The following is a 144,179-nucleotide window of genomic DNA, read 5'->3' as shown; positions in this document are numbered from 1 at the left end:
TCCTTTTTTAACCCTCTCTCCTCTGCATTTTCAGGGAGTCTCCTAAGAACAAAAAACATTACATACACACTCAACCAAAATATGAGCTACAGAAAAGTGAAGTGGATTCATTTGAGATCTACTGCATTGACATTTCTAAGTGTTTTCAAAGTATCTGTGGCCAGCTGTGCATGACAGGGATGGAAATGTACTGCATTTTATAATTTGTGCATCCATCCACTCCATTCAGCGACATGATTTCAACATTGCACTGAAATGGAAAAACCACATTCACCTACCAGCGAATCAGAGAGTCCCCTTTCCTGCACATGGCTATCCTCAGCACCGCCCCCCAAAACTTGCAAGGCCGCCGACTGTACTGCGCAACCATTTTTTCAGCAGCCTTCGTACTTTCCAGTTGCATGTAACACTGAGAAGGAACAAGTTGAGGCACAGGAAACACCAAAGAGTTACGAAGACATTCAAGAACCCGCCAGATGGCAAACAGTGACGAGGGAATACGTACCGTTCCTTGATACCTGTGCAGAGAGTAGCCAGTCAGTCTCCCAAAAGGCTTGGTTAGTTTGAAGAGGGATTTGTGAGTGTATTTCTGTCGCAGGTTCCTCTGGTTGGGAAGACGGCTGATGAAAATAGACCTCCCGCTGGGGCTCTGAACGTGACGTGAGGGATTTAAATCAGTCTAGTTTAATTCTCTACTCATCTACATTTGGAATAACAACATTCACTAAAGTATTATATGCACATTATACAGGTGCTGGTCATATAATTAGAATATCATCAAAAAGTTGATTTTACTAATTCCATTCAAAAAGTGAAACTTGTATATTATCTTATTCATTACACAGACTGATATATTTCAAACGTTTATTTATTTTAATTTTGATGTTTATAATTGACAACTATTGTTGCGTTCACACCAAAAGCAAATAGAGCGTCTGGCGCGAATGATTTAAATGTTAAGTCAATGTAAAGACACGTTTGCGCGCGTCTGGAGGTCTCGCGGCGCGAATGAGGCTTTTAGCGTGACTTCACGCGAACTGAGCATCTCGTGCTTTGGTGCATTTACAGGTTTGACGCGAATTTGAGTTTGACGCCCGAGTTGAAAATTTTTTACTTTGGCGTCAATTGGCACCGCGTTAACCAATCAGGAGCCTGCTCAGGACTCACTCATTCAACATGGAGGAACGACTGATGTTGTCAGTGAGCAGTCACCCGGAGCTATATGACACAAGTATCATACACAAGTTCATATTTCAGGAATAAAAAGGACCTCGCTTGGAAGAGTGTGTTGTAAATACACATTTAACTTTTGAGTCACGTACACGTTTTTCGACCCGCTGCCTTCCCGCTGTTTTTTACAACTATTTCCCCCCAATATAGCCTACAGCTTACAACCGCCTAGCGCACACCCCTACCACAAGAAGCGGATTTCGCATCGGACGCGCGTAAATTTTGCTTCAAACTCTTTCTTTCTACGCGCATCTGATTCGAAATCCACTACTTGTGGTAGGGGTGTGTGCTAGGCGGTTAATTTCGCTCTAGACGCGCGAATGCATTCAAAATGTTCAAGCGGCAAACTAGATGCGGTAGACGTGAATTTGACGCTCTATTCGCGTTTGGTGTGAACGCAGCATAAGGAAAATCCAAAATTCAGTATCTCAGAAAATTATAATATTGTGAAAGGTTCAATATTGAAGACACCTGGTGCCACACTCAAATCAGCTAATTAACTCAAAACACCTGCAAAGCCTTTAAATGGTCTCTCAGTCTAGTTCTGTAGGCTACACAATCATGGGGAAGACTGCTGACTTGACAGTTGTCCAAAAGACGACCATTGACACCTTGCACAAGGAGGGCAAGACACAAAAGGTCATTGCAAAAGAGGCTGGCTGTTCACAGAGCTCTGTGTCCAAAAGATGTGGTAGAAAAAAAAGTGTACAAGCAATAGGGATAACCGCAGCCTGGAGATGACTGTGAAACAAAACCCATTCAAAAATGTGGGGGAGATTCACAAAGAGTGGACTGCAGCTGGAGTCAGTGCTTCAAGAACCACTACACACAGACGTATGCAACACATGGGTTTCAGCTGTCGCACTCCTTGTGTCAAGCCACTCTTGAACAACAGACAGCATCAGAAGCGTCTCGCTTCAAAAAGGACTGGACTGCTGCTGAGTGGTCCAAACTTATGTTTTCTGATGCAAGTCAATTTTGTATTTCCTTTGGAAATCAGGGTCCCAGAGTCTGGAGGAAGAGAGGAGAGGCACACAATCCACGTTGCTTGAGGTCCAGTGTAAAGTTTCCACAGTCAGTGATGGTTTGGGGTGCCATGCCATCTGCTGGTGTTGGTCCACTCTGTTTTCTGAGGTCCAAGGTCAACAAAGCCATAAACCAGAAAGTTTTATAGCACTTCATGCTTCCTGCTGCTGACCAACTTTATGGAGATGCAGATTTCATTTTCCAACAGGACTTGGCACCTGCACACAGTGTCAAAGCTTCCAGTACCTGGTTTAAGGACCTGTTCTTAATTGGCCAGCAAACTCTCCTGACCTTAACCCCATAGAAAATCTATGGGGTATTGTGAAGAGTAAGATGCAATATGCCAGACCCAAGAATGCAGAAGAGCTGAAGGCCACTATCAGAGCAACCTGGGCTCTCATAACACCTGAGCAGTGCCACAGACTGATCGACTCCATGCCACGCCGCATTGCTGCAGTCATTCAGGCAAAAGGAGCCACAACTAATGAGTGCTGTACATGCTCATACTTTTAATGTTCATAAGTTTTAGTTGGCCAAGATTTCTAAAAATCCTTTCTTTGTATTGGTCTTAAGTTATATTCAAATTTTCTGAGATAATGAATTTGGGGTTTTCATTAGTTGTCAGTTATAATCATCAAAATTAAAATAAATAAACATTTGAAATATATCAGTCTGTGTTTAATGAATGAATATAATATACAAGTTTCACTTTTTGAATGGAATTAATTAAATCTACTTTTTGATGATATTCATTATATGACCAGCACCTTTATGTTACATGGCAAGTAATTTCAACACATACGTATTGACTGATTTGTATATTCTGTCTATAGTATATATTGACCGTCCTTTATTTTATTTTATTCTCCATTTTGTCTGTTTGTAACTTTTCCTGACGTTGCTTGTGAATGTGAAGCAGTCTTAATATTCTTCTATATACTTCCTTCTGTCATCTATGGAGAAATAACTCACAGATGTAGTGTTTTTCGTAGTTTTCATAAAAATATGAACCGTTTTCAACATTGATGAGCAGTAAATCATCATATTATTCTGATTTCTGAAGATCATGTGACACTGAAGACTGGAGGAATGATGCTGAAAATACAGCGGAGCATCACAGAAATAAATTACACTTTAACACATAAAAACTGCTATTTTAAATTTTATACTGTGTTTTTGATCAAATAAATGCAGCCTCCATGAGCATAAGACACTTCTGTCAAAATCACTTAAATACCTCAATTATCCTAAACTTCTGGCTGCTGGTGTATCTTGACTGAAACACTGACAGGTCACTGATGGATGAGATGTTACAGTAACTGTCGGTCTCTCTATCATGTTGTTTCTAAACACACACCTCTATTGTCTTCATGGTAAGGCACATGGAAACGGACACCGGTCTGCCGCATATCGTTGCCTTGTGATTGCTGAAGAACTGCACCATTTCTTGCGCTTTTTCAGCGGTTTCCAGCTCAATCATAGCCTACAAGAACACAAACACACATCACAGCTACAGGCAAAAACTGAAGAACTGAGAACTGCGACGAGTAAAACTGACAGCGTATGTGGAAACGGAAGACACAGTAACTATAGAGAGAGTATAAAGCACCAATGTTGGATTCTCAAATGCATGATTTAATATGGATTGATTTAAGAATAGATCAACAGGACTGTTTCAGTGTGTGCATGACTCAATGATAGCTACAGTGAGTTATGTGCAGTGACTGCTACAAGCTCTCTTTATTTGCACAAAGATTTATTTATTTTGTGTGTGTGTGTGTGTGTGTGTGTGTGTTTTGCAGCTCATTTTTTTATTGCAGCTCATGTATTAACTAATGCATACAATATCCTGTTTTAGCTTGTAATGTTGTAAATGTTGAAAGAAGCATTTTTGAATGAACTAGGATTAACAAATGCGCTATAATTGTTTATTTTCTAACAAATGTTAAAGTAATCAACTTTTCTTAAAGTATTATCCAAGTTAGAAAATTCACACACACAAATACAATGTTTATTAAGGGTTAGAGAGATGTTTTACACACTAAGAGGAGAGTCCTGTTTTACTCATCCACTGAAAACATGCATAGCTGAAGAAACAACCTTGAAATTTCAGGGATAACTTTGCCTTTAATTGCTAGTATTGCACCAAAAGTTTTTTTTTTTTGTCAAAACAGAAATTGAAGTTTTCATTAAGCCAAAATCAAAAATAATGTTTAGTTAATAATAAATTAAATGTATTCAATAATCCAACATTCAAATATAAAACCCTGTTGTACAAACATTTAAACTGCACAGAAGGCAGGTTTTAAATCAACTCTTTAATAACAATAGTTTCTACTCCCAATTTGTTGTTGAAATAAATAAAAAAAAATATCATGACAGATCAATTCAACTGTAAATTAAAATGAAGTATGAAATAATAAGTAGAAATATGATCAATATGTAATAAATAAATATATATATATATATATATTAATGCTTCTGAAAAGTGTCACCAAGGCTGCATTTCTTAAAATGATTTCTGAAGGATCATGTGACACTCATTTTACAATGCATTCAAATATAAATCAGTTATTTGAAATTGTAACGAAACACAATATTATCATTCATACTACATTTGTGATCAAATAAACGCAGCCTTTGACAACAAGGGACTCCTTATTTAATAAAACAAGCAAAAAAAAAAAAGTCTGTTTAGGCTGAAATTGTTCAGTTATAGCGATATTTCATGCATCACTCATTTGCAAACAGAAAACACGTACCTCCTGTTTGAACGTGGATAAATGCTTGACCATCCTGCCGAAGGGAGCAGTCAGACTGTGAAGGTCCTTCATCAGGTCAGGGCTCCTCTTGACAGGCCACACCACCACTACTTTACTATCCTGAAATAAACACACACTGCTACTGTCCACACACACGAAACACACGTTTACTTCCTAAGACATCCAACATCTACAGTAAATGAGAGATGTGGCACTTACCGTTGGCACAGTGGAGTCTGGAATAAAAAGGGAAAAGGTGTCACTGATCATAAATTAAAAGTATGAATGGCATGAGATGAAAAGTCACTATTTTCTAAATGCGGTCTTAAGTAAACGATTCATAAATGCACAAGTTATTTCTTTTTATGTGTTTTGACCTGGTAATGTCTAATGAAAAAGGATCACCTCCTGCATTGTAGTCCAGCTCATCTAATGTAACGAAATCTTCCATGTTCTCTGGAAATTCTGCATCATCCACAACACCCTGCAGAGAAATAGACACATGCATTGCTTTCCGTCACACGTTCATGCAGTCTCTGCATTTTCAAAAAGCCATAAACCATAACCCTGGAGAGTACGGTGAAATGCACTTAAACATACATTTTATATTAAGGTTTCATTAGTTAATGCATGACATGAACAATGCATGTATTCATCTTTGTTAATGTTAATGGAAACACAGTCGTTCATTGTTAGTTGACTGTTGACGTATTAAATGTTAATTGACTCACCTCTTGGTCTGGATTCTGCTCTGAAGCTCTCTCTCTGTTCTCCTCCGCAGCGCTAGGTCTCTCCTCTTCCAGCTTTTGCTCATCTTGTTTCTCTTCTTCCTCCTCATCATGAAGCATCCCAGGTTCATCCTCCAGCTGAACGCCCTCCTCTTCATCCAGCACCTCGTCTTCTTTCTCTACGGTTTCTTGGTTTGAGCCGTCGCTCTTGTCCTTGTTGCTAGACGTGGACTCCTCTCTTTGTCTGCTGTGTTTGCTCGGGTCAGATTTTCTGCTCACAGGCTGAGGACTGTTCTCTCTGAAAGACCAAGCATTTCAGATAATCTTGAAAAAGTTCAATACCAGTTAAGCTCTACCGACAGCCTCCGTGATTCATCGAAACAACTCCACACGGTCGTGGAGGCACGATTCACTTATTCTCCATCGTTTCTCAAAACATACAGCACTTAGAAATGAACCTATCGTCTATGCAGTGAAAACTGTATTTGAACTGAATCAACCCTGACCTGTCTTGAGCTAAATGACCGCACTAGTGTCTGAACTCTGATTGTGATCTTCTCGTTTATCGCTGTGAAGCTGCTTTGACACGGTCAGTTTGGCATGAACAGAAATGACCTGGTTCAAAGGCCTCTTTAGGGCTTGAGATATCAGAAGTCTCTTACCTCAGGCTTGTGATGTGCGTCATGGTCACTTTGACACTTCTGCCCTGAATCCTCAGAGGGTTACTGTAGTAATACTTCACCATGATGTCGGCATCACGCCAGTCAACCATCTCTATCAAGGCCTACACACACAGACACACAACAGTTTAATGGGGGGGGAGCAGTGTATGTGTACAAAGGCTGTCAAAATTAATGCGTACGATTAACTCAAAACGTTTTTCACTGAACTAATCAACAGACAGTTTGTGACAAATCCTCTGAAAAACTCTGGGGCATTTCCATCGCCACTTTATGAGTGCTTCACTCGCTGGATGTGCCAGCGTCACATTTGCATAGGATGCTCTATGTCGATTCGTGATTGGCTGAATGCAAAATTTAAATAAATGAATGAATTAAGCTACTCCTCACCTTACAGTCAGTGAACTTGGACTGCCACACCTCTCCAAACATGCCTGCGAGCTCCAGCACTTCAGCCTCGACGTCCTCCCCGGGAGGCAGACGTGAGAAACACACCACCGAAGGCGCATTCGAACGCTTTGTTCGTTTTGGTGAAGGCGTATCAAACTTGGGTGGGGTCTGTCAGTCAAAAAAAAAAGCACACAAAACGTAACCGTTGTGGATAGATTGTCAGAGTATAGAGGGTGTGGTTTGTGGGCTACTCACATAAATGCCTTCCACTGTCGGAGATAAGTAGAGGACTACTGCGCTCTCCTTTACGAAGGCTGGTTTCAGCTGGAAGTGATTGACCATATTCTGAGCCTCCTTGTGAGAACTAAACTCCAGGAATCCCTGTTACCCAGCAAACAAAAATCATGCACAAATAAATTAAAAACACAATACAAAAACAACGAGAGAGTTTTAAAGACCCGCTTCACATATACTGAGTGTGACATGAATGTGAATGGGTGCCGTCAGAATGAGAGTCCAAACAGCTGATAAAAACATCACAATAATCCACAGCACTCCAGTCCATCAGTTAGGGATACTCCACCCACATTTTCTCATTAATCACTTACCCCCATGTCGTTCCAAACCCGTAACCCGTCTTGTTCGTCTTTGGAACACAATTTAAGATATTATAAGACAAAAGCTGTTTAGCCAGATCTTAGCCAGAAGCAACGGTTTGATGTTAAAAACATCTTAATGGTGCATTGTATTTCGAGTGCTGTGGATTACTGTGATGTTTTTATCAGCTGTTTGGACTCATTCTGACGGCACCCATTCACTGCAGAGCATCCATTGATGAGACACTGATGCAGTGCTACATTTCTACAAACCTGATGAAGACACAAACTCAACTAAGAAACTCCTCTACTGTATCTAGAATGGCCTGAGGGTGAGAATGTCTGAGTGAATTTCACTTCTTTATAGCGCCTATCTGCTAAACTTCACCTTTCCATAGAATAAAAGTCAATTCTGATGAACTAGCCCTTTAAATATCACTGTAGTAAAGAGTTATATTGTTACAGGATACTGTTAAACAATGGTGGGCAAAGCAAAAGCTGTTATGAAACAACAAAATGGTTCATTATTGTGTATAAATCTAGAGCGCCTTTCGTTACCTTCGCTGGGAACACCAGGTGCTTCACAATTGTGCCGAATGGTTTTCCAAGCTCTAGAAGCTCCCCCACGGCCACGGCACCCATAGGAAACTTAGCAACGACCACTCTTGTATTGGGCTGAGGATAATATATAGACATGACAAAAAAACTAACATTTCAGTTTGAGTGCTTAAGTAGTAGAAATGAATAAAAAAAGAGCAGCACATCAGTTAAGTTACCTTAGGAGGGTAGAGGTGGTCTGATGAGCTGGACATGTACTGATCCCCTTAAAGAAAAGAAAAAAACCTGTTAAACCTCTATACATTTCGTGAAAGTTTGTGGTCAAAAAAATTTACACAATTCCTTTTATAAGTCACGTAAGTTTAAAATGACATTGGCTTGATGAGACAGGAACAGGACGTTAAAGAAGAGGCCATAAAAGAGCTTGGCATTAAATACAGCCAACAGGTTTAGCTTATGTCACAATCATGAGAGCATTTAAATGGAGAAAAATGAACCTATGCAGAGGCATGTACAAGATCGATATTTTTGGTTCATCTCTTTTGTGAATCTAAATAAATAAATAATTAATAACACACTTGCTGTATTCCTCATGTGTAAGTCACTTTGGATAAAAGTATCTTCTAAATTAATAAATGTAAATGTGGTTCAATTTCAAGAAAAATTAAGTATATTTGCTATCGTTCGCTGCATTTGATTTGTCAACTTTTAGGAGAACACTAGCTTTCAAATGGTCTCAAAGTTAACAGGCAATAGGTCTTTACATTTAAATTTGAGATGTGACTAGAGATGCACAATCAAATTTCTAATGGCAATTAGTATTACGGATGCCACTTGTGTTATTCTGCGTGCTTACGAAGTGTCTTTTTCTTTCTACAGGTTATCTTATGGGTTTTTCCATTCTTTTAATTTTAGTTTTATCATAACATTATAATGCCGTGCATATTCTAAAAAATAAAAAGATTGTATTATTTAAAGAAGAAACCAATCCAGTGTATAGTTCAGATTTGAGGCTTCATACTATAGAAAAGCACTAAAAGTTTTCAGCTTGTTTATTTTGCTTCAAACAACGGTATAAACACCATTCAATGTAAAATGTGATAACCAGATTTAATAATCAGAATTATGCAAAAAAAAAAAAAAAGATCGGTCACAATCGTGCAGCCCTAAATGTTTCTTCTTAAAACAACAACAAACAAAATAAAATTCTTTGTAGTGGCAGCATTATCAAATATAGATGCACTGTGAAAGGGAGACTGTTTACCGATGGCGTGTTCGGAGCTGTAGGCTCTCTTAGAGGGTTGAAATGAGCGAGAACTGCGCTCAGATTCATTAAACTTGTGGCGGACCCCTGACAGATGGTCTCTCCATGTCTGCCAGTCAAGAAAACAGAACAGAAGCACTTAAGATTATTATGAAACGAAAGATTATAATAAACACATTCCTCCTGAAAAATAAACAAATACATCATTGCATACATAAAAACTAGTTTATATTGTGGACAGAATCTCCAAAATCGGTATAATATATTTATCAAAATGGTAATGCATTTTCATATTAATAGTTAATCTCATGATGAGCCAGACCCAAAGAATATAAACATTTCTTAAAATATCCAAAATACACATGTCCGTGTCTTATCTTCTTGACTAGTCTGGGTTCTTTTACATTCCCTCACTGTAAAGCAGTACAATCCGCCGATAGCATCATGGATATATTTTCCCATAAATGTAAAATCGCCCAGCACTAATATGCAATTTTACAAAATGTTAATCATTTCTAGATATTTTTATTCTTATTTAATAGTTTTGTGTTTTTGTGGCACTCGATGCATCACATATCTCTTTACCTTGATGGAATTCAGCATGCACTTGCAAAGAGGGCATTTGTGTGGGAAAACGGTTGGGTTGTCGCCCGACTCCATCTCCACAGCCACGTGATCCGCACTCGGTCTCTCTCGGGAGGACTTCCTGTGAGCCAGGTCTCTTCTTCCTCCCGTGTACCTCTCAAACTTCCTGTGCCCCTCCCCTTTCCCATGATGCTCGTGGCTCCCGGAGCGCCGCACTGAGCTGGAAGACAAGGGGCTTCTGCGTCTGTCGCTGGAGCATCTCTCGGGTGTGCTGCGCTTGTCCTGTGGAGGCCTGGACTTGTCTCTGAACTCAGTGTCTGCGGTAGAAGACTCTTTAAGGGCTCTCTTGGCTTTGAGCTGCATGATGAGATAAGGGAGGGTCTCCACGCTGATTTCGCTTTCGGGAATCTGCGCGAGTGCATCCACATCTTCGGAGGACAGGCCGAGCGTCGCATACAGGCTCTGAGCACTAACAGTCTCGGCTTCACCGGTGTCTTCAGCGGCGTCCATCTCCAACCTTTACAGACAGGAAAGAGAGACTGCACACAGTCCAACAGGAAAAATAAAATCAATGAAGTCTGAATATGGATGCAGATGGAATAGAATTGTTTTCATAAACTGAGAAGTAGAAATGACTAAAACGGCATTTAGTTTATCATACATGCTTGTCAGTATATTCGGCAGTACACTTTAATATGTTTAAAAGACAATAGAAATAGTTATGAATGATCAAATATATAGATGTACTTAAGTTACTCAAAAAGCACTGACCGCATTTAATAAAATGGTTAATTACAATGCATTTTCATTAATTGCAATTAACAATGTAATGCATGTGAACTAAATGTAAGTTTTTACATTTAACTGCAAATAAGTATATTCGTTTAAGGTATATATTTTAGTATATATTCCTCCTGGCGAATTATTAAAGCGGTTTTCTTCAGATGAGTCCTGGTCTTCATTCATCAGACCTGGTGCTGGGGTTTAACTGTAAATTCCCCTACAGGACAATGGTTGTTCATTAACCTTGTTATTTATTATAATCTATTGACAGGTCTGGTGGAGTTAATACAAACTGGTTATTAGTCAATGTTGATCAAATTAAAATGACTAAATAAGATGGCTGATGTCGCAGTACATCACACAAACAGACCTAATGTCACAATTTTTAATGGTGTATCTAAATATACTGCATCTTTATTAAACGGTCGTAAATCTATCAGACAAGTAGAGCTTATCGCACAATCCCATCTCAAACTGAATTCATGCATTAAAAACCAATAAATAAAAGATAAGTTTGGATATTCTGAACTTAAAGTTGACAGGGTCTCCTGCTCGCAAACTTCTGGCCCAAACGAGGTTGGGATTTTTTTAAGTCCTGGTGTAAAAGACGTTGTGTAATTGGCTATACGATGAAATACTATTGATTATTTGAATATAATTGCACCTTAACATAATGGCATATGTCTTGCTTTCGAGTATTCTGCATTAATAATCACCCCCTGGCTACAGTTAGCCCCAGAGCTAACCCACAGCTGCTCTGATGTTGGTCAAGCCTCTACAGACGCTACATTGTGTCTTCAGCGCGGTAACATCTGTCGCGAGGCTCAAATGTAAACACGAGCATCAAACGTGCCGCACGCGGATCAATAACACGACTGGAAACTCCGCCAGATGGCTTGATTAACTTAACTTTGGCATTGTTGAATATTTCATCAATTTACACCCATACAAAAGAAATAAAAGGCGCATAAAATGGCATTCTGGAATTGCCCTTAAATAAAAAAATAATAAAACGAGTTTTAGTAATTACCTAAGCGTCCGTCAAGGAGTGCTCCTTGTCCAATTTGTAGATATCGATGAGTAGCCCGAGTTTCTTCTTCTGAAATGTCTTGGTTGCGATTCGCTCGAATGGTGCAAACACCGCCACCTAGCGCTCGGAAGCGAGAGTTTATGTATGGGATTAGAATCGCGCCAAATGTATTGCAGTCACAGATCGAAAAATAATAAGCATAAATAAAACATTTAAAAACACGTGTAATATAATAACGCACAAAACCGAAAAACAAATGCAATTTTTTTTAAATAACATACAGCGCAGTCATGGATTACACAAAACTGAAACAGGAATTAAAAATTTTCCAAACCGCAAACAAAATCAGGTTTCCTGCTCATGTTATTTTTTTGTGTGTGCTTGTGGTCTTTTCCCCTTTACTCTTGTTTCCACGTTCTGCGCTTGCGTTTCAAAAAGTTGCAGTTTGAGTTTCATGTAAATCAGGGCGGGCTTCAGCGTCACCATTGGACCACAAGTTCTAGATTGACAGCTGCGCCTCTAGCCAATCAGTCCAAGGGGGAGTTGACGTCACTCCAATGCGACTCATGGCTGCTGTGGCAGGTGTGTGAAGATGGATAACCAGCGTCAGCAGCGTAATATTAATTAGTAATATAGTAATATAAATATTTTGTTAGTGGGTGACAGAAACATTCCCTTTGTGTATTATGATTTTTTCTGCAAGCGCTATGTAGTCCGAGTAGGCCGATATCTAGCCTGTTAACACGTGTCTTGTTAGTTTGGTTTAGTTAGCAATACTTTATATTTTAGGCAGTTGGGCTGCACGATAAATCACACGCGATATTTTATTTTTTAAATAAATAAATAAATACATTTTAATAACATATGATCAGGAAACCTGATTTTGTTTGAGATTTGGAAAATTTTGAATTCATGATTCAGTTTTGTGCAATATAATTTTAAATGTGTTTACATTTTTGATTTACGCTTATTATTTTTCGATCCATGACTGCGCTGTTTGTTATTTAAAAAAAACTGCATTTTTTTTTCGGTTTTGTGCATTATTATTTTACACATGTTTTTAAATATTTGACCTTTGCTTATTATTTTTTGATCTGTGACTGCAATACATTTGGCGGGATTCTAATCCCATATGAGTGTTTACACAAGGCATAAAACTCATAAGTTAAGAGAATTAAATGCAAAGGACAGAGTGTTAGGAAATCATTGGTGTTTGTGCACAGCGATATTAAGTAGAGCCTAAACCAGTTGAGGTCGTTCAAAAGCTTAGCAGGTTATCTAAGAGTCTCTATTAATAAGTTTGGCCCTAGATCCAGATTTGAATGTTTTGAGATCATGGTTATTGCTCTGTATGGACATCATCTCTTCACTTACTTTCATAAGAAAAGGAAAAGACAGGTCTGTAATTCTGAGCTTTCCTTCAGCAGAAGGCAACGCCTGTTTCACGACTGCTGTGCCAGACCATTCTGTTAGGGGTTTTGTGAATTTTGTTTTTATTACATTGGTTGGAGCATTAAAAAATAAAACTGAAAAAAAAAAATCAGTTTTTAGCTTTGTATAAAGATGATTCACAACTATGTTATGAGAGATATAACAGAATGATCTGATATGCTACTGTAATTAAAATGTAGATACTTTATTTTATTCAGTGTATTTCTACATTGCGTCTAATTTACATATTTATGTGTTCTTGGGGAAATCCATAATGAAAAATAAGTGTAATTGAATTGAGTTTATTTATAGTTAATCAGGGACAATGCACAAAAAAAAAACATTAGTCTAGGAAATAAGAGATGTCATGTGCCAGGTTATAGCAAAAAAAAAAATGCTAATTTCCACCCGCAGTCACTAGAAAGATGTTATATTTAAAAAAAGTTCATAAAATATATACAGTATTATACAAGGAAACATTACTTCACTTACATTGTAAAAACACTCACCACTTCATGAATCTAACACTCACGCACAGATTTTTCATAGAAATATTGATCTATAATTTATTGTCGTTTATAATATAAATATAATTTATTTTGCCGTTTCGTAAATTTCGTAAAAAAACCCAATGACATTTTTCTGAGATGTTTATTTATGACAAAAAATCTGAAAATTATATATATATTATATATATATATATATATATATATATATACACATATAGTTTATATTACCATATTTCCCTAAGAGTGCTAAATCTGATCATTCTGTCAATATCATTCATTTTAAAAGACCAAAGAGAGGGAGCGTTTATGATCAAAGCTCCTTAAAAGTCAGAACGTGCTCAGAACAGGACATCCAGACTAAAACTGTGACATGAAGGTTCTCAGAGAAATCACTCAAATATAATGTCCTCTACAGAGGACAGAAGTCTGTGTCTGGGTCCCAGGAGTTTAATTAGGTTATCAAATATGATTTTGCCTGCTGTAATGAGATAGTTTTATTGTGCACATACTGTATTTCACCATGTGGTGGTGCTATTACACTTCCTACTTCCTACATTACTATTACTATAAATAAAGTTAGAGCCATGGATATCTACTTGGGGTGCATTTCAATTCTAAATCACCTGAGGAGGAAAGAGCAGGGTTTGAGTGAAGTTTCACATGCTTTCATGTCAAAGGATACTGTACATTCTCCTACATTCTCTTTGTGTGTTCACCATGAAATCTGACTTGACTGAACTCTGGGCCACAATTTTGGAACCGATAACTGCAAACAAACAAGGTTTGATCTGGGTTTATGTGACAGAAAAGTCCCGCTTTCTGGAATACTCCTCTCCTTTTTTGCTACATATTGCATTACATATGTACAGTACATGATATTACTCAACAATGAATGGCACATTGAAAAATAATTTTATTTTAAACATCGTTTCAATGGTGAGTACACTCAGGTGAGATAAATAGATCATAACAGAGGTCTTGAAAAATGCTACAGAAGACCACCCACAGTAGAGCCATATGGAGATATTTTTCTAACAGTGTTTTTCATTATTTCATTGTGTTTACACTTACACAGCCTCTTCGAGCTCAACTGAAAGAACACACACACAAAAAATGCATGGTATTTTTGTTTTGTTTTCACATAGCATAATTACTAACCATAAATAATGTGGTGTTATGCAATTATATTTGCTAGCTAAGGCCATTTATATCCATTTATATAAATTTCATTTAACATTTGAATGTAACAGTGGTGGCAAAGAAAAAGAACTGTCATGGGTTCATGTATACTTGTACCAGATTTTCAGTGTTCTGCTTTACGTTTCGTAACAATAACAATAAATATATAATAAAAGAATAACTATTTAAAGGGGTCATGAACTGAGAAATGTATCTTTTGACATAAAAGACGTCATTGTACTATAAAATCATCCTGCAAGTTTCAGAACTCAAAACTTTCCTGTAAAAACAGCTTATATTGAAGCCAGTCTGCCAAAAGGACAGCTTGAGGAATGTGCCACTTTATGACATAATCGTGTGTCTGAACTCCGGCTCTGCAGAAGATCAACGTCTGCTTCTACATCACTGCCTGTTTAGCTCCGCCCACCGATCCTACATCACTGCTTGTTTAGCCCCGCCCACCAATTCTACATCACTGCCTGTTTAGCTCCACCCACCGATTCTACATCACTGCCTGTTTAGCTCCGCCCACTGATCCTACATCACTGCTTGTTTAGCTCCACCCACCGATTCTACATCACTGCCTGTTTAGCTCCGCCCACCGATTCTACATCACTGCCTGTTTAGCTCATGTCCCCTTTGATACCTGGGCCACTACCTTCAAAAGAACTAATTCTAATATATACCCTTAAGTTTCATACTTTAATCCCATAAAGAGCGTACCTCTCAGTCATCATTTTGTTTTATAATATGATACCATTTAATCCTTATACTTCATAATATATCCTTATCCTTATAATTCAATTTTCAGAACACAACAAAAATGGGGAAGTCGTGGCCTGGTGGTTAGAGAATCGGACTCCCAATCGAAAGGTTGTGAGTTCGAGTCCCGGGCCGGCAGGAATTGTGGGTGGGGGGAGTGCATGTACAGTTCTCTCTCCACCCTCAATACCACGACTTAGGTGCCCTTGAGCAAGGCACCGAACCCCCAACTGCTCCCCGGGCGCCGCAGCATAAATGGCTGCCCACTGCTCCGGGTGTGTGCTCACAGTGTGTGTGTGTGTTCACTGCTCTGTGTGTGTGCACTTCGGATGGGTTAAATGCAGAGCACAAACCCATGAGTATGGGTCACCATACTTGGCCGAATGTCACTTCACTTCACTTCACTTCACTTAAATCATATTGTAGTTTCTCAAGAAGATCAACGTCTGCTTCTACATCACTGCCTGTTTAGCTCCGCCCACCGATCCTACATCACTGCTTGTTTAGCTCCGCCCACCGATTCTACATCACTGCCTGTTTAGCTCCGCCCACCGATTCTACATCACTGCCTGTTTAGCTCCGCCCACCGATCCTACATCACTGCTTGTTTAGCTCCGCCCACCGATTCTACATCACTGCCTGTTTAGCTCCGCCCACCGATTCTACATCACTGCCTGTTTAGCTCCGCCCACCGATCCTACATCACTGCTTGTTTAGCTCCGCCCACCGATTCTACATCACTGCCTGTTTAGCTCCGCCCACCGATCCTACATCACTGCCTGTTTAGCTCCGCCCACTGATTCTAGAGCGCTGCCTGTTTAGCCCCCCCAAAGATGATTAGTGTTGGGAGTAATGCATTACAGTAACATATTACTTTTTGCTATAACGCAGTAGTGCAAGGCATTACTAATCAATTTTCAGTAATATTTTACTCGGTAAATGTTCAATAACGCTTACGTTACAACACACTTTTAGCTGAAAAAAATTTATTGTTCAAAGAAAAGAAAAAAGATAAAAAAAAACAGCAAGACTGCAAGACATTAACGAAATCAAAAATGCAGCAAATAAGTTCTATTTCCTGTTCGCGGTCAGTCAATAGCTGCGTGTGGTGTACACCTCTCAGATATTTGTTTAGCGTTTTTTTTTTATTCCTCTCTCTCTCTGGTGGAACTTTGTATTGTGTGACATAGTCCAGTGAAGGTGTGTTTAGGGCGTGTTTTACAGGAGTGCCGCGAGGATACTGTCATGACACAGAATGGTCTCTGCCTCTGTGCTCGAGGTCGGCTCGCACTGGACAGTGGAAAGCAGCTAATGGATGAAGATGGCAGAAGACTGTACATTCGCAAGATGGACATATGCGCATCTTGCCATTTTACAATTGCATAAGGCATTAGAGTTTACATATAGTCTTGTCTAGTATGAATAGACCCAAGCAATTCACAGATATTGCCAGATAATCACTTTACCTCTACCATACTTGTAACAGACTTGGATCGTTTGTGATTCTGGCTGTCATCCTTTCTTGCATTGTCTTAAAACTTCACTTTGCCAATTATAAGCTATATATTGTTAGGATAGCCCACAGTCATTATGCTACATCAGTGTGCCCTCTACTGGATATAAAATGCTCTGCAGTACATTTTGTCATTTTAGAATGTAAATTTTCTTCTGTAGTTATTTTGGTGAAAGTAACTCAAAAGTAATACAGAAGTAATGTTACGCATTAAAACTCGGACACAGTAATATCGTAAGGTAAGGAATTACTTTTAAATGACAGTAACAAGTAATCTATAATGTATTACAGTTTGGAAGTAACATGCACAACACTGTTCATGACCCCTTTGATACCTGGGCCACTACCTTCAAAAGAACTAATTCTAATATATACCCTTAAGTTTCATACTTTAATGCCATAAAGAGCGTACCTCTCAGTCATCATTTTGTTTTATAATATGATACCAATTAATCCTTATACTTCATAATATATCCTTATCCTTATCCTTATCCTTATAATTCAATTTTCAGTACACAACAAAAATCATATTGTAGTTTCTCTGACTCAGGAGCAAAGCACAAGACATTACTGTTGGCTTTAAAACTTGGTTTGTAGCGTTGGTGTAGTAGATCCGATATTTTTCGTTTTAACATCAATTGTCTCAACATTGATGGGATGTTTGGAGAACTGGTTCCGTTTCTTCTGTACACTGAAGTGCACTCCGTAACAGAAGTAGATGAGCAAGCCTATATTTCATTAGGAAATACAATTAAGCTTATTATGTACAATGATTGGTTTATGTTGAAATGTGCATGTACTTTTCGTCCAATGTTTTGATAATATTGGTAAAACACTCCTGTCAATGATATTCATTCATCGCAGAGCACATCCTGATTGTGAATCCTGCACAATCAGGATGATGAAGGATTCACATAGTGGTTAGACTAGTGTTCATAAATGCAACAGTTGCATTCATCAAAAAGCATCATGAATAAATTAATTTGGCAATCTGAAGTCAATGGTATATTGAACATTGCCTTTGCTGACTCATTTGTGAATTATGAATAAGATTTATTCTCCAAAGCACTTTCTCACACACTAATTTCCTGAAATTGTTTAATTGGAATTATTTTCCTGCATATATGGCTCAGTAAACTGAAAATATTCATGTTGTCTTACCCACTGCCATCCACACTGCATAGCGAATCCACGTTTCACCCCCCAGCTGGATCATTAGGTAGATATTGATGAATGTACTGAAGATAGGGAGTAATGGCAGAAATGGGACCTACAGAAAAATGTGAAAATGTTTCAAGCAGTCTTGAACTCTTTCTAAACACAAAATTTCCATGTTCTTAACAACAGTATTTATCAACTGTCAGACCACAACACAATCATGTCTTATGTCCCTAGTGAAAAAAGTACACTCTAGCATACTTTTAAAAAGAGTAATATACTTTAATAGAAAATACTTAAGTGTAAACTGAAGGTAATGTTTTTGCACACTTAACAGCATGTTACTTGCAACTAAATTAAAATTAGCCATATAGGTGATGAATAAATGTGAGACAAAATAGCATATTAGAGTTTGATTGTTTTGATTATTATTGATGTAAAGCACATTTCTTCTGTATGCCAAGTTGATATAAAATTGGAAATTATTTTGACCTATGCATGGTAGTACATTTGATGACTTAGTTTAATTAAGTTTTTGTTACTTATTAATGATTTTGTCATTTTTGGTGCTATGTTGGGTTGTCAAATGCAAGACCTGAGGTCCAAACCAAAAGCACTTGAGATCCACTGTTAGAACAACAAATCTCAGCACATTTTATGCATTACTTGTTGCTAAAATGTAAAAAAATATGTTGATGCTTTTTTCATCCAGTAAATGACAGCTTACCATAAATGCAGCCTTGCTACCATTCTGTGGTTGTCGCCAAATAATAATGATAGTCATGAGAAACGCCACCGAAACCAAAGTGATAATCAGAATCACCCACCACTCTGCTATCAGTCCAGCCTGTACAACTTTTGTGATGATCACACTCAGGATAACCGCGAACACAACTAGAAATCACATTAAAGGTTCAAATGAAGTGGAGAATGGCATGTTAGCATGAAATCATTTTAGCATAAAATTAGGTTAAATGCACTTGAATGTTCATTAGTTTAGGTTTCAGTTTCTTGTCCTGGTATGTCATTGACTATGATTGATTTTTATTGATTATTGACTTGTTCTCATTGGCTGCCTAGAGATTTATTTTCTGTTTGTAAACAATGCCTGATGAAGGTCACATGACGACCGAAACATTTATTACAATTAGCAAGTTGTAGCAGTGTGCAGGAGTCATTATGTTTTATAGCTAAAATTTATGGCATGAAATTTCTAAAATATTAAAATACTCATTAAAACCACAAATATTAATGGTGCATTATTGTCAAACTATTATATTTGCAAAATGAGTTATAATTTTTCTTGAAGCTTGGAATTTCCATTCATTTTAAGGCATTTTTCTAAAGAATTATGGCAGCAGCTAATTGTATTAATCATAAAAGTACAATTAAGTTTGTTTATTGTTGGTTTAGTTTTGTTTATGACAGGCTTGTGCGACTTAACTACATTTTCCATCATTCTCTTTGATTGTGCAAGAAAGATAAAACATTTTAGATACAGCATACTTTAGACTTACTCATCAGATGCAAGCATGTACTGCAATAATAAAAACCAAAACTTACTTGTAAGTATGGTCAGCACAGACACAACTTTAGAACTTCTAGCGGAAGCACTTTTAGGGGGGCTAAAAGGATTCCATTTCTTCTGAAGTTCTGATTTCTCACTGATCTCAGCTGGCTCTGATTGGTACCTGTGTTGATAAAAATAGTTAATACTATTGCACACAACTGTTACTATAGTCAGTAATTTACATCTAACTCTGTTGTCTGAACATTTGTTTTGTCTCTGGATATTGAGCAATGTTTTGAGGATTGCAAACTGTCAGTACTAACACAGGCAAACATGTTTTTATAATAATTATGAAACTGAAACTGATGCGTGGTTCTAAACCAGGGGTGTCCAAACCTGTTCCTGGAGGGCCATTGTCCTGCAGAGTTTAGATCCAACTATAATTAAACACACATGAACCAGCTAAAAAAGCTTTTCAGAATCACAAGAAACTTCCTGCCAAGCAAGTTGGAGATGGTTGGAGCTAAACTCTGCAGAACATTGGCCCCCCAGAAGCAAGTTTGGACACCTCTGATCTAAACACAGTACTTTATTACACAAGATGAAGATAATCCAGATAATGCTGATGGAGGTGGAGACCGAAACTAAATCAGAGGAACTGAGGACTAGGGAAACATCACAGGTTCAGAGGACTAAGGTGGAACTTGGGGATCGGAAGACCAAAGTGGAGCCATTGGGGCACATATCAGTGGCAGAGATGAAAAAAAAATGGAGGACCACTGTGACACCAAAGGAGTGGAGGGCCAAGACACAGCCGAAGGACTGGAAGTCCATGGTGGAACCAGGGGATCGATGGACCGTGGCAAAGCTTAGAAAGACAAGGAATTCTGGTGGAGCCGGAAGGCAGGGGGACCACAGTTGAGACAAGAGATTGTAGAGCCATGGAGGCCAACGCGTCTTCAGAGTCTTCAGATGACAAAGAACACAGCGGATCAGGAGGCTGTGGTTGTGCTTATGGAATTGGTGCACTGAGGAGCCGGTGATGACCAGGGCAGCGTTAGAGGAGGATTACCAACAAGGCCATAATGCAGGGCAGAAATAGCAGAGGAGGAAGGGCCAGGGACCTTGACAGAACCAGAGAGTTTATCGTGCTGTGGAACCAGCAGAGTAGAAAGGAATAGGGAACTGGACAGAACAAGAGAGTCCATAGAGCTGGAAAAAGACCAGCAGAGCAGTTTAAGGATATGGACAGATGCAGGGGGTCCAACAAGCCAAATGGGACCAGCAGAAGAGGAAGGGCTTAAAGGGCTGCCTTAAATCCAGGATGGACAGGATAATAAGATCTGCCTGCTAGATGGTGGGTGCTGGCTCCAGAACAAACTGAGCACCAGACCCTGCCTCGAGGTCAGACTGGGCTTCTGGATGAGGGTCTGTGGTGGGTGTGGACAAAGGCTTTTGGGGTCTGTGACAGGCGTGACAAAACTCTAGGGGCGATTGTGCTCCTTATCCTCCTAGCTAATGGAGTTGATCTAAAAATTGGCACAAACGTCCCTTGAGGACCATCAATGGGCAGGCAGGGTTTAAGAGGCTCATTAAATAAATCACCAAAAATTTAGGGAGACTTTAAGTCATATGATGTTGCTAAAAAGTGAAAATTATTTACAAAATGCTTCTCAATTGAAAATAAAGAGAATACTTGCTATTTGTCATTTGTGATTTTGTAACTTATTTTTGGCATATTATGTGTAAATTAAGGTTGCATTACATATTTCAGTGTGAATGTGCATTCTTTGCAATTTGTAAAATTTGTGTGAGTACTTCAGGAAAAAAAACAATCAAAATCTATTATACTATTCATGGATTATTTATACATTTATATTATTTATATTATTTTGTATTGTGTTTGAAACTTACCGAAGAATTAAGATGCAGATGGCTACCAGGGTATAGGCAAAGAGTGTTCCAATAGACATCATGTCTACTAGAGCCTTCAAGTCAAACACCAAGGCCATTATTGCTAAAAAGACAAATAGTTCACTTATAGAATTTCACAGGCAAAAAATTAAATGAAGATAAACAAATTTACATCTGCTATACTGTATATTCAACTTCAGGGCTAAGAGCAAGTGGCCTTTGGGACGGCCTTAAATATCTCTATTTACCTCTGGTGTAGTAGTTTGGTTTCAGAAGGCATGTCATGTAGATTAGTTACCGTTATGATGGTGTATTACTGTGATGTGTTCTCAAAGAGAATTACCTGCTATTATTCCAGAAGAGAGTGTGGCGATGACAGGACTCTGTCTGGAACTCATGTTACTCAGTGGTTTGAAGAGCAGCCCATCTCTGGCCATAGCAAACAGCACACGAGGCATAGGAAACATGGATCCCAGCAAACTGTTGAATAGTAAACAAACTGCACTAATGTTACAGTAATTTAACGTTGTAATTTATTTTACTATTTTGTGCATTTTAAGCAAATAACTCTTATCAGCTGCAAGAGTTGTCCCCATCCAAACTGATGAGGCAAGTTAATTTCTCATAGTTCTTCTTTTCTGCATTGTGATCATTAACTATCAAGTTCAGCTGCAAGTTTGCTTCACTTATCTATACTTTGCACCTTTAAAGAACTACTGTATGTTCTTAAAAGCTTATCTCTCATAGAGAACATAATGAACCTGGATGTACTGGTGGTTTTGTAGACTCAAGACCCAAACTAACAATAGCATGGACTGACCACAATATGTGTTAAATAATTAACTGGATATATCTGTTCTGATATATCCTGCATCAACATCAATCCTTGACAACTGTGTTTGACAGTTTAGAGTCCTGCATTATGCATACAACATTTGACCTTATGATGTCAATGTGTTGAGGGAGAGTGGTTCGGCGAGGCCTGCAGGGGGAGAGAGAGTTGAAAGACCAGAGGTGAGTAAGTGGGTCAAATACAAACGACAAACATCTGTGTCTCGTTCCAGTGATTGGCATGGAGAGACCAGATAAAAAGGCGGGGAGTGAGCTGGAGAAGAGAGAAAGACTGACTGCTGCCTGGTGAAGTGGTCGTACATGCTCTGGAGAAGCCTTGTGTATTGTTGTATATGGATTGTATCATTTTGAGCGCTGGTAGTGCGACATTTTGTTTGTTTTTATTTTGTGAAATAAAAGTCACCAGCAGCAGTCTATCCGACCCCGCCCTCTATCTTCCTTTCCAATCATTGGCTTTGTTACACCCAATTTTACCGAGCCAATGCACAGTTTTACTTTTTAGTTTATGTGAATATACAGTTCTGTCCTCTTTCTGATCATGTAATGCTGCTTTTTATAGTCCTAACAGTATGCGTCTAGTGTAGTAAGTGCTTTATGGTCAACATGTGTTGCTTCACCTTGTTGAAAGAGCACACAAAGATCCAACAGCCACAGCATACTTTGCAGGATCCCAGCCCACATAGGTGAAGGCTACCGGTAAGGGACTCTGAACATTTAGTTGGTAATAGGGCATCATGAGCGTGAGAGCAGCCGAAACGCCGAAATAAGCCAAGAAACAGATGAGAAGAGAAGCCACAATTCCTATAGGGATAGACTTCTGAGGGTTTTTGACCTCCTCACCTAGATACAGGAGACAAATCAAGTACAAAAATAATTAAGACTAGTAAGTTATACCTTTTCACTTTATGTGTCTATTAAGGACCATTTTTGCTCAAGGGTTTTCATGCTATTTCAATACAGTGTCAGATCAAAGTGATCATGCCTGCCAAAACACCCAAAAGACAAAACGCACACATACACACACACACACACACACACACACACACACACACTATAAAAGTACAGTAAAAAGTATTATATTCCAAGACATCTGAAGCCATACGTGTCATGGCATTGACAATCCAACATGAATGATTCAGGAATTCAATATAAATAGTCCTTAATGCACAAATTGAAATACCTAGGAGATTCTCAGGAGAACATGCATGCATAAGTGGCCAGGAACTGAACTAAAGGAGGGTATAAATAGACAGGAATAAATGAGTAAATTAACAACTAATAGGTGGCAACAATAGGTAACCATGGTAAAAAAAAAATAGGTACACACTAGGAAATGCTCTGGTTAGTTACATAACTAAGATAAGGGAATGAGTTGCGTTTCACAGTTTACTCTGATACTGAAGCCTGATTTGTTCGCATTTATGTAGCTGCACGTACCAATGGTGCTTTAACCCACCAAAAGGGGTGGAGCCGATTGCTATATGAGTTGGCTCTGAGAGCCATATCACCAGAACCTTTTGACTGATAGCAACACTCATTGACTCGCGCACATCCATATACTATGGCAGCTTACACAACACTCATTCCTTTATCTCAGGGAACTGAGTTTATGTTAGTAACCTGAGCTTTCCCTTTTGAATGGGGTCTCCTGTTGCATTACATGCTTATAGAGAATGCATCCATTTGCGAACGAAGTCACTCTCTGAGCCCAACCCATAGCACCTATACTGAGGGCTCCTGTAAGCATGAGCTAATAATGAGGCCCAAGCCATTTAGGCTGAGGAATACATAACAAAACCTTCTTTACTTACATAGGGGATTATGTAAACTTAAGTGGACAAAATCTGTGCCTGCAGGGCAGGGACATCTGAATTATAAAACCTGGTGAAGGTGTTAACATGAGGATTCACATATAAATGGTTTACAATCACTCTGATCACGTAGAACGTGCTTATTCTGTTCATTTTTAGCACTTTTTGTGTAAAATCATATTTTTTCACCAAAAGAATGTTGTGACTTTAATTGCATGTGAGCAGCACAGCAAAAATAGGCTCAGCGCCAAAACCATCGATTCAGCGCTGCTCACGCGATGCTCCTTCTTAACGCTCAAGTGCTGCTCCTGCTCCTGGTGTGAATGCACGCACATGCCACTCATGCTAGCAGTGTGAAACCAGACTATGAGCTTGAACCAGGCAGAGTGGATTGGGATTGTGCTCTGAATGGAGTGGAGAGCACTCTAGGCACATAGCCATGGCTTGGTTTGAGGATCACTCTAGAGTTGTTGTAACAATTTGTCTAGTATTCATACCCAGACCAATTGCCACAAGATTTATATTAGGGAGGGAACCACCGGCTATGGTCTGTGTTAGTTCAAATACTCAAAAAGACAAGAAATAGATGCAAAAGTGAGTATTATTCCACAAGAAAGCAGTAAAGCATACATATCAATACATGATAGAAAACCCCACATATAATAACCAGAGGCATAGCATTTCAAAATACAAGGAAAAAGTCACACATCAACAACATTATTTACAAAAGTAGTGCAAGAGTTCTTATCTGGATAAGCAGAAACCACAACGGTTTTCTGCCGTACTCAAGTGCACACAAGACTGGAAACGAAATGGCCGATCCAGATGCCACCGAGGAGAATAGAAGTAAGGTGTCCTGTGGTTAAACAGTCCTTTTGAAGTACAATCTTCCCGGGTATTATCCGGAAGGACTAAAGAGTCCTTCTACAACCAAGCAAACAAAAATCAACATCATACCATATGTGAATCCACACAGGTCAAAAATAACCATGAGACAAACACCAAATCTTACATTGACTGAGCAGAAAATCCCATAGATTCCCAGTCTGGACTGGAGTGGTATGCCATGCTGTTAGGCCTCAAACACCTCTCACTCCTTCTATCCTTGCCTTACTGATATCCTAGAGCAATAAGCACACTAACTCCCCCTATTGTCAGGTAGAAGCCTTACATACCCACACAGGAAACTAATGTGACAGGTCAAGACTGTAACATACCCTCCCCCTCAGCAGAAGGATGGCTATAACCATAACATGGCTTCAGATTTTGTACGTGTACAGTTTCCACAATATCAGGATTATCAATGTACCTTACAGAACAATTAACAGGTCCAAGTACTTTTACCACCTTGGCAGGGCCTTTCCATTTTGCTGCCAACTTAGCCATATACCCTTCGTCTGCTCTGGAAAGAGGATGGGTCCTGACCCAAACCAAACCTCCCACCAAAAACTGCACAGATTTATGCCTTTGATTATAGTACCTTTGCTGTTTTCCTTGGGCTCGTTCAACATTAGTTTTCACCAGGTTGATGAGTTCCTGTTGTCTATCAAGAAGAACATATGCAGGGTTAATCGTGATCAGGGAGTTTGTGAATGGCTCTTTCTATGGGCCCTTTCAATTTTCGTCCTAATGCAACCTCTGCAGGTGTGAAACCAGTGCTCTCATGCCATGCAGTGTTAAGAGCAAATCGAAACTCTGCTATCCACTTGTCCCATTGTCGATGTTGATCACCTACATAAGAAGCAATCATTGTTTTGAGGTTGCGATTAACTCTTTCTGTGAGATTGGTTTGTGAGTGGTAAGCGGTTGTCAATTTCTGAATGACCCCCCATTGCTTGCAGACTGTACTGAGTAATTGAGATGTAAATTGTACCCCCCTATCTGACACCAAGGTACACATAGGTGTACCCCATCTGGTGAAAATCTCCTCCACAAGAATCCGGGCTATTTGCGGTGTCTTGGCTGTACGTAATGGGAACATTTCTATCCATTTAGAGCAATAGTCAACAACCACGAGGAGGTATTCATTTTGTTTACTGCTCTTAGGGAAAGGTCCCATTAAGTCCACTCCTAACATAAACCCAGGTTCAACTACAGGAGTTGATTGGAGATGACCAGACAGCTTGGTTATAGCGGGTTTGTATTTTTGACATGTGGTACATTCCTTGCAATACTTCCATACTTCATTTCTCACATTAGGCCAATATGCAAAATCCAGTAATTTTAATAGCGTTTTCAATCTCCCCAAGTGTCCACTAAGGGGTCTGTCATGTATGTAGTGTAAGAGAGCTTCACGTTGACTGGACGGGATCACCAGTTGGAGTTTTTGTCGTTGTTGTACTTTAGGTAGACTACGAAACAGAAAACCATTCTTCATCACGTAGTGGATGCGGGAAGGATCAGGAAGTTTATTGCACTGTGCCTCTTGAATCAGTTCTTGTAACTCTGGATCTTTTTGTTGATCTGTGGCAATTTGTGCTAGATCTACTTGCAAGTTGCTTGGTAATACATCAGTGGCTTTGATTACTGCAATCATCTTCTGAGGGGTGTGGTTGGTATGCCCTCTGGACAATATGTCAGGCACTACATTGCATTGACCTTTACGATACTTTACGGTGAAGTGAAAGCCTTGCAATCTCAGGGTCCAACGGGTGAGGCGTGATGATGGCTTTGGGTGCTGAAAGACCCATGTCAGCGCCGAATGGTCCGTTATGACTGTAAATGGTCGTCCCTCCAAATATGGCCTCCACTTTTCTACAGCCCAGACCACCGCCAAACATTCCTTTTCAGAGACAGAGTATGCCTTCTCTGCTCCTCGTAATAAACGTGAGGCATAGGCGATGACCTTTTCTTCACCAGCTGTTTCCTGAGTAAGCACCGCACCTAACCCAACCTCACTAGCATCTGTTTGCACTGTGAACGGTTTACTGAAATCTGGGGGCATCAACACTGGTGCCTGGGTTAAATCCTGTTTTATAGTGTTGAATGCATGTTGACATTGTTCTGACCATAACTAAGTGGACTTTTTTTGTTTCAGTGCATGAAGTGGGGCAGCTTTCTCAGAGAAATTAGAGATATAGCGGTGGTACCAACCAGCGAGTCCTAAGAATCGTTGCACGTCTTTGATTGACTGAGGGGTTGGAAAAGACGCGACTGCTTCTACTTTTGCTGGATCTGTTTTTATTCCACTGCTTGACACAATGTGCCCTAAGAAGGTGAGAGTCTGTTGCATGAAGTTACACTTGTTCAGGTTGAGGGTTAGACCAGCTTTATGGAAACAATGGAAAACTTGCTGTAGGTGGCAAAGGTGTTCTTCCTCATTCTTGGAGAACACCACAACATCATCAATGTAAATGAAACAGCACTTACCCTTGATTTCTCTAAGTGCCTGTTCCATTAGTCTCTGGAAAGTTGCTGCAGCATTTTTATGCCCGAAAGGAAGACGACAAAATTCGTATAACCCAGACGAAGTGACAAAGGCAGTTTTCTGGATGCTGTCAGGCACCATCTCCACCTGCCAGTATCCACTTTTTAGGTCCAGTGTACTGAATGTTGTGGCACCATGCAAAGATTCCAGAATGTCTTGGATCTGTGGCATAGGGTATTCATCGAGGTGAGTTTTAGCATTCAAACCCCGGTAGTCCACACACAATCTTGAACTACCATCCTTCTTAGGCACTAATACTACAGGTGCTGCCCATGGAGAAGCTGATGGCCTGACAATCTTCTTGGTTAGCAGATTAATGATTTCAGATTCAATGAACTGCTGCTTGTCCCGAGAAACTTTATATGGGCGTTTTCTGACTGGTACTTCATCAATGGTGATGATTTGGTGTTTTACCATGTTGGAATGTCCTATTTCATGAGTGCATACTGTGGGCCATTGCAACATTAACTTTTCCAATTGCATTCTGAACTGACCATGAGTATTAGCTTGTTGAACCAATTTTTGAATGGTCAACTGGGTTTCGTTAGATATAGGAGGGGCTGGTACAGCTACATAAAAATGTACTGTCGCTTGGGATCCATGTGTCAAGAATGGAAAAGTTTCTTCAGCTCTTCCTTCTCTGGCGGGTATGATGTATCGGGATCTCTGAAAGTATAAAGTCAATCCAGAATCCATCAGAAAATCCATCCCTAGGATAATTGGCACAGTCAAATCCACATCCCTCATTATGTATAATGTAATGTTCCATCTTAAGTCCTTGGATCTCACACTTCCAAGACACTCTTCCAATTGCAGTCTGCTGCTGTCCGTTGGCGAGGAGAAATGCTTGACCATCCCCGGGGAGATATGAATTGTTCTTGCTCATCTGGTCCCAGGTTGACTTTTTAATGAGAGAGAGTGTGCTACCAGTATCTACCATCGCTGTACAGTATCGATCTTGTAAAATAATGGGGATGGTGACAGTGTTGACCCCAGTTATGGCTGGATTATCGGAAGGTTGGATTATGCTTGCAGTGGTATGACAAGGTCCTACTTGGAGACAGCGAGCTGGTTGAACTTTCTTCTTTTGGTCAGCTGTATTAACTTGACTCCAGTACTTCCTAGATTCTTCAAAATCCCTTTCGATTTGTGTGCCAATCCTTACTAGTTCAGCAACATCCTTCACGGTCCCTCTTAATAGACTAGCTAGACGAGGGTTACAGTTTCTTAGTACAGCCTGGACAATGTCTTTCTCACTCATTCCACTTTTCCATTTCATACATAATGCTCGATATTGGTAAGCAAAGTCCCGAATACATTCCTTCATCCCTTGTTTCCTTTCCTGCAATCTTCTAATAGCTACGTCTTCGTAATCTTCACTTAAGAAGGACTGCAAGAAGACTTCTCGAAACTGCTTCCAACTCCTCACGTGTTGCCGTTCTGCCAGCCACCAGTCTTTAGCAGTACCTTTGAGCACCGCAGTCAATGCCGCCAGCACTTCAGCATCACTAAGAGGTCGAACTGCAAAGTATTCTTCACACCGCTCAATGAAGTTTACAGGATCCTCTTCCTGAGCATCACAGAAGCGAGGGAACTCAAGTTTAGCCGGGGGATTGTACTGCAAGGATGTATGACTTTCTGAATACATTGATGGAATGTTCTGTACGTGGTAAGTTTGATTTTGAGAAGCGGTATGAGGAGTAGAGCAATTGGGAACAGTCTGTGTGGAGTTATTTGAACGAACATTGAATGATTTGAATTTTTGCTCAATTTGGACATCCCTTCGTTTCAGACAGTCTATCATGGATTGTCCTATGTCCCTTAATGCTAGTTCCAACCGATCCTTCATTCTCTCTCTCTCTCTATCAAAACGGTAGTTAATTTGTTCCTGCAGCGTTTGAACCTTGGCTTCCAACACCTTTTGGGAAACACACTCACCTAACCTCTGTTTGTTCTCTTCCCAGCTGCCTTCAAGTGTAGTTAGTCGATCTGATAGCCTCTCTACTATCATTGTGGTTGATATTGGTGTGGCTTGGTTATGCTCACTTTCCCATTCAAGTGGGGGTGGGGGTAGAAACCTTTCCTGCACATCATCTAAGATATTTTCCTCCTCTCCATCAATGTACAAGTTGCTGAATGTGTGCATTAACTCACCCAACGGGTCTCTCCGAGTAATAAATGCCTCAGATGAGAAATCCAGTTCAGGACCATTTTCATCCTCTCCCAGAGCAGCCTCACTTGCCATACTGAAATATCTGAAATTTACCCTGAACACAAGAGCTTATAAATGCCTGCAGGTCCCTGTTCGGGCGCCACTATGTAACAATTCGTCTTGTATTCATACCCAGACCAATTGCCACAAGATTTATATTAGGGAGGGAACCACCGGCTATGGTCTGTGTTAGTTCAAATACTCAAAAAGACAAGAAATAGATGCAAAAGTGAGTATTATTCCACAAGAAAGCAGTAAAGCATACATATCAATACATGATAGAAAACCCCACATATAATAACCAGAGGCATAGCATTTCAAAATACAAGGAAAAAGACACACATCAACAACATTATTTACAAAAGTAGTGCAAGAGTTCTTATCTGGATAAGCAGAAACCACAACGGTTTTCTGCCGTACTCAAGTGCACACAAGACTGGAAACGAAATGGCCGATCCAGATGCCACCGAGGAGAATAGAAGTAAGGTGTCCTGTGGTTAAACAGTCCTTTTGAAGTACAATCTTCCCGGGTATTATCCGGAAGGACTAAAGAGTCCTTCTACAACCAAGCAAACAAAAATCAACATCATACCATATGTGAATCCACACAGGTCAAAAATAACCATGAGACAAACACCAAATCTTACATTGACTGAGCAGAAAGTCCCATAGATTCCCAGTCTGGACTGGAGTGGTATGCCATGCTGTTAGGCCTCAAACACCTCTCACTCCTTCTATACTTGCCTTACTGATATCCTAGAGCAATAAGCACACTAACTCCCCCTATTGTCAGGTAGAAGCCTTACATACCCACACAGGAAACTAATGTGACAGGTCAAGACTGTTACATAGTTCAGACCAAACTCAAGGTATGAAGCACTGTGTGACAGTGCTTGCAGGTTGCTCACTTGCTTGACCAACACTAAAGCCAAAAGGAGGGCTTTCTTAAGCAACAGGGACCACAAAATGGCCTACTGGAGCAGTTCGTTGGGAGGGCCCTGTAGGGCCCGGAGGAATATAAATAAGTCCCAGTTTGGCACAGTATGAGGCAGATTAAATTTCCAGGGTCCCCTCAGAAACTTAATGACAAGAACATCCCTGCCGACTCACTAGTCATCCATGAGAGCATGATTTGCCACATATACTTTGAGCGTTGAAGGGGTGTGACCCTTGTCCAGCAGCTCTTGTAGAATGCTTAGCATGTAGAACACATCACAAGAGAATGGATCCTAGTTCCTAGCTGCACGCCAGTCAGAAAAGACAGATAATTTAAGGTCACAAGGGGATCTTGTAAATGTGGCTGCAGTCTTCAAAATGGTACAAGTCACACTCGCAGGGAGTTTTAAAGAGGGGCCAAACATGATAGATCCACAGTTTTGGCCAGGGATGCCAAATCATCCACTTGAGAGAGAGGAGATCTGTCTTCAATGGTATCGGCCAGGGGACTCAGAAAACCATGTCTGATTACTCCAGATTGAGGCCACCAGGAGGACCAAACATCTAACCCTCCCAGACCTGTCTGATGAACTGAAGAAGCAGGGCTACTGGGGGGAAGCTCTACATGTGAACGCTGACCCAATAATGGGCCAGGACATCTCACTGCTTTAATAAGGTAATTGGCCAGTGGAAGTTGTATTCTTAGATGAAGAGGTCCACCTCTGCTCTCCTGAAGACAGACCAGATCATTTAAACTGTTTGGGGATGTAGTCTCCATTCTCCTAGAGCTACATTGCCCCTGGACAGCATGACTGCTCTTTGGTTCAGTCTGCCTGGCATATGAACTGCTCTCAGCACATTGAGATTGCAAAATACCCTTAATAGAAGACGCTGGGCCATCCTGTAAAGGGAGCATGACCTGAGACATCGTGCCCCTCCAAAGCCGGCAGGAAGGTTTTTAGTGCTAGAAAAACTGCCATTATCTTGAGGCGTTTAATGTGTAAGCATTTCTCCAGGTTTGACCAGGAGCTAAACGCTGGTCTGCCCTCATACAGAGCTCCCCAACCTAAGATGGAGGCATCTGTCATGACCTTCCTTATGGAAGTCAGTCCCAATGGTATGCCTGATTGCGAGGGGTTTTTCAAGGGACCACAGCTCTGATGCAGTGGTGAGTTACCCTGAGATGAAAACTCGGATTGAACATGGGATTTGAGCCAATTCTGGAGAGGCTGCATGTGAAGCAGGCCCAAAGAAACCAAAGTGTCAATTTGCTTGGGTGCATACAGAATGAGAAGAGCAGGCCCAGCCTGAATATAGCTTCCATTGCTCAGAGTAAAGCAGAGGGATGGAGAATGAGTGTTAGATTTTTAGAGGAAGTTTTGGCTTCGGCTACAACTGAACCTGTATTCTTCCTCTCTGTGTTGGGATCTGGACAGCTTCTGAAGCTTTGGGTCCAATGTAACTCTAGGGCAGTGACCTTGACGCGGGCCTGGGAAACAAGAAGGGTTTTCTTTCGCTGCTGAAGCCCAGGCTCAGACTTAGGTTCTGGAGCGCTTCACCACTGGCCTGATGTGAGGCATTGCCTGCAATGATTTCTTTGTCGCTGTAAACTGCTCAGCAAAACCATCCACAGCAGAGCCGCACAGTCCCTTGGGAGAAACTGGAGTGTCTAGGAAGACGACTTTGTCAGCGTTCCGGATCTCCATCAGATTTAGCCAAAAGTGCCCTCACCACCAAGTTGGCCATGGCCTTACTGATAGCATCACTGTGCACAGCTCTCTAAAGGCATCAGAACTCTGGCTGGACTCGTTCATGGTGCGTAGAAGTTTGGCCTGAAACACATGAAGCACCACCATCATGTGAAGCACTAAGCCAGCCTGGCCAGCTGCTGAATAAAGTTTTTAGGGCTGAGGTGGTCCTGCAGGGCTTAGATGGATGTGCTGCATTGGCCTTCAATCTCCGGGGCCAATGGAGGGCACAGATGAACAATGACTGCCTCTTCAAGAGGGTAAAGCTTGGCATAACCTTGTTCTTCAGCACCATCAACAGTGGTTAGAGTGGCAGAGGAGGAAGGATTAACACGCACAGAGTAGGGGGTCGCTCCACCTCCTGGTGAGGTCTTCACAAACTTCTGGAAAGAACAGGGCTGGCAGCTGGTGGGAGGATCATTAACGGTATCCCTTCAGGTACCACTCATCTAAAAGGCCTTGGACAGGCTCTTCTGGAGCTGACCAAGTTAGGCCGAGAACCTCCACAGCCTTGGTTAAGAACTCAGATCAGCTCGCTGTCCATGCTGGACCATGTTGTTTGCATCAGAGGAATGGTGTCGGGATTTTCAGCTGAACATGCCTATTTCTCTGCATCTGAAGTTGCCAATGACATTCAGTCATCGGCGTGTCCTGTTACAAAATAAATCCTCCGCCAAAAGAAATCAAGCCAATTGCTGACAAGGGCTGCTGATCCTCGTGTGTTAAGCACTCAGGCACATTGAGGCATTGCGGGGAAAGTGAAGCATGCATTATCATGCATGGAGTTCACTCGAGCCCTGTGTTTGTACCCCATTCTTTGGAGGGAAGAAACAGGAGAGCAAGCCTGGGAGGACTGCCTTCGTGGAAGAAGGTGATCAACACAGAGTAGGGGTTCGCTCCACATCCTGGTGAGGTCTTCACAAACTTCTGGAAAGAACAGGGCTGGCAGCTGGTGGGAGGATCATTAACGGTATCCCTTCAGGTACCACTCATCTTAAAGGCCTTGGACAGGCTCTTCTGGAGCTGACCAAGTTAGGCCGAGATCCTCCACAGCCTTGGTTAAGAACTCAGATCAGCTCGCTGTCCATGCTGGACCATGTTGTTTGCGTCAGAGGAATGGTGTCAGTATTTTCGCCAGAACATGCCTATTTCTCTGCATCTGAAGTTGCCAATGACATTCAGTCATCTGTGTGTCCTGTTACAAAAGAAATCATCCGCCGAAAGAAATCAAGCCAATTGCTGACAAGGGCTGCTGATCCTCGTGTGTTAAGCACTCAAGCACATTGAGGCATTGCGGGGAAAGTGAAGCATGCATTAGCATGCATGGAGTTCACTCGAGCCCTGTGTTTGTACCCCGTTCTTGGGCGGGAAGAAACAGGAGAGCAAGCCTGGGAGGACTGTCTTCGTGGAAGATGATCCACGAAAGGATAAGGGTGAGACTCATTCTCTCACAGTGAGAGCATTCTGTACCAGTGAGCACAGACTCTACGTGGACACTGCCCAGACAAGTAACGCACTCACAGGGGATCCCTGCATTAGCCACACTCAGGCATCACATTTATCATGGTGTTAACATGATACCACATGGCACAACTAAAAAATGGAAAACATTTGATGCGTTTTGTCCATTCAATTACACAACAACAGCATTTCAGGGGCTTGAAAAAACGAACTTTTGAAAATGGGTTTGAAAGTGCAAGTTTTTGTGGTTGTCGTTGTAAAAACGTGAATCTGTCGTGCATGCTTGTGTGTACAATATGTTCAGGTTTTTTTTTCTTTGTTTTGAAGTTTGATGGACATGGTTACTATGAACTGGAAAAAATAACAGCTCACAGTTTTGGAACACAAATTGTCATTTTATTTTCATTTAATTAAGTATTCCTATTGTTGAAGTACCTGTGGTCGCAATGCAGTCAAATCCCACAAAGGCATAAAAACAGGTTGCGGCTCCAGCAAAAGTTCCCTCAAATCCAAATGGAAAGAATCCTCCTTTTCCAAAACTGGATATCGTTTCATTTGAGATTGAGAGATTTCTTTAAAAAAAAAAGCAGTGTTTAAAACTAAGTAGGTATTCTAAAAATAATTTAAATGTGCATTAAAACAGTCTCTCAATTTCCTCATTTAATTTTTAATGTTGTTGATTTAAAACTTGCAGTAAAAAGATTTACAATTGCTACAAATGCTCTGTAAATTTCATAATGCAACATACGCAGTTATTGTGTAGTTCCAAATATCCTTCTCTGTTATATGCCAGTTTCTAATGTCACCCTTGATGAATCCAGCAATGATGACAAAAACCAGAACTACCATATTTATAGCTGTGAAGATCTTGTTGACAATGGCAGACTCCTTCACCCCAAAGGCAAGGATCCCTGAGAAATTACAATAATCAACATAAATTTAATCCATGTTGATTCAAATGACTATCTTTACATAACTCATTTATTGACACTACAACAAATTTACTGGAAGTCTTACTTACCTGCTAAAACCAGGATAAGGCCAGCAGCAAAGAAGTCTGGATATGGAGCGAGGCCAGGTAAATTCATTGGTGTATTTTCACTCAAATAATTGGCAATCTTATTTCCAATCAGGTCATCAAAAGTGCCACTCCATGCTCTTGCCACACTGGATGTCCCTGTCATAAAGTCATTCATATCAAGCAATTATACAAACTGATAGTGGTTCTGAAACATATGGCAGGTTTTTTGGTCATTTAATTATAGGCATAATAATTTAGTGAATATAACTCTTGTGAGATTAATGTCACTGATCAAATGATTGTGTAATGCTGTTGAAAAGTTCATAGAAAATCTTATTTGAGCTCGGCTGCATTTCCTAAAAGCATTGAGAGTTAATTAGAGTTAATTAAATAGTTTAATACTCTATGTAACTATTTGCCCTCTAATTTTTAAAAACTAAAATTGTTTGCATCTTTTAGATTTTTTTCATGGCACACTGGAGGATCACAGGACTGGAGACATAAGGAAAACAGAATGACATTTAACAGCTAACAAAGAACCGGAGACAGAACTCATTTTAAATACACTGATACCAAATGGAACAGACTTAGGAGCAAACATGGCTGGAGACAAATACACACAAATGAGGACAGGAACAGGAAGGACCAAATAAGCAAAATAATAATAATACCTTACATTTATATAGTGCTTTTCTAAGCATTCAAAGCGCTTTACATTGTCGGGGGGTATCTCCTCATCCACCACCAGTGTGCAGCTTCCACCTGGATGATGCGACAGCAGCCTTATTGCGCCAGAACGCCCACCACACACCAGCTTATTGGTGGAGAGGAGACAGAGTGATGAAGCCAATCAGTGTATGGGGATTATTAGGAGGCCATGATGTTCAGAGCCCAATGGGTGAATTTTGGCCAGGATGCCGAGGTCACACCTCTACTCTTTTCGAAACACATGGGATTTTTAATGACCACAGAGAGGCAGGACCTCGGTTTAATGTCTCATCCGAAGGTCGGTGCTTGTTGACAGTATAGTGTCCCCATCACTACACTGGGGCGCTAAGACCCACACAGACCACAGGGTGAGCACCCCCTGTTGGCCACACTAACACCTCTTCCAGCAGCAACCTAGTTTTCCCAGGAGGTCTACCATCCAGGACCAGAGTCTAACATTACTCCCCTATCCCATAAGGTATGTCCCGCGCAATAAAACATCCAGTGGGGTGGAGGGGGGGGGGGGGGGCACTCTGGAGGCCTCTAGGAGCAGGGTTACCAGACGGAAGGCCTCCAGAACAGTGCACAATCAGGGAACCATGGCAGATCTGACAGCTCTGGGTACCATGGCAGAGTAGGAGGCCATGGTAGATCAGCCACCAAGGCCGCGGCCCCAGACCCCGCCTCTACTGCTTGAGCCCTACTATCCCATAAAAAAACATGGGGACATTTACGGGGGCCTAGGCCCTATGTGGGCCATGACAGGGGACTGGAGCCCTCCATGGGCTTAACTGGAGATTTGGAGCCCTCCCTGGGCTAATTTGAGGATCTGGAGCCCCTCCCTGGGCTCGACGGGGGATCAGGAGCCCTCCCTGGAGCAAGCTCTGGGACTGGAGTTGATATTGGAGCCGACACTGGAGCAAGCTCTGGGGATGGAAGGCCTGACTCTGGAGCAGCTGGCGGGCTTGACATCTGCGTGACCAGCTGGCCTGTCTTCTGAGCAACCGGTGACTTTGACATGGGAATGGCTGGTGGGCTTGGCATCGGCACGGCCAGAGGGCTGGAGAGAGCCGCAGCCAGTGGGCTTGACATCGGGTGGCTGGTGGGCCTGTCTTCGGAGCAGTCGGCGAACTTGACTTAGGCCAGGCCTGCAGGCTTGTCTTCGGAGCGACCGGCAAGCTTAACTTCTGGGCAGCTGGTAGGCTTGTCTTTGGTGCGCCCAGCAGGCTGAAATGTGAGCTACGGCTGGCAAGCACGACAATGGCACGGCTAGCATGCTTCACAGCGGGGCAGTCTTCATACCGCAGAGAACAAACAGGGGAACAAAAGAAAAACAACTGACTACCCAAAAATGAAAACCCGGGAGAAGGATAGATGCTTAGTGTTTTTAGGGCAGCTGTTTTGCTGTTGCATTCCTTGTGTAAAGCCGCTTTTGAACAACAGACAGCGTCAGAAGCATCTAAAGACAAAAAGGACTGGACTGCTGCTGAGTGGTCCACAGTTATGTTCTCTGATGAAGTTAAATTTTGCATTTCCTTTGGAAATCAGGGTCCCAGAGTCTGGAGGAAGAGAGGAGAGGCACACAATCCACGTTGCTTGAGGTCCAGTGTAAAGTTTCCACAGTCAATGATGGTTTGGGGTGCCATGTCATCTGCTCGTGTTGGTCCACTGTGTTTTCTGAGGTCCAAGGTCAACAAAGCCATAAGCCAGAAAGTTTTAGAGCACTTCATGCTTCCTGCTGCTGACCAACTTTATGGAGATGCAGATTTCATTTTCCAACAGGACTTGGCACCTGCACACAGTGCCAAAGCTACCAGTACCTGGTTTAAGGACCATGGTATCCCTGTTCTTAATTGGCCAGCAAACTCACCTGACCTTAACTCAATAGAAAATCTAAGGGGTATTGGGAAGAGGAAGATGCCACGCTGCATTGCTGCAGTAATTCAGGTAAAAGGAGCCCCAGCTAAGTATTGAGTGCTGTGCATGCTCATACTTTTCATGTTTCAATTTTTAATTGGCCAAGATTTCTAAAAATCCTTTTGTTGTATTGGTCTTAAGTTATATTCTATTTTCTGAGATACTGAATTTGCGATTTTCATTAGTTGTCAGTTATAATCATCAAAATTTAAAAATAAATAAACATTTGAAATATATCAGTCTGTGTTTAATGAATGAATATAATATACAAGTTTCACTTTTTGAATGGAATTAGTGAAATAATTCAACTTTTTGATGATATTCTAAACATATGACCAGCACCTGTATAAGTGCTATAACAAGTCTTAGTTAGCACTCACCCTAACGCAGTACACATAACAAGGGCTTTTAAATAATATAATAAATAAAAAGAAAACAGATAGAATAGAAAAAGAATAGAAAAAGAATAGAGCAAGTTAGTGTTCAAGGTCTTTTAGAATTAGAATAGTGAGTGTTAAAGTTAGAGGGTCAAATAAAGATGGAAGAGATGGATTTTAAGCCGATTCTTGAAGATGGCTAAGGACTCAGCTGCTCGGATTGAGGAGTGATTGAGGAGGGTGGGAGGAGGGATTGAGGAGGGTGGAACATTTAATTTAAAAGTCCGTAAAAGTGACTTTGTACTTCTTTGGGATGGAACAATCAAGCGACGTTCACTTGCAGAACGCAAGCTTCTAGAGGGCACATAAGTCTGAAGTAACAAATTTAGGTAAATGGGTGCAGAGCCAGTGGTGGTTTTGTAGGCAAACATTAATGTCTTGAATTTTTTGTGAGTAGCTATGGTAGCCAGTGCAAATTGATAGACAGAGGTGTGACATGTATTCTTTTCGGCTCATTAAAAATTAATCTCGCTGCTGCGTTCTGGATTAATTGTAAAGGTTTGATAGAACTGGCTGGAAGACCTGCCAAGAGGGCATTGCAATAGTCCAGCCTGGACAGAACAAGAGCTTGAACAAGGAGTTTTGCAGCATATTCTGAAAGAAAGGGCTTGATCCTCTTGATGTTGAATAAAGCATCTGCAATTTTAACAATGTGGTCTGAGAAAGTCAGCTGATCAACAATCCAAAACTCCAAGGTTTCTGGCTGTTTTTGAAGGAGTTATGGCTGATGTGCCTAACGTGATGGTGAAATTGTGATGAAACGATGGGTTCGCTGGAACCACAAGCAGTTCTGTATTGGCAAGGTCAAGTTGACGGTGATGGTCCTTCATCCAACAAGATATGTCTGTTAGACAAGCTGAGATGCGAATAGCTACCGTCGGATCATCAGGATGGAATGAGAGGTAGAGTTGAGTGTCATCAGCATAGCAGGGGTATGAAAAGCCATGTTTCTGAATGACAGAACCTAATGATGCCATGTAGACAGAGAAGAGAAGTGGTCCAAGAACTGAGCCCTGAGGCACCCCAGTTAGATGTTGTGATTTGGACACCTCACCTCTCCAAGATACTTTGAAGGACCTATTTGATAGGTAAGACTCAAACCACTGGTGTGCGGATGCCCTTTGCCAGTAGGGTTGATAGGAGGATCTGGTGGTTAACCGTGTCAAAAGCAGCGGACAGATCAAGCTGAATAAGTATTGAAGATTTGGATTCCGCTCTTGCCAGTCTTAGTGCTTCAACAACTGAGAGCAAGGCAGTCTCAGTTGAATGTCCACTTCTGAAGCCAGATTGGTATAATATATATGTTGTGTAGCATTAAATTTGCATATATGATATTTAAAAAGGTTTTTAAAAAGGGCAAACAAGCACAATAAAAGTTGTTAATATGATTTTTGTGTCTTTGTTATTTTATAGTTTGGCAATTTTAAATCACCATTTAATTTTTTTTTAATGCAAAAAAAAAAAAGTAAAAAAAAAAGTAAAAAAAAAAAACAAAAACATCAAATTCATTCTCCTTTTATATTTCATGGAAGAATTAAAGTCATCAATATCTGACATGAGTGTAAGAAAAAATTTTTTCAAGTTTTTTTGTCTCAATTGCTTCTTTAAATGTTAAGGTAATGGGCGTTGTCAGCATTAATGAGCAACAACAGCCAGCTCAAATAAAGCATATTTGTTTGAATGTATTGTTAGTGCTGGATATATGATGTTTGTTCTTGCCTATTATGTATGACAACAGTAAGTTCCAGCCGGTGATGAAGGCCCACACCTCTCCGACAGTGACGTAGCTGTACAGGTAGGCAGAGCCAGTTTTGGGCACTCGGGCACCAAACTCTGCATAGCACAAGCCCGCAAACACAGATGCCACTGCCGCAATGAAGAATGACACAATGATACTGGGACCAGCTACTGTTCTTGCAACCTCACCGGAAAGGACATAGACCCCAGCACCCAGTGTACTTCCCACCCCAAGGGCCACTAGGTCTAGTGTGGTCAAGCAACGCTTAAAGTTGGATTCTTCACCATCAGGCTCCACTGGCTTTCGCCTCGATAGGCTCTTCAAAAAGGACAGCACCTTGTCACAGAACATCCTGAGACAAATAATATCGGTGATTATATGTCACATATGTCATGATAATAATAGATGTATTCAATAGAAACATTTGTATTGCACTTCAAATATTTGTTTTTCTTTATTTTTTCAATGCAAGTCTTTGTTTTTATTTGGCCATTTAAAAAAAAATATCAGTTATGTTTCTTTAGTCCATTTTAAGTGATTTTTTTGTTTAAACATGATCAGCTTATTTCGTCTTTTCTTCATTATGTTTATTTGAAGCAGTCAGAATTACCCTGTGTGGGAAATGTGTACAAATAAACATACCTTGACTTAAATATTCTGTGTGCTGCTACGGAAGACTTAAAGTTACACAGGGCTTCTGTTATCTGAAGATAATACAAATACATTTTATTTGTATACAACCATTTGTATATAAAACGCAGCTCATTTATAAGGAAATAAAAAAAAACATTATATAAAAAAAACACAAAAATAACAGCTATAGCAATAAAAAGAGATAATGAGGGGAAAACTAAAAGGGATGTAAAATTTAATATGCATTTGTTCTTCATTGTTTTATTTTTATTTTTTTATTTATTGTCTTTTTTTCATTCTCTTAAACCCTTTTTTAAGATAATTTTTAACCATTCATTTTCCTTAGTCAATTTTAGATTATTTCAAATGTTTAAAAATTATCTATCTGCTTCTTATTTTATTAATTATGCCTAAAACACTCAGAATTATGCACTTTGTATGAAATGTGTGATACAAATACGTTATCAGAGGGTAAGAAGACAAAGAAGAATAGATCATAAACTATTTAGAATAAATATTAGCATAAACCCTAAAAATAAAAACAAGAAAGAAAAAGTACAAATATAATATTAATAATGATAAAATTAAATAAATGGAGAGCAGTTGAGGGGAAAATACAAGGAAAATAAAAAGATTTGAAACATAGTAATACTTTTTTTTTATGCATAGATCTTGTGTAATTTCATTTGGTTGAACATTTTAGGACATGATGGCTGGAAACAGCTAGCTATATTTTAACTCTTGATAGACATATAAATAAATAAATATAATAATATTCAGTTCACTAAAATGTTCAAAAGTCATATTACTTATCTTCACCATTTACTGGTATGCACAGAATATCTGGCAAAAGCTCGTTATCTTGCTTTAATGATTTTCTCTCAAAGACACTAATGCACATGCTTCCTAATGGGAATTAGTTGACTCAGCCAACATTTTTTTTTATTAATATCTAAAGGGTCTTTTTTAATCAATTTTATTTTTATATGTCATTATGCAGAAATTACACCAGTAAAAAAGCTGCTGTCATGTGATTGTAAAGCACAAAATACTGAATGAGCACATGCCAAATATTCAAATAGAAGCAACCTTGTCTTCATATTAATCACAGTATCTTCTTAAAGTGAATAATTAGGTAACTTACCTGCAGGCTCAGAATCCAGGCTGTGTGTGAAGGTGTGGTTATGGTCCAAGTGTTCCTGAGCACAGACTTTATAAGAGAGCCCCTCCTGTAAATTCTCACGTGTCCAAAATGTCAGTGTGCCATTTTTTACGGACTACATATATATTTAGAAGAAATGTGTGATTTCCGGAGAAGAGATAGGCACTAGTTTAAAAGAATTTTGCAGTTGTAAGGCTGACACGCACAAGGTATTTATCAAAAGAGCTCTATATTGTGGAAATTTTCTTGAACCACAAAACTAATACATGCACATTCTGTGTCTGTCACAACGTTAATACAGTCGGTACTTTGGAAGTTAGATTTAATAATCCATCTCAAACAACCGCAGTTGTAAGGGGTTAATTTAATGCACATTCAAATATATTCAAATACCCAATCAAGAATTTTGATCCTCTATTATACTCTATATTATTTTAAACATATTATTTCTCTAACATATGTTTGTAAAAAAAAATAGTGTAATAAAACATGGAAAGAAGTAAATTATGGAAATAAAGATGACTCATAGAAATACTGATGTTCAAATCTGATACTATGGCTGTTTAAAAATATAAGGGGCAAAATCTGTTATTTCTTGCTGACTCTTACTATTACAGCGGCTGAAGTCCATGGCTATATCCTGAATAGCAGACTAACACTCTGCAGCATGTAGTGCACAGTAACTAGAGGATTCTGCGCAGGGTTTTCTCTCCCACAATGCAATGCATTTGACTTGAGTTAATATGAGTGAATTTTGACTCACAATTTCATATTGCTTAAAAAGTCGTTAATATTGAGTAGCTCCTGTTTCAAGCAATAATTGACTATTTTGTACATTTCTTAACCACCAATAGGTCTAAAAGACGACGTTTTGTGTCTTGCTTGCATAATGTGTGTGGTCTCACATAGTAAAGGTATTATACAGTATATAAAATAACATATTGGACAAAACTGTGTGTTTTGCAGGATCTTCCGAAAAGGTGGGCCATTTAATTAAAATGCAGTAGCACTGGCCACTAGTGGTGATTTTGCACTACCACATTCAGAACATATTAGGAAACAGTATTTATATGTATCATAGTCACATTCTTGTTCAACAAGGCAAGGGTATAGGATAATCATTTCTACTACAACTTAAAAAAACACTCAACACAGGTGTGATCAAATTGACTTTGTCAAAATTGTTTGTTGAGAATGACTGTCAAAGTATGTTTTTTATCTTCTTTTAAGTAAATGTGCATTAATACATGTTGTTGTTAGCAGACGGTTGGAGTGACTCTCAGAATCACTGAAAGGTGAGGGGATCATGTGTAAAAATAATTTTGCTGAAGGAAGCAAAGTAAAGCAAAAACCCTTCAGAAAATGACCAAAGGTCTAATATGCCAACTGGAATGCAAAGTTAAATGACTAATCATTAATGTTTCTTTAATAATCTGCATTGATGGATCTTCTAATGCTTTGAGTCATCCAAATACTTGCATTCTTATTTAGCAGATGTATATATATATATATATATATATATATATATATATATATATATATATATATATATATATATATATATATATATATATATATATATATATATATATATATATATATATATATATATATATATATATCTGAAATAACACCTGAAATTGTCACAGTGTCTGGGTTGTGTTCCCTGGGTATCCACTAGGTGTCCTCAGTTCCCACGGTGTCTATCATATTATCACTTCCTGTTCCCTTATTTGGTCACCTTCCTCCTTGTTCTAGTTAATTGAATGTTCCCAACCTGTCTCCTGTTTCCCCATTATCCTTTTGTGTATTTATACCCGGTCTGTCTGAGTCTTTGTCACGGAGTCCTTGTCGTATGTATGATACCTCCCAGAGTGTGCTCTTCCCGTGTGTTCTTGTTTTGTTTTTGGATTTTCTGGTTTTGACCCTGCCTGGACTGTTTATGCTTTTTTGGATTGCCCTCAATAAACCTTTTTACCTGCATTTGGATCTCTTCCGTGTTCCTTGTATCACCGTACGTGACAGAAGTAGTATGTCAACATAATAAAAAAAAAATGGCTTACTGATCTGAAATCAAAACAATTTCTGCAATTTTTATTTGCCTGTTGCTTTTTATTTGTTTCATACTTTTGTTTCCCTTTCTTCTCCATTTTGAAAGAAAAAACTAAATATAAGCCATTTCAAAATCAGATTGATTTTCTTGGAGGGTCTAAGGGCCACAGGGTGGTCATGATCCTCTTGTTCACATTGAATAAAAATTCACTTATAGCTGGAGGGCCAGATCTAAAAACTGGCACAACGTCCCTCAAGAACCATCGACAGGCAGCAAGATCCTATATTAAAGCATGCATTAAAAATACGGTGGATATGAGGGAGCAATCAGGAAAGTAGCTGGTCCTCAAATGTTCACCTTATTATTTAAGGAGAATGAACTGAGCTGAACTGCTGCTAGATCCATACTTGTGCTCTGTTATGGAGGATCTATGCATCAGGTCTTATTAATAACAAAAAAAGTGAATCCAAGTAATCCAAAAGGTAAATGGAAACACAGCAGCTTTGTATAGCAAAGTCAACAACTGACAACTCAATGAGCAAACAAGGGTTTTTATATATATATATACAGCCGATATAAACTTTATTGTATTGAGCATGGGAAAATCATACAAATTAGTTTAAATGTATTAACACTGATGAGTATTTAAACATTCTGTTTATTCTGAACAGAATGAACTTGTCTCTAAAACTGCCAATTCATCTACTTATATTATATGCCCTAAAGTATGTACTCTTGTTGAGAAGAAAAAGTAGATGCTTTTGAGTGTGTAGCAGAAGAGAATGCAAGCTTTGGGTTGGTCTAAATGAGTCTACTCCACCAAACTACTGTTATAAGCATAAGCAGAACTATTGTTCCAGCCACCAAAGACAGATTCGCAAATAACCTGCCTGATCTATCTCAACTGCTATTTGTACCCAAAAAATACACCTGAACTAGATGAAATGACTGGCAAAACAGTATGTCCAGTTATAGACAGGCTCTAAAAACTGCTAGGGCACAGCATATCCACAAACTCATAGAAAATAACCAAAACAATCCAAGGTTTTTATTTAGCACAGTGGCTAAATTAACAAATAACCAGATGCCACCTGATTCAAATATTCCATCAACGTTTAATAGTAATGATTTTATGAATTTCTTCACTGATAAAATAGATAACATTAGAAATACAATAGCGAATGTAGATTCAACAGCGTCTAACACTTCAGTTTCATCCATCGCACCCAAAGATAAACTGCAGTGCTTTACAACTATAGGTACAGGCAGAGCTAAATAAACTTATCACTGTATCTAAACCAACAACATGTTTATTAGATCCTGTACCCACTAAATTACTGAAAGAGTTGTTACCTGTAGCCGAAGAACCGCTTCTCAATATTATTAATTCGTTGTTATCTTTAGGTCACGTCCCAAAACCATTCAAGCTGGCAGTTATTAAGCCTCTTATTAAGAAACCACAACTAGATCCTAGAGCACTTGCAAATTATAGGCCTATGTCAAATCTTCCATTTATGTCTAAAATTTTAGAAAAAGTTGTGTCTGCTCAATTGAGCTCCTTCCTGCAAAAACAAAATGATCTGTATGAAGAATTTCAGTCAGGTTTCAGGCCCCACCATAGCACAGAAACTGCACTTGTTAAAATTACAAATGACTTGCTTCTTGCGTCAGATTAAGGCTGCATTTCATTTCTAGTCTTACTTGATCTTAGTGCTGCGTTCGACACCATAGATCATGACATACTCATAGATCGATTACAAAACTATACAGGTATTCAAGGGCAGGCTCTATGATGGTTTAGATCCTACCTGTCCGATCGCTACCATTTTGTTTATTTAAATGGGGAGTCATCTCATTTATCATCAGTAAAATATGGAGTGCCACAAGGATCGGTCCTAGGTCCCCTTCTATTTTCAACATACATCTTGCCTCTTGGTAATATTATTAGAAAATACGGGATTAGTTTCCACTGTTATACTGATGATACTCAACTATATATCTCATCAAGACCAGATGAAACTTTTAATTATCAGAGCTAACAAAGTGTGTTAAAAATGTAAAAGATTGGATGATCATTAATTTTCTCCCATTCAATTCGGTTTACAGATATTACTTATTGGACCAAAAAACAGTACACAAAATCCCGTAGATTACAATTTGCAACTAGACAGATGTACCATTACTTCCTCTATAGTCAAACATCTAGGTGTTATATTAGACAGCAACTTGTCTTTTGAAAACCATATTTCCAAGGTTACAAAAACAGCATTCTTCCATCTTAGAAACATTGCCAAGCTACGAAACATGTTATCTGTTTCTGATGCAGAAAAGCTAGTTCATGCATTCATGACCTCTAGACTGGACTATTGTAATGCATTTCTAGGTGGTTGTCCTGCTTCTTCAATAAACAAGCTACAGGTAGTCCAAAATGCAGCAGCTAGAGTCCTTACCAGGTCAAGAAAATATGATCATATTACCCCAATTCTACAGTCTCTGCACTGGCTACCTATTAAGTTCTGTATCAGTAACACAATATTATTACTCACCTATAAGGCCCTTAATGGTTTAGCTCCTGCGTACCTAACTAGCCTTATACCACGCTACAACCCATCACGCTCCCTAAGGTTATAAAACGCTGGGCCCGTATTCATAAAGATTCTAAGAATCCTCTCAGAAAACTCTTAATTTAGCTTAAAAACTTTAACGTGGGAGTTTTAGCTTAAGAGCAATTCGGGACCGATCTGAGAGCAACTCTGAGTAAGGAAAAGACAAAAACTTTCATCTTAGTGAGGAGGCGACACATCTTAGTGTGTCATACATCATCTTAGTTATGTATGACACAATCTTTTGAAGACTGTGATTGGTTGGTTGGCCAAGAAGGAAAAAAGAGTGATTTTAAGTATAGGGTCTATTTTAATTCTCACTTTGAATTTACATGCGTAATTTTTCCTATTTGACCGTTCTCTCTCACAAACACACACACACACACACACACACACACACACACACATAATATGTGTGTATATAAATCCTTTTTTTATTTACCATGCTTTTAATTTCCTATAAGGTATTTGATTGGCTTAGAATGATAAAAATTGTTCCAATCTTTCCAATTACAGTGATTGCTGTCCTATTTAAGTGGCGGTTTGAATGTTGGTTTTAATGTATCAAACATGGAATCAAAACCAAGAAGGGCGAGAAAGCCAAACTGGACAGAGGAACAGTGTTTACAGTGTTAACTGCCCAGTTAGTGGATGAACTCAAGGCCATTCTTAAAGGAAAATTTGGGCCGAGTGTCACAGCAAGGGACAAGAAGCAGGCATGGGAGCGTATAGCACAAACTGTTAATGGTTCATTCCCCCTGCTTGTGTGCACCTTTAAGCCTGCTATATTCATAAACGCAGTTTTTTGAGCCTGCAAGGTGGGAATGTCCCATGGAAACAAAATGAACTGCGACACAATAAGATGTTCTGAAAGTGCTGTAATTGTTTGTGTGATCACTCTGCTTACAGAAGGTTGTGACAGACCCAAATCATCACTATTGCATTGTTGCATTTTCCCAGTTGCCAAATATCGTAATGTAGTGATTACTTTAATTTCTGGCGCTATGGCATTTCTGTGCAGTGTCGGAGATGTTAGCACGTCTCTAATAAGACCAGTTACAAACATGATCCCTGCACGATCTAGCGTCTTGCAACACATTTCTTCTGCCTCTTCGTCTTTCTGCCATTTTCTCCTCTGCTAAACTCTTAAGCCTTTTAAAAGTCCTCGTTTGTGCTCCTAACAAGTTTGACCTTAAGATCTCTTTTAAGGGTTAAGATGCTTTCTGAAATCTAGGATTTTTTCTTTAATTTTAAGAGTAAACGCCCACATTTCTAAGAATTTTCTTAGAATTTTGTCACTAGGAGCTACGTTTTGCATTAAGATTCTTTATGAATACGGGCCCAGGTCTTTTGGTTGTTCCTAGGATAGCGAAGTCCACTAAAGGCGGAAGAGCTTTTTCACATTTAGCTCCCAAACTCTGGATTACCCTTCCTGATAACGTTTGGGGTTCAGACGCAATATCTCTGTTTAAATCTAGATTAAAAACACATGTCTTAGGCTAAGCATTTAAATAATGCATTTTATAATTTTGGACTGCTTTTATATCTGATCAAATTCGCATTCTTATTCTTTAGCTTGGGCTAAACTAATTAATTTTACTTGGTTGGAACAGCAGCTCCGCTAATTATGTCTCTATTTGTTTCTCTGTTTTGTAACTAGGATTTACACAAGCTCCATTCTGGATCCAGAACACCTGAGAAGAGATGATGCTGACCCCTCAGAGGACCTCAGATGAATCCTGAAACAACATACAGAACTAACAAATATTGGTATAAGTTTGATTGCATCATGTAATAATTGCTCTTAATAGTATTCACCGTCTTTAATGATTTTTTCCCCCATACATTTCTGCCATATGCACATAAATTGACAGTCAGCATTGATAAGCTACTTCTAAGTATTGTAGAAACTTAATTTTTTGTGAAGTAGCAGCAATCTGTATCGTAAAAATCGCTATAAAAATAAACTTGAATTGAAAATATTAAATTGTGCTCTGTCGCATAGTTACGTTCTGTCATGTTGTTTTTTGTAGTTCATTGAAGTTATGCTTAGGGTTAAGGTTAGGATCTCGCTAAAGATGTAATTTTTCTCAACATAGCAACACTTCATTGTTGATTTAATATGTAACTAATGTGATGATAGCAGCAAAACATACTTTTTAACATGATGCGCTGTTTAATATGGGTTAAAAGATAGTCCAACCACAGACTGTCCTGAAAATTCACAGCCAAAGACATCAAAGCTGAGCAGCGGCGTCACACTTCCTTATCCATTTATGACAGATGTCTTTCCTTTTTTCGGCTGAAGGGATAGATTCGGTTAACAATAGATTAAATTTGCTACCTATTAGATTGTGTTTTATTAATGTCTTCACCTTCCTCCCTTGTTCAGCTTGACAAAAATTGGGCAATACTGATGTGCACATGCCCAGCAGTCGCAGTTGTATCCCATCTAACCGATAGATTCCTCTCATTAAATATAAGACAAATTTTTAAGATTTATATTTTTTTTGTCTGAACAAAGACAAATATATTTACCAATCAAATGATGTGCTTCTAAAATTTAAATTGTATATTACATTGTGTTTTAAAGTTAAAATTGTTCACATTTGTGTTTCTGTGATTTACCATTCTCTACCGTTTGAACTCTAGGAATAAAAACAGAAAGAATAAATGAATGAATGAATAAATAAATAAATACATAAAGCAAAATGAACATGCATATTTTTGTAAGGATCTTCCATTATTTATTGATATGTCAAACTCATTTAAAGCAGCATGAATTATGTGACCAGCATCATCTGATTCAAATATTATGCTAATTATCAGTGAGTGTAGTTTCAGACATTACAGTGCTTCACTCGCACTGACTCTTATTCTGTCTGAAAGAATGAAAAGACCGAGCTGAAGCTGGAGCGATTCGACCAGTCAGATGAAAGCAGTGTTTCAGCTCCGCCCACAAGTCCGAATGAAATATTGAAGCCATAAACCGAAATGATCAAAACGTACACGGACCAACTGTCTTGTTCATGTTCTCTGACTTGAATCCTCTTCTTGAGTCTTGAGTCTCTTGACCTTCTGATCGGCTCGGAATGCATTTTCAATGTGCACATTGAATTTTGCTACATTCATTGCGGGACACTGAATGAAAATGCAACCGTAAGTGTCTTGACTGTGAGTGTTAATGCGTTTAAGACAAATTGCATTTGAATGATAATTTTGCCACAGTTTTTGCTTGAACATGTTATAATAATTTCTGTAATACATTTTCATTTTAATTTTGCAACTTATAAAGTGTTAAAATAAGTATTCATTTTACATATTAAAACTGGTGTATGAAATGGCAAATGAAAATTATTTAATTTAATTTTCATTTTCATTTTGCACCAAACGTTGCACAAATGTATTGGAAAATGTAAATGTAAATACAGAAATGCATTTTTATTTTACATATTGCATTATCATTTTGCATATTACATCCCAAATTGAATATTGCTACCCATATGCTTCCATACAAACATAGCTGGTTTGATGATTATTGTATTGTTGTATTGACTATTAATATACCATAGTAAACTACAGTTACTGTGGTACAAACATGGTAAATGTCCCGTTTACTGTGTTTTAACTTCAAATTTCATTTATTACTATTGTAAGTGTCGTGATTACCATGATTTTACTACAAATACAACTTACATCATTGAACCTGAAATGAATATAAAACGGATCGAAGGTCTATGGCACGTCACGTGACAGATAGATTAGTGAACAGCTGTGTTCATTTAGTTAAACGCAATGAAACTCAAAGACAGCCTCGGATGACTGATATAATACAGCGATTAAACATATGGCGCTAATCTGATTAATAAAGAAGACAGAATACATTTTATAAAAGGCATTAAAAGAGCGTATTTACGACTACTCACCCAAACTGTGGAACTGACAGCAAGTATCGCGATGTGTGCTGAATGAGACTTCTTGAACGTGATTTCATAGAGATAAACATCTCACCTATAACATCTCATGCCCTCGCGTCGAAATACTGACGCCAAATGTTTCTCACTGAAAGCAATGAAGGTCGTAGTGCGTCGATATTGCGACGCTGAGAGGCACATTTGGCGTCATAAAAGTGACGCTAGAGGCGCTTGACCATGCTTCGGTTTTTGGCGCCTTGGGAGTGAGAATGGGTTGTTATACAACAGTTAAAGGACAAATGTATTTGTTTTGCTATTGTGCTCTAAGCAAGCTTATAAAAGTTCACAATAATGAAATTTAACACACAGATAAATATCTAATTCTCGCAATGTTTTGTCAGTGAATGATTAATCTGAAATAATATTTATACATTTTATTGTATAAATTATTAAACAATTGTAAACTGTTATTATGTAATTATAAAATTTTATTCATTTTTATTGTTAGAATATAACACATTAAGCAGGCCTTTATCCAGGAAGGGGGGATTAATTCATTTTGTACTTAATTGCAGGGTTTAAATACTTTATTTTGGTGACCCTTTATGCAATAATTTGTGCCGGATCAGATTGTCTGTTGGTATCTTAATGAACATGTGTAATATACCATGTAAATATGATTAATTCTGATATAGTAATGTAAAATACTTATACACTAAATGCTAATAACTGTAATGGTGTAATGGTCTTTTCCCTTCTAAGCACTTCTGCCACTTGGAGGACTGGTGACATCTCCTCGCAAAAAATAAAAAAGGGTACCATATGTTTGTGTTTTGTCTTTTTTTTCTGCAAGGCCTAATCATATATAGGCATGTTATATATTATGAATGTAGCAAGATACGAAAGCATAATGTAACCAACACATTAGGTGTGTTTGACTTGACGCAGCACTTTGCAGATTGATTAGTGTCATCTATGAGTACCGTGAGAGCCACTGTTTAGAGAGCAGATGGATCTAACGCTTTCGAAATGCTTTTGTGGTACTTTGATGTCAAACAAACACTGATCGATCTGCTCAGTGCCGCTTCAAGACAAACACTCCTAATCTCACTCCCAACTCGACACATGTTGGTGCTGGATCAGGACCCCTTGGGTCCACTTTTAAACAGTCAAGGTAGTGTACACCTTTAGCGTCACTTTTCGATGCGCAGGGTACTCCGTTGCTTCCAGTTTTATGCCTTATTAGTTCTTTGCATACATTTTTTAAAAAATAGAAATAATTTTTAATACATTCATACTTTAATAGGTATTTTAAAGCACCTAACCTCACATTTATCCTAAACCTTGGCCAACTACCAACTTCTCAATAATATAAAAACACGTAACAGGCAAATAAAAGTAGTTATTGTCACATATATTTGCGACCCTGGACCAGAAAACTAGTCATAAGGGTCCATTTTTAAAATCTGAATCTGAAAACAAATAATCTTTCCATTGATGTATAGTATGTTAGGACAGGACAATGTTTGTCGGAGATATAACTATTTGAAAATCTAGATTCCAGATCTAAATATTGAGAATATCTCAATCTCAAAGAAAAACTGTCCAAATAAAGTTCTTAGCAATGCATATTACTACTGATAATACATTTTAAATATATTTATGGTAGGAAATTTGCTAAATATCTTCTTGGAACATGATCTTTACTTACTGTAATATCTTAATGATTTTTGGCATAAAGGAAAAATGTATTATTTTGACCCATACAATGTATTTTTGGCTATTGTTACAAATATACCCCAGTAACTTAAGACTAATTGTTAAGTGCTCCAGGGTATGTTTCAAAAACTGATAAAAAAACAGCATCAATGTATTACAAACAAGTCTGGTTGCATTCTGAGTTTTCTGAAGCCATACTTTGTATGAAGGACAGTATAAACCATATGATTTTAATCGCTCCATTAACGTAGTTATATCTCACTCAAAAGATATTCCTGAACTTTAGCATGACACAGTTGGTGACGAGACACACAAGAGCCAAAGGCATTTCACAACCAAAGCTGACGTTATGCTTCTTCTTGTGGCAATTTTTGAGTCAGCGTTGCCAACTTAGTCATTTCAGACATTTTAGCAACTTTTTTTCCACTAAAAAAGTTCCTAGCGACAAATCTAGCACCTTCTTGGACAAACCTTATTTAGTCTCTGACTCTGAGACTCGCCGCACACTCCTGCTGCACACATACCCCTATAATAGACAATCTGGGGACTTTTATTTCAACATACTATGCTTTGGGAAACTTTGTAAGATGGATAGTTTGCACAGTGGGACACAGGGTAGATTTACATGAACAAATTATGTAAACCATCTTTGTGATGATAATCACAGGGATTTGGAGAATGATTGATTTACTACTGTGACGTCTGGTTTGGTTTAAATTTAGATTTCTTAGTTTCTAAGTTTGCCATTGTTTATTTCTATGGTTTCTGATTAGTCACATCTGTGTCTTGTATAATTCCTAGTTATCCCAGTGTGATATAACCCACTGTTTATTGATTTGTCATTGTCTTTGTTATACAGAACTGCTATGTTTGCATTTACCTTTTGGATTACTGCAAACTCTTACCTTTGCTTTTTGGATTACTATGAATTATTGGATTACCTACTTTTATTTATTAATAAAGAGCTGCTGCACTTAGGTCTTCACCACAACCTCAACTGTTACATAACAGATTTAAAGTAGTTATATGACCCTGACTTACAATTTTTGTAACTGTCATTGCCTTTTTCTTTTCACTGTAAACCCAATATTTAAACTTAATTGCACTGAATAGGAGAAAATGAAATCATACAGATCAGTTTTAATTAACACTGAGAATTTAGAAATTTGTTTCTTTTGAGCTGAATGAACCTTTCTCTGTAAATGATGATCAGCTGTTGGTAATGAGCTGTAATGTTTGCATTTACCTTTGCTTTTTGGATTACTATGAATTATTGGATTACCTTCTCTTGTTTATTAATAAAGACCTGCTGTACTTAGGCCTCCACCTCAACTTCTATCTCTCATGCAGTACCTTTATGATAATCCTGATATAGATATCGTACCTGAAAGTGATGATGTTACAGACCATTCCCTTGTATCGTGCATGCTGCGTAACACTGATATTAACTATATGGCTCTGCGTTATCGTCTGGGCAGAACTATTGTTCCAGTAACCAAAGACAGATTCGCATATAACCTGCCTGATCTATCTCGACTGCTATTTGTACCCAAAAATACACATGAACTAGATGAAATGACTGGCAACATGGAAACTATTTTCTCTAATAAATTAGAAGCTGTAGCCCCCATCAAATTGAAAAAGGTTAGAGAAAAATGTACTGTGCCATGGTATAACATGGAAGTTTTTGGAACAGCATTTTTAAAAACAGTATGTCCAGTTATACGTAGGCAAGCTCTAAAAACTGCTAGGGCACAGCATATCCACAAACTCATAGAAAATAACCAAAACAATCCAAGGTTTTTATTTAGCACAGTGGCTAAATTAACAAATAACCAGATGCCACCTGATTCAAATATTCCATCAACGTTTAATAGTAATGATTTTATGAATTTCTTCACTGATAAAATAGATAACATTAGAAATACAATAGCGAATGTAGATTCAACAGCGTCTAACACTTCAGTTTCATCCATCGCACCCAAAGATAAACTGCAGTGCTTTACAAATATAGGTACAGGCAGAGCTAAATAAACTTATCACTGTATCTAAACCAACAACATGTTTATTAGATCCTGTACCCACTAAATTACTGAAAGAGTTGTTACCTTTAGCCGAAGAACCACTTCTCAATATCATTAACTCGTCGTTATCTTTAGGTCACGTCCCAAAACCATTCAAGCTGGCGGTTATTATGCCTCTTATTAAGAAACCACAACTAGATCCTAGTGAACTGGCAAATTATAGGCCTATTTCAAATCTTCCATTTATGTCAAAAAATTTTGAAAAAGTTGTGTCTGCTCAATTGAGCTCCTTCCTGCAAAAAAATATCTGTATGAAGAATTTCAGTCAGGTTTCAGGCCCCACCATAGCACAGAAACTGTACTTGTTGAAATTACAAATGACCTGCTTCTTGCGTCAGATTAAGGCTGCATTTCATTTCTAGTCTTACTTGATCTTAGTGCTGCGTTCGACACCATAGATCATGACATACTCATAGATCGATTACAAACCTATACAGGTATTCAAGGGCAGGCTCTATGATGGTTTAGATCCTACCTGTCCGATCGCTACCATTTTGTTTATTTAAATGGGGAGTCATCTCATTCATTACCAGTAAAATATGGAGTGCCACAAGGATCCGTCCTAGGTCCCCTTCTATTTTCAATATACATGTTGGCCCATGGTAATGGTATTAGAAAATACGGGATTAGTTTCCAGTTATGCTGATGATCCTCAGCTATATATCTCAATGAGACCAGATGAAACTTCTAAATTATCAAAAATGTAAAAGATTGGATGACCAATACTTTTCTCCTATTAAATTCGGATTACAGAGACAGAGATATTAATTACTGGACCAAAAAACAATACACAGAATCTTGTAGATTACAATTTGCATTTAGACGGATGCACTGCTACTTCCTCTACAGCCAAAAATATGATGGTATTACCCCAATTTTACAGTCTCTGCACTGGCTACCTATTAAGATCCGTTTCAGTTACAAATTATCATTACTTACCTATAAGGCCCTAAATGGTTTAGCTCCTGTGTACCTAACTAGCCTTATACCATGTTACAATCCATCACGCTCCCTAAGGTCACAAAACGCTGGACTTTTGGTAGTTCCTAGGATAGCAAAGTCCACTAAAGGAGGTAGAGCTTTCTCACATTTGGCTCCCAAATTCTGAAATAGCCTTCCTGATAATGTTCGGGGTTCAGACACACTCTCTCTGTTTAAATCTAGATTAAAAACGCATCTCTTTCGCCAAGCATTCAAATAATGCATCTCTTAAATTGTGACTGCAGTTGTATCTGATCAAATGCGCATATTTATTCTTTAGCTTGGGTTAAACTAATTAGTTTTACTTTGTTGGAACAGCAGCTATGCTAATGATGTCTCTATTTGTTTCTATGTTTTTCTATGTTTAACTAGGATTTACACAAGCTCCATTCTGGATCCGGAACACCTGAGAAGAGATGATGCTGACCCCTCAGAGGACCTCAGATGATGCTAACCCTGAATCAACAAACAGAACTAACAAACATTGCTACAAGTGTGACTGCATCATATAATAATTGCTGTTAATAATGTTTATCATCTGGCTGACTATGTCTTGTATTAATTTTTCTGAAAAATCCTGTCATACGCGCACAAACTGAAAGTCACCACTTATAAGCTAATACTAAATATTGTAGAAACGTAATTTTCTGTAAAGTTGCTTTGTAATGATTTGTATTGTAAAAAGCGCTATACAAATAAAGTTGAATTGAATTGAATTGTAGACCTTTGTTAACTTGCTCTAGTGAGTTTGGTCATGTTTAGAGCTAAACTCTACACTGCACCTCGAGGGCCAGAGTACTAGAGAAATCCCAGATACTCAGTAGCTAGTTAAGTCAAGTCACCTTTATTTATGTAGCACTTTATACAGAAGAGACTGTGTCAAAGCAGCTTTACAGTGTTAAACAGACAATCAGTGTGTGTCGATGATGCAAGAGGACAATAGTAAACAGTCCATTTTTCAATGAAAGTCAGTTCATTCAGTGATGTCATTATCCAACTCAGTTCAGATCTCTTCAAATAGTGTCTGTGCGATCAAGCGGACAATATTGTCAGAAATAAAGTGTCCCAAATTAGGAAAGCCAATACACTGCCATGAATTGATAACAGTCAGATGATTTGAAACATGTAAGTGCTATTCCACTAATACCAACATGATTTTCTAGTCTAATTAAAAGAATGTAGTGGTCAATAATGTGAAACCCGTCAATAAGGTTCAGTAGCACTAATAGAGAAATATAACATTGATCGAATGATAAGAACACGTCAACTCTAATGAGAGCAGTCTCAGTACTATGATACGGTCTAAATCTTGACTGGAAATTTTCACAGATAACATTTTTCTCCAAGAAGGAACATAGTTGTGAGGATATTGCCCTTTCTTTTATCTTTGATAGAAAAGGGACATTTGAGATCAGTCTGTAGTGATCAATAGTAACCAATTCTCTAGGATCGATTTGTGTTTTTTAATTATTATAATTTTTTATTTTTTTATGAGAGGCTTAATAAAAGCCAGTTTTAAGTTTTTTGGGTACATATCCTAATGACAGTGATGAATTAATAATATCCAAAAGAGGATCTATGACTTCTGGAAGCACCTCTTTTAGTGGCCTAGATGTTTAGGCTGTAACATACACATGTTGTTTTAGATTATTTAACTAGTTCATACAGTTCTTCCTCTTGTACTGTATAGATCCCCTCAGTGCGCTATCTAATGCAATACTCTAGCTGACTGCTGCATGGTTATAATTTTATCTCTAATAGTATCAATCATTGAAGTAAAGTAGTTTAGTTGTAATATTACTGCTGTGTTATAGGGAAATGTCTGTGCCTGTTTATGCTTTATTTTTTATTAATTAAGCCACTGCATTGAATATATACCTGGGGTGTATATGTTTTCTTCTAAAAGGGACAAAAAGTAAGAAGATGTAGTAGTTTTCTGTAGGAGGAATTACTTTCCTTTCATGCAAAATGAAATACCTATAATTTGTTTTCTTCCAGCTGCACTAAATTTTCTGGGTTGCTCTCTTTAGGGCGTCAGCATGCTTGTTATACCAAAGATTCAGACTGTTTTCCTTAATGTTCTGTCTTTCCTTAATGTTCTGTTACATAAATTATTATGAGATATTGAAAATGCGGAAGAATTTAGACAAATCAGGAAGATTATTTACAAAGCAGTCTTTTGTCATAGAAGTGATGGTTCTACCATATTTGTAACAAGAAGTTTGTAGCTTTAGCTATATGGAGTATGCACAAAACTATATAATGATTTGTTATATTATCAAAGTGAAAATCGTGACATTTGCCAAGTATGGTAATCCATACTTGGAATTGGTGCTGTGCGTTAAACACATCCAAGTACACACACACACACAGCAGTGAGAAGTGAACACACCGTGAACACACACCCAGAGCAGTGGGCAGCTACCTGTATATATCCAGGACCCAGGGAGCAACTGGGGGCTTATAGTGCCTTGCTCAAGGGCACTTCAGCCATGGGTATTGAGGGTGGAAGAGAGCGCTGTTCATTCAATCCCTCCCACCTACAACTTCTGCCAGCACCGAGACTCGAACCTGCAGCCTCTCTAACCATTAAGTCCAACTCTCTAACCATTAGGCCACAGCTGCCCCCTCTGCCCCTTTATCGCTTTGCTGTGTGATAGCATTAAATTTCAAGTTTGTTTAAGACAATAAGCAGATCTTGGCGTGTTTTCTTACTTCAAAATAGGGTTGTAACGGTATGAGATTCTCTGCACAACAGAGATTTACTAAATTAAAATGAGGGAAAAAATTTATTCCCTAATGTTTATGTAAATTATTTATTATTATTTTAGAAGTAGGCTACATTACAGCACACTAGTAATTTCTGTCAATTTCTTTGAGTTAAAAAGCAGACTTTTATTTGGACGGGTTGTATTGAAGAGCTTTGAGTGTCAGTGTATTTGATCCCTTTCAGTCGGTCACGTTCTACGTTACGTCAGAAAGAGACTGACGAATGGGATCTCGCCCGAGAGCCCAATCACCTTCGAGTAGTTACAAAATGAGCCAATGGTACGCTGAGTACCTTGATCTGCGGAATTTGCATCGTGAGCTCCGTCCCGCATAGCGGGTTTACAAGGAGCAGCGTGAGCAACTCGCATTCAAGCTTTCGCTTTGGAGCCGAGCACATCGTTTGCTGCTTTCACCGGAGTGTTTACAAGCGAGTCAGCTGGTGTTGGTGTGACGGCGCGATTCAGCGGTTCGTCTGGGTTTCCTGCAGTCAGCTCTCGCATTCCCCTGAGCGCTTCAGCGCCATCGAAAGAGGTTTTTCTCTCACAAAAGAGAAACGGGTTGAATTTGCGTCTTTTTAAAGATGACATTTCGTCCATGTGTTTCTGGGTGCAGACGATATATCTTTCCTCGTGCCGGCCACGATCACTGTGTAACATGTCTGGGCTTCAGCATGCTGACACTGCATTCGTGGATGACTCGTGTTCTCATTGCATGTTCACATGACCATCTCTGCATTAAGATCGAGACTCGATTATCTTAAAGGTACATAGTCCCCTCTGCCACACCCCATTCTAGCTCTTTTTCTCATGAGAGGACTACTTCGGCTGGGGGCCAGGGTGATCTGAGGTTTACCGTGTGGGCTTCCCTGACGAGCCAGCCTCCTCGGGCCACACACCCCTCACAAACGGCGCAGCTGGTTGAGTTCTGGATGAGTTCCTGAACCCTCTCTGGCTCCTGACATCTCATTCAGGGATCAGGAGGAAGACCTTATGTCGATCGCCGCATCACAAGGCTGTGTTGCCTCCCTCTGGAGTGCCAGTGTGATCCCGAGCTGACAGCCGTGCTTTCCCGGGCAGCTGAGAGCATCAGCCTTGATTGGAATCCTCCACCCTGCCCCGAGTGCTCGAGGCTGGATGATTGGTTCCTGGGGGCTGCTCGCCAGCACCCCCAGCTGGTTCCTTTCTTTCCGGAAGTGCACCAGAAAGTGTCCAGCTCATGGAGGGCACCTTTAACTGCCTGAAACCATTCTGGTGCTTCCTCCACCTTCACTGCCCTCGATGGCGGAGTGGCCAAGGGGTATGCTGGGATTCCCCCAGTGGAGTATTCTGTTGTGATGTAACTGTGTCCTCAGAGCACCTCCGCATGTTGTGGTGGTCCCAAGCTTCCCTCCAAGGCCTGTAAGTTCTCATCCACGCTGTGGCCATGGCTTACAGAGCTGCGGGTCAGGCCGCTTCTGCCCTGCAATGCCATGGCCACCCTTCAAGTCTACCAGGCCAAGCTGCTCAAAGAGCTGCACGGGGGCAGTGCTGACCCAGGGGTTTTGCAGGAGGCGCGCACTGCTACTGACCTCACTCTTCGCGCTCCTTGGGAGAGGTGATGTCCACTTTGGTTGTCCAGGAGCACCTCCTATGGAGATGGAGGAGATGGCCGTAGAAGGGCGGTGCAGTCTGCGAACTGATTGCAAACTGATTGCAATATATATTTTCACTGTTTTTTTTTTCTTTTTATGTAAAATCATTTTCTAACTGTTTTAAATTAATTTTAAATAAGTACAGTTTTAATAATTTTAAAAGTTTTAAAATTGCTTGTTTTATTCTTGTTATTATTTTTCTTCATTATTATTTTACTTTCTTTTATGTAAAGCACTTTGAATTACCATTGTGTACGAAATGTGCTATATAAATAAACTTGCCTTGCCTTGCCTTGCCTCTACCCCTAAACCTGCCAAGCATCAGGCCAAGCGGCATTCCAGAGATGGGTGACCCAGAGTTGGGGACATCAGCTCATCAGGAGATGGTAGCAGGACCACTCCTTCCCCCAGAGGAGGGCCGGGGGAGAACTCCTTGTTCATGAAGAGCTGTTTCCTCGACCTCCGGGTCCCAAGAGGCCACGAACGACAGTTGGCGTCATGCTTCCTCGCCACTCTCGTTCTCGTCTCCCCTTGCCAGTTTCCACGCAAAGCCAGCTCGAAAACGCATTGCCTTCTCATGCCCTCCCAACTGAGCCTGGTTTCACCCAAGGTTTTTTTCTCCATTCTGTCACCGATGGAGTTTCGCTTCCTTGCCGCTTTCGCCTCTGGCTTGTTTAGTTGGGGTCACTTCATCTACAGCGATATCGTTGACTTGATTGCAAATAAATGCACAGACACTATTTAAACTGAACAGAGATGACATCACTGAATTCAATGATGAACTGCCTTTAACTGTCATTTTGCATTATTGACACACTGTTTTCCTAATGAATGTTGTTCAGTTGCTTTGACACAATATATTTTGTTTAAAGCGCTATATAAATAAAGGTGACTTGACTTGACTTGTCTCTTTGCTACTTGGAGTCAGACAAGTGCCTGCACTCCGCCCCCACTAAGGGACGATACGCCTCCCATGCCAGGGCTGTCTGCTCCACCTCATTGCCCCACTGTGGGTACGCCTGTAGGTCCCTTGATCCCGCTGGATTGGTTTCTGGCTAGAGCTCGCCAGGCCATCACGCTGGCTCATCCGAACAATAAGGCTCGGCTACGTGATTCAGTTCGCCCGCCGTTCCCCACAGGTTTCAGGGTGTTCACGCGGTGATGGTGGGCAAAGATGCTCCTGTCATGCGCGCGGCGGTCGCAACCCTGTTGGCAAAGGGCGCAATAGAGCCGGTCCCTCCAGCTGACATGAAGTCTGGCTTTTGCAGCCCCTACTTCATAGCATTCAAGAAAACAGGTGGGTTACAGCCAATCCTGGACTTGCGTGCCTTGAACCGAGCTCTTCACAGATTCCTGTTCAAGATGCTAACGCCCAAGCACATTTTCGAATGCATTCGTCCATTGGATTGGTTTGCTGCTATCGACTTGAAGCACGCGTACTTTCATGTCTCCATTCATCCTCGACACAGACCGTTTCTTCGGTTTGCTTTCGAGGGGCAGACATTTCAGTACAAGGTTCTCCAATTCGGGTTGGCCCTGTCTCCCCGCCTCTTTACGATGGTCGCGGAGGGAACCCTGGCTCCTCTCAGTGAACGAGGTGTCTGTATCCTCAACTACCTCGACGACTGGCTGATTCTAGCTCACTCTCGAGCACAGTTGTGCGAGCACAGGGATCTGGTGCTCACACACCTCGCCCGGCTGGACCTTCAGGTCAACTGGGAAAAGAGCAAACTCTCCCCTGTGCAGAGGATCTCTTTTCTCGGTATGGAAATAGACTCAGTCGCCATGTTCATGCAGCTTACGAACGAGCGCGTGCAGTCACTGCTGAATTGCCTGAGACAATTCGAGGGCAAGAGAGCGGTTCCACTAAAACTGTTTCAGAGGCTCCTGGGGCATATGGCATCTGCGGCGGCAGTCATACCACTCGGGTTACTCCATATGAGACCGTTTGAGAAATGGCTTCACGACGAGTCCCAAGATGGCAAATGGCATGGCAAATATGCACGCTCCGAGTGACCATCACTCTGGCCTGCCTCCCAACCTTCACCCCGTGGTTGGACCTCTCGTTTCTATGGGCTGGCATTCCCCTAGAACCTGTGTCCAGACATGTTGTAGTGTCAACAGATGCCTCTGCCACTTGCCATGTGCAACGCGCATGCTGCGTCTGGCTCCTGGACAGGACCCCGACTTCAGTGGCATGTCAGTTGCCTCGAGTTGCTTGCAGTACTGCTTGCTCTGCACCGCTTCAGGGCCCTGCTGAAGGACAAGCACGTTCTGGTCCATACGGACCACACTGCGACCATAGCGTACATCAACCATCAGGGTGGTCTACGCTTCCGCTGCATGTCGCAACTCATTCGCCATCTCCTCTTGTGGAGTCAGAAGCATCTGAGGTTGCTTCGTGCCATTCACATCCCGGGAAGGCTCAATCGTGCAGCTGATGAACCCTGACGGCAGCAGTCTCGCCCCGGGGAATGAAGACTCCACCCCTAGTCAGGTCAGCTGATTTGGGAACGCTTCGGAGACGCTCAAGTAGACCTGTTTGCCTCTCCAGAAAATTCCCACTGCCAGTTGTTTTACTCCCTGACCCAGGGCACCCTTGGCACAGACGCTCTGGCACACAGCTGGCCGCTGTGCCTTCGCAAGTATGCATTTCCCCTTCTTGCACAGACATTGTGCAAGATCAGGGAGGACGAGGAGCAGGTCCTCATGGTTGTGCCTTTTTGGCCCAGCTGGACCTGGTTCCCTGAACTTGTACTCCTCGCGACAGCCCCTCCCTGACCAGTTCCTCTGAGGAAAGACCTTTTTCTCAGAGACGGGGCACCCTCTGGCAACCACGTCCCGATCTTTGGAACCTACATGTGTGGGTTCTGGACGGGTCACGGAAGGTTTAGGTACCTTGCCAGCTCAGGTGGTAGCTACCATCACTTCAGCTAGAGCCGTGTCCACCAGACTAGCCTATGCTTTGAAGTGGAACCTCTTCGTCACTTGGTGTTCTTCACGGCGTGAAGACCCCTGGAAATGCCCGATCGGGTCAGTGCTTTCCTTTCTTCAGGAGGGGTTGGAACGAAGGCTGTCTCCTTCCACCCTCAAGGTCTATGTGGCCGCCATTTTGGCTCACCATGACCCTGTTGAAGGCTTGAGTCTCCTGGGCAGCATGATCCGATCATCAGGTTCCTGAGAGGAGCAAGTAAGCTCAATCTACCTCACCCTCAACAAGTCCCCTCTTGGGACCTCGCAGTGGTTCTATCAGCACTGCAGAGGGCTCCTTCCGAACCCTTGGTCTCAGTAGAGCTAAAGTTTCTATCTTTGAAAACTGTGCTCCTGACGGGTTGGGGACCTGCAGGCATTTTCAGTTGACGAAGCGTGCCTGGAATTCGGGTCCAGTACATGCACTCCGCACCTACGTAGACAGAACTCAGTGCCTTAGGACCTCAGATCAGCTCTTTGTCGGTTACGGAGGCCAGCAGAAGGGAAAGGCTCTCTCCAAGCAGAGGTTATCCCACTGGATAGTGGATGCTATTGTCCTGGCTTATCAGGCTGCCATGCCCCCTAGGGGTGAGAGCTCACTCAACTAGGAGTGTAGCTCCCTCCTGGGTGCTGGCGCATGGCACCTAGCTAATAGACATCTGTAGAGCTGCGGGCTGGGCGACACCTTACACATTTACAAGATTTTATAATCTCTATGTAGAGCCCGTGTCCTCCCTTCAGGCCAGTAAGGACCTGCTCGGTGTCAATCGGCTTGCTGCATCATTCCACAACACGGACTGGATACGTGCGCTATTCCCCTCAGGTGAGTTCCTAATTTCAGAACCCTGGGTTCCTCCAGCACTGTTGATGTCCAGCACTTGCATACATGCCCTTTGGTCAGCCCTGTGTGGGACTAGGTGCCTCCATGTTTTGTGATTCCCTTTTCTTGGCAATCCCATTGGTGTATGTCCACAGTAAGTCTCTTCGAAGCATGTGTCTTTACCTTGGCAAGCCCCTTGCCAGCTCTGTCATTGAAACTTCCACCCTGCCGGCTGAGTATCTCACAGTTCATGTGTATCACCACCTTGGTTGATACCTGCCTTTGTAAGTCCTCCTACAAGCAGGCAGCCTGCTAGCATATGTCCAGCTGGAATATGCTACCCAGTGTTTTCTGTGTTAGCTATTGGCCCTCACTCATGCTGGCCTTACAACAGGGTGCTATCACTCACACGGGTCACTGGAAGAAGGCCATGTGGCGTTTTGTAAGGGACCCCATTCGTCAGTCTCTTTCTGATGTAACGCTGAGGTTACATATGTAACCCTCGTTCCCTTAAGGAGGGAATGGAGACTCTACGTCCCCTTGCCACATTGCTGTTCCTCTGAATGGCCGGGTCACTGGCTCGGCTCCTCAGCGAAGACTTGAATGCGAGTTGCTCGGGCTGCTCCTTATATAAGCGCTCTGCGGGGAGGAGCTCGCAATGAAAATTCTGCAGACCAAGGTACTTGGTGTACCATTGGCTCGTTTTGTAACCACTCGAAGGTGATTGGGCTCTCAGGCGAGATCCCATTCGTCAGTCTCTTTCTGATGTAACGTCTCCGTTGCCTCCATCAGGAAATGAGGGTTACATACGTAACCGAGACGTTTTTGACAATGGTTTTCTCAAATAAAATGACAACACTGCTCTTTCACAGAGAGACTTGCAAAACAAACAGATTAGCCTATATATTTATATAGCAGTGCTTCTGTCATTATTTTACAGCTTTGTTTTTTATTTATTCATCAATCCATCAAATCGCACATTTTATGTGACATCTGCAGAGTAGCTAGCTACTGTATATTCATTTTCATGACAGGATTCTGTGCTTCACTCCGCATCACAGAAATCATTAAATTACAAGTGGGACATAGCTGTATCTGCACAGGATGATGATGTTCTGAATAGGTTAACATGTTCGATGCGTTTTCTCGTTTTGCAGCCCCTTTCCGATCATAGTTTTTGCTAACTGTGTCTACCTTCAAGGACAAATAAGCATTCGTCTTTTCTATACAAAAAGTATTCCCATACTAGTGCCAATTTTAACTAATTTTTTGACGTGGGATAGAGATTAGAGATAATGGCCTCTGTCTCTGATGTTGTCTCCGCTGTACGTGTGGGTGGAGCAAGAGAACAGTTAGGGGCCGTTCACATATCGTGTCTTTTGCACGCTCAAGTTCATTATTTCAAATGTAGGCACGATATGCACACTCATAATGGAAGCGACGTGCTTGCTTTTTCCAGGCGCGTCCACACCACATCGAGTTAAAAACATATCAACTATCAGAATGCCGCAAGCGCACCGCAGGTCATGTAGCTTCCTCACCTTTTCCGTAACAACGTTGAAAGCTCAGCCAAGATGATCATAGCTATATATGGATTGCCATTTTTAAATTAATTTAGTAGCACAGCTACTGCAAGCAAAGTTTGTAGTAGACAGTCAGCTTAGCCAGTCTGTCTTCTTCCTGACCTGAGTTAGTCAAGTACAAACTCTATGTGCATATTTCTAGAGAGAAGAGCGTCACCACCCCAGGAGGGATGAAGACCTCCTGTCTCTTTCCACAGGTCAAGTCTGCCCCAAACACTCGTCCAATTGTCTATGAAACCTATGTTATTCTGCGGGCACCGCTTAGACATCCAGCCATTGAGTGACGACAGTCTGCAATGTATCTCATCACTACATTAAGCAGGGAGGGGACCAGAGCATATAACAGTGTCTGACATCGTACTTGCAAGTTCACACACCTCTCAAAGTCAGACATCATTAGTGCCGAAGTGATTAACAATCTTTCTGTATTTATGTTTAGCATTTTCTAGCACTTTTACATTTGCCAAGCTGTCAGGTTCCCTGGCTCCCGGTAAACATTGGACTATGGTGGCTGGTGTCTCTATTTTTAAATTTCGCCAATAACTAGGGCACTTTGATCAGGTTTCTCAGTGGGTGGATTACTGAGTGGGGAGAACCTGTTGGATGTATTGATCGGATTCTGTGTTTTGTCCTGCGATCATGCCACCTCACAGTCACCCAGTCACCCTGCTGTAGGGGCTCTGCAACCGGAACTGAACAATGTATGGGACTCGCTAAGTTAGTCACATCCAAAGCTGTATCTAAGGCACTCATATTCTTACTATCCTCAATTGAAGTTTGGATGCAGTAGTAGTTTAACAGATATATGCTGATAAATCACAGTAGTTACTGTAGATGACAAAACAGCATTTTACTGTCAATTTAAAAAACAGTAGCACACATTTTAACTATTTTTTTCCAGTATGATGCTGGCAACCACATCTGCCAGTAGATTACCGTTTTTTTACAGGGAATTATTTTACTGTGCAGCTAGAACCAATGGAGGAGTAATAAAGCTGAATGGGCTGAGGCAAAGTTTGTCAATATTCTGTTCCCTTCATAGTTTTCATGAAACAAATACACCTTCTATATTTAATTTGTTGTTATTGTCATAATTTTTGTAGGTTTAAAAGAGTAATAATTAATGTAACTTTATATAAATGGAAAAAAAGAGTAATTGGATTTTTTTTCCTCATCAACCACATTGGCCTACTTTAATAAGAAACCACTCCTATTCATCATGTCTCTTCTGTCTGACCATTACTAATCATTTTTTTTTTGGAAGTCTGGACAAAAATGTTTTAAATCTGGAAGACTTTGGCTGTGTAATGTCATTGCTTTTGTCTTGTTTACAAATTATTTATTCATGTAGTCTAATAAAGGGATCACCAATTATTTTTGTCAGCCAAACGCCAAAATATTTACTTACCAAGACCCTCTGAAATTTTAAGTTAATATTTCAATAATTTAATAATACATGTTCCGGTTCAGGTTCCCTGATGTTGGTTAATGGTCACATCATGACATGCAGACAAACAAACTATATATTTCATCTTTTTAAGTTAGATTTTTTTTTAGTCCATATACTAAAATTCATTTTTCATTAGCTGTTATATATTTGTATTAAACATATATATTTTTTACATTTTGTTGTATTATATTTTACTAAATATATAAAAATTATATTGAAATGTTTTAATATGTTTTACTAGCTATGAAAATAAAATAACAGATAAAAACACCATTGACATTGCAAGTAAAAAACAAGAACAGTTCTTTGTATTCATATGTTTAATTATGACAAAGTACAGAAATGCAAAAATAAAGGCCTGATCAAAACATAAAGGACTGATCAAAAAGTCTGTAAGGTCTTTTGAATAAAAATTGTGTGATTATTGAATTGTGTGCTGTTTAAGAGTCCATTTCAATAAACTGGTGACAGAGACCTCTGGAGTTGAGTTGAACATACTGCACCGGATGTTATAAAATTATATACAGTATATATGACTTTAACATATCAAACCATTGAGTCACTGATTCTTAAACAGGTGCTGCACACAGAGATCTAATCTCAGTATCATCCAGTCTGTCTGAGATTACATGAAGATACAGAACAAACTGAGACAGACTCAATCCAGATGAACTCCACCAATGTCTCCAAAATGCTTCAAGAAACCTTCCTGCAAAGCTCCAGTAGGCTACTGTGAGAAGTTTTAGGCACTTTAAGTGGTTTAAAGTGAGGATGCTTTTAAAAATAATGTCATAAATAGATTTTATTTAGCAATTAACTTCAATTAGCTAAATCAAATCAACATTTGGTGTGACAATACTTTGTTTAAAACAGCTTTTGTCTGGTGAGTTTGCTGTTTTTCAGCTTTGCATGGAGGTTTCTTGATGTAGCCACAGTCTGTCTCAGTTTCTTCATGTAATCGCAGATGGACAGGATGATGATGATGATGCTGAGATCAGATCTCTGTGCATTCAGAAATCTCACTTCATTATTACAAGTAATGGCAAAAGGAATGTTTGGAAATGTGAACTGATATTTCCTACAGAGGAACTACAGCAAAAGATAGAAATAACTGACCTAAAAGCATTTTTGTTGGTTTTGTTATACATATATTTGAAACAGAAGTGCACATGTTGAGGTCAAAGCACAAGCAGGTTCTTAAATAGAATGTGCAATACAAAAATCCTACTCCCATTAGGCTACTTTTGAACCCAGTCAAGGTTTGGAAAAGCACTACATGCGAAATAAATAAATTATATATATATATATATATATATATATATATATATATATATATATATATATATATATATATATATATATATATATATATATATATATATATATAAAATTAAATAAAGAAATATTCAAATTTTTATGCTGTTTCGAAAGAGTGATCATTAAGTTTGCGTCCTAATTTTAAACGTCGCTCTGAAGTTATAAATGCGCGCGCTGGGCGAGCTCGGTCTCTCTCTCGCGCGCTACAGGAGTGCCATGGCGTCGTGCGCTGTACAGCTGGTGAGCATGCTGTGTTCGTGATTACAGTTCTCATTTCTCCATGCACACACGTATCAGTCTAAAAACATCTGTTTTCTTTTACCTGCAATAAGCTAGAAAACTTGTGTTTATTTAATGACGCGATTTCAGGCCAAAAGCCACGGCGTCCGAGCTGCATGACAACGGTGCGGCTGTGCCACGCCAATCATTTCTTTTACATTTTACCAGATTGACAAAGTGACGAGGAAGAGGGTTGAAAAGCAGAAACTCGAAACGCACATTTTGAAGGTCCCTTATATGAAGCACCCTTTACAAAACAGGTGCGCTGAGGCTGCTGATGTCTCTCCTCTCCTCTGTCTGTGGCCTGTCGCTCACTCTGCTCCTCTTCCCCGCGTGTCGTTTGTGTTCAGATGGGGTCTTTGGTTCTACAAAAATGATAAGAGCAAAATGTGGCAAGACAATCTAAGGCTCATCACCAAGTTCGACACCGCTGAGGACTTCTGGGCGTGAGTTTGTCTTCATCATAAACAACTGGGAAAGAGTTTATCAGTTAGAGGAACAGTTGAAGATTCATATTGCAATCCACGCAACAGATTGTTCCATATTGCACTATATTAGACTGTTCCCCCCATCTCTCCAGATCTGTAATCAGAAGTGTTTAGAAATGTCTTGCCAACAAAAGAGAAGCTCATTAGTAATAAGTACTAGGGATGCACAATATTGGATTTTTTCCAACATGCCAATATTTATCAATATTTATCAACTACTTTTGGCCAATAGCCAATTAATGCTCCGTTAAAAATGATTCCATTACAATTTACACATCGAGTCAGTTACAAAATTGTGCTGACCGGCACAGCACTGTAAGTTCATCACAGGCCTCTGACATCTAGTCCAAATCACAGAATAGATTGTGTGTGTCTAACGTTACAGTGCCAATATAATTATTTTTTTCTTCTGTATAATCTTGAAACGCCCAGAGCATGTCATTTAATGAAAACTAGGCATTACTATAAATTGTGTCAACATGTGAATACATCAGTTATAGTTTTGTTCATGGCAACTTCAAATTAAATGTCCTAACCCCTGCTCTGATTTTGCATGTTCACGTGTTTGGGGATTAGGACCCTTTTAAATCAAAGGTTTAGCTCAGTATTAAAACAATGATTTGGTTTTTTTATATCCCTTGGTAAAAATAATAAAGTTCAACAGTCGCTAGTCCTTTGACGCCCTCTACAGTTTACCCGGTAATCCACAATCATTATTACAATAAAAATGATTGTTTTTAGCTTGTTTCTGTGGAAATCCTTAATTTATTTTTATTTTTCTCAAATATAAAACGGTTGCCAGATGGGTTCACACATACTGTTACATCATGCATTTAAGCATTATTATACAATAAAATAAGGTATGTTGCTTTTTACTTTCTTTAATCCAATCATTATTGCCACATTATTGTACATGTATGCATTTATTGCGAAAGCGACTGCTAGCAGAATGTGTACTTCATGATCTTTTTGTCTGCCTGGATATTTGAACAACAGTAATATGGGATTAAATGACTTTACCATACATCAGTTTAAATCACATCAATCATAAAATGACTCTTTGGTCAAATTATGCAATCTGGAGGGCTTAAAAATCCCAGGTTTCATCACGATTACATTTTCCCAAAATGTAAATATAATTGTGATCATAGTTCGAACTCCGAAGGCCTGACAAACTTCACACTTGACAGACCATTGTTTTTTAAATTCCTCTAGATATTAAAGGATTTGTCAGTTTCATCTTCAGAAAATGTTTTATTGATTCAACCGTTTCAGGTTGTACCACAACATCCAGCCGCCAAGCAAACTCTCCTCTGGCTGTGACTACTCTATGTTCAAGGTCAAGACATCACTTTCTGCATATTTTTTAATTTTTTTTTTGTCTGTTTATTTATTTTACTTTAATTTGTTTTATAATTATTTTGTTATATTGTGTAATACTCTTAATATTATTTCAATATTGTGTATAACGGTCCTGTTAATGACTGAAGTATTGTTCGCAGTGCACACAGCTGTCTAAATTTAGTTCTGTTAACGTGCTGGGGCTGCATCGAATTGGACTTAACATTAAAAACTAATTAGCCTATGAAAATTTCACATTACACTTGCGTAGTGACTCTTTTCAAAGCATTTTCTCTGTTGCTTTACAGGACGGCATCGAGCCCATGTGGGAAGACAGGAGTAATAAATGTGGTGGCCGCTGGTTGATCACTCTCGCCAAGCATCACAGACACACAGAGCTTGACCATTTTTGGCTGGAAACGGTCAGAAAATATACTTGCTGGCTTTGAACCTTTTTGGATTTAATTTGTCTCTTGTAAAAATTCACATCGTTCTCATCTTTCTATGAAAACTGCTAATTGTATGAATACACAATACATATTTACTACTTCATGTAAAGGAAGGTTGCTTAAATTACAGCCAAATAAAGATGATGCTGAACACATGTTTGTTCTCGTGGCAGCTGTTGTGTCTCATCGGAGAGGGCTTTGGCTCCTTCAGTCGGGATATCTGTGGAAGTGTGATCAATATCCGTGCCAAAGGGGACAAAATTGCCATCTGGACCTCCAATGCTGAGAACTGTGAGACCGTGACATACATTGGGTAAGCATGCTTTGAGTTTTATGTAAATTAAACAATAGCTGTAAAAAGGGCAACATGCTCATTTTTCAAATTACATTGAACTAAACTTTAAACCGTTATAAACAGTTGTGTTTTTTTAATTCTTTGCTGAACTGCAGATTCTAAACTTGCCAGAGTTCATACAAAAGATGTTTGGTTATATCATATAGTATTATATTATGTGGTGGTGTTTATTTTCTAGACTTCAGCATGTTTTAAATGAAGTCAGGCAGAGCCAGATGTAAGCATTTGACCACTCATGGTGCTGTAAACATTAATGATGGTGAAAAAGGGAATTTGTGCCTGGCAACCTAATGAAGCTAATTATCCATCATATCAGATGGACGGGGAACCGTCTGCAGGCCTCTGCTGCTAGGATATGTTGTACAACTGCAAGGTTGAATTCATGCAGCGAACACATGATTTGTTTTGTAATAAAAATAAAAGTTTTATCCTCATTGTTTAACCGTCAGAGCAGATGGGGGATTGTTACTGCTCAGACTTTCAGACCTCAGAAATCAGGAGTAAACATTTGTCAGTGTAATGCAGATTTTTTTGGGCTGTTCTCCACCAAAGCATCAGTACCTTGTACTTGATCTATCGGCAGCCATTGAGACAAAAAAAAAACCTTTGGAAAGGTTTTTTTTTTGTGGTTTTCCAAAATCGTGAACCGTTTGTTTCTCACTTCTCTCATATTACTTCCCTTTCAGTAAGAAGTATAAAGAAAGTCTCGGGCTCCCGCAGAAACTTGTCATTGGATACCAAGCCCATGCCGACACTGCAACTAAGAGCAACTCCATAACCAAAAACAAGTTTGTCGTGTAGAAGTGGGCTTTAGTTTGATGCCGTTTCAGAAGCCTAGATGCTTCTATTGATAAGAGATTAATAACCTTGCATTCAAATTATATTTTTTTTGTTACTTCACATGTGTGGCATTTAAATTCACCTTGATAAAATGCAAGACTTTGTAAATTGAGCTTGAGTTGTATGTTTTGTGCTGTTGAAGGGGTGTGTCTAAAATGCAAAGACCTGTTTTTCTTTGAAAATTAAAACTTGGGCTACTTTTGCAAATGTTTCTGTGGCTTCATGCATGTGTGAAGAGAATTTAAGGCACAACTTTCCAAAGGAGTCCACTTGTATAGATTAACTTAATGACCGCAGCACTCGAGCTGACTTGGACACCACCGATTAGTGCAAAAACCTGATGATCCATGACTTGTTTTCCAGCATAATTTGAGAACGCTCCTGTGATTTTATTGAAAATGACAATTTAATCTTTTGGTTTCTTTAAATATTTCTTTAAAAAAAAAAAGCAGGTTCTGAGCATGTTGAGTGAAGTATTTCGATTGCCCGTGAATTAAAATGGCTTTAGTGACTTGGTCATGCACATTATTAAACCTGATTTTGATGCACCATTTTTTTTAAAAGAAACCATAAATGTGTCATTGGACCTGAATTAGTATAGAATTGGAGAAAAGGCACATTCATGTGTTTATTTATTTTAGATCACAACTGCTATCCTCAAAATAAAGCTTTTAATGCGTTTATGAATGCTGTGTAATACTTACATGGTCCGTAAGATTAGCTAGATTGGATTAGCACTTTTAAAACTGGTTACTGGTAATGCATCCAGTTTTTAATCAGCCTTCATTTCAGTGTAGTTTGTTTATTATATGCATTCAGCTTTAGACTCCCTTTTACTTTGCATGTGTAAATCTACTTTATAATACGCATTTTATTTGTTTGGGCTGGTAATATGTTGACCGTTTTAAATGATTTCAGCCACATGACCACAGGATGACTATAACCAGCCAGAGGAAATGGACTGGTCTCTCTGGTTAATGTTTCACACTTCTCATAGGAACAGCACACACCATCACAGCGCTCCGAATTAATGGAGGAACTCAAAAAATGATCTAACATCACAGCTAGAGGCAAAATTAGAAAGCATGTTGTTTCACTAAATTATGGTTCTGAATCGCTACCAGCTTGTTTCCGTTGTAAATTTTTTGTCGTAATATTCACTGGGAGTCGTGAATTGTGGTCTGCCTTTTGTTTCTTCGTATGGAATTCATGACTTGTTGCTTTTAATAAGGTAAGTACCCATTTCACTTACTTAAGGTAAGTGTAATATGTGTGAATTATCGTTTATTTATTTTTATTTTCCTTCAGAATCACTAAGTTTACTGATCACGAAGTTGTATTTTTGTGGAAGTTGGGGATAATCTGTACTGCACATAGGTTCACAATAACGTGAAGGTTGTCATGTCTTGAATATGTTTAAAGGTTGTTTATTTGTAGGCGATCATCAATTTTGTCATTTGCTGTCATTCTTGAAACATTCTGGAAGCATTTGTAAAACTATTCTTGCAGTCAGATGGTTTATTGCATTGCTTGTTTCATGAAGGCCCATTGTATTTGTATTTAATACATCACTACATTCTAAGAGACACCGTATTCCTCAGCATTGTCTGAATGTGCAGCTCGTGCACCCCCTTCTCACATAAATGACCCTGAACCTTTTTTCCAGAGACTTGACTAGTATTTTATGGAATCGCCAGGTCCTGCTGGAGCATATTTCCAGAGTTAATGAGCTGGATTGTTAAGCCCTACACCTGGGAAGTGAGTCTAAAGTGGCCATAGTATCACACACCGATCCAGCGGTGGGAAGGTTAGCCATGTGGAACTCTGTGTGGATTTGTCTCACTGACTCGCACATTTTCAGATGTGAAAAAAAAGTGTAATTCCCTCCAACATGGTGAAACTGACCTGGAATTAAAAAAAAAAAAGTTCATATTTAACTCATTTCAACTGGTGTCAAGTTGACATCTCTGAAATAAAAAAACTATTTGCATCGTTAAACCAATTTAATGATTAACAGTCCAAACAAATAAGTTAAAAATCGTGCTGAATTCATACTAGTTTCATTCATTGTTGGAGATCAAGATCATCACTTCTGGGGAATCAGGGCCCGGCCCTAAAGGGACATCGTGATAGAGAAACATAGGAGGAAACAATCGTAAATATTAAAAGGTCTGCAGCTCAGATTTTTAATTTAACTTTTTTTCTTTTTTTTTTTCTGGAGAAATAAATGAAGAAGAATGCCAAAATATTTAATGGGATGGATGTGGGCCTTCAAAATGGAGATACCCAAAAGAAAAAGTTTGACAACTAAGATACAGAAAGATAGCTTTAATACTTCTTGACTTACAGGCATGTAAACACCAGGAAATAAAACAAAAGAAGTGTTGTCACCACTGAAGATAGCTAAAGTCTACAGGTCTTATTAATAAAGCTACTGCTCTCCGTGTAAAAACAACATGATGCTGCTGCCATTGGTCATTTTTAGCTCAGTGTAATTTAGCTGATGAAACTAGTCATTTTGAAATTAGTGGCTTACTGCGTAAATCTACATCTACAACATTTACAGCACAACCTTGTCTATCGGCAGTTTCAATAATGAAGATATCAGTTATTCCTTATCTATTCATACACCGCATCAAGAGCCTTGGTAAAAGATGTCTACAAATCGAGATGGAATTTCATAAGCCTGGGCTATCTTCCATAGTGTTTCTCGATGCACTGAGTCAAAGGCCTTGACAAAGTCGATTAAGTACAGTGAGATCTGTTGTTGTCAATTCGTCCCAGAACAAAGATCTACTCAATGCGGAAGCCCTCTTGTTGATCTCTAAGGCAGGCGTCAACAGCGTGTCAGAGGTGGTTTAGAAGGACAAAAGAAAACGCCTTTCCAGGTACAGATAAAAGGGTAATACCCCGCCAGTTATCACACTTGGAGAGATCACCTTTCTGTGGGAGCATGATGATCATACCTCGTGTCTATTCTTCAGGGACTGCTGAGGCTGCCCACCAAGCATTAAACAAATCTGTCAGGGCATCAACAAGGCACTGGTCACCAGATTTCAGCATTTCAGGCAGGATTTTATCCAGGCCTGCAGCCTTGCCATTCTTGAGTGCCTGGATCTCATTTTTTGTTTCCACTGCTGTAATCGTGTCAAGGTTTACTGGCAGATTTGGTATAGGGTTTAGGAGGCTAGGATCAAATTCTGTGGTTGGTGCTGGCTGGTTTGGGACTTCCTTGAAATGTTCATCCCATCGATGCTTACGTTCTTCTTGAGTAGGCCCTGCCATCCCGATGTATATACCTACATGCATACAGTGGAGATCAAAATTAGAGAACAACCGACAATTTACTCAATTTTGAGGTCACTGCTTAGTCCTATTTGAAGTCTATTAAGCATATTTCCTGAGTTAAACATACTCGGAAGCACAGTATAAAAAAAATTAAATTTCGATATTTGAAAAAGAACACTTGCAGATACCTCCAAGTAGGGCTGGACGATTATGGCCTAAAATCGGTTAGAGGTTATGAATTTCGGTTTTGATTATTTTTCGATTAAACGTCCAGCCCTACCTCCAAGTTTTTTGGTGTTAATCTGGCACCTGGTGCTAATTTCCTTAAATATAATACAAACCCTATTTAACTGGCAGTGTAAATTTCCATTTTTCATTGACTTTGCAAGATTGAAACCACTTTAGAATGGAGGCAAGTGTAGAGGCCCTCTACACTACACTTGTGCTGAGGTTATACAGATGCAGGCTAAAGGGACAAACCTTCTAGCCACTGCAAGAGAAGATGGTCATTCCAAATCTATGATTTCTAGAATATTGCTTCATTACAAACTCATTCAAATCCCCCAAAAGGCTGGTCGTCCATGTAAGATGAATGCACGAGAAGACACAATAATGCAGAGACTATCAGTGAGCAATGGGTTCAGAATTGCAGCTGGTCAGTTCAGTGCTGAAAAGTTTAAGCATCTGTTTCGGCTCGTTTAAGAGAAGTCCGACTGAAACCGTACCCTTCAGTGACCAAGCCTCTCATCAGCAGAAAGAATCAAAAGTCTAAGCTCACCTTTGCTGCGGAGCATGTTGTGTGCAGAGAGGAGAACTGGTCTAAAGTTCACTTTACCGATGAGAACACGTTTCATTTATTTGGGTCTGATGGCAACATGCGGCTCCTTCCCTGCAAGCATCTCCCAATCTGCCAAGACAATGCTTCCCCCCACACTGCAAAATGGATAAATCAGTTCCTTGAAGCTGAAAACATTGAAATAATGAAATGGCCGGCCGAGGGTCCTGATCTAAACCTAACTAAAATCTCTGAAAAATCTGAAGTCACCCAAAGCAGGGCCTCTACACTTGCTACTGAGTTTCGACTGCTGTAACCTTCAGAGATTTTAGTTGTAAGAGAATGTAGTTTTGTTGAAGTGCCTTGGTAATTTTGTACAACACTGTTCTACTAGCATGGTATTGTTACGACTAAAATTCCTTCAAGGTTTGAACAATAAAAAAAAATCAAGTGTTTATAAATTGTTCTCTATTTTGATCTCCACTGTGTGTGTGTGCATATACAGTGTACTGTATGTATGTATATATATCATATATATATATATATATATATATATATACTGTATGTAAAATTACTATCTTTAAATCAGTAGTTTTGTATTTCTATCAGTTTTAGGTTAATGCTTTTAATCTGATTGTCATTCACAATGCTTCATGGAATTGTAGTTTTTTCCCTTCTTAGATACATTAAGTACCTTTTGGCTTTTTTGTCCAGTTTTTAAATACATATTTAGCTTCAAAACAAAGTTTGTAAAGTTGTGATTCACTGGTTGGTTTGGTTCATGGTTTATAACTCTTAAACACTGACTTTTTAAAAAATCCCTATGGGAAAAATAAATGTGAAAAATACTTCCGGAACCAACGCAGCTGGAAAAGTGGGTGGGAATGGTTGCACTTTATGCTGCTCATCCAATCAAATTCAAAGACCAAAACCTCAGAAAAAACCTCTGAAGGATGCATATCAGTGCCTAAATAGTCCCTAAATTAGTATCTTTTTAAAGGGTCTCGCACCAGTGACAACTTTTGTACCTTTTTTCCGAGAGTGTACTGTAACCATTGTATAAAAATGAACATTCTTTTTTTCAGTTTAAGTGTCCCTTTTATTTCTTTATTTTTCAGCAATATTCAGCGTTCAGCCAAACACTGTCTGAGGAATCCAAAATCAAACACAATCTACTGTTATTCACTTTCATGGGCCGTGTTTACCTTGATCCATCATATAATGAACAGGAGAGAAATTTACTGGAGGAAGGAACAAAAGAATCATCATCTCTGCAAATAGACCCATATATGATCAGTGATGTGGGTGGACTCGCCAGCTCCTTCACCGCTCAAAAATGTGTTGGTCCATCTGCATACTGTCTGTTGACTCCATCAACTGAAGCAAGAGCATTTTAGAAGAAAAAAAATCGGCAAAAGAGGCAATTGACGAAACTAGTGGATATACCAAAACTTGCCTCATGAAGACCACTGAAGCCAACTGAAGCAATGCGGTGTCCTCTGAGGTTTTACTTGGCTTACCTGGTTCTGCTTGGCTTCAGCGGTGTAATTTCGATCTATGGCCCACACCAGAGAGCCCAGAAGACAGGTGACATACTGCTGGGGGGGCTTTTCCCAATACACTTTGGGGTGACATCCAAAGACCAGGATCTTGCAGCGAGGCCAGAGTCAACGGAGTGTGTCAGGTATAAACACAACCTGGTCAGCTTCTGCAAATGTGGTTCAAACTTTTAATATCAACACAGCTGACCTTTAGCAATTAACACATTATTTAGGTTACTAACCCCAACTTCACGGATAATGCTGATTATATTTAATGCATAATTTTTTTTCTGTGTAGATATAGTTTTATACATGGCCAGTGTTTGGTAAATTTAGTATGCATGCATGTATTTATGTAAATTTATCTTGTCATACAATCGTGTATCACAGAATTATGCATTTGTGGGGAAATATATTATTTCCATCCACCCTTAAAGACTTGAATCATCATAGAAAGCCATATTTAGTTTGAGGTAAATGGTGTAAGGAAGAGACATACAATCTCTTCAATAGGTTGTCCTGTCTTTAGTCTTTAAATATTTGGTTGCAAAGACATATTTTCAGTGTTTAATTATGTTCACAACAGTACAACTTACACTAAAGCAAATTTGGTATAGAAATTATTTTCACTAATAAAACTGCTAGTAAATAATTACAAAGAAACGTCATCAAGTAATACATTGAATTAAACATTAATTAAACAATCATATTTTTTTTCGTGTCACATTAATTTCTAGTCAGTTCTAATTAAGGACTGTTCGACTTGACAAAATGATGAACTTGACCCAGAGTGTGAGTTCTTATTGAGCTAGCCTTTCTTTTTCAGATATAACTTTCGTGGATTCCGTTGGCTACAGTCTATGATCTTTGCTATAGAGGAAATCAACAACAGCTCTGCTTTTCTTCCAAATATCACGCTTGGCTACCGTATATTTGACACATGTAACACTGTCTCGAAAGCCCTGGAGGCGTCGCTCAGCTTTGTTGCACAGAATAAGATCGATTCACTCAACTTGGATGAGTTCTGTAACTGCACAGGGAACATCCCATCAACCATCGCAGTGGTTGGAGCATCTGGATCTGCAGTCTCTACAGCCGTGGCTGACCTTCTGGGCCTCTTCTACATTCCTCAGGTTGTTCCGCAATTTCCAAACCATCACTGAATGAAATCGTGAATGTGAATTATGCTTGATAATTGTAGCATAAGGAAAATAATTTTGAATGTTTCTAAGACAGCAGCTGTATGAAACTCATCTTTAAGCAAGACACCACAGGTGTAAAAAAAATATATTTATTTGATTAATCACACAGAACTGTTGTTTTGTATTTCAATAGCAGTATTGTTTTGTATTGCGAGTTTTTTTAAATGTTGTGATTAAATATGCAAATTACATGGTTTATTTAAATATCCACTAATTTGCATACATTTCCAGAACAGAAATCTGGAGAGTGGATACAGCCATTGTTTCATTTTGATGAATTTGATCAAATTGAATAAAAATTGGAATAAAAAAAAATGTAAATGGAGTAATCCATAGTAATAATAATAATGAGAATAATGCTTTCACCTGGGTTTAGAAATAAAATGTTATTTAAATCAGGCAAATAATATATGAAACCCCTCTCTAAAAACTTAAGAATATAGATAAGAATACAATTTTCCCTCATTTTGGGAAAACAGCCTTTAAAAATATATTGTAATTGGAATTTAATCTCGAGACACAAATAGATAGAATGCACTTTTTAGGGGGATATTTCCATTGGCTATGCTAAATGTTTTTTGTCCTTTTGGGAGCTTGACAGATATGATCACTGTAAGTTATCATTTTAAGTGCTGCATGGGAAAAATACACTGAACAAAATTGCCTGTTTTTCAGATCAGCTATGCTTCATCTAGTCGACTTTTGAGCAACAAGAATCAGTACAAATCGTTCATGAGAACCATCCCCACAGATGAGTATCAGGCTATAGCCATGGCTGCCATCATTGACCACTTCCAGTGGAACTGGGTGATTGCCATCGCCTCGGACGATGAATATGGCCGTCCAGGGATCGAAAAGTTTGAGAATGAAATGTTTCATAGGGACATCTGCATCGATCTCAATGTTTTAATTTCCCAATACATCGATGAAGCTGAGATCCGCCGCTTGGCAGACCGCATCGAGAATTCAACCGCTAAAGTCATCGCTGTGTTCGCTAGCGGACCGGACATCGAGCCACTCGTTAAAGAGATGGTGAGGCGAAACGTCACCGATCGCATTTGGTTGGCGAGTGAGGCATGGGCCATCTCTAGCCTGGTTGCCAAGCCAGAGTACCTCGATGTCATGGGAGGAACGATTGGCTTTGCGCTGAGGGCTGGCCATATACCCGGCTTCAAAGAATTCCTACAGGAGGTGCATCCAAAGAAGTCCAGTCATAATGAGTTTGTGCGAGAATTTTGGGAGGAGACTTTTAACTGCTATCTTGAAGACAGTCCAAGGAATGAGGACAGTGAAAATGGAAGTACAAGTTTCAGACCTCTGTGCACTGGTGAAGAGGATATTGCAAGTGTGGAGACGCCGTACCTGGACTACACACACCTACGGATTTCTTACAATGTTTATGTGGCTGTTTATGCCATAGCACAGGCACTTCAGGACATACTTACCTGCACACCTGGAAAAGGATTGTTTGCTAATGGCTCTTGTGCAGACATTAGGAAAGTAGAAGCATGGCAGGTTGGTTGATTATACCTAATAATTTCCTGTGGAGGTATTCCAGAAGGTTCCCTTCTGCTCTTCTTGGTTTTCTAGGATATTAACGAAATGCCTCTTTTCATTCTAAAAGGTTCTGAAACAACTGAGACACCTAAACTTCATAAACCGCATTGGGGAGAGGGTGCGCTTTGACAATGGCAGTGAGCTCTCAGCAAATTATACCATTATAAACTGGCATCGATCACCTGAAGATGGCTCTGTTGTGTTTAAGGAGGTTGGTTATTACAGTATACATAACAAGAACGGAGCCAAACTTTCCATTGACAAGACAAAAATACTGTGGAACGGCCGTCTAACTGAGGTGAGTAAGCATAGACCACACAGTATCCAGATTGCTTGGCTCTTAACCACATCAACTCTGGGGACCCACCAGTGGGTCCAATATTGCATATGCCTAATTCTCAAAAAATCAAAATAACAGCTGAAGTGGTTAAAGCCTGTCACACACCAAGTTGACGGTTGGGCAATGTCAGGGTGTTTTTTGAGTGTCAGTCATAGTGTGTTCTGCACCATTGACTCTGTTCCAGGGGTGTCAACCCTAACTAAACACACATGATGCAGCTAATCAAGTCCTTAAGGCTGATTATAGTCAGAACAAGCCATTTGTTGTAGTTCTTGAAAAATGTTTTCTGTATATCTCCCTTTTTTATGCTTGAACAGAAACATTACACACTATCTAAAAAGTGAAAAAGCATATGGAACCCTTTAACTTAATGGAGTACCCAAAGGATCATATCAGAGACAATACCTTCTTTCCCTTTTCTCTACCAGGTACCATTTTCCAACTGTAGTGAGGAGTGTGATCCTGGAACCAGGAAAGGAATTATTGATGGCGAACCCACATGCTGCTTCGAGTGTACGGAGTGCTCAGATGGGGAGTACAGTGATCATAAAGGTTAGCAAATATATGAATTAGCAACAAGTATACTTGATTCAAGACTTAGAGGAGGTGTCCAATCCTGCTCCTGAATGGTTACCAGATAATCCAGCTGTTCGGGATTACTAGAAAAAAAATACAGGCTGGTTTTAGAGAGGGTTGGAACTGAAGTCTGCAGCAAGGTGTCTCTCCTGACATTATACAATTTAAGTTGTATCTGTTAATATTAGTTAGTGCACAATGCAAAATCAATCAACTACTGCATTTCATTAACAAACATGAACAAAGATGAACTCTTTCCTCGCTATTGACAGAATTTTCCATCATTTATGATGCAGCACTGATGGAATTTTCTGTCTTTCTGTGTTTTCACTGTTATACTGTAGGAGGCGCTATTACACATCTTCTGAAAGAGTACTGAATCTCCGGATCAAAACACGGGCGAAGAAGTAGAAACATGTGATAGCATATATGAGCAGATGCATATGTAAAATAACACGATCAACAAGTATTTAACAGCATACAAATCAAAATAACATAACAAATAAAATGATGATCCAGGATTCAGGAAATGGTATAGGACTGTGCAAGGGTGTTGATGGAAGCGATTTACTGCATCTCTGTTTTCATTAGAGTTCTGAATAAGATCCAAATGTAGTCTTGGACAAAAAAAAAGAAGGTCTCTTTGTTTAATGAAACGTTTAAAAATGCATAAAACTTTTCTTTTATTTGTTTCTTTTTAAAATGCAGATGCAAATATCCAAATACTAGTCAACAGGAAGTAAATTCTTCTTTTAGCTGAAGAGGCAAATGAAGCAGGAAATAAAGTGGTGGTAAAGTGAGCAAATAACTTTGTTGTTACTCAGTCTGATTTTATCTGTAGTTCAACAAGTATTATACTGAAGCACAATGAATGGAAAACTACTACTTCTCAACAGAGAAAGTGTACAACACTGATGTATGTTTGCTCTGTTTAATCAAGTCGATCAGTTAACTTAAAATCTGTTCAGATGGCATACAGTATATCTCACAAACCATTCAATGCATGTTAAGAGTGTGTGCATGCGACAGGAAGGAAGTGCACAAGAATGACCCAGGACTGCAAAGCCCAGTTCCCTTAATGCACAGATCCACACTGTTCAGAGCAATAATTGAGACTAAGCAAATTCCATCATTCATCATTTTATTCACTGGGCTTTATTTTGTGTTTGGTTTTGGTTTGTGCGCGACAGTTGTCCGCGAGGGTCTGTCGCGCTGTTTTATGTTTATTTGATTATTAAAGCTTAATTTGATTGTCCGCCGGTTCCCGCATCCTTCTTCCCGTGATTATAAAGTTTGTAAAGTGTAACAAATGTATTAAACTTTTTTTTCTTTTTCTTTTTATAAAGCAGATGCAGTGTTTTTCATTTTGACATATTGTATGTTCAGATATTAATACAACAAAATATAAAAATGTTGGCAGTTAGGGCTGCACAATTAATCAAATTACAGATGCCACAATTACGTAAATGTTCAAAGTGGCAATTAATCGTTAATGCTCAAGATATGTTTTTCTTTCTACAGCTTATCTGAAGGGTGTTTCCGTTGTTTAAATTTGTGTTTTAGTATAAAATTATGATACCATGCATATTTTTACTTAAGAAACCAATCTGATGTATAGCTCAGATTTGAAAAGCAATACAAGGTTTCAGTTAGTGTAATTTCAGCTAGTTTACTTTATTTTTTAAATATGGCATGCAGTTGCTTCAAACAATGTTATTAACATCATTCAGTGTAAATTGTGATTATATGATGTGTAATAATCGCAATTTCTATTTCAGGGGAATAATCAACATTTATGATTTTTATCAAAATTGTGCAGCCCTACTTGTAGTGACTAAAAAATAAAATTAACAATGCTGGTGGGGAAACTGTTAATAAATGCGAAGACTATATTCCTCATTGTTAAATCTTTAAATGAATCAATCCTCATTGAAAAACCTTTCTTTATCCCTCTCGTTTGCTCCCCCCTCCCCCCACACACACAATTTCCTTAATGTTATACCGTTTACACCTAGTCTATTTATCCATCATCTAAGGGATGTAAAAAAAGCGTAATTGACTTATATTAAGATTTGAGTACGTATTGTACAGTTGAGTGCTATTGTAATACTTTTTCTGTTTCTCTTCTCCACAGATGCCAGTGTTTGCTCTAAATGCCCGAACAACTCCTGGTCTAACGGCAATCACACATCCTGCTTTCTGAAGGAGATCGAGTTTCTGTCCTGGACCGAACCGTTTGGGATCGCTCTGACCTTACTTGCAGTTCTCGGGGTTCTGTTAACAGCTTTCGTGTTGGGTGTTTTTGTGCAATACCGTGATACTCCGATTGTGAAAGCATCCAATCGAGAGCTGTCGTTTCTTCTGCTTTTCTCACTCATCTGCTGTTTCTCCAGCTCTCTTATATTCATAGGAGAACCACAGGACTGGACGTGCCGTGTACGGCAACCAGCTTTCGGAATCAGCTTTGTATTATGCATCTCTTGCATTCTAGTGAAAACCAATCGTGTCCTACTGGTGTTCGAAGCCAAAATCCCCACCAGCCTCCATCGGAAATGGTGGGGACTGAACCTGCAGTTCTTACTGGTGTTCCTGTTCACGTTTGTGCAGGTGATGATAAGCCTGGTTTGGTTGTACAATGCTCCACCAGGGAGTTACAAGAACTACGACATCGACGAGATCATCTTTATCACCTGTAACGAGGGCTCCATGATGGCGTTGGGATTCCTGATCGGTTATACGTGCCTGCTGGCGGCCGTTTGTTTCTTCTTTGCCTTCAAGTCACGGAAACTTCCTGAAAACTTCACGGAGGCCAAGTTCATCACATTTAGCATGCTCATTTTTTTCATCGTTTGGATCTCCTTCATCCCCGCGTACTTCAGCACGTATGGCAAATTTGTCTCGGCGGTCGAGGTCATTGCAATTCTAGCTTCCAGCTTCAGTCTGCTCGCCTGTATCTTTTTCAACAAGGTCTACATCATCCTCCTGAAACCATCCAGGAACACGATTGAGGAGGTTCGTTGTAGCACAGCAGCTCATGCTTTCAAAGCAGCAGCGAAAGCGACACTGCGACACAGTTCTAGCTCCAGGAAGAGGTCAGGCAGCGTGGGTGGGTCCTCTGCCTCCTCGCCCTCTTCGTCAATCAGCCTGAAGACCAATGGCAATGAAATGGATTCCCCCTCTACGCGGAGACATAGTCAGAAACCAAGGGTGAGCTTTGGAAGTGGAACAGTCAGTCTCTCCATAAGCTTCGAGGAAGCTAGAAAGAACTCGGTCCAGTGAGTGCACACAAACTGGTTTCCTATAGCTGTATCTATCATTTTCTCCAAAGCAACTTCCCAGTCTTCAGTCCCGGACTGATCTCTGTCAACTAAACTTAGACCCACTCACTCACTGACACTAAAGAGTCATTTGTGTACGATCCATCTGTCGTCTTTCATTGACACTTTTAATGTCACTCTGTTCTGGGCATCTGCTGAATGCCTTAAATGTAACACAGAAGCAGATAAATAAAATAAAAACACCCTATTTAAGTCTGATGTGATTTCTAATCTAAAAAAACTAATAGTTTTAATAGTTCAGAGAAGAGCTTACAAGCAAAAAGGGAACGAGCCTGTAACACAACTTGTATTTGACTCAGAAAATACCTTTTTCTTGCTCAACAAGCTGGTAAGATAGCTTTTGATTACAGGTTCTACACACTATGTTGTAATAGCTGGACCTTCTTCTCACTGGAAGTAACACAAGCTGTGCGAAGACGGAATAACGTTAAACTGACAGTTCTCACTTAGTCTGATGCAACACCTAAACTATAAATAATCTCTACAAGTTTACCGTTGTGAATTTGAGTAGAAACCTTTTTACAGATGTACTTTTGCAATGTTCTTCAAGGTACATTTACATTATAATTAATAATTACAAACAATGACATCATAATGGATGTTTCTGATTGGACAACAAGCACAGTAATCACAGTTGTAACCACAGATTGATAATAGGTTCCATATCAAAACAAAACAATGTAAATCATGTATGATATAAAACATTAGTTCATTTGTTACTAAATTGTTACATACTTGACTAATCTTTGCCACAATTTTGGGCTTGATATCCAAATACTAGTCAACAGGAAGTAAAGTCTTTTAGCTGAAGAGACAAAGGAAGCAGGAAATAAAGTGGTGGTAAAGTGAGCAAATAACTTTGTTGTTACTCAGTCTGATTTTATCTGTAGTTCAACAAGTATTATACTGAAGCACAATGAATGGAAAACTACTACTTCTCAACAGAGAAAGTGTACAACACTGATGTATGTTTGCTCTGTTTAATCAAGTCGATCAGTTAACTTAAAATCTGTTCAGATGGCATACAGTATATCTCACAAACCATTCAATGCATGTTAAGAGTGTGTGCATGCGACAGGAAGAAAGTGCACAAGAATGACCCAGGACTGCAAAGCCCAGTTCCCTTAATGCACAGATCCACACTGTTCAGAGCAATAATTGAGACTAAGCAAATTCCATCATTCATCATGTTCAGGAACTCATCAACTGGAGTGTTTTATACAGAGATTGTGTTACCAGAATTGTGAGGGAATTCTCAGAATTGCGAGAAAAAAGTCAAATATAAACTCAACATTACTTGTCAAAATTATTTTTATTAATTTATTCATATTTTTGGTATTCTTTAACACTGTAATATTTTGCCACCAGATAGACTCCGCCCACATCATCACTTTTTGCAAACTCCTGCAGGTTCACACCGGAGCAGCCTTTTTGATCATTTAAATTGGAACATTATACAGTCCATACTGCAAAAGTTCTTCCTTACAAATAAAGTAAAATAAATATATTTTAAATTACTCCACAACCCTTTTTTTTTTTAAGTTTTCCCTTTATTCAGTTCCATCACACAAAGGCAAACATGCAAAACAGAACAACAGCAGCAACAACACAAAGCCAAATGAATACAAAGATATATATACTGTATATATACTATATATATATATATATATAGAAAATAAAAAAAATAAAAAAAAACTGGATAAAAAAAGTTATACATACATTAGGGCAGTGATATAAATTTGAAAAGCTTTAGAATGTTTATTGTTTTTAAAAACTTCTTATTTTGTGATCTCTTATTAAAAAGAGTTTAAACATATATTAAGATCAGTGTTACAAAATGTCATATTTGATGGTTCCTTTTGAATTACTTTTGACTTATGAATATAAAACTTTGCTAAGATAATTAACAGATGAATAATATAAAGCTGTTTATCAGAAAAAAGATGGGTTTTGAAAACAAAGTAAAATATCATGAGGTTCTAAATTAAGGGCTTTGTTTATTTTTATTTATTTTTTAATTTTTTTTATGTCTATTTTAAAGTCAACCCAAAAAGGCAATGGAAAATGAAATGTTCAATATCTTGAGCAGATATATTACAAAAAGGTACATTTATCACAAATGTATGTGATAACAGCTACATTTACAGTATAACATCTGTGAATAATTTTGTAAAGTACTTCTTTTACTTTATTAAAAAATGACATTTTTATATGGTGAAGTCCAAACGCTGTGCGAAGATATACAGTGGGGTTTAAGCCATTTTGATTTACATGGAGGACTTGATCCAACATTAAAGGAGTTTCTTATAAAACTGTTATTAAAACATTTGTCAAAAAAGGAGGAGATTTTGTAGGATCAGAGAATTTGGTTAAAATTATTACACCACTGGGAACAGCCTTAATTACTTTGTTAAATTATTAACACTTACGTGGAGAAAATCTTTGGATCTGAAACTCTTCTTCATTTGTCCTGATCATGCAGTTATAGCTCAAGAAGCTGTGTGATGGGTGAGTGGGATCACATGTGATGCAGAGGGCTTTGCGGGTGAGACGGTTCCGTAAATGTCTTGGAGGGAGGGGAGAGAGACACCAATGATCTTCTCAGCTGCTCTCACTATGCGTTGCAGAGTCTTTCGGCAGGACACGTTGCAGGCGCCATACCACACAGTGATGCAGCTCGTCAGGATGCTCTCGATGGTGCCTCTGTAGAAGGTGTACATGATGGGGGCCGGGGCTCTGACTCTCCTCAGTTTGCGGAAGAAGTAGAGACACTGTTGTGATTTCTTGGCCAGTGCTGCGGTGTTTTCAGTCCAGGAGAGGTCTTCTGTGATGTGCACACCCAGGAACTTAGTGTCACTGCACCACCCGGCCAGGCGGCTCACCTCACTCCTGTAGTGTGTCTCATCCTTGTTGCTAATGAGACCCACCACAGTCGTGTCATCCGCAAACTTAATAAAGAGGTTGGAGTTGTGTGATGGTGTGCAGTCGTGGGTCAGCAGAGTGAAGAGGAGGGGGCTCAGCACACATCCTTGGGGGGCCCCAGTGTTCAGTGTGATGGTGCTGGATGTGTTGCTGCCGACCCGTACTGCCTGAGGTCTTCCAGAAAGTCCAACAGCCAGTTGCACAGCGAAGTGTTGAGCCCCAGTTGGATCAGTTTGTAAATGAGCTGTTGAGGGATGATTGTGTTGAATGCTAAACTGAAGTCAATGAACAGCATTCTGACATATGAGTCCTTTTTGTCCAGATTTGTGAGTGCTGAGTGGAGGGTAGTTAAGATGGCATCATCGGTTGAGCGGTTGGACCGAAATGCAAACTGGAAGGGGTCCAGGGAGGGGGGGGGTCAGACTTGATGTGATGCATGACTAGCCGTTCAAAGCACTTCATGCGGATGGTGGTAAGTGCAACAGGACGGTAGTAATTGAAGCAGGATGGAGATGGCTTCTTCAGAACTGGAATGATGGTGGTAGTTTTGAAACATGTGGGAACAACAGCCTGACTCAGTGAGATGTTGAAAATGTCTGTGAAGACATCAGTGAATTCTGCTGCACAGTCTCTCAGTACACACCCAGGGATGTTGTCAGGACCCGGAGCTTTGCGTGCATTGATCCTGCTGAAGGATCTCCTCACACTGTCTGGGGTCAGCGTCATCACCTGGTCGCCAGGAGGAGGTGGAGTCTTCTGTGCAGTGGTGCTGTTTTGTTGCTCAAAGCGAGCGAAGAAGCTGTTCAGCTCGTTCAGCAGAGAGATGTTGCTGTCACAGGTCCGTGGTGGAAAGATGCTAGTTTGTTTGTCTCGAATACACGATTTTTCAATGAATCATACACTTTTTTGATGCATATCCCAATGCCTGTTTTGTAATCAATGTGAAAGCTTGCAGAACCTGTACAACTTGCACAGCCTAGAAACTTGATGTTTAATTAGTTGAAGTAAAGCCTCAGGGCAGGTGTAGTTCCTGCGTCCGCCGCCAGGGGCTGATAGAGACGCTGAGAGTCAGTCTGGCCTGCAGCTGCTGTGTTTGCGGAAATACTGAGCTTCAGTGCACTGGTGGATTGAGCTGAGAGTGCATCGGCTTTCACAGCCCTACGTCCATTTAACCTCTTTCTGCTTACTACTTTTTCACAATATGTCTGTGTGCTCTTCGAGATATAACAGCTGAGAAGTGCGCACCTTCGCACACGAGGGCGGTGAGTTGAATCGCTAGTTTTGATGTGTTTCTGTATCATTCACGCTGTCAAACTGTAACGAGCTGTAACATTGCCAATTAAAATAGAATACAACGTAGTCTTCGCAGTCAACGTGCTTAAAGCTGTGCTTAAGAAATCAGAAATAGGCATTGTTTGGCTGTTCATTTACAACGATTATAGATGTCTCATGACCAAATAATTCATATTTTAAACATGATCTCAAGACGTCGTTATGAAGCGCTTGGCTTAATGCAAATTTTTAGGCATTATGAGCCGATATCAAATGAAGTTTTTCATTTATCTCCTGAGAGTCAGAAAAAAAGGTTTTGTGAATTGTGTTGTTTGTTGTCATTACACTCAAAAATGGTGCTCAACAGTGGTTATTTTGCTCGTTATAGGGGAACCTCTTTTGGCATTAATGGCACCTAAGCTTTACCCCTCTTTCACACCGCAAGCTTGAGCAGTGTAAAAGAGGGGTTATAGCACATTTGTCAAATGGTGCTCTATAGAACCTATTTTTTTTAGGTAGTAGGCCATTATCATGCCATATACTACAATGTTGGAGTCAATATGCTTCTAAATGACACTTTTATACCAAATTGTGGATTGAAAGATTCAAAATCCTGTACTAAAAGCTTACTGATAAACAAAATACATTACACTTTTAAAATAGTTTAATTCATTTCTTTTAGTTGCAAATATAATCAGTGCCTTTTAAAATTAACAACACTGGCTAAAGGAGTTAGAAAAAATAGAAGGAAAAAAATAGAAATTGGAATAGGCCCCAGAAAGAAAAGAGAGAGAGAGAGACTCTATGCACAGATTGAGTTGTACGCTCTTTTAATTGTGACAGGACGTCCGGCTGCATCCTTCATGTTTAAGACAACGCACTCCAGGAAGGTCAGTGTCTTTTTCAGTCCTTTAGGATATTGGATCCCAAACAGAAAATATATACAAAGGATGAGGCCCAGTGTCATTGAGATGTCCTCACTGTCCTCAGTAATGGACTGGCCATCCAACATGACGACAATGTGGTCGTATTGCATGGGATGACCCTCCCTGCAGCCTTTGAGCACCATTTTAGGTGTTGGTGTGTCAGGAGGACAGGTCTGAGCATGGCCCTCCCTTACGAAAAATAACCATGGTTTTATTATAGTAAAACTGTAGTAAACCATGGTTTTTTGGCGTGTTGACTACCATTTGTATAACCACAGATTTACTACAAATACCATGGTTAAACCATGGTTAATATAGCAAAACCATGGTTAATTTGTGGTTTCCATGGTTTAAATATAGGAACCATGGTTTTTTGGTTTTATTTGTAGTAAAACCATGGTTAATTTTCGTAAGGGCTGGGGGAGAAGGGATAATAGCATTAACCATCTTCTTTTATTTGAAAGGCAAACCTTAAATAGTTTAAATCCACTAAAAATCCACTGTAAAACATGGCTTCAAGGAACTTATTGCTTACTCCATAAAAATATTAATTTGAATATTTATTTTATTCATAAAATAAAGACCAGCAACACAAAAAGATAACATTACAACACATTTATTCATCTGCCAAGCAATGTAGTTTTAAAGAGGTTGCTAAGCAACATATGCAGCAACAAAGACAGTGACAAACAGCAGTTGCGCAGTAATATTAAAATGTACACTAGGAATCACAATACACCACTTGCCTCGAGTACCTTATTGCTTTTATAAAACGGTTGCCACACAATACAAATATTAAAGCCGAAAAATATGTATCTATGCAACTTTCATCAAGTAAAATCACTAAAAGCATTCCTTCTGCTGGAAAAAAAAAGTTACATACATTATTTTGCCAATAGATGACGTTTATATTGAAAGGCTTTGAGTCAAACTTGTTATCACGGAGAAGGAAGACGCAACTGACAGATGACTATAGGCATGGGAAAACCCCTTAACGTTGTGTTAAAAGGACAAGATAATCGCAACGGACATTCATTAAATGCAAGTACAGTCGCTTTCTCCATCTCTCACAATACTCCACTAAAGCTTCAATGAGATCAAACATGCGTTTAGCTCGGGGTGTTGTGGTGATATAGAGAACCACTGGGTGAAGTGGTCATAGCCGTGGTTTATCGTACAATAAAACACAGCTATTGACCAATCAGAATCAAGGATTGGAACTAACAGTTTTATAATTATAAATAAAGACATTGATTTTAGTTAATAATATACTTAAACTACACCGAGCACCTTTAATGTAATGTGGTCACGGGGATATGTTTGTTGAGTGATTAACAACGTCTTAACCAATCAGAATCAAGGACCGGGACTATCAGTTTTATAATTAATTTTAACTCCTGTCATTCAACTGCTCAAATACTTTTGGCCATTAACTGAAAATTCATGTAATTTTCTCTTAACTTTAATAGCATAGTTTGTGTAGACCAGCAAACAAAAACTAATGAGGATGAATGTAAGCCTATAGAGTAAATTATAGACCTATCTACAGCAGCCCAGTGATGACAAATATTAATAATTTAAATATTTTGTGCATGTTGACAGTATTTTATGATTTGACACGGACATTTGAACCTTATTTGAAGATTGGGGTAGTTGGTTGACATTAAAGTCTGAATGTGTATCCCTAAAAAAATGTTATTTGTTTTTCACTGAAGAAATAAAGACATGGATATCTTGGATGACATCAGGGTTAGTAAATTATCAGGACATTTTAATTTTGAGGTGAACTAACTTAATCGTTTAAATGTACTCTACACTAGCAGGCGTTACATGTGAATAGGGTAAGACTACACCGTCTCCATGGTAACGATGCAGCTAGCTATAAAGTCCGCCACTGGGGGAATTAGACCATCGCTATTAGTGATTTGAAGAGAGATTAAACGGTAGTGTTATAACGTTATATCTGGAGAAATTCAAGAAAAGAACGACCCCAGTTAACTTACACTTAAGTTACTTAACTTAACATACAGTTCAGTGTTTGTGAAACAACATATTTATTAGCCAACACTGTTGGCCAGGCTCCTCACTCAGCTAACATTAGATTGATACTAAACTTAGCATTAATGTCACAAAACACGGTGAACTTAACATAGTAACTTAAAGGCAGGGTAGGTAAAAAATGTATAAAAAACTTTTTTTCCAAATTTGTTTAAACTTTATTTATATATCAATACATAATTAAAATGTAAGTACTCTGAAAAAGAAAGTATAAAAATCGAGTGTCTGTAGACCTCTCACGACTGTTTTAAAGACAGCTCATTATTTCCATTCACTCCACCCCCTCCCTTCTGGGCTCCTTCCAAAGCCTCTACTACGGCTCGCTAAGTAATGTTATGTTAGCTATATTACGCAGCTACGTGTGCTAATGACACATGCTTCATGAAAAAATAAACAAAAAAATATGTATGATCAAAATACAAAAAGAAAGATTTACCTGTCCAGCCGAAATAAAGCCATCAAGGAGTCACTTTTCAGCCCCTTGAGTTCCCTCAGTTCTCGCCATCGCTGGAAAGCCACGCTGACATTAACTCACGTTTTATTTCTTTGTTTATCCAAAGACTTTTTGTTCATTGCCTTTTCTTGTACTGTTACGGTCTTCCTTTTTTTGCCTGGTTTGCCTTCACTAACTGCATAGGCTGGTACTGTGAATTTTGCTTGCTGTTTCTCTGCCATTGTTTTGGTATTCCTAGGATCCGTGCCTGTTGAATTCCTCAAATCAAACGCGCAAGTGGGCAGGTCATGTGTGGCAAAAGGGTGGTTGCCATGGTTGCGAGAGAGTGACAGTCGCCTAAGCCAATCCTATGTTTCGTCCCGATTGGAAATAATGAGCTGTAGTTAATACAGATTAAACGGTCTAGAGTCACTCGATTTTTATACTCTTTTAATCAGAGTACTTACATTTTAATTATGCATTGATATATATAGAAAGTTTAAACAAATTTGGAAGAAAGTTGTTTATAAATGTATTACCTACCCTGCCTTTAACGTTAATTGCATATTTCAGTCGCAGTATACGCTATGACACTCACCTATATATTTATTAGGGATGCACCGAATATTCGGCCACCGAAAATTTACGGCCGAAAATGGCATTTTCGGTTTTCGGCCGATAGACTTTTATCACCGAAACAACACGGCCGAAATGTTATGATGACGCAAACAGAAACCGCGACCTGCACGTGCACCTGCATAGCGCAGACCACGAGCTCCCCGCGACATTCACTTCACACCAGTGAGAATAAATAAAAAAAATGTATTTATGCCCTGGCCCTATTTAAATACACTCTCTCAAATATTTCTCAAATGTCAGGCAGATGACAAGCTCAACTGCTCAACAGCTAGATGGTTATCTGTCTGAAGTCCCCATCCCCAGAAGTGATAACAGACTTTCCTACTGGAGAAGTAATGCACTTTCTAGTCCTACAGAGAAAAATCTCAAATGCACTTGACCTAAATGCACTTTGTTTTTATGAGAGAACAGTTCATTTTAAAACCTTTCTGCAGGCCAGTAGGCCTGTACATTATTATTTAATATACACATGAGTGGGATACATTTTTAGTTTGAATTTTATTTTATACTGTGCATTGTTGCAATGTGCTTAATAAATATTTGCATAATTTTGTAATTATGTATTTTTATGTTTTTTTTTTTTTTTTATAATTTATGTAATTGTAATTATCTTTAAAACTTTAATATTAATTTATGCAATTGCAATGTCTTAATTTTAGTAAAGTTAGTACACGGTCATAGCAATAAATGCAATGGTACTAATAATTGGCATAATTTCTTTCGTGTTTCGGTTTTCGGCCTTGGTTTTCTCTTTTTCGGCTTTCGGTTTCGGCCAAGAATTTTCATTTCGGTGCATCCCTAATATTTATATATATATATATATATATATATATATATATATATATATATATACATTTTTTTGTATTTTTATTGAATTTTTATTGAACATTTTGTAAGTAGAAATTGAAACACGCTTTTAAACATAACTTCTCTCCTCACTCATTTTAGGCTAATTATTTGAGGCCTATACCTACACAAATAACAAAAAGCAATTGATGAATATGAATATACGTTTTTATTGAAGTTTGTGACATCATTTTGGTTAGAGCTGAAACAACGAATCGATTTAATCGATTAAAATCGATTATTAAAATAGTTGTCAACTAATTTAGTCATCGATTCGTTGCTAAATAACTTTTATTTGCCGTAAGCGGCTCATTTCATTCATATTTCAAATCTGCGGTGACCAAAGTGTGGCAGTAATGAGCCACCGGAGGTTTTACTCAGCCAGTACAACAGGAGAAGTAGCGAATAGCCAATAGCTGGCCTCGTTTTATGTCACGTGCTTCCCGAACAGCGTCTCTGCAGCATTCAGCGTGATGTGGGAGTACTTTACTTTGAGCCTTCAAAAAAGAAGAGTAACCTGTAAACTCTGCACTACTGAACTGTTTAAGGGGCCGTTCACATATCGCGTCTTTTGCGCGCTCATGTTCGTTATTTCCAACACCGCACCGCATCGAGTTAAAAACATTTCAACTTATCAGAATGCTGCAAGCGCATCGCGGGTCATGTGACAAGAACTAACCAATCAGCTTCATCCTTTCCCGTAACAACGTTAAAAGCTCAGCCAAGATGAAGGAACAGCTGATCATAGTTGTATATGGATTTCCATTTTGAAATAAATTTAGTAGCAGAGCTACTGCAAGCGATTTTTTGAGCTGCAAATCCATTTATCCTTTGCTGAAATTTCCGCGTCTTCAAGGAGAGAGCACGTCATGGTTGCTTAGCAACGGCAGACGCCTCAGGGGTCCAACTGCCCGAGCGCTTTGGAAAGAAGGAGAAAGCGTTTTTAGGCGCGATTTGTGAACGGCCCCTAAGACTTTCATTTGTGCAGATTCTCCAGTACAATGTTGTTTGCAAATGTTTAGTCGTAAAAGCTGATAACATTGCTTTTTAACAGTTAACATTTAAAGCTTTACAAACATGTTCTGTGATCAGTTTGTCGTTTACCAGTTCATAATTCAGTCTTGCAGCCTAATTATGACTGAATGAGAGAGGTAAATGTTTAAAGATATTTGAAATGCACTTTTTTTTCTAAGTATTCACTGCTCTTTTTCACACAGCAGGTTTTTTGTGTGTGTCCAATTTTTTTTTCTGGACAACCTTCTGATGGATTTTACTTTAAATTGTGAGTTCCATTCAGGTTTCATGCCATTGGCACTTTTTTTGAAGGATTGTTTACAATTTCACAGCAAAAGCTATAAAGCTGTTTCCCAGTAAATAATAAAATACAATGCACTCCAATTTTATTCTGTTTTATCCTTATTCTTCGTGAAAATATGTTCTGAAAGATTCCTTAATAAGCTTTGTTTGGGATGTTAAACTACTTTAGGAGCTCTAAGGACTGCCATGGTGAAAACATTATTTGAAATCTCCTTGTGAAATTTGCTAGAGTATGGGTCAGTGTTCTGATTGCAGAAGAGTTCGACAAAGGATTACTAACACAATAAAACAACTCCAGGTATATTTTTGATGAGGATATGACAATGCAAAATGGTTAAAATCTCTTAAAAATCTATGCTGAATGATAAAGACCATTTATTAATAATTTACATGGGGGAAAAAATGAAAAAAACTAAAATATAAGTACATAAACCGATTAATCGATTAATCGTAAAAATAATCGACAGATTAATCGATTATCAAAATAATCGTTAGTTGCAGCCCTAATTTTGGTATATATCTGACTTCACATCCGCACCAAAAAAATTCTGTGGTCAAAAAGTCTTGTGTGGAGGCCTTGGATTTGTGCCTTGTGTTCAGGAAAATCACAGTATTTTAATGTCATTTTTCTAATCCTATCACCAACTAAAGCTAAGACACTTTAAGAATTAGGGGCTTAACAGGTTATTTGCATGGCAGTGGGGCCATATAGCACCATATCCACCGCAAAGAACCGCTGAAGAACCATTATTTTTTAGTGTGTACATTGGTTGGAGCGTAAAGTGGAGAAATTTATGAAGTGTTTATGAAAAAGTGGAGTGTTTATGATCAAAGCTCCTAAAAAGCCTGAATGTGCTCAGAACAGGACACCCAGACTAAAACTGTGACATGAAGCCTCTAAAATATAATGTCCTCTACAGAGGTCAGAAGTCCCAGGAGACATTTCTTTCCTTTCACCACAGACCCAGGGTTGTCATCCGTTACAATACTGCTTCTCTCGACTGTAGTGAAACAAAGCAAGCGAAAAGTGACTGATTAAACATGACCTTCAGCAGCACATTCACAAACACTGGCTGAAAACGACAGCTTTCTACATTGTTAGACGTGGCAAGGACGGGCGAAGGTCCTGTTACTGCTCGCAACAGACCTAAAGCAGTGAAGTGTCAACATGAAACCTGAGAGGAGGAAGAGCAGCACTGCTCCGGGAGAGAAACCTGAGGAATATGACTAACAGGTTACACCGGCCTGGAAGGTTCAGAGTGTGTGTGTGTGTGTGTGACGTGTGCTATGATTAACGGTAAAATATACTAGCATTGTGCTTACGAAGCATTCCTGCGTCGTCTCACGAAGAGCTGTTATACAGACCGAGTGTGTTAGGAAGAAGCTAAAATCTGAAGATACAAAGATCACGGTTTGATTTTTCTACTTTGGTATTTATACTTCCCTTTGTGCTATTGACAACTTTACTATGCTGGGACTATTCTGTATGTAGTGCAAGTCCGATTATGACAAAAATGAATTCATTATGACATTTCACAATTTACATTGAATGATGTTTACACCATTGCTTGAAGCAACCGCATGATATATTTTCAGATAAAAATAAACAAGCTGAAAACTGTCTTACTGAAACACTTGTATTGCTTTTCTATAGTATGAAGCCTCAGATCTGAACTATACATTGGATTGGTTCTTTAAATAAAAGGGTTAAAATATGCATGCCTTTATAATAATATACTAAAACTAAAAATTAAAACAATGGACAAACCCTTAAATTAACCTGTAAAAGAAAAAAAAATCGTAAGCACGCAGAATAACGAATCCGAGGGAGCAAAAAAATCTAAATATTGATCAAATCACCTTTGAAGTTGTCCAAATGAAGTGGTTAGCGATGCATATTACTAATTATAATCATATATATATATATATAATTTTTTTTTTTTTTTTTTTTTTTTACAGTAGGAAATTCACAAAATATCTTCATGGAACATGATCTTAACTTAATATCCTAATGATTTTTGGCATTTAAAGAAAAAAAATGATAATTTTTACCCATACAATGTATTCTTATACCCCAACGACTTAAGACTGCTTTTGTGCTCCAGGGTTTGCTTCAAAACACCAATAATCCATGTACTCTCTAAATTAATATAGGGTTAAGATAAAGTTAGAGATCAACCTAATACAAATTCTCTTTGTGTTTCAGCTTTTTCTCACAAAAGACTTCTCCCACGTCACTTCAGCTGAAGAATGTTTCCTCTTCAGATGAAAAAATGAGCGAGAAAACAAAGGAAAGAGACGTTTGGGGGAACTCTTGTCGTCTTTGAGCAGATGCTCGGATTTCTGGATTTCACCTCAAACTAAACTTCCATCATGGGCCTCTTTCCATCCATATCCAAGATCATAAGGAAGGGGAAGTGTCTGTTTCTTCTGCTGTTGTGTCTGTGTGTTGTAGCATGGATAGCAACATTCTCGAACGATGACACGCTGAAGTCTGTCCAGAAGGGTTTGAATCCTCCTGACGAGAGGTCTGTGAAGGGCTTTCCTCCGCTGGAGCTGGAATCAGAGATGATACGGAGCATAGAGGAGCAGTCGGTCAGAGAGAGCTGTCCAGAGCAGTCACCCCTGCTCCGTGAGTGATTTGCAGATTAACAGATGTTTTATTACACAATTATACACCTTCAGACTTCCATATATCTATCTGATCATTAATCTATTTAATAATCAATAACAATTTAGTCTAGGAAAACACATTTTTCTCTTAATGAAGTCATGATTTGCTGTGTATTGATTGCAAGTAAGGTAGTTGTTGCAGTTGTGTGCTTATGTATGGGATCTAGAATACGGTCATGCAGAATCATGCATTAATATGTGCTTTGTAAGTACTAATAAACAGCCAATATGCTAGGAACAAGCAACTGGTGAATAGTGTTAATTAATCTACTGTAATATTTCAAGTGTGCAAACAAACTAAAATAACAAAATATACCATAAAGCATTGAAAAAGGAAACAAAACAATAAGTGTGTAAATGTATGGCAACATCGTATAAACATACAGTATAAAAATAGACATCTCACGGGGGCACAACATTTTAAGAGGAATGTCATCGCCACCAGTTTTATATCATCTGAAAGTGATGCAGCAGCTGGGAATATTTATGGATATTCATTTGCTTAATTTATAGTTTTTAGCTGTACAGACAGCATGCAAATGTGGATATAATTACGATATGGCGTTTCATTTTAAGTAAATTAGACCTAAATATGATTTTCGTTTACAATAGTAAATTTTTTTTATTTTTTTTTGTAATATAGCAGTAACTTTTACACGTATCACCATTGAGCTGATAATACTGGATAAAGATCTGAAACATTAGCTGCAGCGTGGAGGAGGTTGTGGGAACCACCTCTATGTGAATGTCAATGTTTACACATCACTGTTTTTTCCTTCCACAGCTGCTTGCTAACTCGGGCTCGTTTCCAAAGATGGGGCCCTGTAATTAATGTGGGCCCCATCTGGTGCTGTATTGAAGGACTGCACCTGGTCCGTAGGGCCTTTCGCTTACTTGGTTGCCTGTGTCCATGTGTGTTTATTTGTTTCTGATTGTTCTTCTCCACAGGAGGCTCTATCAAGCTGTCATTTGATCCCTCGCTGACGATAGGGCAGGTAGAGAGTGAGAACGGGGAGGTGGTGGAGGGTCAGTATAATCCCTCTGACTGTGTGGCCAGACAGAAAGTGGCCGTCCTTATCCCTCACAGAAACCGAGAGAAGCACCTGCTCTACCTCCTCCACCACCTCCACCCGTTCTTACAGAGGCAGCAGCTTCACTACGCCATCTACATCATTCACCAGGTGGGCAAAACTCCCAGACATGGGATCCTCGTTGATAGAATCTGATGGCATTTTGAGAGCGTTCATTGTTCATTGTTACAATAAACATAATGTTCTTTTTTTATGAGCATATCCCAGTTTCTCTGACGTTAAAACGGACCTTTATTGGTTCTATAGCATTGACGCCCTCTTCATATGTGAAATGCATAACAGTGTTTACTTATGCCTTTGCTCCCGGGTCCATTATAGTTTGCACTGCCCCATCCTTAAACAACAGTCTGTTTGCAAAGCCTGCCATACATTGTTACTTGTTAACCAAACAGTCTATTCTGTAAAAACTAGTAACCTTGTTTGACACTTTAGTATAGGGACCAATTCTCATGATTAACTAGTTGCTCATTAGCATGCAGGTTATTAACATAGAGGTGCATCTCAATAAATGAGAATGTTGTGGAAAAGTTCATTTATTTCAGTAATTCAACTCAAATTGTGAAACTCATGTATTAAATAATGTATAAATGTATTAAATAAATTCACTGCACACTGAAGTCTCTGGTTCTTTAAATTGTGATGATTTTGGCATTTTCCAAAAACCAACAAATAAGAATATGATGACATGCCAATCAGCTAATCAACTCAAAACACCTGCAAAGGTTTCCTGAGCCTTCAAAAGGGTCTCTCAGTTTGGTTCACTAGGCTACACAATCATGGGGAAGACTGCTGATCTGACAGTTGTCCAAAAGACAATCATTGACACCCTTCACAAGGAGGGGAAGCTACAAACATTCATTGCCAAAGAAGCTGCTGTTCACAGAGTGCTGTATCCAAGCATGTTAACAGAGAGTTGAGTGGAAGGAAAAAGTGTGGAAGAAAAAATGCACAACCAACCGAGAAAACTGCAGCCTTATGAGGAGTGTCAGCAAAATTGTTTCAAGAATTTGAGTGAACTTCACAAGGAATGGACTGAAGCTGGGGTCAAGGCATCAAGAGCCACCACACACAGACGTGTCGAGAGATTTCCTGAACCACAGACAACATCAGAGGCGTCTTACCTGGACTAAGAGAAGAAGAACTAGACTGTTGCTCAGTGATCCAAAGTCCTCTTTTCAGATGAGAGCAAGTTTTTAATTTTATTTGGAAACCAAGGACCTGGAGGAAGGTGGAGAAGCTCATAGTCCAAGTTTCTTGAAGTCCAGTGTTAAGTTTCCACAGTCTGTGATGATTTGGGGTGCAATGTCATCTGCTGGTGTTGGTCCATTGTGTTTTTTGAAAGTCACTGCATCCGTTTACCAAGAAATCTTGGAGCACTTCATGCTTCCTTCTGCTGAGCAGCTTTTTGAAGATGCTGATTTCATTTTCCAGCAGGATTGGGCACCTGCTCACACTGCCACAAGCACCAAAAGTTGGTTAAATGACCATGGTGTTGGTGTGCTTGAGTGGCCAGCAAACTCACCAGACCTGAACCCCAGAGAGAATCTATGGGCTATTGTCAAGAGGAAGATGAGAAACAAGAGACCAAACAATGCAGATGAGCTGAAGGCCACTGTCAAAGAAACCTGGGCTTCCAGACCACCTCAGCAGTGCCACAATCTGATCACCTCCATGCCACGCTGAATTGAGGCAGTAATTAAAGCAAAAGGAGCCCCTACCAAGTATTGAGTACATGTACAGTAAATGAACATACTTTCCAGAAGGCCAACAGTTCACTAATAATGTTTTTTTTTAATTGGTCTTATGAAGTATTATTATTTGTTGAGAGTGAATTGGTGGGTTTTTGTTAAATGTGAGACAAAATCATCAAAATTAAAAGAACCAAAGACTTAAACTACTTCAGTCTGTGTGCATAGAATTTATTTAATACACAAGTTTCACAATTTGAGTTGAATTACTGAAATAAATGAACTTTTCAATGGCATTCTAATTTATTGAGATGCACCTGTATTGGCTATTTATAAAGCACAATTTCTGTATAATCATAGTGTACATCCCTAATCCTACCCAATGCCTAAACTTAACAACTACCTTACTATTAATAAGCCGCAAATTAGGAGTTTGAGGCAAAATTTGTAGTTAATGGTTTGTTAATAGCGAGAATTGGACCTTAAAATAAAGCGTGACCCTACCATTGAGTCCATTTGGAAAAACACAATTTTTGTTCATTTACAAAACTTGAATGAAACTATTGTTGACTTCAACAACAGTGTGTTACTTCCTTCTCAGTATTACAGTTACTGAGCAAGTTTCTGATTCCCGAAATATCATTTTTGACAAGTAAATGTGGGCAGGTTTCTTTTATTTATTTATCGCAGTTTAGTGTGTTTATTATTATTTTTTTTATAGTGTTACAAATCTATACAGACAAAAAACAACCCTCCTTTTTTTCTATGACGTCTTTAACAACAGTAGAGATAAGCGCCACCAGCTGATGTTGGTGATATGGATATTTCAAGTAGTACAGTTTTCATTTTAAGGAAATGAACAGCTAGGTAAAGTAAAAATAATAGAAGAGGAAATGCAAGGAGTTATCAAAGGTGTGCATGCTTTTCTTCTCGTGTTATGAAAGTTCTGCCAGTTCAGTCAGTAAAAACTGTTGAGGCAGTATACACCTAAAGAAGTAATTCATTCAAATAATTTCTTAGACTTTTGTGTCTTAAGTCATGAAAGGAGAGTATTGGCAAACACCTGGTGATCTGTAGGAAATCACAATCTGCTTGAATTTCTATAAACGATGTGTGTATAATATATGTGTCTCTTTTTGTGTTATAGGCAGGAGAAGCTACATTTAACAGGGCAAAGTTATTAAATGTGGGCTACCTCGAGGCTCTGAAAGACCAGAACTGGGACTGTTTCATCTTCCATGATGTGGATCTAGTTCCTGAGAACGATCATAATCTATACATGTGTGAGGATCAGCCTAAGCACTTAGTAGTGGGGAGGAATTCCACTGGGTACAAGTGAGTGATGCTGTCTCCTTCATTTAACAAACACATTCCCATGCAGAGCGTTCTTGACATTTAGACACTCGAGATCTGGGTTAGACGGAGCATAAATCGCAGTACTGCTTCTCTGTGAAATACTAAAGCAGCAGAAGCGTCAGGATGGGGGTAGCTCAAAGCAGTAACACTACTAGTTGAACTACATTTTTTCAGTAATGTGATTTGTGGTTCAGATGTTTTGCATTTTAAATCACAAACCACTTTCCTGCGTGACAAAACCCTACATCTCCTTTTGTATCACAGGAGGTAATAATCAAACACACTCTCCTAAAATATCCATTCTCTCGCATGAAGCATTGGGAAATCCCATTCATTCTAGCTAACGGGTTTGTTTGGACAACTCATACACTATAAAGGCCTCATACACCTTGCAAAGATTTGAGGTGACAACAACTTTTAATTGTGATTTTTTTTTTTCACAAAACCTTTGTTCCACCAAGACTTTTTTTCTGATTTTTGCAATCAAAATGTATGAAATTGCTGTGGCTTTTCTCAAAAAAAAAAAAAAAATAATAATAATAATAAAATAGTGTTACAGTGGTAGCATTTTTTTTCCTGTGTTGTTTTGTTCAGTGGTCAGAACTGTCACTTGTCTAATCGAGTCACTGGTGGATTGTCACAGAACTGTCATTTGCACATCTTTTTAAGTCTTTTTAAACCATTCTGTAGTCGAGCACTCCATAACGCCGCCTCCAAACCTCATAAGTATTGAGTTAGTTTTTGCAGCTTATTGCGCTTAAGTTGCCAAATATATCCTGGCAAGTATCCTCATAAACACAGTCAGTTTTGTCTGAATGTGAGCAGCTGTTGAGAAAGAAACCATTGTGTATAAGTATCTTGGATCCATGCAGTCGGTCTTAAAGGGACAGCAGCCTAATAAAGCTGTGCTGTCTTTCATTAATGTTTATCAAACAAAAAATAAGAAAGAAATCCATCACTACTCTTGAATAAATAACTTTGTAACTTTGAAACTTTTGTTTTTAATTTACAGTTTATTCAATTTCTGTATGAAACTCTGGTCCTGTGTTTAGTTGATAATATTGGTTAAATTACAATATTTATTGATGTGATATGCTTTCTGCATGGAGTAACATCTGCCACAGTCACAGCTTGTACTTTAATTTATTATTTAATTTATTAACCCTCATTTATTAAAACAAAAAGAAAGCAAATCTACTTTTGAAATCAGGCATGATTAGGATAAGCAAATGTTCACCTTAATAAACATTAAAACTTTTATTTTGCCCAACAAGTTAATAAACAAGGTCTTGAATCTCTTGTTTAGCCTCTTTCAAAGCTCTCAGATCAATTATTAAATATTATTTTCTCCTTTGATGGATTTTATGGCTTCTGCAATTGCAAAATCACAAAATCCTGGATGGTCTGACATTGGTTTTAAGAATGTTCTTTATGTCTTGTGCTTTAGTTTGCAAGTAGGAGCTGCATGCATTCCCAGACTGTTACTGAATTAACAAAACACAAACTTCAGGCCTATTTCTAATCTGCCTTTTATCACCAAGATTCTGGAAAAAATGTGTTCTCACAGTTACAAAGTTGTTTTAGCTGATTACTCAATGTTTTAAATATTTCAGTCAGGTTTTCATAAATGTCATTCTACTGAGACTGCATTTCTGACAGTTCTTAATTAAATTTTAATACCATGTGATTTTGCAGTTCTTGTGCAGACTTGACGGCTGAGTCGATCAAGCTGTTCTTATTGATCGTTTAGAACATTGAGTTGGTTTAAGAGGTGTAGCTTTAGATTGGTTTAAATTATATTTTACAAATAGGAGCTTTTCAGTCAAGCTGGGTGAACATTACTCTAGGAATGCATTTTTGCCCTGTGGGGTTCCCCAGGGATCTATTCTGGCTCCGTTGCTCTTTTCTTTCTTCATACTCCCTTTGGTTCAATTTTTAGAAAAAATGGTATGTCATTTCACTGTTATGTGGATGACATTAAGGTTTATTTGCCTGTCAAACTAAATTCCTTGGGTCTCAGGTCTCGTGGCATGTTTGGCGTAAACTTTTTAATATTCAATGAAAAGAAAACTGAAGTTATTTTTTTTACTAACTGTTTTTCTGTTTTAGAGTAGATTATCAAATTTAGCTTCTAGTATATATATCTCTAAATGTGTGTTTGTGTTTTTTGTTTTGATGACTTGCTGGAAAGCACATTGGTCAACGGAAGTTGTAGTTAATTGTACTATATAAATAAAAATTTCACACCGTATTCTTTTGCCAGTGTTAGTCAAGTAATAAAGTATTTTACATCTAAAGAAATTTGATACAGATTTAAGATTTGTTTTATGGCATAAAGCATTTTAAAGATGCTCTTCTCCCACATCTAACCATTTTTGTCATGTATGTTTTGCAAAATGCAATAGTTAAACTTATTTAAGCAGCTTGTAGCTTCTACAGCTTTAGGCAAGGCAAGGCAAGTTTATTTATATAGCAATTTCGTACACAATGGTAATTCAAAGTGCTTTACATAAAAGAAAGTAAAATAGTAATGAAGAAAAATAATAACAAGAATAAAACAAGCAATTTTAAAACTTTTAAAATTATTAAAACTGTACTTGTTTAAAATGAATTTAAAACAGTTAGAAAATGATTTTACATAAAATAAAATAAAAAAAAACAGTGAAAATATATATTGCAATCAGTTCGGACATTGCACAGTGCTCATTCAATAAATGCACAGCTAAACAGATGAGTTTTAAGTCTAGATTTAAATGTGACTAGTGTTTTAGCACATCTGATCTCTTCTGGAAGCTGATTCCAACTGCGGGCGGCATAGTAACTAAAGGAGGACTCCTCTTGTTTTGTGTGAACCCTTGGTATTTCTAACTGACTCGATCCTAATGATCTGAGTGCTCTGTTAGGCTTATATTCAGTGAGCATATCTGAAATATATTTCGGTCCTAGGTCATTTAGTGACTTATATACGAGTAAAAGTACTTTAAAATCAATCCTAAATGTAACTGGAAGCCAGTGTAAGGACCTGAGGACTGGTGTGATATGCTCAGATTTTCTGGTTCTAGTCAGAATCCTGGCAGCAGTGTTCTGGATGAGCTGCAGCTGTCCATGGCTGGACTGGCCATTGGGCATACCGGGCATTTGCCCGGTGGGCCGACGTGCTTTTTGGGCCGATATATCTTATACTCATACTTTTTTTTTTTTTTTTTTTAAACGGCCCATAAAATTTGTACATCGGCGACCCATTCGTTTTGTTTTGTTTTGCTTAATTGGCGGCGCTGGGTTTGTGCCGGTGTAATGCATTGGTCAAAATCAGTGTTAGGTTTTTTTTCTGACAGACCAGCCCATGAAACACGTAGATCAGCGGCCCATTGGCTCTTTTCTTGATTGACACTGGGCTGGCCCAATCACAACTTTAAACGAGTGAGCGAGCGGCAGCAGTGTCAGTGTGTAGAAGAAACGCAAGGAATGTGCAGATAAATAGCATGAAAAAATAGAACCAGGCCCTTAAAGCAGACACTGTAAACTGTGTCAAAATATATGTTTTCTGACCTTCATCAGCTCCTGTGGCAGATGATGATAGTGAGGACGGAGAGAGATGAGAAAGTGTAGAGCCTGCGGTAAGCATAACTACTTTCAAAACACTTAGGCCATGTCATGAGTGTAGATTATTTCCACATCTGCATAGTTGACGATTACCGCAATTCACTAGAAATTTAATAAGAGGCGTTTGTAAACCATGTTTTCCGCCAAAATAAAAGCTTGATGCAGTTTGCCTCAAAATAAAAGATCATGTGCTTATCTCTTTCAAGTATAGAAATTGGTACAACTAATTAAGAAAGTTTCCTTTATTTTTTGTGCATTTGTTTTACAAAATATGGCTATTACTGTCATTGGATTAATAGTATAACTATTATTATGTATAGGTGTAATGTAAATAGACACTGTAACTAAAAGAGGTTTGAATTTTTCTTTGTTAAATTGCACACTGAATATGGGTTGGAGCTTTTAATTTTGAACTCTCAAAGTGCACCAGATTAATTAATTTAACATTAAAATGCACAAAATTTTCTCACGGGGGGCATGCCCCCGAACCCCCCTAGAAGGACCGAGGACACACCACCATAGTTTTAACAAAAATCCTGTAAGAAACACTGGTATTGCTATGCCAGAGCCGCTTATAGCTTGTTTTAGGATTCACCGCTGTGGAGTATAGTTCAACTGTATTAATAAATATAAACTTTTGACTTATTTCATCTGTTAACTCTCACTCTTTCCTATACTCACTCATTACATGGCATTAGTGGTTTTAATGAATAGGAGTTGGTATGCATATAATTAAGGGCGTGCAAAGATGGGTGGTGTTTATGATCATATAGTGGCCCGGTCTGGGCAAAAATGCCCGGGCCGATTTTTTGTCCCAGTCCAGCCCTGCAGCTGTCTAATGGTCTTTTTGGGAAGGCCGGTGAGGAGCCCATTACAATAGTCCACCCTGCTGGTGATGAAGGCATGAACAAGTTTCTCCAAGTCTTGGCTGGAAACAAAAGATCTAATTCTTGCAATGTTTTTTAAATGATAGTATGCTGATTTAGTTACTGCTTTGACATGACTACTGAAACTGTGATAGGCAATTTGGTTCTTTCTCATTATTTGACTTAGGGGAAGCATATACAGGCTAAACAAGAGCGGTGCAAGAATTGACCCTTGTGGGACTCCGCATGTCATGGACGTCCACTCAGACTTATGCTCTCCTAGACTCACATAATAACCTCTCCCTTCTAAGTATGACCTGAACCATTTGAGTACCATCCCAGAAAGCCCGACCCAGTTTTCCAGTCTCTCTAGTAGTATGTTATGATCGACAGTGTCAAACGCAGCACTGAGATCTAGCAATACCAGCACCGATATTTTGCCAGAGTCACAATTTAAGCGAATATCATTTATTATCTTAATGAGTGCTGTCTCTGTGCTGTGATGCGGTCGAAAACCAGATTGAAAATTGTCCAGGTATCCATTTGAGTTTAAGTATTTGTTCAGCTGATTAAAAACTACCCTTTCTATAATTTTGCCTATAAAAGGAAGATTAGATATTGGTCTAAAATTGCTCAAAATGGTGTTATCAAGATTGCTCTTTTTCAGGAGGGGCTTAACAACTGCAGTTTTTAAGGAGTTTGGAAATGTCCCAGAAAGAAGTGAGGCGCTCACCACTTCTAAAAGATCTGCTTCTAAGCAGTTAAGCACACTTTTGAAAAAAGATGTGGGAAGTGTGTCAAGATAGCAGGTTGATGATTTTAGGTGCTGCACTATGTCTTCCAGAATGTTGCTATCAATTGTTTCAAAAATAGACATAGTATCTTTTTGATATTGTGGCCTAATCTGTCTGACCTCTGCATTACTTGAGGATGTGCTAATCGCCTTCTTGATATTGATGATCTTCTCAGAAAAGAAGGAAGCAAACTCATTGTATTTGCTGTCTGAGAGCATTTCACTGGGAATCTGACTTGGGGGGTTTGTCAGTCTCTCAACAGTGGCAAAAAGAGTACGAGTGTTATTTAAGTTACTGTTTATAAGGTTTGAGGAAGAAATTCTGTCTAGCTGTGGCTAGTTTCACATTAAAAGCATGAAGGCTGTCTTTATAGAAGCTATAGTGAATTTCAAGTTTTGTCTTCTGCCACATCCGCTCTGCTTTTCTGCATTGTCTTTTCATAGTCTGAACTGCTGTTCATCTTCTCCAAACTGATTTCTGTCTGTTTGTTTTCTTACTGATTATTATTGGAGCAATATCATCAATAACATTCTTAACTTTTGAGTTAAAGGAATCAAGGAGAGTATCAACAGAGTCTGCAGAAATGCTTGGTGTTAAAGATATAGCCTCCATAAATAGTACACGTGCGCTCTCGTTAATGCATCTCCTTCTGACAGAGACCGATCTAGATTCAGTTGTAGCAGAGATCAATATATCAAAGAAAATACAGAAGTGATCAGATAGTGCTATGTCCTTAATAATATGTCCTTAATTAATTACAGTAGCTTTTACATTCTACATTGGTATTCAGCTACACTTAAATATGATGTACCACAAATAATTTCTTAATTGCATCATTTAATTATTTGTAAAATATACTATAGTTTTTTTTAAAATATTTGAAAGACATTCATCACCTTCTGCCTGTGACTTCACAGACTCAGATACAAAGGTTACTTTGGGGGAGTTTCGGCCATGACGAAGGAGCAGTTCCACAAGGTCAATGGCTTCCCAAACTCCTACTGGGGCTGGGGTGGAGAGGACGATGACCTGAGAATAAGGTGAGAGAAACTCGGGACGATGTGGCTTAGGATGTGCACAGGCACTCGTAGGTGACTTCACAAAAGGGCTAAGCAATTCATGTTTTCGATTTTCGAAAGTCGATTTATTGTTCGTATGAATGGGAATGTGTGTTTAAGAAATTCTGTCTGAACACTCCTATTCTCATTGTTAAGGATTTTAATTGAACTGTCTTTTTCAGGTTGACGCTGCAGAAAATGTCAATAATCCGTCCATCCCTGGAAGTGGCGCGCTATACCATGGTCTTTCACAAGAGGGACAGCGGCAATCAAATCAATAAAGACAGGTCAGTTAAAGTGCGGATTAGAAAGGAATGTAAATGTTGCAGTATTAGAGTGCAATTCTGGGCTTCCAAGAGATCATAACTAAAGTGAGGAACAATTTTTGACAGCATGCATTGTTGAATTACATCTAATATATATGTGTGTGTGTGTGTGTGTGTGTGTGTGTGTGTGTGTGTGTGTGTGTGAGAGAGGGTGGGTGGGGTTATGTGAAAAAAAACACTATTAAAACTATTAATGTGAGGTAGGGCTGGGGGATATATAATCATGTAATGATACAATGTTTCATATCATTCGTTATTGGTAATTGTTTTATATATTCTTTTATATATTGGTAATTATTTTTTATATTGCAAAGAGCAGTAGAAAAAAATTCAACCACTGTATTTTTAATTTACCCAATGTTTTAAGCCTGACAACAGCTTATTTTAGTTTTAACAGTCAAACACACAACAAAATCTTATATTTTGTATGCAGATTAAATGTGTTCAGTGTCTCCTGAGGCCACAGGAGGGTGCAATGAGCAAAATAATGCAACACATTAAACTGTTTATTCAGTGCAATGAAAAAAAGTACATACCATCTAAACTAATATTTATATATCAAATATGATTTTATAAATTGCATAAACAATTATGAACAAAACAGAATTGTGTATTTATGCATGGCTCAATACAAATAGCCAAAGCACCGATCACATGATTGAATTTAAAAACATATGAGACGCAGTGGAATGGAAACCCTCACAAATTCTCCAGCCATATTTTCTAAAAGTTGAATCTCTTTTAACTGTACATGGCTTTCTATTAATCTCTTGTGCGAGACTCGAGTGCAACAGTCATAGTTGTGCGTCTCAGGAATGCGCCAAATTTACGTTCAGTTTGAAAGGCTTTAATATCTCCTCTGCATTGAGCTTCAGTGTTTCTCTAATTTCTTTAAACCCAAAAGTGCAGCAGCGGTGCTTCTTGTGGGTTCAGCTGGATACGGAGTAACAAAAACATTCAAATGCAACACAAAGCACACTTAAAGCATCTTGTGTGCCGCTTATAAGGCTCTCGGACACACACCTAAAATTCAAATACACAGTTTTTTATTTTAAATTCGACTAATATTACTTTTTTTGATTCCCAGTCTCCTCATCTTGTTTGTTTGTTTTGTTGGTTGTCTGCTTGTTACTCATAACTTTAAATGAAATAAGCATTAAACTATATATAAACTAGCATTAAGCTGCACGTATGAACTTTAATATGCTTTATACAGAGGCAAGATGAAAAGAAAAATCTTCATCGATTTTGAATCGATAATCTTTACATCCCTACTTATGTCCAAAGTATAAATACAAAGATGTTACTCCATCATAACAGTGGGCATAATTTTTTCATGATTTATAAGTGAAAATATAGTAAAATGTAAAAAAAAATGCCGTGCTTGACTCCTTAAAAACTCCTTAAAAAGAATATGCTAATGTTATATGTAAAATGTAAATGATTCGTATTTTCAGCGTGGTTTTTAAAGCTTTGTTTCCACAGGATGCATCTGTTACGCCGCACTCATCAGACGTGGAAGACTGATGGCTTAAACTCCTGTTCCTACAAGATTCTGTCCATCCACAGAGCACCTCTCTTCATCAACATCACCACAGACATTGGCCGGCCGGACAGTGCTCATTGAGTTTTTGGATACTGAAGAGAGAGAGACAGTTTACATGGAAACACAGCATTCACCAGTGCCTGTCAGATCCAGTGCTAAGTGTTGCACTGTGGATCTGTCCTACTTTACTCTTTATGGCCCTGCAAGATTTAATGGCCAGAATTCTGAACAAACACTACTTTTTAAGTATTACAGTAATCACGTAGAATTAGTCAGGTAAGGGAAACCTTTCAGGGTTGTATTTCCATTCATTACCTCTAGTTATTCGGTTGTTAAGTGATGACGTAAGAAGCGCTGTTTCCAGGTCCAAGCCTCAACTCAGCAGCCGTTTATGAGCACTGTTTATTCATATTAATAATTTAAGCTAAACGCTTTCAAACTTACGGTATACACTACAGTCTCCGTGCTCACAGTGTCCCAAACACAAATAATTTTTAATATGTTTTTTTTTATATTTATATTTTCATTGTTTGCCTATCTGGGACTTCAGTATGGAGTTAACGGTTAAGATTAAAACTTTTTCGCTAGTATTCTATCACATTGTGAGTTTATATTAGCCACTTTTGTTGTTTTCTCGTGGTAACTGATAGAGCGTTTGGACACGGAAGCGCTGCTACGTGACGTCAGACTTAACAAGCGAATAGGTTCGTATAATGTATTCTGTGTGACTTGTGCTCATTTAGGTCATCTCAAAATACGGCATCTGGGAGTAATGGAAATCAAAGATTGATCAATAGGTATATATTATGTACGTAGACTTAAATATTGATATTGACATGAATGTATGTGGGCTTAGGAGGTGAACCCAAGTCTGCATGTTCTTCAGTGATGATGATTTCAGCTGAACGTGCTTATAATGTCTGTCTGGTGAAAAATTATAGATATTGTAGTGGTTTTTGGGTCCAATGATATTGTTTAATCAGTTCAGTTTTGTTTCAATGAAATGTAGCCGTAGAGGGGTTAATTGTTTTACATTTACGTCATTGTTCAGACAGAATGGCGGTTCAGCTCATACAACTGGGTGGTGTTACCTTACTGAACTTATGATCAAAGGAAAAGAGACTTTTGTTTACTTGGGATAATATCATCTTAGGCGAAATCTTCTCTGTTTTTAAAGATCACATGCTATCACGATGATTAAATGATCCATAAAACCTTTTTAGAGCAATTCTTCGTACAAACACTCTTAGTGCAGTTCATGCAAGACAGAAGCTTTTCAGACACTGGGTTTGACTAGAGACTGATCTTGACAAGTTGCATTTCAACACAGTATTGGGATATAACTGTAAGTTTGGCTTTTTTTTTTTTTTTTACAATTAAATCTTTTAAAACTGTTTTTAAACAATTAAACAAGTACAAAGGGATCTGTTAAGTAACCTTTTTTTTATGGGCCTTATTTGCTTGATTTTATTTTTATTTTAAGTAAAAAGCATCTTCCCTCAGACTTTACATTCTGTGGCACACATATAAAATGATTCGGGTGTTGTAACTGAATTTTTTTATTTTTATTTTATACTATGCAGAAATCATTGGCCAAACGTTTGTGAATATTAATGAGAACTTTCTACAAACACTGAATGTCTCTACTCCAGCCAGCTCCCTAAATATTGGGATTTAAAAAAAAAGGTTGGAAAGAAAGAAAGCAGTATAATATATGTCTTTTGACATCTTGAGGTTTCTTTGAAGGTGAAGCACTCCATTCTAATGAATCTTTGTTGAAAAAGGAAACTTTCTGCAAGAGATTGAAGCCTGGTTCTGTACCCTGTTCATGGAACTGATGCAGTGTTGAATCTGTGTGTGTCGGCTGTTGATAAAAAGCCAGTTTACTGATGCTAATACTGCAATAAAGAATTACATTAAACATACAACATAGCTTGTTTTCTTTTTGTTAAATGTTATGTATACAAGTTGTCAAGTTTATGTGTGGTAATATATTATCTAAGCATATAATAATAAAAAATAAATAAAAAGCCATTGTAGCAAATCAGCTCAAAAGGGAAATGTAAATAATTACAATTAATTTGATTAATAATTTATATGGGCTGCTAGTAGTAAAGGTAGCAGAAAAAAATGCCCTTTAACTAAACAAAAAATTCAGCTTAGATCATGTAAAGAAGATTAAAAACATTAACATTTGCAAGGCAGAATCAGAAACTCAAACTAAACTCTAACAAAACTAGTCAAACAAACATACATACACTTGCGCGGACATACAAAAGGGGAGCTAAAGATGATGAATGAAGCCAGTAGAGAAACCAGAGAATGCAGTTATGGAAAATGAGTCAGAACCACCTGAGTTAAAAACCATCAGCGCCATTTATAATGGGCTCTACCGCTTTTACTAAACCTCTGTTTCGTTTCACAAATTACATATAATTAGCTGAAGTATGATAATACGTATTTGGCATCGGTTGGATGAGACTCGCTTGTGGGCGCCAAGTATAGAAACCCGACCGGGAGAACTCTTGCCGACGTCTGATGGGAGCACACGCATCAGACGGGTAAGCCTCGTTGGACATGGAGAGAGAAAAGGAAAACCCTACTGGGAGGGCTCTCGCGGCATCTGATGGGGTATCATACTCAGAACATCGAACAGGTAAGCCTTGCCAGTTGGGGGGAAAAGATATGAGGATAGCTGAGAGAGTTTAGACAGCATTTGGCAGGAGGTCGAGACTCATGGCGTCGGACGGTTAAGCCTCACCTATCGTCAAATGGAAAGGTAAAGTTATGTGGCCAGGAGACTCTCGCCTACATCCAACGGGAGCACACACATCGAACGGGTAAGTCTCGCCAACTGTAGAATGGAAAGGTAAAGATTGTCTGGCCAGGAGGCTCTCGCAGACGTCCGACAGGAGCACACGCATCGAACGGGTAAGCCTCGCTGACAGCAGAAATGGAAAAGGTAAGTTTGTCTAGCCGAGAGACTCTCGTCCTACAAGAGCTAGTACTCTTGGCATAGAATGGGTAAGACTCTCCGGATGTAAGACAGAAAGGTAAAGTTGTGTGGCCAGGAGGCTTTCACCAGCATCCAACAGGAACTTTGTGCTCCCTGTATCGGCTTGGTAAGCTTTGCAGGCCGTAGAATGGAAGAGGTAAGTTAGAGTGGTCGTGAGGCTCTCGCTGACGTCTGATGCAGGCTTGGTACTCGCGGCATCGGATGGGTAAGCCTTGTCGACCGTAGAATGGAAAAGGAGGCTCTCGCCGGCCTCCCACGGGAGGTGGATACTCGCATATTGGATAGGTCAGCTTGGCGACTGTAAAAAGGAAAGGTAAAGGTTGTCTGGAGCACACGCATCGAACAGGTGAGCCTCGCTGGCCGAAATATGGAAAAGGTAAGGTTGTCTAGCCGGGAGGCTCTCACTGACATCCGATGGGAGCTCCCTGCTCACGGCATCGAATGGGTAAACCTGTCCGGGCATAACATGGAAAGGTAAAGTTGTGTGGCCGGGAGGCTCTCGCCGGCATCCAATGGGAGCTCGAAATGCTGGCATCGAATGGGTCTCGCTGACTGTAGAAAGGGGTAAGTTAAGGTTGTTTAGCTGGGAGGCTCTCGCCAACGTACGATGGGAGCTCAATGCTTGCGGCACCGGATGGGTACGTCTCGCCAATTGAATTTTTTTTTTATTATTCTTTTATTATTGGTTTGATGGCCAATAAGGGTTTGGTGGGCTTTCTTTATGTGGAACTGGTTAGTTCTGATATAGCTTTGGTATGCTTCTGAAGACCATCTTCCAAGAGTTTGGATTTGCTGCTTGGAGAGGCCTTTTTGGGCTGCTGAAGTTGCTGCCCCGATGCGAAAGGAATGGGAGGGGAAATTCTTTGCCGAGATGCCCGACAATTGCAGGACGCATCTGAGGTGTATTTGGAACCAGAATTGGGTGACTGGTTTTTTGGAGTCGTCTATGAATAGTGGTTCGTTCAGGAATTTTACCTGAGAATTCCTGAGGCGGAGGTATTCTAAGATGGATTGGAAAGGTTGGATTGGAGAAAGGAGATTGAAAATGTACAACCCGAATTCCGGAAAAGTTGGGACGTTTTTAAAATTTTAATAAAATGAAAACTAAAGGAATTTCAAATCACATGAGCCAATATTTTATTCACAATAGAACATAGATAACGTAGCAAATGTTTAAACTGAGAGATTTTACACTTTTATCCACTTAATTAGCTCATTTAAAATTTAATGCCTGCTACAGGTCTCAAAAAAGTTGGCACGGGGGCAACAAATGGCTAAAAAAAAAGCAAGCAGTTTTGAAAAGATTCAGCTGGGAGAACATCTAGTGATTAATTAAGTTAATTGATATCAGGTCTGTAACATAATTAGCTATAAAAGCTTTGTCTTAGAGAAGCAGAGTCTCTCAGAAGTAAAGATGGGCAAAGGCTCTCCAATCTGTGAAAGACTGCATAAAAAAATTGTGGAAAACTTTAAAAACAATGTTCCTCAACGTCAAATTGCAAAGGCTTTGCAAATTTCATCATCTACAGTGCATAACATCATTAAAAGATTCAGAGAAACTGGAGAAATCTCTGTGCGTAAGGGACAAGGCCGGAGACCTTTATTGGATGCCCGTGCTCTTCGGGCTCTCAGACGACACTGCATCACTCATTGGTATGATTGTGTCAATGACATTACTAAATGGGCCCAGGAATACTTTCAGAAACCACTGTCGGTAAACACAATCCGCCGTGCCATCAGCAGATGCCAACTAAAGCTCTATCATGCAAAAAGGAAGCCATATGTGAACATGGTCCAGAAGCGCCGTCGTGTCCTGTGGGCCAAGGCTAATTTAAAATGGATTATTTCAAAGTGGAATAGTGTTTTATGGTCAGACAAGTCCAAATTTGACATTCTTGTTGGAAATCCCGGACGCCGTGTCCTCCGGGCTAAAGAGGAGGGAGACCTTCCAGCATGTTATCAGCGTTCAGTTCAAAAGCCAGCATCTCTGATGGTATGGGGGTGCATAAGTGCATACGGTATGGGCAGCTTGCATGTTTTGGAAGGCTCTGTGAATGCTGAAAGGTATATAAAGGTTTTAGAGCAACATATGCTTCCCTCCAAACAACGTCTATTTCAGGGAAGGCCTTGTTTATTTCAGCAGGACAATGCAAAACCACATACTGCAGCTATAACAACAGCATGGCTTCGTCGTAGAAGAGTCCGGGTGCTAACCTGGCCTGCCTGCAGTCCAGATCTTTCACCTATAGAGAACATTTGGCGCATCATTAAACGAAAAATACGTCAAAGACGACCACGAACTCTTCAGCAGCTGGAAATCTATATAAGGCAAGAATGGGACCAAATTCCAACATCAAAACTCCAGCAATTCATAGCCTCAATGCCCAGATGTCTTCAAACTGTTTTGAAAAGAAAAGGAGATGCTACACCATGGTAAACATGCCCCGTCCCAACTATTTTGAGACCTGTAGCAGAAATCAAAATTGAAATGAGCTCATTTTGTGCATAAAATTGTAAACTTTCTCAGTTTAAACATTTGCTATGTTATCCATGTTCTATTGTGAATAAAATATTGGCTCATGTGATTTTAAAGTCTTTTAGTTTTCATTTTATTAAAATTTAAAAAACGTCCCAACTTTTCCGGAATTCGGGTTGTAGATAAAATGACCTTTCTTGGCTTGGTCTGTCTTGCTTTGTTTAATCAGGAAAGAAATTGTTTCATTGTCGAGTACGGTTAGGTCTGATATGGTCGGGTTGATTTTTGGATTCAATTTACAAGAAATCATGAGCTCCGAGCATCTAAGAAAACTTAAAAATGCTAGGATGAACATGGCGTCAAGTGTGTGGGCTATACAGAGGGGCTGGTGATTTGTGCGGAGGGTGTGGATACATTTTGTGAGGATATCTAACGTTATGGGTTGTCTAGTCCCGGGATGGTTGGTGAAGGAATGGATGCCGAGTTGCCATATCCTTCATACTGATATTAATTATATTATTACATGATTTCTTGTTTGAGTATTAATCAAGTTATGGCAAGAGTGAAATGTGTAACCTTATGTGCGCTTATGAGATATTAAAGAATTCTGTTCTACCCTGTATTTCTTTTCCTCAAGATTAATGTCCACATATTATGTGTGTGTATCCAACCGTAATGATAAGACACTCGCCAGTGCTAGAAAGCCTTGAATTTTAGATAAGTTCTCTGTGTATGTGTGTTAGTATCTGTCGGTACAGGGAGAAGCTCAGACAGTCCCAGGACAAACGATCAACTGCCAGTGTCCAGCGTATCAGATATACGTCTTTGGAGAGTTTATCTAGGTTTTGGAACCAATCAGAATTTTGTTGACTTATGTATTGACGCAATGAGTATCCTCTGTCAGGGTATAACTGTGGTTGATTTTGAGTTGTACGGGGGCGGCCTACGAACTCCGTCGAGAGTATTGAAGCTGACTTCTGCTGATGAAATTGCAAACTATTTTCTTCAAGTAAAATTATTATTATTAATTCAACTCATCTCTGACTCCTGGTCTTCATTGCGACATATCTGCTCCTTGGGTTTTAACTGTTAAATTCCCCAACAGTGGGCTGGGATCGCTAGATCCCTTTGATCAGGAGGAAGGTTTGTGTGTTGCTTATTTCAGGTGAGGGAGTGGCGAACATCAGTTTGTGGAAAAACTGAACTCTGATCAGCCTTTGATGGACCCGACTTGGAGACCCTTAACGCCATAGAGAAAATAAATAAAGGAGGTAACTGAAAGTAGGGAAATATCCGGGAATGGAGTGTTGTATGTAAGGTGGAATGCTTTGAAGCATCTCCATGCAGTCACGTATGACTGGAGGGTTCTGGGAGAAACTGCCTGGAGAATGGTGTCAAGCGATGCATCGAGAAGTGGTTTTAGAGGGTGGGTTATGGGAATATTAATTCTGAATAGAGAGGATCTGGTGTGGGGAATTGGTCCGCCTCTGGAGCCAGTGTCCTGAATTTCGAAAACAGAAAGTGAGATATGGAGTCAGCTATTTGGTTTTCTAAACCTGGAACGTGCTTTATTATAAATTGGTCACATGCTGCAATCCATATTAAACATCTGTGGAGAGGAATGAGGGCAGGAGAGTGATAACGGCCTTTATTAATGCATTGAACGACTGCTTCGTTGTCGCAGTGCACTTTTAGATGCCCATTCGTTCCCCCACTGAAAGGCTGCAACTACGAGGGGGTAGAGCTTGAAAAGAGCTGAGGACTGGGGTGAGTCCTGCAGCTGGGGGGGGGGGCATGTAGACACAAACCAATGTCCTTGGTAAAAACCTCCAAAACCGATTGAGGGAGCTGCGACTGTAAATAGTTGTATTTCGATGAGAGACGAAACAAGATTGTTGTAGAAAAGAGAAAGCCCATTCAATTGTTTAAGGAACATTATCCATGATTTAAGGATGTCGCGGCATGCAAGGGATAAGGGAATTAGGTCCTCAAGCATGTGGACTGAAGATGCAAGTGCTAGGAGATGCAAGATGAAGGGGCATCCTTGGAGGAATGATGCGCATTGCAAAATTTAAGTGCCCGAGCAGAGAAAGAAGTTCACGTTTAGAACAGCTTGGGCTGTCGAGAAGGGTAGAGGAGACGAGGATTATTCTATCTATCTTCTCCTTGGGCAAGGAGAGCTGAAATTTAGCCGAGTCTAGATTGATACTGAGGAACTCGATGGATGTAGCGGGACCCATGGTTTTTTCCTGAGAGATGGGGATCCCTAGTTCAGAAAAAAACTTTTTGGACTGTGAGGAGATGGGTGGCTGGGATTGCGTTGGGATATTAAATGACCAGAAAGTGATCTAGGAGGTGGATAATATGGGGAATTGCATAATTATTTGTACAAGATCCAACAATCGGCTTCTGATAGTGTGTCAAAAATTTTGGGGCTGCTTTTGCATCCAAAGGTCAAACGGACGGCGAAATTGTATTTCCTAAGCCATCGGATCCCAAACAGGTGCCAAGTGTCCGGGTGAATAGGCATAAATTTGAAGGCAGAAGTGATGTCCATTTTTGCAAGCCAGGCTCTTCGACCCGCAATTTTAATCAGTTCGACTGCCTGGTCTATGTCTTGGTACTTGAGAGAAAGTTAATCAAGAGGGATCAAGCTATTAATACTTGGGACTGAGGAATTATGTGGTGATGACAGATCGACTATTAAGAGTTTCTTACCTTAAAATTTTCTAGTAGCCACTCTGATTGGGCTGACTCAAAACATTTAGGGGGGAGGGGGTGCGCGGTGGTTATTGAAAGGCCTGATCATAAAGCCTGACTTGAATTCTTTTTTGATAAGGTTATCTACTATGTCGGGCTCTGCGTGGGCGGATTGGAGATTATTGCAGACCATGTTTTGAGAAAATTCACATTCGACGCCGGGGTTAAAGCCGTGTCTGAGGCAAGACAGTAGATAATTAGTAAATTCTTTGTCTGGATGGTGAGCAAGTTCGATGGTCATGCGATAAATATTCACTGGAGTCGATAGATCATTTTTTAAATTTTTTACTATTCATGGCTTTATACACTGGGCAAACAATGTGGGCTTGAGCTCCGCCACGGAGTTTGCTGATGTGCAGGTAGCGGCAGCGCTGTCTGGGGCATCTCCCGAGTTTGCTGTAGTTGCGGATCTTGAGACATAATTGGTGGATTTCACAGAGGATGTATCAGGGCACTGGAATATTTTAGGATTAATTTGTGGGCAGGTGGTGGTGGAGTGGGTGACTGACCTGCAAACTGTGCAGGAAATGTTCCTGCATCCTAAAAATACCCGGCTGTGGAGATCTGGGTCAAGTGTGCCCCAATAAGGGCACTGGTTCCACTGGGCGAGTCAAACTGCACATTTGGTGGGCTTAAGAGTTGCAGAAGCATTCAAGCTCACATCCTCATCTCCTCAGAATCGAACCGAACTGCAGACTGACCGAGACTGGTCACTGATGTGAAAGATTGATCTCCTATTGAGGTCCCACCTCCAGGAGGTCACAGAGCCAATGGTGACGTTCACTTTTGGAGGGAAAGTTTATGAATCTTTGCACTAGAGCATGGTATTTTGCATATGTAATTTGATTGGGTTTTGATGCAAAAACTAAAGATCTAAAGATTCTTAGAAAACTAATATGTTACATAGGTATAAACATATAATATACACTCTCAATTAGATCATCAGAAGATAACAAGATAACCAACCAACCAACGCTTTCACAGAACAGCTTTCAACATTAACACCACTAGAACAATTATTGACAATTTCAATTCGGAGAAGAGATTGTCAAATTTGTTGTTCGTAATGGATAAGCAACGCCGGACATCACGTGTAAACCCATGAGAGTACTACACAAGATCCTTTGACTTCCCCCACCTAGCGGAACCAGACTGAAATTCCTAAGGGGGGCCTTTTAACCTCTGGTCTCCACAGAAATCTTTGTCAGATAATGGCACAGAAAACTGTCTTTTCTACACACATATATATATATATATATATATATATATATATATATATATATATATATATATATATATATATATATGGACGAAAATGAACTCAAAAAGACTTATAAATGAATATCAGTCCATCGCTTCACTCCATATTCATTTATATGTAACCCACACATTTGACTATCATGTTTATAATCACTTATTGTGTATGTCTTTTAATAACTATTGGATAGCTTAAGGATACATATTCATGTTTCATATGTATGTGCTTGAATCTGCTTGCTTGAAACCATGACCATCAGTTATTTGTCAAATGTATCATATTCTTGTTATAAGAATCATGTCCAAAATTAGACCCTGCAAGAGCGGGAAAATTCGGACCACATGCTTGATAAGATAACATATGATTTATGATACACCCGAGCCAAGACAATATCTGATTGGTCGGTGTGGCCAACAGGCCAGTTTAAATACTTAGGACACCATAAAATTCTGCTTTTTAGTTTTTAGCTATGCTTCTTAGCTTTTGCTATTAGTCATGTTTGCTTTTAGTTTTAGCCTTGCTTCTGCTATTAGTCATGCCTGCTTTTAGCTTGTAGCTTTGCTTCCTAGCTTTGCTTTTAGCCATGCTTTAAGCGTTCTTTGAGCATGGTTCCAGCGTGCTTCAGCCTGCACGCCTGCTGCTACTTAGCCACGATGAGAAGAAACACCACCTAGTCTCGCCAAACTTTACTTCTTTTCTTTTCCGTTTGAGAGTTTCTTGTTCGAGTTAAGTTTTGTAACGTCAAGTCTCCGACGTCTGACCTCGAGTGCCCGTTTCAACTTCAAGACGTCACTTCAGCGACTACTAAACTTCCAGCCAATCAGCGACATCGGGAAAAACCCCTTTCAACCACAACAACGGGAACACAGGCAATGTACCTTCAGACATTTGTGCTGGTGTATCTAATATAATTTTAACCTCACTGAGGAACTCAATGCGAGGGCTAATTACGTGATTGATGGTTGTTCATGTCTATGCAATTTAACGTATTGCTGTAAACTTGGGATTCCACATTTCCATTCTCTTAAACTCATTATTTCCCTAACTTTCGATCTTCCTGCAACTTGTGTGAATGTGTGCGTGCGTGCGTTCATGTGTTAGATTAGTTTATTTGTCTTAGATTTATCTAATAAAGCCCTATTCATATTGAAAAGAAAAGTATCTTGTGTTTTGTGCTTACAAGTTAATGTCTTAAACTGCTGATCTTGTAACTGTGCTAATTTATAGTGTTTTCACTATACTTTGGATATTAATATCCAGTGCAGATTCGAGGTTAAACGGCTCGTTCAGTGAATCGCAGGGCGTCTCAGTGATCAGCCGTGAAACAGTGATTCTATTCAAATTCCCTTTAAAATCTTAAATGATTCCCTTTGAGCTAAATTGACCTGTTTCCCTTACATCACAATGATAAACATATTGCTTATTGGAACTGAACTTCGGCATTGTAACAGTGTAATAATGTAACAGTGACTGTCTGCTCCCAGGAAGCTCTCCAGTCTCTCGAGACTCTTTTTTAAGGATTTGTTATTAAATCCTCATGGAGAAAATGAATGGGAAAACACTTGAGAAAGTGGGCAGTTTTGTGCTCTATTACCTCATGGACTGAGACTGTCTGACTGAATTCAGCCTCTGTTGGCTTCTGTCACGTGATGCAGGATTATGCTATAGAAAGAAGAACAACCTTTGGCACATGCTGACCACACACAAAAAAGTATCTGTTCTTATGCTGTAAACGCTTTAATCAGTGATCTGACTTTTTTGTGATATTTGAAAGGACCCTTTTTTTTCCTGTCTGTTGATGCTATCATTTCTGTGTCTGCTAGGAAGAGCTATTAGAAGGAAGTTGATTACTGACAGAAGAGGGTTTGTAATGTATGAAGGAGAAATCAGAAGCATATTTCCCTGATAATTCATTAACAATCAAGTAATATTTTTTTAAGAAATCAATTATTATATTCAGAAATAATACATTTCATTGACTAAATTGACTTCTATTGTATTTAAAAAAAAAATCTATTTAAGATAAATGCTGTTCTTTTTAAATCTTTGAATCCTGAAAAATAAAATATATCATGTTGAAATAAATGCAGCCGTAGTGAGCATAAGAGACTTCTTTTAATTTTTATTTATTATTTATTTTTAACAGGTTTACTAAACAAAACTGCTCAGAAGGCAACATTATCGAGACACGCATTCATCCAAAGGCTTATCGTATGCAATGAAAAATAAATATATTGGAGTTTAAAGTTTGAAAAGGTTAGAATCTACCCTAGTTCTCTGGAAATGGAAAACTAAAAAAAGAAATAATAATAAACTTCCTGAACTCTTGCACAATTGTCACCAAGAATGCATCTTTGGGACATATGAAGTGTTTTAACATGCTAAATTACAAATGCTCCTTTACTTGGTAGCTCTTTTGTGTTGATTATGTCAAGGTTATCACTTATGTTTCCATGGCCAAGTTTTTCAGCATATACTGTCCTCAATCCTTCATACTTCCTTCCTCTCGGATCACAGCAAAATCACTCCTTGCTAGCTGCTTTTTTTCTTTTTACACTGATGTGTGCTTTTCAGAGCAGCTAAAATGTTATGTAATCTAAACACACGCACACAAATATATTTTTAAAAATAATTATTTAATAAATATTTCACAAATATATATATTTTTCTTTGTTTTCTTCAATTATCCCATTTCATATTTCATCTCGAGTATGTTCTTCACTGACATGTACACTAAATTTTTTAAAAACCTTGCGACAAAAGTGGCAAAACATTTTGATTTTGATTTTGACATTAATAATTAATTGACAAAACATTTTCACGCAACAAAATTTTAAAATGGTCTGATGGGTTACGTATACGTTTCAATGCTGAAATTCTGGATCCAGGGTAAAGCAACAAAATCTGTAGGTAAAAGGCATTTGAAATAATAAACATAAAAACTAAGGATTAACAGATTAAGGTTAGATAAAAAAAGTCTGCTAGTTTTATTACATAAAGAGGCTGCAGTTGAAGAAACACTCCACAAGCCGTGGTTAACGGGAACCTTGTGTTCATCTGCTCTGTCCTCTTTCTGCTGTCTCTCTCCTCGATGTTCTTCTCTCGCTCTGCTTTTGTTTCCCAAACAAGGTTCCCTTCACAGGAAACTGTGTATTCTGGAAGCATTCAGGAAGGCAGAGAGCAGGTTTCCTGTCGGAGCCATGGTCACAAAAAAGAAAAAAAGGGAGGGAGGAAGAGAGAAAGCGGGGTGGGGGGTGAAAGGGGTTCAGTTATGACTGAACAGATGAAGAAAAAGCAGTCCAGTATTTCTTTCCCCTCCCCTCGCTCCTCTGCCCTCCCCTTCACAAACAAAAAGTTCTGACATTTCAAGCCTCCACTCAACACCAGCAAGATGACCTCCACACAGACGGATAGATAGATAGATAGATAGATAGATAGATAGATAGATAGATAGATCGATAGATAGAGAGAGAGAGAGAGAGAGAGATAGACGAGAGTCTGATGATGAAGTAAAGTTGGGTGTGTGTTGGGTGTGCTCCTGAATTCTTCTCCCACAGCAGCTCTCCGGTGGCTCGGTCAAGATGTGAGCGGATGATTTCTTCTGTTTAACACCGTGGACTTCCTAGGGACACATCTCCCCCTTCCCGTCCCATGCGCTGTGGGGCCAATGGTTGATTTGAAGGTGTATTTCCTCTGGTCTGGATTAGTTACTGAAGCCTGATGAAGAACAAGGCTGCCAAGCTGAAGTCCAAAAGGAAGGGAACTGAGAAGGCATTCGGCTGTGACTTGACCGAACATCTGCAGAATTCAGGACGAGACGGTAAATTCCTGTTCCTTTTCCATACTCACGCCTCTTCTTGCGGTTCATATAACGGCCGTCAAGTCTTTCAAAGCCGCGGCGGTCGTCATAATAAGTGTACTTTATGACGAGCAGCAGCCGGGGCCTCTGCGTAAACATTAGCTACGTGTAATAAACCAACACCCGTTTAAAGCGCTTCATGGGTGCTGCTGAAACACAAGATACTTCATTCAGTCTAGATGCAAACTTTTGAGAAAAACTTGTTACTTTAACTCTTCCACTTTGGGTGGGTCTACAATAAATCTAAATGTAATCTAGTCGTGTCGTGCTTTGATTTGCCAAATACACATGAGTAAAGTGAAAAATAAAGAGCGAAGAGGAAGAGGAAGGGGGAAAAGAGGAGGACTAGATTTTAAAGATATACTGTTCACATTAAATGACGACATGTAGCCTACTGTTAAAGAAAAATCATTCAAATCATAACTAAAAAGCAAGTTCTGTCTCTGTTTGTTTGTTTAAAGTGGTTTTGCTCCCATACTTAACTTCCAGTGTGTGTACTGATTATAATTCACATCTTCATGTTGATCCAGAAGCAGCTGTTCCTCTCTATGTGTTAAGCTCAAAGCTTAGAAGAGACATCACATCACTGATCTGGAAACAGTGTGATGCCACTGAAGTCTGACAGATCTGTGTGACTTCAGAAGCCCTTTTGTTTTAGATCCTGTCTTCTCTCCTGTTTTGATCTCTGCGACTGGCAGAATGAACATAAATGCTCTCCAGATATTTATCCTGAAGAATCGGATCCATTTTCTGTGTGGAAATAAGATTACATTCTATTATAATATCTTCATATTGTGTGTGTGTTTTTTTTTTTTACCAATTATTATTATACAATAATAATCCTCATCCTTTTACCCCATTGTGATACTAAATAATGTTTCCAAAAGTTGAACTGTAAAGTCAAAATACATTTTGAATGACTTCACCCTCTTGAAAGGCCTGCTTATTCCTTTTTGGGGTTTTTTGTTTTTGTTTTTTTCTGCTAGTAAAAAGCCATCTGTAGACAGCAATAACAAACCAAGCTTCCCATATGAAGACTGGCATCCAAAACATATGATCCAGCATATGCTAGTGTTTTCAATAAGATATTAATGTCAGATGTCAGCGTGTCCCTACTAACCTAAAGCAGGATTCACCAATAACTGTAAAACCCTGGAGGTCATAAAGAGAGCTTTCCTCGGTGCTCTTCCTCTCAGAGAACATTCATTCCTTCATTCCTTCATTCATTCATTCATTCATTCATTCATTCATTCATTCATCAACGCTCCTGTTTTTAGACAAGTGTAGATTAAGTAAGACTCTGGATGGTTTATTGGCTCAGCTAATTTACAGCACGTGTACTTCCAAGAAAGTACTTGTGTAGTTTAAGGTTAAGGTTACATGGGTCAAGGTTAGTTTAGGGTTCACGGTTAGTACCTGGTTATTACCCAGTCATTGTAATTGCTGTAACATGAAGAACAGGACCATTAAAGAAAGTGCTAGCAATGTTTTTTCATTACTTAAATTATTAGAAACAGTTTTTATAGTTAATAACTGTATAAATCTACTTTGGGTTCTTTTGGAAATGGATTACGACTCAGTGAAGTGCCTGATAATTTACTGCCTGAACAAAATATTGAGCGTACAGCTCTGTTTACTTCTATCTAGCATCTAGCAAGCAAAAGAAGCACTTCTTCTGTGTATCCTGACCTGTTATAAAATCAAAAACTTGTTGACAATCTCCGATAAACTGCTCAAATTAGGTATAAGCTGTGGCCTAGTGGTTAGTGCACCAAAAGACCAACACATAATGAGAAAATGAATAATAACTGGCACAGAATTACTGTTCCGTACTCTTCTGACAGACTTCCACACAAACTGAAAAACCCCAATAAAACTAATAAAAACATTAAAGGAATATGTTTCCCCAATAATGAAAATAATCAACTCCATACAGGTCTATACAGTGAAAGCCAAGAGGGGCTAAAGTTTGACATTGAAGCACAAAGCAAAAGAAGCACAGTATTGTGATGATGTCTATTTAGAGACTTTACCTAAACATAATAATAATGGTAATAAATCGATCTAAAGCTTGAAGGTATGGTTAGGAAGTGATGAAGTTGGGTGGGAGCGTTGTAGAATAAGAGGAAGTGTCATAAGTAATACCAGCTGCAAGGCCTGGGTGTGTCAGGCTTCCTCTGAAACAAACAAACCATTTTTAACTTCCTGCCCCGGCCCACCTTCCCCACAATAAGCGGCCGACAGGATAAAGGAAGGACGGTGTAATAGTACTGTAGTCTACATGAAACACTACTGTCGCAAAGAGAGACAACAGGAATGTACAATCTGATTATTTAAAAAGGTTAATAAACAAAGACCGCAGACTTGAGTGAATGTGGTTCTTATATATTGTGCAGTGCATTAGTTGTGTGACTTGGTTTTCAAGTTTTTGGTGTTTGTAGGCATCTCTATTGCTCCTGGCTACATTCAGAATTATTATCGCTTGCTGAATTCAAAGTATTACCTTTAGGGTTAAGAGTTTCGGTTTTTATTGTCCAAACGTTTTTTTCACACAAAGCCTTGTCAGTGGTAAACTAATCTCAATCTGAGCTCTGTGTATAACACACATTCACTGTAGGCTATACAGCACTATATTCTTGTAGGCCTATGTCTTACTCTTGTGATGTAAGCAGCCCAAAGAAGTGGATGGTAAATGTTGTGTTATTTTGCACACAGATAGAGGACAGTCCTTTTTAAATTTACATTTACATCATATTTTCGAGTTCATCCAATCTTCACCAGCAGACGCTGCTGCATGACATCTGAGGTCTATTCTTCACTTTTTTTTCATTCCCATCAATTTGCTTTATTTGATAAATCATCACAGCTTCCCTTTTACGTTAAAATCCAGGGTTCCTTACGCATTCATGCACATGCACACTGTTGAGGGCCGACTGTTGAGAGCTAAAATATAACATGTGTTTAATTTAAGAATGAAACAGAACGCACTGCAAGAGAGCTTGCTTAATTTGCTCAAGTCCTGCTCTTTGTCATGCAATGGAAACTTACAATGACTAGCTCCGAAAAGGTCAAAACAAATCATATTTCACAAAAAAAAAGAGCATATCATTCATGCTCCCTAAATTCAAACTTGGTTCTGGTCACCGTTTTATACTGGTTATTTATTTATTCATTTTCATTATTTTATTTTTTTAAACTGAGATTTGAGAGTTGTGCAGAAGAGGTGATTTCTAGTGAAGTGTACTTTTTGGTCAGACGACCTCTACTATACATGCAATATACAAGACATATATGCTGCTAAATAATGTTCATTGTTTCACTTTTATGGCATTGTTTTTTCCACTGCATTCTTTTTATTATCTTTTTTTTTTGTACGGAGAGAATTATTTCTCTGTTCCATGAAAGAAAAAAGATGATTACAGAAGTTTCATTTTGGTGAACTGTTCTTTTAATAAATTAAGCTTTATTGATGTATCATTTGTCCCGTGTTTTTTTTCCTCTCTCGTCTAGTTCCTTATGTTCTGAAGACTTGCGCAGAGTTCATAGAGAAACATGGGATTGTGGATGGAATCTACAGACTCTCAGGAATCACATCTAACATTCAAAAACTCAGGTGGGACTGTTTTTGTACTCACCGTGTCAAATCATTTGTACAGTCATTTCTCACACAGTGTGTGTGTGTGTGTGTGTGTTCACAGACAGGAGTTTTGCTCCGAAGCCTGTCCTGACCTCACTAAAGAAGTGTATCTTCAGGATATCCACTGTGTGGGCTCTCTATGTAAGCTGTACTTCAGAGAGCTGCCCAACCCTCTCCTCACTTACGAACTCTACAGCAAATTCACAGTAAGTTTGTCTGATTAAAAGGGATGGGCTAGACTAGACTCCAATAGCAGAATAACAGATTAGCCTAATGTTTGACATGGGTGTTTGGATACTTTTAAAACCTTTTTAAAATACAGTATTTAAATGTAAAAAAAAAATAAAAAATCTGAAAAAATTCTTCAACACCTTCTGAGTTAGATCGTGAAAACAGGTTAAAGATGTTAAAAAGAGGTTAAAATGTAAAGGTTTAACCCTATCAAGCCGACTGTATCCTATTTGATACACACATCTTTAGGGAAATCATGTTAAAATATGAGTATCAAATATGATCTGTCCTGAATGTGTCAGTCATCATTGATATATGTTTTTCACCCAGCAATAACTAAGCATTTAAACACCGCCTTACTAAAACATATTATTGGGAGAGTGATAACTGATATTTATATGCATTTAAGTGACTGTTATGTTGTTAAATACATCACAAGCTATCATAATTTCATCTTACAGTTTGGCCACATAAATATCAGTGAATGCAACACATTGTATATTTTTGCTCCCTTTTCGAATAAAACAAAGTGTTTTTTCCTCCTCAGGTATGAGCTCCATATTCATATTCAATAAACTGTTCCATTAAAAATATATTTTTCTGATTATTATTTCATATTTAAGGCTTTACAGGGTTAAAAACAATCAAATCTATGGTTTGTTCTCATCTATTTATAATATTTTAGATAGTAAATGTCTAGGTTTTTCCTGTTGTTGTACAAATAATAAGTTTAATATTAGTTTCATTTGGACCACTACAAGCACCAGCTTCCTTGGTTAAGCTGATGATTAGTTTCCATCGTGACCATACTGATCCATTAGAAACACATTTAAAATGTACCCATGGATCCAGGAATCAATCTTCCTCAATCTATATTTTTGTGCAAAGGATGCAGTGTCAGTTAAAGAGGAGCAGGAGCAACTCCACAACATCAGGAGTGTCATCAGAGAACTTCCTGTTTCACACTTCAGGTACAGCTGACATCAGTGAAACGGTCCGGGGCTTTATTCTGGACACTTTATCTGTCTTCATTTACCCCCATGTCATTCCAAACCTGTATGACTTCTTTTCTATTGTGTTTAAAGTTTGAAGAACGTTTGAATGAGTCTTTTAAATACTATGGAAATTAATAAGAACAGGGGCTGTCGAAACCAAAATGACAAAAAAAGTAACTAACATTTGTTACTGACTGAAAGTCTTGACATCAACCCTAGCTCAAAGAAGTCTTATTCAAGAACTAACCAGTCTTTTGAAAACAACTGGATTCTTTCCAATGACTCATTTGACCTACAGTTTAAAACACTGATCTGGGATGCATTTCCCATTCAGTGCTGCTCAGCTTCATGAACAGTGCATTACATTACTCAGAGTCACACTTGTTTCTCGAGACCGAAGTGATTTCACACATCCGTCATTCAAACCATGAACCATGCTACACTCTCGGATCCACTACCAGTCAAACGTTTTTGAATAGTAAGATTTTTATTTTTAAGAATTCCCTTCCGCTCACAAAGCCTGCGTTTAATTGAACCGAAATACAGCAAAAGCAGTTATATTATGGAAAAAAATAATAATAATGCCATGCGAATATCTGTTAAACTGTCATTTATTTCTGATGCACAGCTGTATTAAGCTGTTAGCATCATTCCTCCAGTCTTCAGTGTCACATGATCTTCAGAAATCAGAATAATATACTGAAAATATTTATTATTATTATTTTTAATAAAAAAAATTCAGGATTATTTGATGAATAGAAAGATCCAAAGATCAGGATTTATTTGAAATAGGGACTTTTGTAACATTATACATTCTACCTATATATGTGCTTTTATTGGGGTTATTATAGAAATTAACACTTTTATTTAGCAAGGATGCTGATGATAAAGACATTAATAATGTTACAAAATATTTCTATTTCAGATACATGCTGTTCTTCTTCACTTTCTATTCATCAAAGAAACCTGAAAAACCTACTCAGCTGTTTTCAACATAACAATAATAATAAATGTTTTGTTGTTGTTGTTTTACCAGCAAATAAGCATATTACAATAATTTCTGAAGCATCACGTGACACTGAAAATGCAGCTTTGATCACAGAAAAAAATTACAGTTTAACAGGTATTCAAATTTAAAGTAGCTATTTTAAATAGTAAAAATATTTCACAATATTACTGCTTTTGCTGTATTTTTGATCAAATAAATACAGGCTTGGTGAGCAGAAGATAGAAAGTACACAAGACGTATTGACGACTTTTATGGTGCTTGCTTTATGCTTACAATCTCTATTCCTTGTAATTGCACTGGAGAGAATGACCAGTACATTAGTCAGATTTTCTCCTTCCACAGAAAAACGTACGTCGTAAAAAGGTTTAGATTTTACATTAGTAAACATAAATTAACAATAAACAATACTTATACTGCATTTAGTTATCTTTGTTACAAATAGAAGTTGTATCTGTTAACAGCTAACGCACTGTGAAACGAACATGAATACAAACATTTTTAACAATTAATTATTAAGGCTAATCAATGCTGTAAAAATATATTGCTTGTTTGTGTTGATTAATGCATTAACTAATGTTAACAAATGTGACCTTATTGGGAAGTGTTATGAATACGTAAGTGACAAGATCTTAATTTCTGGTAGAAATGGTTGAAATCCACTGATTTATTTTTTGATTACCTCTAGAACTCTGGAATACCTCACCAAACATTTGGCAAATTTAGCTACTCTCAGTCACCAAACCAACATGCATGCTCGCAATCTGGCTCTGGTGTGGGCTCCAAATCTACTTCGGTGAGTCTTGCAGCGGTTTTACTTTCATTTCATACACTAATTATCCATTGTCTTTGTAATTCAGTTCTCAAACATGATTTTAGCAATAATTGGTTACACCACACATATGTAAAGCCTGCAGTGAACTTGCAAAAGTTGCACTATAAAAGAAAATAATAATAATTTCCATAAAAAAAAAACCTTTAAAAATATGGTAGCAACATTTTAAGTTTGACGGTTAATTTACAGTTAAATACCGTAATTGTATTAACTAATAAAATGTTAATATACCAACCTACTGAAGAACTTAAATCTGTTTAGTATCTTTGTAATACACTGATAAACACCAAATGCAGGTGGTGATGAGAAAGTCACATGATGACCATCACAAGCAGCATTTAAATAATCACACATAGAGAAGATGCACAGTGTCATTCACACAGACACTAAACACCATCACTGTAACACACGTGAAACTGAAATAATGCAATAAACATTCATTTAACAACATTAGGTGTAACACACAACCCTAATATACAAAACTGGTAAGAAAAAACTAAGAATAAACATTATATTTGAAATGTCATGCAGGGAATTCTGGGAATGTCAGTTTACAGTTATTCACTGTAAATTATACATCATCTTCATGTAAAAAACGGTATGCTACTGTAAAGTTACATGTAATGTCCAATACAGTTTTTCACCATATATAGTAGGATAATTTACCGTTAACCATTTAACAGGTTTTTACTGTAGCATTTTTACAGTCTTTTACCGTTAAATTCAAGGTAATTTTTTACAGTTTAGAATTATATACAATTATATAATTTTTTGCTATTATCTGTTGACTGTGAATTAGATATATTCTTTAAAGGCATTCATGCTACATACTATTATCACTCAAAAAAAAAAAAAAACATTGATTCATTATCTTCATTGCAATCTACCAACATAACTCATTTTTTTAAAGTGCTCTCTTTTCGTTTTGGTGTAGCTCCAAGGAGGTAGAGGTGCCCTTCTGCAACGGAGATATAGCATTTCTGGAGGTGCGGGTCCAGCAGTCAGTCGTGGAGTTCATTCTCAACCACACTGAGCAAATCTTCAACCTGGATGTTCAGCCATCCAAGTCCCGAGAAGGTACAGCTCGCAGTAAAGTAACTGGAGCAATGCACTGTCTCTAAATGAACTGAGCGCTTGGTGAAGATGCCAGATGCTGTTAGCATAGCCATAAAAAAAACTTCATTGAAAAGTGAAGTCTGTAATTTTTGAAGTAGTAGTCAGAAGAGGTTTTATTATAGATGTACACCACCTGGGCATATTCGGTAACCATTGTGTACAACTCAAAACAGGATATAGAGTAATTGGAAATTGCAGCTCATTAAGGGGAATTAGCACACAGTTGGGTAGAGTGTGGCTTAGGCTCATTTGAAAGCCATCCAGTGTTTCACAGCTTGTGATGATTTGATCAGCGCACATGTTTGGTTTATCACAGCCTCCTTAAGCTCCTGCAATAGGCCCTGCTTTTACACTCGACTCTCTATTTAGAAACCTGCCTATGAGTGTGGTGACAAGAAATAAAGTATAGCTGCGTCTCAGTCATGCACTATTCTTTGTAGTGTACACTGAAATGTCCAAATAGGGAGGTCCTTTACAGTTGCCAAAAATATAACTCTTGTGGTTTTTGTTATTAAAAAACAAATAAGCAAGCTCAGCCCATGTGACAAAAAGTCACACAGAAGCAACGTAATGCATTACTTTCCGTAAAGAGCAACTAAGTAATGCAATTAGTTACTTTTTAAATTGGGTAATGCAATACTGTATAATGCATTATTTTTTAAAGTAACTTTCCCCAACGCTGTATGTGATATTAATATGAATGCAAGTAAAATTCCTGAAGTGCTACAGGATAAAAACAATTATCTGTGTCTTTGCTGGAATTAATAATAAGGAAACTAAACTAAATTAGTAGGACTGTACTATTTGTGACAGCTGTGATGATAAAGTCAGGAAGTGGGGTGCATACAATAGCTTGAGATTTGTAGCCAAAAATGTAACAACAAAACAATAGGCAAGTTACAGAGAGAAAAGCAAACAGCTTATGCATGCACATGCAGTGGTGTGTGGTTGATCACAGTGTTGGAGGTGCAATCACTACAGTACAGTACAGATCTACTAGATGTTTTTAGACATTTTGAGTGGAAAACATGAAAACCGTGTTATTGTCATGAACTAAAACTATTTAAAACAGTTTTGTTAATTGAAACAGAGCTGAAACTAAATATAAATATTTGCAAGAAATAAGTTGAAGTTGAAGCACTCAAAATTCTAACTGTAAATTGGGACATTTTTGTTCAGTGAGAACAAGAGTAAAACCTAGAATCTTTATTTAACTGACAAGACCACAAAGAAAAGATCCAACTGTTTTGAAACATCCAGGAATAAGCAGCTGCGTTGGTAATAGGTGAGGAGATCATGATAGTGTAAAAAAAAACACAAGCATCCACTGAAACAGATGGGTCGTGGCTTGCAACTTTGTGCCAAACATTATGAGAGATTTGTCAAACTGTTAAAAAAACAACATTTCTCAATGCAAGTTTGCAAAGAATTGATGTCTTTCACCATCTACCATGTCATAGGGGATCTGGCGACATCTCAGTCTGTGTAGGACAAGGAAGAAAATCTCAGATGGCATTGCATGAGAAACCATCATGCTGCAGTGTTAAATATAGCCATGTGGGCTCTAAAGAGGTTCAGAATACCATTGTCACTTAACACAGTCCATCGCTGGATCAGTTGTAGCAGTTTTAGTCTTCTCAGTAAAAAAAAAGAGTAATTAAATGGAAAGTTGATGTGACCCAGTTGTAAACATGCCACTGTCCCAACAGTTTTGGAGTGTGTTGCAGCCGTCAAAACCAAAATTTGTTTATATTTACAAAATACAATTAAATTGTGTAAAAGATCTTTTCGGTTTTTTTTTTTTGTTTGTTTGTTTTTTTGTCGCCAAATAAAAAGAGCTTACAGATGACAAAATGTTCCAACTTTTCTGGAGATGTGGTTGTAGAACTGAAATAAACTGAAACTAAATAGTAATAATAATAATTAAAAAAAAGAAAATTACAAACACACAAAACAAATACATTACATTGCATTACAAAATCTAAATGTTAATAAAAATTATATTAAAGTATATAAATAATGCTAAAATAACAATTCAATTACAATTTATTTGTATAGTGCTTTTCATGACACAAATCATTGCAAAGCAGCTTTACAAGACATGAAGTTTCTACAATATATTTAGTAGTAGCTTATCAGTCAAAATAATGTACTTATGGCAGAAACGTACGGTAAAATTCAGTTAATGACGTCATCAAACAGACGGTGAACACTATTTACAGCAATGATCATATGTTGCAGTTAAAAACACTAAGTATTGTGTTCAGCCATTACTTTTCCCATCATCTATGTATAGTGATAGAACAGGGGTCCTCAACTCTGGACATGGAGATCCACTTTCCTGCAGAGTTTAGCTCCAAACTGGATTAAACACACCTACCTGTGACTTTCCTGAAGACCTTGATGAGCTTGTTCATGTGTGTTTGATCAGGATTGGAGCTAAACTCTGCAGGAAAGTGGATCTCCAGGTCCAGAGTTGAGGACCCTTGTGATTGAACAAGGCTTTGACCTCTTTTAGTGATGCGAAGCATCTTATTCTCAAGACATGCTACATGGTTTTCATGGTTTTGTAGGCCCCAGCACGGCGTGTGGGGAAAAGTATGCCACTTTGCCTGCCAGCACACATTCTGGCCCCATGAAGCTCATGAGTCTGGAAGAGGCACAGGCTCGCTCTCTCAGTCCCAACCATCCAGCGATGAGAGAGAGGCAAAGAGAGAACAGCCTTCCAGATACCAGCGCTGCTGCAATATACCACACAGAAATAGAGCTGTCTGACAGCAGGTGGGATATATTTACACACTCCCTACCTACCATGTGTTTGTCAGGTTTTAACATGAACAATACTGAAACTCTATAACATGCACATAAACTGTAAAACTACATTTTTCATTTTAAATCTTCTCACAACACAGAAGAAAATTCTCAGGAAAATCTAAGAAGTGGAAGTCCATCTTCAGTCTTGGGCGATCCGTCATCGACTCTAAAGGGAAGCTGAGTCGCAATGGGAGTGTGTTTATGAGAGCCCAAAATCCCTCAGGTAAGAAAGAGACAGAAGCTTTCTAGTGTCTGGAAACAACAGATCCCAAAAGAGGGAAAACACTAAATAGGAGGTGCAGCCAGAAATCAAAATGCCACTTTATGATATTTCGGGCACCTACTGTACATCAGAGCAATAATACAAGCACGATGTGCTCTTGACGTCTGATGAGAGCCCTATAGATGGGCAAACCCTATAGAGCGGAAGGTAAAGCACTGAAGCAATTGTGTCATTTAATAAAATGCATGTCTAAATGGTTTCTGCAAAAGCAAATAACACTCCCCATAAAAAATATTTTTGCCTGACCCTAGAGTCAGAAAATATGATAAAATAGATTAAATTTGGAGTTAGAATGAAACCCGAAGACTATTTCATGGAGACAAGCTCTGGATAACCCCCCCCCCCCCCTTTTTTTGTTGTTGTTGCTTTATTTAGTTGTCTATATGTATATGCATATGTTATTGTGATTATATGTACATCTGTATGCAAGTATTTATTATGCTTGCTTAATCTTTGCTTTTTTGCCCTTTCTTTCATTATGAAGCATTCTGATACTTGTACTGTGCTTGAGATGTTTTTCTTAAAAAAAAAAAAAAAAAAGAAATTATGATAAAACATTTTATAAACAGGTCACCATAATAATGCTGAATTAAGGCCCAAAGATTATTATATTGACCTACGTACATGAAGTAAACTTTTTGGCTTACAGTATGTCTGAAGAGATTATTTAGATTAAATAAATAAGGTATTTATAATAAATCAACTTTTTTACCTTGTATGAATGTTTTTGTCTTTGGGAAAATAAATATATTTTATTATCATTAAATAAAAATAAAATAAAAAAAAGTTTGAATCAAAAGAATACAATTATTTTAATTTGGTCCAAATGATCTGTTTTTATCAGTGCAGAGTAAAGAACAAGAACAAATAGTATTGCAAGATTGATGTTTTACGTTTCTTTCCTCTCCTGAACAGAAAAACCTGTTATAAGGCCGTCCAAAAGCATGGACTCTCTCTGTTCCTATCAGGCAGCAGGTGGGGCTAGATCTCCAAGTATACTTACTTTACTTAACTCTCCCTTTGCAGTTTTTCTCTAAAATGATTTACAACTATTTTGATATACAGTATCAGCCTGAAACGAGATGATAATTCTTTAACCAAATGGTTTCAACCGAATGTATCAACTCAAAGTTCATGGGAAGAGCAGTTTAACACATGAATTCATGGCATGCTTTGTTTTAAAAACAATGTTTAATGCTTAATATTATTAATTCTAAAAACATTTCTGAATTTTTGTCTTTGGGTAACGTGTGAAAAGCTGTTTGGGCTGCTGTACACAGGTTAGGTGTCACCTCCAGTTTTCTCTCTTTCACTCCCATTCAGATGAAGCACCAGCAGAAGGAAGCAATGGTATCTCTATCCCAAGTCTAAAATCACGAACACTGGGCTCGGATATCGACTACAACCCAAACAAGAAGGATCCAAGATGGGACTCAGATACTGCTTCGGCAGGATGTGTGAATGAGAAAAGAGAAAGTTCTTCCTCTGCATCTCCACTGCAGAAAACTCTTCCAGAACAGCTGAAGGTTTTCAAAGGTGATGACCGCAGCGGCTGCCAGCCCACTTCTCCCAAAAACCGTCGGATGCTGTATTCTGGTTCAGCCAGTAGTGGATCGTCTAGACCATCTTTTCCAGGCAGCCTGTTTCCGCTGGAGTCGTCGCCACGGCAACAACGGAAGGCCCTCAACATTTCGGAACCCTTCGCTGTGTCTGTACCTTTGCGTGTGTCTGCGGTCATTAACGCTAACAGCACCCCCTGTAGGGCACCAGGGAAAGAGCGGGACAGGGGTCTGGGGGGACTCTTTAAGCCCACTAAGGAGGCTGGACCTCTGGAAGCCCCTGGAGGCGAGAGTATTGGCACTGCTGGATTGAGAGTCCCCAGCAGAAGCAGCAGTGGGAACCTCACGTTCACAGACTGGGAGACGGGACTGACAGGTCACTCCAGCAGCACCGGGGTCAGAGGGCACCTGCTCAGTGACAGCAGCAGAGCCAGTATCTATTGCAACAGCAGCCCTTTCCCTGTGGAACATGAGGATCAGACTGGAGAAAGAGATATTACAGATGCGCGCACGGTGGAGACAACAAAGAGTATGACGATTGGTGTGTGTGTGTGTGTGTGTGTGTGTGTGTGAGAGAGAGAGAAAGAGTATGCATGTTTTTGTATCATATCAGGAATCAACTCTGTATAATGACATGGGTATGACACAGGTATTACAAGGAGAGGGTGACTTATGAGGACATAACCCATGTCCCCATTTTTCAAAACGCTTATAAATCATACCAAATGAGTTTTGTAGAGAAAGTAAAAATGCAGAAAGTTTCCTGTGAGGGTTAGGGTTAGGTGTAGGGTTGGTGTAGGGCCATAGAATATACAGTTTGTACGGTATAAAAACCATTACACCTATGGGATGAACCCACTTTACACAAAAACAAATGTGTGTGTGTGTGTGTGTGTGTGTTGAAATACTTTCTTCTATCCTAGTTTAAAATGCAGAGGCAACTATATGTAAAACATCTGTAGGTTGTTAATACTGTGGTGCTTTCAGCCATTTCTTTGTTTTAAATCAACCAATGCTATGTGGGTTTGTTTGAGCTGGGACTGTCAGATATCTCAGTAATGGCAGATGGGGGAAGTGTTCGGGAATCACTTTATCTGTGCAGATCTGTTTGGAGTTGCTATTCCCCCAGAAATTACACAAATCTGGCACCCTAACTGATAATATGATGTTGATTTCTCTGTATTTTCTCAGGCAAGGATGCAGAAGTGAGAGAGCTGATAGCCAGCGTGGAGAATTGTGAACCTTGGGTGACATCTGAGACTAAAGAAACAGGGAAAGAATTGGACACTACATCAACACAACAAGAAATGGCAAAACTGGACAAACTGGTATGATTCAAATTGCTAAAACACATTGTGCACTTGCATTTTTAGTAGGACTGACATACTACTAGCACAATGGTTCTTCTCAACCATGGGGCTGTGGGGTGACTTAAAATTAAATATATTAAAGTATGTAGACAAAGGAGGGCCTTCGAGTAAAAAAAAAAAAAAGTTAAGAACCACTGTACTAGGATTAAATCCCAAGATGAAATATGGAAGTGATATGTGAAGTCCTTTTTTTGTTCCTTGGTCGTGTTTCACAGGAATTAATCAAAAAGGTGCCATCATCTGGCATGCATCAGAAAGTTTCAGTCACCGAGGCTAAACCAAACATGCCAGATGAACAGGTGAAGCCCTGCTTTACCAAGATGACTGGAAACGAGGACACTTGCAAGCTAAGTGCCCAAGCACAGAGAAGAAGTAGTTTGCCTACAAACACTGTGACGGTAAAGGGACTCTTTATAGACCTTAGCAAAAATGTGACGTTTGATCATTCTGGTGCTACTACCATTAATTCTGTCACGAGGCATTTCCCCGAAAGATTGTTGTCATGTGATGGTGGCTGGAATTACTTGGATATTACAGATGACAGGAGAGGCCACACCAGCCTAGAGTCGCAAACCCTAATAACAACCAATCTAGAACTTTCCCCATTTCTCCACCTAAAGGAAACAGATATTCTCCAAGATGCAGAGCCATGCAGCGAAGAGGAACCAAGAGCAGAGTCTGCTAGGAAAGACAACACTCCCAAAAGTGACTTGCCAGGTAATCAACGAAAATCAGAAGTTCACACATCTCTTCACTCGGACACAAAAGAGCCATTGATAACAAAGGATATTTGTAAAGATGAGGAGGTTAGTGACGAACCAAAGAAACTCGACTTAGCAGAAAGAATCAAGGGAAGTTTGGAAAGACTCTCGACTTGTCTGAATGAACAACATCGCACACTGGAAGATCGTAATCGAGATGATGTAGACACCCGGGGGATTAAATTGGATCAGGTTGAACCATGGGAAGACTTGAGTTCTGCCAAGCAGTGGGTAACCAGCCCTCTGCACTCGCCAAAACCTACGCCATGTCAAGCACCTCACAGCCGAGTTCTTGAAAAACCAAAAGTGGATGACTTGCCCAACAGCAAGAAGGCTGAAGCGGAAGAACCAGCTGTGCTTGATGGCATTACAGAGGCTGCTGTGATAGCTGTCTGTGAACTTGGGAACAAAAATGCAGGCACAGATGTAGCTTGTTTTTCACAGATAACAGAGCATTGTGAGAGCAATGACCTCAAGTGGATGGGAGACAAAGACGACAGCAAACTTGAGATTCCACAGGTTAAGATATCGAAGGCATTCACAAATCCAGATGAGACGACTGGACTGCAAAACATCGGCAAAGCAAAACAGAAACGCTCTTCTCCATCTCAGAGATATCTTCGACAAACTTCCCATGAGTCTGGCGTCGTGGAGAGGACTCGTCAAGACATTAAACCCAAACTCAGGCCATGCTCCCTAAACCTGGATTTAGGACACCAAGGTGTCAGAGACCGTGTAAAACATTCGTTTGCATGGGAATGTGAAGCCAAGCATGAAAGCTCGTCTCTAGAGTTGGAGCTGTTCCTGAGTGGCTCCAAGGCACCTGTGCGACGCAACTCAGTGCCAGTCAGCGTGTCATCAGTTCGCACGGCGTTCATGATCAAAACGTGCAAAGCTAAAGCTATTCCTGTTATTCCGCCAAAAATTCAGTACAGCCACATACCTCACACTCTACCTGAGGGGAGCACCGATCAGGTCAATCAAACTGCGCCTGAAAAGAAACCTGCTAAGAGCAAGTTGGGAAAAGCAGGTTCTGCGCCCCCCGTCCAGAGAGTCAAGGACCACAGGGAGGACCTGCCACGCAGTGAACCACCTTCAGCGCTCCAGCGACAGATTCCCACGAACGAGAATTGCAAACCCACCTCCGTTCCAGATCTTCCAGTGTTGAGAAGGAAGCGGTCTGCAAATGGAGACACCTTCATGGATCGTCCTCAACCTGAGCGCTCATCGCTTCTTCAGAGATCATCCTTCAGAAATCGACCAAGACCTCAGAGTCTCATCCTGTTCAGCCCTCCGTTTCCCATCATGGACTACCCTCCGGTAGGAGACGACGGTAAACTGCTCTTATCTCCGATTAAAGCTGAAGCATCACCATTTGACGTCTATGCAAATGAATTAGCAGAAAACCTCAAAACTGCTGAGGGGGTGACCTTGCGTAATAAAATGACTTTGCCAAAGAGTGGACAAAGACTTGAGACCTCAACCAGTTGCTTTTACCAGCCACAAAGAAGGTCAATGATATTTGACAATAGAAGTAACAGGCAAATCGAGTAAGACTGACCTTTATAGGCCATCATGCAATAACTAGCACACTTCTTCCTTATTAAATGTGACCGAGTGTCAGTATACTTTATAGAAACACACAATGAGGCTTGGAAATCAAGGTGGCTTTAATCCTGATAATACACAATTGTAAGTATTAAGCTTTGTGTAAAATGCTGCTGATACGGATTCAGTTTGATATGATTTTCTTGATGTGGATCTCGAGGTCTTGGTGTGTGTGCTGTTACTTTCTCACGATTGGAATAATGTGTTTACAATCAGAGGCATTTGTAAATTATCTACACATCTGCATGATAAAATTAAGATGCATGCCAGCCAAAAAGAGAATAAAACTATTGAAGCAGTTCCAAAAATGAAGAAATATCTATATATATATATTCCATATTGTATTGTCTTTGCCATACAAATCTGTACTTCCATTTCCACAAAGAGTAAAAATCAATTTGCACAAATGTTTAGAGCAAAAGTCCAGTGCTAGAAGATAGTTTAAAGGTCAAAGTTCTTGAATAATTCAAACATTGTTTCGAGCTGTATGTTCTTCTTTAACTGAAACAGTTTTTAATATTCTCAAGAAATGTATGAAAAAATGCTTATGCTGAGGTCTCAAGCATAACAATATATAAAAAACTGTCCATGTATTATATAAACCGTAAATCAGAGAAGTTTTGACAATGTATTGTGAAGCGTGGACAAGGATGAAGGATCAAGATCATGAAGATGTCACTTATTGCCATCAAAGAACACTATCTTTGAAAGACGCTTTTTTTATATTCAATCAAATTGGATTTATTGTATGTATTCTATTCTATTCTTAACAACATAATAAAAGTATTTCACGTGTAATGTGTACACTGTGACATAAGCATTTTGACTGACAAATTAAGTTATTTCAGTGTAGAATTGTTTACAATTATATAGAACGCTATATTTCTATTTGCATAATTTTTTTTTGATTCAGGTAATATATGAATAAAGTAGTTCCTACATTCATATACTGTACATACATACATACATAAATATTATATATATATATATATATATATATATATATATATGGGGTATGTTCTGCCACTTACAGTTGTCTTGTAGTCAGATAAAAATAGAAGCAATCATTTATAATACAGGGCCACATAAATTTGACGCTACAGAACAATATTCACATTATCATAAACCAGCCACGAAAAGCATAAAATCTGAATGTAGTGAAACAATTTTCAACATTTTAATAGTACTCGATGTAGATATATTATTTCCACGTGGTTGGAGACTATGCTCAACAGTTACTATATATATAAAACATTTTAAAATTCATGTCTTTTTTACATGGTTTAAAACATGCATTCGCCAGCATGCAAGATTATATTTTTAGACCTTATAATTATCTGCAATGTTTTACTTGGCCTAACAAATTCTGTTCCCATCTCTCTATCACAGGCAGCTGTCTCTGTTCATGTGATGGTCATAAACTCGGCTTTCCCACGAACACATCTTTAATCTACTCTCCTTTACTCATTATTACAGACGAATGGGAGTTAAAAATACACAGTCACTGCAAACAGACAATGCAACTATTTTGAACTCATTTTTATTTACAAACTGCTTGGGATAGACCGCTCTTGAACACACCAGATGTTTATTCATTTATTTTGGAGAATACTAGCATAATGTATAAGCTAGAAGTAGCTTTATCTCATAAAAACAGAGTTAATTCATAAAACCATAACAATCTAAGAATTATAAGGACAAATCCATGCTTTCTGTGTCTCCGAAATCCAAAGGAAAACCTGTCACTAATTCCTCTTATGTTAAATACTTTTTTTCTTTACATTTAAAGCCTGTGTGTTTTCATTGAGATATTTATGTCACAAACTACATTATTAGGATTCCAGCGATGATCATGAATGCAAATAATCTCTTACAAAAATTGTGGTAAAATATGATACATTTGGAGATGTTGAAAATAAATAAAAATCTGAAGACAGTTGCTTGGAAACAATTGAATGACCTGCAGCAACCAATACACCTTTAAAGAAATATAGAAATAAAAGAATAAACTTGGATTCTATTTGTTGCAAAGCCCTTTAGAATTTGTTATGATTTCACAAAAGTGTTGCTTGGCTTTTGATCTTCATTTGTACCTGCAAAAGTTTGTGTAAAGTCAGTTGTGATTAGAAAAGGTTTCCAACTATCCAAAATAATAATAATAATAATAATCATGATTTTAGGGCCAAGTTAAATGACAGTGACTACCGTATGCAATACATTTAACAAGATCAGCTCGAATCCTTCCTAAATGTACCTTCATCAAGAAATACTCCAGAAAAACTTCTCAATTCAGTCATGATTTTTAATTTAGTTGATGTTTGCCTGAAACAAATCCATATATAAAATATATAAATCTAAATAACACATTTAATAGATCAGATTAAAAATACCTGTTCTGACATGAACTGAATCATCTGGTCTATCAAAAACCAGTTTCCCCGAGATGTCCTGAAACAGCACACATGAGAACAATCTCGTCCTGGATGTCTCGAGCAACAAAATATTTCTGATCTTCTGTTAAAGTGACCCTGGTAGTTAGTCAGAGCTCGATTGTGTTTGCTTGTTTTCGTGACAGGCCTACTCATAAAACAATATGCAGCTCTTTATTAAATAAAGCAGAACAATGCAACATTAACACGCTAAGCTTACTCTTTATGGGGGAACTTCTGTTAGAGCTCTGAACTGTCCTTCGCCATTTTGTGCAAAGCAATTCATCACTGTCTACCATTTTCTTCGTGAGAATAAATCTCAGTAGCTGCAGCTTTGTTCTTTCTCACCTGAAAGACCCGAGGAGTATCGTGATCTCCAGATACAGTGGGTCCGGGCGCGCGCGCAAGGGTCCGTGCACGCTCTCCGCGCTCCCGGTGATGAGCAGTTTTTCTGATAGACCAGAATCTGCCATCTCACAAAGTTTTTTGTTGCTGTAGGCTACAATGCAAAAAGTAAGTTTCGAAGTGTACTTCTGCAGAGCGTTATTTCTCCGAGGTTTAGCGTTCGCGCTTTCAGAAAGTCGCCATGCCTCTGTTCACAATAAAGACCAAACTCAGTCTTTATGCAGAAATGGGACTCGATCGCATCGAGAGCAGGACTGTCTGAAATGAACTCCTAGCAACTGTTCACAAAGGGCTCTGATGATGTCATTCACAGGGCTTTTGATGAGGGTCTCGACAGGGGTTGATGAAAATGGAGAAAAGCGCGTTCTGGGGTCCATGCCAATTTTACGATCTGTTTTCAAGGGGGGGGGGGGGGGGGGGCACCTCAGAAGACCTCTGGCTAACGTTTACAATGCGCGCGACAAAGGGAAGGAGGGGCCAAAGCGCCGTTTCTAGGTTGCAAGTCGTCCTCAGCTGACACCGGCCTACAATGGGTGCATTTTATGTAGGGCAGCCGGTGTGCGTGTCCCCCGGTGAACCTCTCGGTAAAACCCTGCTGTTCATCTCTGTGACCGACAGAGGGGGCCCAGTGTCAAGGAAAGCGTGCATCCCAAACCGGAAACCTCGCACTAAGAGGAACGGAATTATGGAGGAGAGGGATTGTTACATGTGACGAAATATTTACATGAGCCAAGGTCGAGCAGCCTTCAGCAAAATAATATTCTACAAACGGCTTGTTGTTTGCAAATATGTCTCGGTGGACTTTTGACATCACGAGATCTTATTGGGACGCATTAAAATTATAATTATATCGCCGCCAATATTCAAACACAATATTCTGGATGTTAATTAGCTACTGTAGACTACACTGCTGTCATAACACTCAGATCAATCTCTCGGATAGTAGTCTATATATAAATGCTATATATATATATATATATGTGTGTGTGTGTGTGTGTGTGTGTGTGTGTGTGTGTGTGTGTGTGTATGTGTGTGTTATACACCCACACACTTTAACAAGAACAGCGCTTGAAAAAAAAAATCACTTAGCCTCGAAGGGGAGGTTGATTATTCCTCGTCTAGACTACAGACGCACACACACACACACACACACACACACACCTGTCATTGTCTAGACTGGGGGGAGTCGGGGAGGGGTGCTCGGTGTGGCTGGCGACTCGTGAGCCACTATTGCATTATTCTGTGTCAGTCACGACGACTCCGCGAACGTATTGGTGAGCAAAAAATCCGGTGTCAGTTTTCGCGATCTGATTGGCCAGCAGTCCCGTCAGCAACTCTCCTTACGTTTCCTTGAGGTCAGCTAGGGACGTTACAAAATAAATAAATGAGAAAATAGAAATGCGTAGAAAGTAAAAGGCAGGGTGAACAATCTAGCTTGTTGGTCTTCCGACTGACGGACACCGTCATCATCCAATGTGCGAGCAGATCTAATTGGGAGAAATTTATTGACAGCCCCCCTAACCAATCTAATGTAGGCCATCTATAAATGATCAACATGCGGGATTCTCGGATGACTGGCTGGCCTTTGATCGAGAATGGGACACGGATTTGAGAGAGTTTAACGCGCGCCTGTAACACCGAGAATGACATTAGTGGCGCGCGCATCTGTGCGTGCTCGAGCCGCTACCAGCGCACCGACATACTCCGCGGAAAACGGTGCTCCGAGAATTGAGAAACTGAGGATGCACAGAGCCCATGCTGGTTCAAACACAACGATCGCGAGCAGCCAAAATAGTTTCACTTTCAGAGCCACAATGGAGCCAGTTTCGGCGTCCCTCGCCGCGCGGAAGGGAGGGCGTGCGGCTCACCGATTGGGGTAAAGTCATGTTGAACGATTTATATCACAACCTACGTGCATCAAGAAAGTCCATTCTGTTCCAATCGCCAGCAGACAGGCGTGGCTGCCCAAAATCTTCGACGAATAGTGAAAAAATGGGAGGGCACGAGCGAGCTGCGTGATGTCCTCTCCGAAGGTAGGCTGCAGCGTGTGTTTATTGATGAGATGAAAGAAGATGGAAGTGAGAAATGAAACAAAGTAAGGGACAATATTAATAAAGTCAGTCCTTGCCTGGGGAAAGCCGGGAAGCTGTGAATCCTGTAGCCACTGGACGAGAAAGAGCAGCAGGTAAGACACAGAGGCAAGGGGAGGGCGCTTAGACTATTTATGTTAGGCTATTTATAAGAGTAATAGCAGTCACTCCCGTGATATGAGCTGAAGAAAAAAACACAATAAACATGAAGCCTATACGAATAGCTCAAACGCAAGACTTTAGTCTTTGTCCATCAATAGGCTATAGATCATTCGGCTTTGAAGAAGATAGGAAAAACTTGTGAAATGACATTTAGCTGGTGAG

The 144,179-nt window shown here is 39.0% G+C and overlaps 7 protein-coding genes and 1 long non-coding RNA gene across 12 annotated transcripts in view; 5 read left to right on the top strand and 3 right to left on the bottom strand.

Moving 5' to 3' along the window:
- The window catches only part of LOC132132316 (uncharacterized), a 14,299-nt gene extending 2,540 nt beyond the window's left edge, over window positions 1-11,759 (bottom strand). The window contains exons 1-16 of one of the 2 annotated variants that reach the window (XM_059544706.1): window positions 11,633-11,759; window positions 9,820-10,358; window positions 9,235-9,343; window positions 8,189-8,235; window positions 7,971-8,087; window positions 7,072-7,197; window positions 6,817-6,984; window positions 6,409-6,530; window positions 5,750-6,044; window positions 5,424-5,502; window positions 5,238-5,254; window positions 5,019-5,138; window positions 3,614-3,739; window positions 506-649; window positions 279-409; window positions 1-42 (exon numbers count right to left, since the gene is read on the bottom strand). The exon at window positions 1-42 is cut by the window's left edge and continues 46 nt beyond it. In XM_059544706.1, the coding sequence (XP_059400689.1) occupies window positions 1-42; window positions 279-409; window positions 506-649; window positions 3,614-3,739; window positions 5,019-5,138; window positions 5,238-5,254; window positions 5,424-5,502; window positions 5,750-6,044; window positions 6,409-6,530; window positions 6,817-6,984; window positions 7,072-7,197; window positions 7,971-8,087; window positions 8,189-8,235; window positions 9,235-9,343; window positions 9,820-10,329 (2,153 nt within the window). In that variant the 5' untranslated portion in view covers window positions 10,330-10,358; window positions 11,633-11,759. The remainder of the gene's footprint in view (window positions 43-278; window positions 410-505; window positions 650-3,613; window positions 3,740-5,018; window positions 5,139-5,237; window positions 5,255-5,423; window positions 5,503-5,749; window positions 6,045-6,408; window positions 6,531-6,816; window positions 6,985-7,071; window positions 7,198-7,970; window positions 8,088-8,188; window positions 8,236-9,234; window positions 9,344-9,819; window positions 10,359-11,632) is intronic. The other variant, XM_059544710.1, reaches the window with a different exon arrangement.
- A 5,608-nt stretch (window positions 11,760-17,367) lies between these two features.
- LOC132132399 (cationic amino acid transporter 2-like) lies at window positions 17,368-41,679 on the bottom strand. The gene is made up of 13 exons (XM_059544766.1): window positions 41,654-41,679; window positions 40,519-40,580; window positions 39,858-40,228; window positions 35,077-35,232; window positions 34,804-34,966; window positions 34,491-34,627; window positions 23,078-23,300; window positions 21,952-22,088; window positions 21,609-21,711; window positions 19,748-19,875; window positions 18,912-19,078; window positions 18,188-18,296; window positions 17,368-17,754 (listed from the first exon to the last, which is right to left on the bottom strand). Exons 3-13 carry the CDS (start codon window positions 40,225-40,227, stop codon window positions 17,606-17,608), a joined length of 1,842 nt encoding a protein of 613 aa, XP_059400749.1. The 5' UTR covers window position 40,228; window positions 40,519-40,580; window positions 41,654-41,679; the 3' UTR covers window positions 17,368-17,605.
- Window positions 41,680-67,689: 26,010 nt separating this feature from the next.
- On the top strand, window positions 67,690-71,523 carry LOC132129111 (eukaryotic translation initiation factor 4E-1B-like). Its single transcript, XM_059540574.1, has 7 exons — window positions 67,690-67,804; window positions 68,012-68,103; window positions 68,194-68,289; window positions 69,607-69,670; window positions 69,981-70,094; window positions 70,295-70,434; window positions 71,163-71,523. The coding sequence occupies exons 1-7, from the start codon at window positions 67,730-67,732 to the stop codon at window positions 71,275-71,277; spliced, it is 696 nt and encodes a 231-aa protein (XP_059396557.1). The 5' UTR covers window positions 67,690-67,729; the 3' UTR covers window positions 71,278-71,523.
- A 4,858-nt stretch (window positions 71,524-76,381) lies between these two features.
- On the top strand, window positions 76,382-83,889 carry LOC132129102 (extracellular calcium-sensing receptor-like). Its single transcript, XM_059540561.1, has 6 exons — window positions 76,382-77,063; window positions 77,747-78,053; window positions 78,798-79,637; window positions 79,747-79,977; window positions 80,448-80,571; window positions 82,730-83,889. Exons 1-6 carry the CDS (start codon window positions 76,867-76,869, stop codon window positions 83,872-83,874), a joined length of 2,844 nt encoding a protein of 947 aa, XP_059396544.1. The 5' UTR covers window positions 76,382-76,866; the 3' UTR covers window positions 83,875-83,889.
- Window positions 83,890-87,936: 4,047 nt separating this feature from the next.
- On the top strand, window positions 87,937-110,565 carry LOC132132348 (beta-1,4-galactosyltransferase 4-like). Of its 3 annotated transcripts, none has more exons than XM_059544728.1 (8): window positions 87,937-88,117; window positions 96,553-96,978; window positions 97,968-98,200; window positions 100,946-101,133; window positions 107,335-107,457; window positions 107,658-107,762; window positions 109,287-109,667; window positions 110,045-110,565. In XM_059544728.1, the coding sequence occupies exons 2-7, from the start codon at window positions 96,720-96,722 to the stop codon at window positions 109,426-109,428; spliced, it is 1,050 nt and encodes a 349-aa protein (XP_059400711.1). In that variant the 5' UTR covers window positions 87,937-88,117; window positions 96,553-96,719; the 3' UTR covers window positions 109,429-109,667; window positions 110,045-110,565. The 3 variants fall into 3 exon arrangements, with proteins under 3 accessions (XP_059400711.1, XP_059400715.1, XP_059400720.1); XM_059544732.1 differs by lacking the exon at window positions 87,937-88,117 and adding an exon at window positions 95,210-95,757; XM_059544737.1 differs by lacking the exon at window positions 87,937-88,117 and adding an exon at window positions 95,691-95,776.
- An 11,683-nt stretch (window positions 110,566-122,248) lies between these two features.
- Window positions 122,249-139,751, top strand: LOC132132178 (rho GTPase-activating protein 31-like). Of its 2 annotated transcripts, none has more exons than XM_059544491.1 (12): window positions 122,249-122,677; window positions 126,227-126,329; window positions 126,415-126,559; window positions 127,473-127,555; window positions 129,274-129,381; window positions 130,355-130,497; window positions 133,110-133,317; window positions 133,449-133,573; window positions 134,549-134,626; window positions 134,969-135,733; window positions 136,384-136,520; window positions 136,778-139,751. In XM_059544491.1, exons 1-12 carry the CDS (start codon window positions 122,578-122,580, stop codon window positions 138,875-138,877), a joined length of 4,095 nt encoding a protein of 1,364 aa, XP_059400474.1. In that variant the 5' UTR covers window positions 122,249-122,577; the 3' UTR covers window positions 138,878-139,751. The 2 variants fall into 2 exon arrangements, with proteins under 2 accessions (XP_059400474.1, XP_059400481.1); XM_059544498.1 differs by having other exon boundaries at window positions 122,250-122,677; window positions 134,969-135,721.
- On the bottom strand, window positions 122,904-141,920 carry LOC132132192 (uncharacterized). Its single transcript, XR_009429020.1, has 3 exons — window positions 141,709-141,920; window positions 123,409-123,466; window positions 122,904-123,351 (listed from the first exon to the last, which is right to left on the bottom strand). It is a non-coding gene; the product is annotated as an uncharacterized LOC132132192 (long non-coding RNA).
- A 1,417-nt stretch (window positions 141,921-143,337) lies between these two features.
- Window positions 143,338-144,179, top strand: part of LOC132132166 (zinc finger and BTB domain-containing protein 20-like) — a 52,264-nt gene continuing 51,422 nt past the window's right edge. The window contains exon 1 of the mRNA XM_059544470.1: window positions 143,338-143,950. The gene's annotated coding sequence lies outside the window, so the exon portion shown is untranslated. The remainder of the gene's footprint in view (window positions 143,951-144,179) is intronic.

Source organism: Carassius carassius, chromosome 4 (genome assembly GCF_963082965.1).
Source record: "Carassius carassius chromosome 4, fCarCar2.1, whole genome shotgun sequence".
NCBI lineage: Eukaryota > Metazoa > Chordata > Actinopteri > Cypriniformes > Cyprinidae > Carassius > Carassius carassius.
This window is presented reverse-complemented; position numbering and strand designations above follow the sequence as displayed.

Bases quoted from the DNA above. Each gene is read 5' to 3' on its own strand.
- LOC132132399 (XM_059544766.1), bottom strand. From the start codon at position 40,227: ATGTTCTGTGACAAGGTGCTGTCCTTTTTGAAGAGCCTATCGAGGCGA. The intron at 22,089-23,077 runs GTGAAGCAACAC...ACTATTCAACAG, and splicing joins TTGTGTGCTCTTTCAACAAG to TTTGCTGGGATCCATGTTTC. The intron at 19,079-19,747 runs GTAAGTTTTGGT...TGTGATTTCTAG, and splicing joins TGTGCTGACCATACTTACAA to TTGTGTTCGCGGTTATCCTG.
- LOC132129111 (XM_059540574.1), top strand. From the start codon at position 67,730: ATGCGCGCGCTGGGCGAGCTCGGTCTCTCTCTCGCGCGCTACAGGAGT. The intron at 67,805-68,011 runs GTGAGCATGCTG...ACATTTTACCAG, and splicing joins CGTCGTGCGCTGTACAGCTG to ATTGACAAAGTGACGAGGAA. The intron at 69,671-69,980 runs GTCAAGACATCA...GTTGCTTTACAG, and splicing joins GTGACTACTCTATGTTCAAG to GACGGCATCGAGCCCATGTG.
- LOC132129102 (XM_059540561.1), top strand. From the start codon at position 76,867: ATGCGGTGTCCTCTGAGGTTTTACTTGGCTTACCTGGTTCTGCTTGGC. The intron at 79,978-80,447 runs GTGAGTAAGCAT...TTTCTCTACCAG, and splicing joins GGAACGGCCGTCTAACTGAG to GTACCATTTTCCAACTGTAG. The intron at 80,572-82,729 runs GTTAGCAAATAT...TCTTCTCCACAG, and splicing joins GGAGTACAGTGATCATAAAG to ATGCCAGTGTTTGCTCTAAA.
- LOC132132348 (XM_059544728.1), top strand. From the start codon at position 96,720: ATGGGCCTCTTTCCATCCATATCCAAGATCATAAGGAAGGGGAAGTGT. The intron at 101,134-107,334 runs GTGAGTGATGCT...GTGACTTCACAG, and splicing joins AGGAATTCCACTGGGTACAA to ACTCAGATACAAAGGTTACT. The intron at 107,458-107,657 runs GTGAGAGAAACT...TGTCTTTTTCAG, and splicing joins GACGATGACCTGAGAATAAG to GTTGACGCTGCAGAAAATGT.
- LOC132132178 (XM_059544491.1), top strand. From the start codon at position 122,578: ATGAAGAACAAGGCTGCCAAGCTGAAGTCCAAAAGGAAGGGAACTGAG. The intron at 122,678-126,226 runs GTAAATTCCTGT...TCTCTCGTCTAG, and splicing joins GCAGAATTCAGGACGAGACG to TTCCTTATGTTCTGAAGACT. The intron at 135,734-136,383 runs GTGTGTGTGTGT...GTATTTTCTCAG, and splicing joins AACAAAGAGTATGACGATTG to GCAAGGATGCAGAAGTGAGA.